Raw genomic sequence first — 130000 nt, forward strand, 5'->3', positions numbered from 1 at the left:
TTTGCTCTCTCAGGCTCCCGGCCACAGATGCTCTGGCATCATCAGAAACCAAAATTACAATCTCCTGATGATGACTGTTAAACTGTTCAGATTATTTCCAATTTAACTCTCACCTATATATACATAGGAGTCAGTTTTCTTTTGTAAAATAATTAATGCTTTGATTAAAACAATTTATACTCCTTTAGGAGTTATAAAATTAAAATTAATTTTATGTAGTGTTATTTTATGTATTGTTTTTACTTAATGTAGCAGGAAAAAACAAAGCAAGTATATAAATACTTTAAATTACATGTCTGTTTTCATTAGTGAGTGTTTGTGGAGCTCAGGTCAATATCACTGAATTCAGATATCAGTAAAGTGCATATAATTTTCTTACCGCTCCCTTAGAGGTTTCACAAGTGACTTTGTCCCCATCACGACTGATTACTGAAGCCTTGACATACTCCTCCTCTGGGTCAGGGACAAAGCATTCTTTCTTCATGTCAAAGGGGCGGGTCTGTGCTTCCAGACGCTCCTTGTCTGACTTTCTTAGATAGGGGGCAGCTGCCCCAAACTCCGCCATTTGAGCATCACCCATGTTTTCCCTTGTTTAAGAACAATTATTATTGGATATAAATGTTAGATTTTCATTCTGTGTAAGTAATGGTAAGTCTTACAAATCAATAGTATTATTAACATTTGAGCTTTCTCACCTCTGCTGTTGCACCTCTCCAGAAATTGGTGGTGTATTGATCTATAAGCAGACAAACAAAAAAATATGAATAATTTGGTTTTATGCGTCTGTCACAGCCCTCACATCATTGTTAGTTTTAGTCTAAAGCATAAAAGATAATTAAATCTCTCATTTACTCTACCTGTAAAGTACTCCTACTTTGGTAAATCTAATGCAGCAGTTCCCCACCCCCTAACCCACAATGTCAGTCCTCTTGAGACTTAACGAGACTGAGACTGACAACTCACCGTGAGGTAACAATTGAAAACCAGTCTTGGGTTACTCGTTCCTCTCTCCCTTTTATAATGTAAGGGGTTCTCTAAATATGGTTGCTGACGGCATATGATGCATTGTAGCGTCTCAGTTTGGTGACAGTACTGATGACATTGTTGGGAGTCGGTTTCCTTTGTTCATGTAGTTTATATCAGCAAGGGTCCAGTGGGAGGTAATGGAGAACCGTAGCCATGCCAGCTGCATAATACATAGCAGGAATAAATGCAGGGATGAGGTAGGGCATGCACAAAGCGATTTACATGTGTTTTTGGCTATTGTTAATAGTTTCTTTTTATATTACATTTTGATAAACACGTTTCAATAGAGATACAGTTTTATTAGATAAAAACCAATGCAGTCTTTCATGATGCAGCAACTAATGAAAAAGTTTGACTCATGTAATTCTGCTCACCTTCAGCATCTGAGACAAAAACATTTCAGATCCAGATTTGATCAGATTTGTGCAGTGGTACATGTTTGTGAGACCTTGTGAGACCTTGTGAGACCTTGGATATGAGATCCAGTTATTTAGTACAGTCCCAAGTATACATCTTTAAGAAAACTAGGAGAAAAAGCAGCCATATGAATAATTTTCAGATTACAATTATGTGAAAATGTATGGTGTGGCCATAGTTCAAAACAAACGTGTTAGAGATAAACGTCATTTTGGGACTAGAAATGTTTTATAGAGCATATATATGTTTATAGTATATTATATATACCACACTTCTTTGAGAAACCTTATATATTGCTTATTTAGATTAAGTGACTAGTTGGTGTCTTTGTTTTCAGGCCATCACGGGTACTTTTTACCCCTATTAGAGAAGCATCAGCTGTCTGTCTCTGAGTGGTATCTCACAACCAAGGTCATTCCTCAGCTGGTGTGAATGTTATACTCTGACTCGTGGCGTTGAAATGGCATTGTTTCCTTCACGTTACACTTGAGGACAAAGATAACCCTGTGAAATTCTTGCCAAGTGCTTTTCTTGTGATTGAGAAGAACAGCTTGTATGATCTCTTTGACCACATCCATTTATGCATTGTCTTTCTGAGCATATGACCCTACTTTAGAGATGCTCATAAAAACAATATCTACTTGCATAACTGTTTTAAGTCAGTGACAATTTTTTAAGAGTTGGTTATAAATTACAGTTCTTATTTGGATGGCTATTTCTTTTGTCAAGTACTGACAATTATGTTTTCATTGTTGTTACGTTAATGACTTTATGACTGAGGATTAAAATTAATCAGAATGCTTCAACAATCATCAGTGTCAAGAACCATGTCTTTAGAATTGGTCTGCATCAAACTATCATGTAACCTCTCTTCTGATGGCACCTAATGCACCTAAAGGGCTGAGGTGCAGATTTTTTTGCCCTGTAAGATTCTTAAGTATGTCGTGTACATTAACACTTAAAGGTACTAAATGGGACATACTGAGTGTGGAAGTTGAAGGGTAGAGGTTAAAAAGCTTTGTACAAAGTGCATCTCAACTGCAATAAGTGTGAATTATGTTCTCATTCTTTTGGTCTTTTTTAATGAATATTAACTATTAAATCTATTAATCACTATTAACTCTGCAATGTTAAATGTTTTAAAAATCAGTCCCAGCAGAGTCAACTGATAATATATTGGACACCCTAGGAATTTTTTGCTACTATCCACATAATATTAACTTGCTTTAAACAGTTTAGCATGTAGTTTCTCATTCAAATGAAGTCAAAAGATAGGTATGTACAACATTATATTGTAAGGTGAGTTCCGGGATATATATGTATGCACTTGTTTATATGCATGGACTGACAAAAGACATACCATGGCCACTGTTTCCTTGCCATTGTCCTTGAGTACAAAGATAACACTGTGAAATTCCTCCTGAGTGCCTCTCCCTGATTGAGAAGAGCAGCTAGTGTGAGGCTCTATATGACTAGAGCCGATGCTTCACATCTAAAGGTCTCCAAGGACATAAAAAAAAGAACCTAGTTATAGGAGTTGGCACTTTTTTGGACTTTCTATTCTATGGACTAAGTTTACATTTTGATGGAAACAGCTGATGGAAAATAATACAGATTCAGATAGATTTATATTAATAGCATATTGTTTACCTAAACAGGAATTAAAAATGTGGTTAAAATTATTTGGCCCCATCAAGTCAGAAAAAACAAAGGTGTAGTTTAGCCCTCGTATTGCTCATGGTATGTCTCATAATTTACATTTGATTAGGCGGTATGGTGGGGGGGGTCAGGGCATCACTTAAAGATGACTCTGTATATAGAAACCTCTCTCTGCAAACCTCATGTGTCCCTCAGCCAGCAAGTGAACTCCTAATTTAGCCCAAGTGCACTGTGATCTGGTTTAAGATTGCACCAGTGTTGGATGCTCTGGAAACGTTTGAACCACCCTCACCACCCCCTCTAATTTGCAGCTGCTCAAAGTAGACTCCTCCTCTAATAACCACTGTCCTTCTGGCTTGCTCATCACCTTGAACTGCACCAAGACAACTCGGCACACAGTGCACTTTAGAGTCTCCAGCAGGTCCTTTTTTCCCTCATATCTATTTGTTTTTTGTACAGGTATGGGTGCTTAGCAGTTGAGAAAATGAGGAACACGCTTATTTTTCAAGGTGAGGCAATTGTCAACATGCAATAAACTTTGTATCATCATATACTGAAAACCTTTTGTTACAGGTAATTTAATTTTCATTTGTTCTATGTATTTTGCATGTTTAATACAGAATGGATATGAGTCAACATAACAGCAGAATTGTATATTTAGCCACAAATCAAAATTTGGAGAAATGTGTTTTAAGACTTTCTGTGGTAATTACAATCCAACAAAGGTGCATCTCACTCACCCAGAAAGCACAATGCACACAGAAGCACTCTTCTACTGGCAGAGGTAGGTGTTTCTTTTTTAAAAATAATTGATTAAAATGTGTAATACTGAACACTTAGAAAATCTGATGTCTTAAACGTATTAGTAAATTTATTCATTATATGTTCTGTTTTAATTACTATAGTATTACTATATGTTTTTTTCTTAAGAGGGTTAAATGATTGTGTCATAAAAACTCAGCTCTGGCCTAATTAAGAACCAATATACATTTCTGTAACTGTGGCTGTTTTTTTTTTCAAAATTATTAATTTTAATCAATGCTTTAATCAATGCTTTAATCAATCACTGTCATTGTACCATTTGAGTTGACTTCACTCATCAAGTTTTACAGTGCAGCATTATTTTGTAACTTTTATATAGAGTACGTTGTTCTTTACAACTGTGCTCTGTAACATCTCCAGATGAAAGTGTTTCATCCCTAGGACTAATAGCTACAAACAGGGCTAACATATTCAAATATTTAAATGTGCAATAATACATATAATCCAATGGCTTCCTTTACTGTTTAACAAACATACTAGCAAACATACTAGCAAACCTGGACTGGAAAATCATCAGTTAATGTTGCCTAATCCTTTGATAACCATTTTCTGAAACCAGATTAGCTAATTTGCTAGCCAGCTAATTTACTATATTTTAAATGTCTAATTTACAATTAGATTAACAACACCATAAACTGCAAACACACTGTTGCTATGCAAAGTAAGAAGCTTAATGTTAGGAAACTTATTTCCAACCTATTTAGATCCACTTTTATTCTAATGTATAACAAAGTAAAAAATGATCAATGTCATGAACATGACTGCATCAGTTAAAGTTAAAACCATTTCATGTAAGCAAAAGGCACCATGGGGAAATACTTCAGCAATTCAACTCAGAACACAAATGTAGAACACAGACTGCGTAAAACCAAACTTCATATTCTCAAAGTAATCTACAAAGATACACTGCAACCTTACATCACCCCTACCTTACAAGGTGAGAATAATTTTTCATCAACAGTAACATTTACAGAAACCAATTGTGTTTGCCATTGTTGACAGGATCCATGTGCCGATAAAAAGAGTCATCACAATATTTACCTTGCCTTTTATCATGGTTGACGATATCACAATGTGGCTAAAAAAACTGTATTAGAGGAATAACAAATTTTATTGCTTCTTTTTGAACAGTAGTTGTCATTAGTTTTCTGAAATTCAGGCTTTTCAGCTACTTGAATGGGCATGTCTGACAAAGTATGCTGTTGCAATATAACATGACATGTGACATGACAGCTAAGGTACTTGACTTGTAACTGGGATGTTGCTGGTTCAAGCCCCACCGCTGCCAAGTTACCACTGTTGGGCCCCTGAGCAAGGCTATTGTACTCAGTCATAAATATAAGTCAGGATAAAGTGTCAGCTAAATGTAACTCATAGTTTGCAGGACATTATATTTAACTTCTCATTATTTCACAGGACTTCAATCAAACTGTTTATATATTTATTTCTGAGCAACACTGTGTGTTTCCCTTTTTCTGGCCAGGCATGAAATCTCGGATATTGAGTATGAAAAATGCAAATTGACATCTATGTGATCATACACAAACAGTATTGTTTATGAGTATAGTTTTGTGGAAATTTTAATTATTTGAAATCTCGGATATTGAGTATGAAAAATGCAAATTGACATCTATGTGATCATACACAAACAGTATTGTTTATGAGTATAGTTTTGTGGAAATTTTAATTATTTGTACTAGTAATTACAATACAGTTAACTATGTTTTTAAATGGGCTACAAGACAATGAACAGTAATGTTAGCTACAGTTCACATACATCTTAACACAAAGTGGTTTATGAGCAAATTCTTCTTCGTCTTTCAGTTGTTCCCGTTAGGGGATGCCACAGCAGATTTGCCACAGCACATTTGTCTTTATCTGCCCTGTCTTAAGCATTATCCTGTCACCACAACTACCTTCATGTCCTCCCTAACTGCATCCATATTCCTCATTTTTTGGGTATTTTTTTTATATTCCTCACCATCCTCAACACTCTTCTTCCGAAATAACTCTCATCCCTCCTCTGCAAATGCCCAAACTATCTCAATTTCGTCTCCCTAACTTTGTCTCCAAAACATCCTGCCTGCGCTGTCTCTCTAATAAGATAGTTCCTAATCTTGTCCATCCTCATCACTCCCAATGAAAATTGCAGCATCTTCATCTCTGACACCTCAAGCTCCCTCTCCTGTCTTTTAAGTCAGTGCCACTGCCTTCAAGCCATACAACATAACAGGCCTCTCCACCACCTTATTGATTTTCCCTTTAATTCTGACAGGTAGCCTTCTATCACAAAACACTACACCATCCACTCCACCCTACCTGCACTTTCATCTTCACCTCTTTATGACATTCTACATTACTCTGTACACTCGACCCCAAATATTTAAACTCATCCACATTCATCACCTCCTTGTAAATTTACCTTTTGCCCCATCCCTCCACCATCCCTCTTATTCACTGACCTGTACTTCATTTAACTCCTGCTTTTATTCCCCTTCCCTCCAATGCATTCCTTCATCTCTCCAAGCTCTGCTCAGCCTGCTCCCTACTCTTATTACTAATCACAATGTCATCTGCAAACATCATAGTCTGTGAAGGCTCCTGCCTAACCTCATCTGTCAGCCAGTCCATGACCATTGCAAACAAGAAAAGAAGCAGAGCTAACACTTAATGCAGTCCCACTTCATTCTTACTGCATGTTACCACTATCTCACTAATCGTATATATACCTTGCACCACTCTCACATACTTTTCCGCTCATGATTTCCTCATACAATACCACAGCTCCTCTCTCTATAACGGTTCATAAGCCTTCTCTATACCTACAAACACACAGTGCAACTCCTTCTGGCCTTCCCTATACTGCTCCATCATCATTCCCAAAGAAAACATATCTGTGGTGCAATCTGTTGACATGAAACCATATTGCTGCTCACAAATCCTCACCTCTTTTCTCAACCTAGCTTCTACTACTCTTTCCCAGATGTTCATGCTGTGGCTGATCAATTTTATGCCTGTTTAGTAAATGCAGCTCTGCACATCACTCTTATTCTTAAAAAATCAGAACCATTATGCTTCTTCTCCATTCTTCAGGCATCCTCTCACATTCCAAGATTTTGTTAATCATTCCAGCTAAAAACTCTACTGCTGTCTCTCCTAAACATTTTTATGCCTCCACTTTTATGATATCTGCTCCAAACTGCCTATCCACTCTTCATTCTCATCTAGCCTCACTTCCTTCTTTCTAATCTGAGGCAGTCCCTGGTTCACTATCTCTAGGTCATCCAACCTTCTCTCTCATGTTCTTAATTTATCAGCTCCTCAAAATACTCTTTCCACCTTCTCAGAACACTCTCCTCATTTGTCAGCACCTTCCCATATGTATCCTTTATTATTCTACCCTGCTGTATATCCTTCCCATCTCTATTTCTCTGTTTGCCTAATTGGTACAAGTCTTTTCACCTTTCTTAGTGTGTGATTTCTCATAAAACTTGCCATACACCTTTTTCTTAGCCTTCATCACATCTCTCTGGCTGTGTCTCCTGCAAATTATATAGTCCACCTATGTCACCCTTCGTTCCTCCCTTTTCTTAAGATACATGTTCACCACAGCCATTTCCATCCTTTTTGAAAAAACTGACCACCATATGCAATTCCTTATTCCTGTCCTTAATACTATATCTACCCAACACCTCCTCACTTATATTACTTGTAAATATGCAAGTCTGTCTTTATATTAGCATATGATAATAGAAATGTGCTAAAATGATAATAAAAAGCATAGTGTATGATAATAAAATGGTGTCTTACCGGTTAGTAGTAAGCTCTGAATCTTCACAAACTAAACTCATGATTTGGAGGAAGATAACAGAATCCACAGCTGATTTCAGCGCAGTTCCTCCCCCAACAGCTGTTAGCTGTTGCGCTAACATTTTCTTGCCATGCTACTGTTACTTACAGAAATACTTATGTAGCTATCTAGTTAACTAGCATACTACGGAGGAACTTAGCAAGCACGGAGCAAAGATCCACTGTGATCTTTCCATCTACATTCACTCGTTCGTCATTCACTATTCACCATTCACCAATGTTTACTCTATAGTGAACTGACTGGAGATTAGCATGACATGATGTTAGGCTACACATTGCTCTTTTGCTGAAATGCAGGGGGATTTTTCACACACGTAGATAGCTATAGACTATAACGTTAACCTAATGATAGAGAGAGCGCAGGTGAGACAAAAAAAAAACACGCACGTCGGAATATTCCTTAGAATAAACGCGCATCTACTAGCTACATATTTCAACCATTAAACCAGTTTTGGTCGGCATGTAGACCTCTCATTAGCCAGAATTGTATTTTACACATAACGTTAGAAACTTTTAACTGATAAACCATCGTCACGCCGTTCAAATGTTAAGTTTACCTTAAGTGCGCTAGGTTAAATTGCTTCGAGTGATTATCACGGAGTTGTGCCATCATATTGTTTGTGCTAACTTTGCTGCTTCCCACATTTCATGTATCTGTAGCTGAAATATTTCCATACTTCTGATTTAAACTTTTTTGATGTAGAAAAGGTTCTGGGGTCACGCCACTTACCACTATGCTCTGGCGTCTCTCGCATTGTTTACAACTCTCTTACAACAGCACGTGATCAGTGCTTCACAACAGTGCGTGAGAGGTTGTTAAACCAGGGCTGCTTTATGTCTCTGGCAAAATAAACAGCTTTTTTAAGCAGTGACGGTATTTTGAAAGATCAGCAATAACATTACTGATTACTGGACGTCTTTAATATCATGATACACTATATTACTGTATATCAGCACATGCCTAGTTGACAGGTTAACCAACCCTGCCTCCCCACCAACAAAATGCTACTGAACTGTAGCAGCCGAAAGATGTAATCAGTTTGCATCTTTTTTCAACACTAAAATCAGACAGGATTTAGTATTTCTGTGTCCAGTAATGCAGCTGTCTCCTGAATATCACTACGTAAAAATATTATGGTCAAAACTTTCCAGTTAAGTGGTATTCATTAAGAAACTTTAATGGAAATAGTGAGGCATTTACCTGCAGTCTTCACACCCTGTCAACCAATTTCTTTAAAATGTTTTAACTCTATAGCAACAGAGATTGTACTTATAGTAAATGTTTTGCTCATATCAGGCTACTTTCCAAGTGAAATAAAAACTGCAGTTGTCAAATGCATCCTGAAAAAGAAAATGTGGATCCAAATGTAGATTAAAATAGATAAATAATTATGGACTCATTTAAAGTCTAGCTTTTGTTAGAAAAATAATTGAGAAAGAGGACTTCAAAAAACATATTTTATCTTTAAATAGTTAATTTGACAACTTTCAGTGAGTGTTCCGGCCCATCCACAGCACACAGATTAATCTTCTAAAGGTTATTATTGACATCTGTTTAAATACAAGTTCAAAAAACATCTGTTCTTGTATTATTTGATGTCTTACACCATTACTCATTAAATAATCTTAGATAGAAGGAGAATGAGGTTGGATTCCCAGGAACAGACTTAAACTGGTTTGAAAAATCTTACAAGACCATGAAATATCTTACCATAGCTATTCACAGATCATACTCAGATCTCACTGACTCACTAAGCCAATGCCTTAAATACATTACAAACTTGATGTTCCAAATGTCCTGCAGCTGAATAAAGATAAAACTGAGATTATTTTATTTGGAAATAAAGATGAAAGATAAAGACTTGCCACCTATTTTGACTCTAGACCCCTCAAATCAAAAGATTTTGTGACCTATGTGTTCTAAAGGAACCTGATCACAGTTATGTCTTTTTTTCCAGCAAGATTGATTGTTATAATGGTTATAAAGAGCTTTCTAAAAAGACAAAGTCAAATTCTGTTTATTCAAAAGGCAACTGCCAGAGTTCTTACTATAGCCAAAAGAATCGAACCACTATTATTAAATCCTAATATTGGGTCCCAGTTTGTTGTAGATTTGACTTTAAGGTACTATTACTCATTTTAAGACACCATTTAAGATTTTTAAATCACTGAATGGTTGAGGGCAAATATATCTATCTTCCTAGCTCAAATAATGCAATCCTAGAAGGCCACTGAGATCAATTAATTATGCCTAAGGTAAACGCTAAGCAGAGAAAAGAAGGATTTAGCTTCTATGTAACATTTGGGCATCACAGAATCTCAAAAGTACCATGAGACCAGACATCTTCGAGGCGAAACTAAGCAAGTTTATATTCGATCTAGCATTTATTTAAGACCAAAACACTGGTTTTAGATCTCAGGCACAGTGTTGCACTGCTATTCTATAGCTCTGATTGTATACACTTTATAATTTTATTAATAATATTTATTTTAAGTAGTCTAGTATTTCTTTATTAAATATTATTTATTTAAATTAAGTTTATTTCTATTTTAAATATTCCTGTGTTTTAATGTATCGTTCCTCATTTAATTCATGATTTAATTTGTTCTCCATTTGACTCAACTGTATTTAATTTTATTCAAATAAATTCTTATATGTAATTTTCTCCTTTTCTCTTTTTGTCAAAAACCTTCTTGTTGTGACAAATCTCAGGATGTAATAAGCTTTATGATGTAAATTGTTCGATGTCTGTGCAAAGCACTTTGAATTGCCAATGTATGAAAAGTGCTACACACTATTGGTGTATGTTATAATTTACATATCTACAATACAATACAAACTTTTCATACAGTCACATTTTAAACTCCATGTTTATGATATCTAAAGCATATACAGTAGCACTTCATTATGAAAAAAAGAAATAGTTTAGCAACAAATTTCATTTACACATTATTTTTATTTTGTTTAGCTACAGTTGATGGAGTCAAAGAGAAGGACTGAACCCCAGAGAGAGCCAAGTGTTTACTTCACTCTCCATCATGCCCTTTCTGTGAGAGAAAATGACAAAGAAAATGGAATGGAATAGGAAACCCTAAATAAATATATGAGAACACATTATTACAGTTATCATACAGTAAAAAAAACAGTGCAGAGAAAAGTTATGCTTACACAATTTTTACCTTGTAAAAATGCCAATGAAATTTGACAAAACTACATCACACCATATTAAAGCTAGAAGTCTTAAAGTCTCTTTGTGATAAAGTGGGCTAAAAGATATTTGAGTTTACGTATTTAGTTTACGCAAATGTGAGTTCAACATGCACTTTGCATGATGCTTATTCATAGATATAAGCCTCATTTACTTATTACCTTTTCACATCTTAGCTTCAGTGCAAAAACAAAACAAAAAACCCAACCAAATATGTCTTGACTGACCAGCTACATTTGGGTTGATCAGAATAAGTGTGCAAAATATATAACTGAAAAACATAAACTGTTTGTGACTTAAGGAACTCACCTTGGAGCTAATGTCGCGACTCTTGGCCCTCAGTTTGTTGACCTGAGACTCAGCAATATCAGCCCTCTCCTCTGCCTCATCCAGCTCATGCTGCAGCTTGCGGAACTTGCCCAGATTGGCATTGGCCTGCTCCTCCTGAGAACAAAAATAATAAGTACGGACACACAAAATATAGAAATATGATACCACTTAGAAAATATGACAAGAACCCTAAAATATTAGTATTCTACTGTTCTAGTGATGCACATACAGCTTCCTCTGCAGATCTCTTGTAAGATTTGACTTTCAGCTGCAGTTTGTCTACCAGGTCTTGTAGGCGAGCCAGATTCTTACGGTCTTCTTCTGTCTGTGAATAAAATTTGGAATCAACTTTTCAATAATTTTTGCACACATTTTTAAAGATGAAAAATAGTATATTAAAAACCAAAAGAACCTGGTAGGTGAGCTCCTTGATGCGTCTCTCATATTTCCGAATTCCTTTTATAGATTCGCTAGACTTTTTCTGTTCTATCTCCACCTCATTTTCCAACTCTCTCACCTAAAAAGGATTTCATAACGTTTTTCATAGGTATAAATTGGTAGTATTTTTGAAATGTTTAGAAAGTAAATTAACTCACCCTGGCCTCTAGTTTCTGGACCTGTTTCTTGCCACCCTTCATGGCGATTTGCTCAGCTTCATCCAGACGGTGCTGCAGGTCCTTTATAGTCTGCTCCATGTTCTTTTTCATGCGTTCCAGGTGAGCACTAGTGTCCTGCTCCTTCTTCAGCTCCTCTGCCATCATGGCAGCATCAGTAATGGCTTTTTTGGCCTTTTCTTCAGCATTCCTACACTCTTGAACAGCCTCCTCGACCTCAGTCTGAAGCTGGGAAGTGTCTCCCTCTAGCTTCTTCTTCTGGTTTAGCAGGCTGGTGTTCTATAAATAGTGAAGAGATTTTATATATTATGCCATGTCTGTAATTAAGTCTGCATTGATGTTCACAACAGGAAAAAATTATGTACTACCTGAGAGTGCAATAGCTGAACCCTCTCAGTCACATCCAGCAGTTCTTGCTCAGCCAGTTTCCGGCCTCTCTCAGTCTGCTCTACCAGGGACCTCAGCTCATCCAGTTCAGCCTGCAGCAAATTGTTGCGTCTCTCCACAATGGCAATGTTCTCTTTGAGGTCATCATTAGCTCGGAGAGCATCATCTAGATGTAGTTGAGTGTCCTTCAAAGTAAAAGGACAATAAAACAAAAATTAATAGTTGAGAAGAAACAAACAATCCAGGATTCTGATTTTCTAGCATATCACTTTTTTCATGGATTTATACCTTCATATGTCCATGGAGACTCTTGAGTTGCTTCTGGGCCTCTGCAGCCTGCCTGTTAGCCTGGCTGAGTTGGATCTCCATCTCATTAAGGTCTCCTTCCATCTTCTTCTTCAGTCTGAGGGCTTCATTTCTGCTGCGAGTCTCAGATTCTAGAGAGCTTTGCAGGGTGTCCACCACTCTTTGTTGGTTTCTCTTGGCCTGCTCCATTTCCTCATCCTTCTCAGCCAGCTTGCGCTCTATATCAGCCTTCACTTGACTGAACTCGAGCTGAGCTCTCAAGATCTTTCCTTCCTCATGCTCAAGAGAAGCCTATCAAGTGAGTCATTTAATAATAATTTACTTATCTTACATTTATGTGATGATTTTATCTTACATTTATGTGATGATTTTATCAATAGCTACTTACAATTATAAATGAATACATCTTGAGCAATTGAAGGTTAAGGACCTTTGCTCAAGGGCCCACCAGTGGATGGTGGGGCTTGAACCAGCACCCTTCTGATTACTTGTCAAGTACTTTAACCACTGAGTTATCACTGCCCTATCCTGTCTGTCACTATACCCCCACTGAAACTGTACACCCTTCTTAAAATTCATATCTATACTTTGAGCATCACTGTGTTTACATGTTTACAAAACACAGAAAAAAAGAACCTCAGCTTCATAAACTTTAGTATCTAAAGGATTCTGCATTTGCAGTAGCAGTATGCTTATATCTGAAAATAGTACAGACCTCAGCCTCTTCAAGTGCAGACTGAATTTCAGCCTTTTCCTGTTCTAGCTGTTTTCGGATCTTCTCAAGTTCATGTATGCTTTTCCCACTCTCACCAATTTGCTCGGTGAGATCAGAAATCTCCTCTGTTTAACAAAGTACTGTTGTTTAGTATGTGATATTTGTAGACCAAGTAATATTTTTTGATGTGCCAGAAAACTGTACCAAACATGGCTACCTTGGAGGTTCTTGTTCTCCCTTTTCATGGTCTCCAGGTGGTCCAAAGACTCCTCATAAGAGTTCTTTAGTTTGAACAGTTCAGTACTTAGAGATCGGGCCTCCTTTTGTGAACTTTCTAGCTCACTCTGAGACTCTTCATATTTTTGCTTCCACTCGGCAAGGATCTATTTTATACCAAAATATATTAAATTAGTAATGGTAGGAATAAGCATCGCGATGACTAGTAGTTACATATGCTTGATAAAAATTCCATATACCTTCATTTGATTTAATTTTAAAAATGTTAAAAATTATTATTCTTTATGATATTGTCACGCTATCTACAATAAACTATTGTAAACTAGTTTTCATGACTAAAAACAATCTGCTATAACATAAATATGGCATTCAAATCAAATTGTGCATCAAAAGAGAAGATCAAGAAAGAGAAGAGTGTAGTAAGTCTTCTGGTCCCTTTAAGTCCTCAAGTCTCTTTATCCAAAAGTAAAAGCAAAAAAGAGAGACATGTGTATGAAGTGTTGACTTATTGTGATAAATGATTACAAAGTTAGATAAAATATCATTTATTACTAATTAGGTAGAACTAGTAAGGTGTTACTAGCACATTGTTACCTTGTCAAAGTTTCTTTGTTTCTTGTCCAGAGCAGCAGCAGCAGCATTGGATCTTTCCACATCAACCATGAGATCTTCAATCTCATTCTGGAGTCTGTGCTTGGTTTTTTCGAGGGAAGAGCATTTGGCATTGACAGCTTCTACAGCTTCCTCTGCATCTTGCAGTCGCTGAGCAAGTTTCTTCCTAGATTCAGAAAATTGGAACTTGCACTTTTTCTTGCACAATGAAATTCCAAATTCTTCAAATTTTCATTTAATGCTACTAAAAATTGGAAAATTCAGTGGTTTTATTTCTTACTTTGCATCTTCCAACTCTTCTGTCCTCTGGATGGCATCTGTTTCATACTTGGTCCTCCACTGAGCCACCTCAGAATTCGCCTTGGACAGACTGCGCTGAAGCTCAGCCTTGGCCTCCTGCTCCTCCTCAAACTGCTCTCTTAGCAGGTCAGCATCATGGCGAGCAGACTGCACTGCATGGGCCAAAGCATTTTTAGCCTGGAAGAAAATGATTGATTAAAAATCAATACTGCCTAATCAGAATTTTTTTTTTAATTGAAAGCACAAATTGTAGAAATACCTTCACTTCTTCTTCAAGTTGTCTTTTGAGATCCTCAATCTGTTGGGTATAAGACTGCTTGCCTCTGGTCAGCTGAGATACCAAGGAATCCTTCTCTTCCAACTGTCTTGCAAGTTCACCTTCATTAAAAATATATTGATTAACATGATAGTACAGTTTTCAATATGCTACCTGGCACACACCACATGTCTTATCTAAGATCTTACCATTTTCAGTTTGCAATTTAGCTTTTTGCATGCTGAAGTCATTGATGCTGCGTTGTGCCTCTTCAAATTTAGTCCTATACTCACTCATCTGGTCCTCCAGAGTTCTGCACATTTTTTCCAGGTTTGCCTGGCACAGAGAACAGACTTCAGCAATGCAATAGTAAACACATAAATAAATATTGGAATGAATGAAAAATAAAAGCGAATAAGCCAAGAAAATAAGATTTACAAAAACACCATTTTTGTGGACTAGGTATTAGCATTGTCCCTTTGTTATTATTAGGATTGATAGGGGAACTGGCTCTCTGTAGTTAGCTAGTTATGCAAGGAGGTGAAGTTTGTGTGGGGGAATATATAATATAAATAGTAAAGTAAAGAAAAACTAAACAAACAGTAAAGTGTGTACTTTGGCTTTGACAATGTGCTCCATGTTGGAGACAACATCATCAAGTTCCAGTCTCAGTTCACTCTTCTCTTTCTCAAGCTTCTGCTTCACTCTTTGTAGGTTGTCTATCTGCTCTCCAAGGTCAGCCACACTGTCAGCATGTTTCTTCCTCAGAGTTGCAGCAGTGGACTCATGCTGTAAAGTGGCCTCTTCAAGATCTCTGCGCAGTTTTTGGAACTCAGCTTCTCTCTTCTTGTTCATTTCTATCTGTGCAGAAGTGGCACCACCAGCCTCCTCCAGTCTCTCACTGATCTCTTCCAGTTCTCTGGCCAAATCTGCCCTCTGTTTTTCAACTTTGGCACGAGCAGCTCTCTCAGCCTCCAGTTCTTCCTCAAGCTCCTCAATTCGGGCCTAAAGTTTAAGGTACTAAATTAAGTGTGGCAAGCCAAATAAATACTTCAAATATCATATGAGACAACAAATTACCTGCAACTCTTTTAGTTTCTTTTGAAGCTGGGCTGCCATTGCTTGCTCATCCTCAATCTTGCTGTTGAGTTGGCTCATCTCAAAATCCTTCCTGTTTGTTTGATAAGCAGACATTAGTTAGTGTTTTAAAACCTCAGGGAATCTAAATCTGTTTTCCTTCTAACTAGGGCAATCTTACTGTTTTGGACACACATTGTGTATATACAGAGTTTTTCCTATGAATACCATTCCAATGTTCAGTAAATGACTGATTTATTTCACCAGAATTTCCTTCCTTCTTATGTAAAATGGGTGGTCCTATTGTTGAGTGTGATATGTGGTATTTATTCAAAGTTGTAGCAGCATTAAGTGTTATGGTAAGATGTTTTGCAGTGAAGTACATGCAATTTATACCATCCATGGAGATAATGTATTTAAAATGTTCATCCTGATAGAAAAACTTGCAATTTATGAAAACTCCTCATTGGGAGGTTCATATATGTATGTTTGTATGATTCAGATTCTCTTCTAACTTTGTTATATTCAACTCTGCTTTAGTGGCACAGCATGCTCCGAGTGGGCTGTGGGCTGTCAATTAAACATGCTCATTGGAATATTAGGATAACTCACACACCAGTCTCAGTTATGACTGATGAGCCAGCTTGGTTGGACTTCAGCATTGGTTTATCATATTCTTGTTCTAATTTTTAGTTGAAATATTGCTGAATATTTAACAAAACACTCTAGTACCACACTACTCTAGTATCATAATTGTAATATTTTTACTGCATGTTCCCTAGGATCTCTTGCTGCTGTTTCACTATTGACACCCAATTTTATTTTATGAAAAGTCTACTTTTTCAGTCTCTCCTCCAGCTGTTGCTTGTCATTTTCCAAGTCCATGATATTCTCTTGGGTTAATTTTAAATCCCCTTCAAGCTTCCTTTTCACCCTCTCAAGGTCCATGCGGAGCTTTTTTTCCTGCTCCAGAGATCCCTCAAGCTGCCAAGAAAATTGTTTAATTATTACAAGGCAGTTGGTTAGAGGAGGAAGTTTTTTTTAAACAGTTTACATGCATTTATTTCAGAGATGATTAACCAATCACTGACATCATCAACTTGCTGCTCCAGCTTAGCTTTGGCCTTGGTCAGAGTGTTGACTTTGTCCTCTTCACTCTGGAGGTCATCAAGTGTTTGCTGGTGAGCCTCCTGCAGAGCTTTTTTCTCTTTTGTCAGTTTAGCAATGATTTCATCCAGGGCTGCCATCTCCTCTGTTAAGTTTTTAACCTATCAAAAGGAAATTTACTTCTTATATATTATCACAATAAATCTGTAAGTATTTTTGCCTGCAAACAGAAATTAATTTGCTAAATGTTAACAATTAATTACACTAGTTTATTTTTAGTCAGAACAAACTTAAACCTTATTCTCAGTGGCATGCTTCTCTTTCTCCACTTTGGCCAGAGTAAGTTCCAGATCATCAATGTCTTTCTTTAGCTCAGAGCATTCATCCTCTAGCTTTCTCTTTTTAGCAGTCAGTTCAGCATTCATCTCTTCTTCATCCTCCAGTCTTTCAGTCAGCTCTTTGCATTTTGCTTCAAGTTGGATCTTGTTCTTGATCAGACCTTCACATCGTTCCTCAGCATCACAGAGATTATCTTGCTCCTATTTTCAAATAAAAAAAATAAAATAAGCATCTTGTGGTATAATTCTTTATTATAACTTTATTTCTCAAAATCATGAAACTCTTACAGTCTGCACTTGGAGCTGCAGGTCATTCTTCTCTTGGAGAAGAGTAACCATTTTCTCTTCTAGTTCCTTCTTGCGTGCTTCACATTTAGCATAAGCCTCTTTCAGCTTCAGGAATTCCTCCTTCATGTTGGCCATCTCTTTCTCAGCCTCAGCAGACCGTAGCAGTGGTTTAATCTTAAAGTACAACTTCATCCAGGGCCAGTTCTTGACACCCATGAAGGCTCGGACATTCCACTGAATTACAAGTAAGGCATCCCTGTAATGTGATGTAGCAATTGACTATGCATATTTTTAAGTCATCAAAATGTTTGTGATGTAATAAACAAGATTAAAGAAATGTGGAATCTTACCTGCGCTCAACAATCTTCTGGAACTCAATCCTTGAGAGAAGACCTCGAGACCAAGCCTGAATACGAGTGATGATTAGAGCAAGGCGATCATCTCTCATCTCTTCAAGCAAACCCAGTAGTCCAGCCTTGAAAAACACCTTAAGGATATAACATAATTGTGTTTGTGGCAATTCTTTTGCAGAAGAAATACCTTTAGTTGTTGTTGTATGCAAGAAAATCTATATGAATTGTCTCACCACACCTTAGTATGTCCAAACTTATATTGGTTATGGTCAATGTCTAAGGAGCCCAACAATTTCTCAGCTCCTTTCCTACTGTCGATGAATTGTCCTTCAGGAATAGCAGCAGGATTCAAAATACGATATCTGTAAATGCACAGTTCAAGTTAGACTAAAATAAAAACATTGTACTTGCACTGAGGCATTTTAGCATATTATATTGGCTCTGGTTAAATACAAAGTACTTTATAATAAAATAGTAATACTTTAAATATTTTCTAGATTAATGGTATTCTTAGACTCTGACCTAATGTACTTGGTTAAGGATTTCTTCCATGGAGCCATTAAAGCATTATTAAGTCTCTATTGACACGAGTGTTTGCTAAATGGTGTAAATGTAACTATTACCTATCTACTATAAAATGAATGATTGTTCATATAGTAATTAGCAGTTACATTCACATCTCAAGACAAAAATCTCTTTTGATATTTGCAGTGTGTAAAACAGGAAATGTTGTTTTTGTTCAGATATCTGATATGAAATTCCAGTTGTCCATTTGATGTGTCATTTCTTCAGCATTTAGTCAATGACTAATATGTTTATATGAAAAAAAAACATTACCTCTGTTTGAAGTCTCCATAGAGGATCCTGTTGGGGAAGCCCTTTCTGCAGATTCTGATGCCCTCCAGTACACCATTACAGCGCAGCTGATGCATGACCAGAGGATTTTCCATGGCCCCAGGAGTCTTGGTCTCATTGGGGATAATGCAGCGCACAAAGTGGGGATGAGTTGATCTCAGGTTGGTCATCAGCTTATTCAAATTCTCCTAAGAATGGTGCATACAGGGCATATTGCTCATGAGATTTAGTTGTATTAAAAAACCTTCACAACTTTAAAAAGAGAAACCACATAACCCTTTCTGTAAAACTACAACCAGTTTAGTTGCATAAATGCAACTTTAGTTTATATGATCACTGTATTTGTATTTACTGTTTATATGTATATATGGACAATGTTAATTTTTAGTCAACATAGATTTTATAGTTCTTTAGGTATAAATATGTGAGTATAAAGATCATACCCTGTGAAGAGCAGATACAGTCTGAAAAGAAGAACCTTTTTTCTTTTTTTCCTTGACTTTTCCACCTGTATCTGTGGCAATACAGAGAATATACCTGAGTTATGCAATATCAAAAACTTATTATTATTAGAACTTATAATAAGCAGTATAGTAGAGTATTTCTATGATGCATTAACCATTCCTCATGCAGCAGAATCCACATACCTGAGTCAGCCCCAGCATAATTTACAAAAAGATTAGATAATAGTTTCATGGTGGACTTCTGGTACAGCCCTACAACAGTTTCATTGAGGGGATCCTTGTTCTTCACAAGCCAGTTGTTGATATTGTAATCAACAATACCAGCATAGTGAATCAGGGAGAAGTGAGCCTCTGGTTTACCCTTTACAATCCTGGGCTTTTGGAAATTAGCAGATTTTCCCAAGTGATTGTCATAAAGCTTAGCTTTGAATGTAGAATCAGTGGCCTTCGGGAACATGCATTCTTCCTCAAGGATAGACATAATACCCATGGGCTATAAAAAGGAATAAAGGAGCCTTAGTTTATCTAATGAAACAGTATTTGACAAAAAGATGTAATGTCAACTACTGTGTCTCTTAATTCACATGTGAACTTGCCTTTTCAATTAGATCAATACAAGCCTGTAAGTCCATGCCAAAGTCAATGAATACCCACTCAATACCCTCCTTCTTGTACTCTTCTTGCTCCAAAACAAACATGTGGTGGTTGAAGAACTGCTGCAACTTCTCATTAGTGAAGTTGATGCACAGCTGCTCAAATGTGTTAAACTGGAACAGAAATTCAGTGTCATTAATACAGCAGAAGTACAAGAAGTACCCTAAGTGAAACTCTCAGAACACTGGAAGTTGTGTACTGGACAATAGCAAAAAAAAACTTACATCAAAGATCTCGAAGCCAGCGATATCCAACACACCAATGAAGTACTGCCGAGGCTGCTTGGTGTCCAAAGATTGGTTGATTCTTACAACCATCCAAAGAAACATCTTCTCATAGACTGCCTTTGATAGAGCACCAATAGCATAGTACACCTGATAATAATAAAAACATATAATTTATATTAAGCCACTGAGTACTTTTTCTGTACCTTTTCCTGTATTTGATTTAGATATTATCATTCTTTTTTCCCCACCTGCTGGACATTTTGTCCTTTTGTGACCCACTCATTTCCTACTTTGACTCTGGGGTGACACAGAGCCTTGATGAGGTCAGCAGAGTTCAGACCCATCAGATAAGCTGATTTGTCAGCATCTGTAGTTAATATATTGATATGATGACTATATCGTCTAAATGCCATAAATGTAAATGTAAATGGGATGTGTGTTGTTACTTCCTATTCATGCTAAAATGATTTGCACAAACATATGTTCTGCTCAGAGTCAAAGAACCTCCACTTATAAGGACTGCATATTACTATGGTTACTGTCTCTGATCACTGAGACATTAAATGTGAGACATACAAAGTGATTCAGTCTTTTTGCATTTGCTATTAAATATAATGATTGATGATTGAGTTTAAATTGACCTTCTGTGCCATCAGCCTCAGCCTGCTCCTCTCTCTGCTTCTGCTTGAACTTCATGTTTCCATAGTGCATGATGGCACCAATCAGCTTATAGATGCTGTTCTTCTCTTCTTGGGTGAAACCCAGCACATCAAAGGCTTCCTAGAGAAAAAAATTCACTTTTTTCTTAAATCCAAAGTCTGTTAGGTCTCTGCACTTCCAAAATTCTGCTGGATACAGAGTACTTTTAAAAACAATATGCTTGGTCTTAGGCTCTCACACTATTTTTTTTTTTTTTACTTCAAAGTAATATGTAGTTATTATAGTTTAAATTCCAAACTCTTTGTACAGATAAAAAGGTTAGAAAATGGGCAGCTCACTCACATCGGTAGCCATTAACTCATCTGCATCATTAATAGATGCCACTTGTGTCTCTCCTTGGGAGATGAAGGCGTAATCATAAGGGTTAGCAGTAATAAGCAGCATTTCTGTAAGAATGAGAAGTGAGTATTAGAATAATTTCCTAGTTATGTATACCTCTTGAAATTCATTATGGAAATTATTATATATTTTTTTCTTTCTGACCTAGTAGCTCAGGCTTCTTTTGAGACAGTATCTGATAGAAGATATGGTAGTCTCGCTCAGCCTTGAGCTGGAAAGTTACACGGGACTTCTCCAGAAGATCTGTATTATCAAGAGTAATGAAGAAACCAAAGTATTTACATCTTTCAGGATTGGGAGATCCTCTCAATTTTGTTGACTAAAGAAATGTACTCACAAGTCTCAATATCTGCAGAGGCAAGCTTGCCAGTGGCACCAAAATGGATTCGGATAAACTTGCCCTGTTAGAAACAAGTGAGAAATATTTATTTTTTCATCATTTAAAAGATGCTCTTATCCAGATGTATATTTATCAGTGAGTGTGGCAAGTGTGTGTGTGTGTATGTGTGTTTGTTTTTGTGTGTGTGTGTGTGTGTGTGTGTGTGTGTGTGTGTGTGTGTGTGTGTAGAGAGAGAGAGAGGGAGAGAGAGAGAGACAACAAGGTGCAGAGATCATATACAAGAAGAAAGCATATGAGCTGGACACCCCCATATCCCAGTGAGAGAAACGAAAGTGTATTGGAGAACAAAGATTCAGACAGTAAAGCAAGTAATGGTGACAGACAATGTGATAGTAGAATTTGATATGATAAATAGAAAAATATGATATAGGAGTATGATAAATAAAAAATAGAAAATATAAAAACACAAGCATGCAGCAGCAAGTTTACAATATTTACATATACCGCTTACTGGCCTTTTCAGATAAGGATGAATATTTTCACTTGCATTGAATTTGTCACTGCTTCATGTTATACCAATATCTGGTAACATATTAATATATATGTAAGTATATTGGCAAATTTAACTTCATATGTAACACTCACAAAACGAGAGGAATTGTCATTTCTGATGGTCTTGGCATTACCAAAAGCCTCCAAAGCAGGGTTACATTGAATGATCTGATCCTCTAGAGTTCCCTGGGAACAAAGCATGTATGTTATAATATTGTGAAATGTTTTTATCCATGGTTTGGTAATTAAAGCTTTGTAGCAACTATGTTGTCTGTGAAACAGCAATGATCTTGCCAACCTTCTTTTCAGATGTATCCCTCTTAAAACCACCTGCAGCAATGCTGGCAAAGTACTGAATGACTCTCTTGGTGTTCACAGTCTTCCCTGCACCAGATTCTCCACTATTTATAGAGATGCATATTAGTAAAAGTTGATTTAACATCAGGAGCCATTTAAAAGACATTGATTACTATAACTATCTTTTTAAAAAACTGCAAACTTACGTGATGAGAATAGATTGGTTTTCCCTGTCTGAAAACAAATAATGTCTTGAAATGAACATCATCTCAATGAATGTGCAATATGGGAATAAAACAGTTTTTAAAAAGTTTCCACCACACCCCACCCTGGATCCAAATTGCATTTAGTTATGTCTTGAATAGTTTAATGAATACCTGCAAGCATGTACTGATAGGCGTTATCAGAAATGGAGAAGATGTGAGGAGGAGCTTCACTCCTCTTCTTGCCCCTGTAGGCAAGTACAACTTCTTGGTTGTATACTGGCAGCCACTTGTAGGGGTTGACAGTTACACAGAAGAGGCCAGAGTAGGTCTGTATAGAGAGAAACCTAGAGTTACTATTTTCACATCCATAGAAAATAAGTATATAGGTGGAGAACTACACATCTAACTCACGTAGATCATCCAGGCTGCATAACGCTCTTTGAGGTTAAACAGCACAGCAGGCTCATGAAGGAAGGTGAACATCGCCATGTCCTCAATTTTATCAAACTTTGGCGGGTTCTGAGGGTGAATATCAGCTTCCTTGACAGTCACAGTCTGTATTGCATCATATCCAACATGAACAAATATGCAATTAAAATAGAATGTTTAATACTATAAACAGAATTATATTAAAGCAGCATCTGGACCACACATATAGAACTAATCTAATATAATAATTATACAACTGTTCAGCTTATTTCTGAATGTGTTTTTCATCTACATATACATAGAGGTAGATTTTTTTATATTGCATGTAATTAATTCAGTTCAAACAATTTACGATATCCTTTAACATCTTCTGAATGCCAAACCTCCAATGGGACGTATTCAAAATAACAGTGATATTTAGTATAATATTTAGTACTATGTGTAGTACAATATCAAGTGTCAGTAATAATTTATAGAAGCCTTTCATACGCTTACCTTTCCTGTAGAGGTTTCACAAGTGACTTTGTCCCCATCACGACTGATTATCGAAGCCTTGACATACTCCTCCTCTGGGTCAGGAACAAAGCATTCCTTCTTCATGTCAAAGGGGCGGGTTTGTGCCTCCAGACGCTCTCTGTCAGACTTCCTCAGATAGGGGGCAGCTGCCCCAAACTCCGCCATCTGAGCATCACCCATCTTTCACCTTGTGAAAAAAACATTATTATTATATAAATAAAGCTACACTATTCACACCTATTTATAAAATAGAAGTCATTTTTGTTCTGTTTTACTACAAATGTAAAAGCTATAAAAGTCATTCCCAATTTTAACTTTTAATGGCCTCACCTCTGCTGTTTCACCTGTCCAGAAATTGATGATGTACTGCTATTGAACCACACAAACAGAAAATAAGACTAATTTGATTTTAAAACAGATGTAGTTTTAAAATAATTGTCAACTTGAGTGTACTGAAAACATGATTCCAACATATCAGGTGTCTTATAGATTTATTTATATAAAAAATAAGCATTATTAATCCCACATAACTGTAAAAAAAAAACACCCAAGCCCAAGACTCTAAGACTTCCCTAACAACTCACCTTTAGCCGACACAATTGAAAACCCGTCTTGGGTTCCTTGTTCCTCTCTCCCTTTTATAATGTAAGGGGCTCTCTAAATATGATTGCTGGCAACATATGATGCATTGTAGTATCTCAGTTTGGTGACAGTACTGGCGCATTGTTGGGGGTCAGTTTCCTTTGTTCATGTAGTTTATATCAGAGTGCAGTGGGAGGTAATTGGAGAACCTACTAAATGAATAGCAGGAAAGAAATCAGAGGTGTGCCAGTGGCACAACATCATAAGTTGTAGTGAGTTGCCTTTGTTTGACATACAGATAGACGTTTATCGGGTATGCAGGGTTTCATGTATTAGCCATTTGATGAAAAGACTTTCAGATGTTTTCAAGCACATTTGGGAGAAATTACATCCAATGAATCAGTACAATGCCAGGTATGTCACTTAAAAATAGCTGCAAAAAAAAACAAAAAAGAAAAAACCAAAGCAATATTTATAATTTTCAAATAATATGTAAATTTAGTGACTAGCCTTAGTTCAAAGCAAATTATTTTTTAAAATTATTTTCTTTCTATGTTCCCTTCAAATGCCTCAAATACTGAAATTGTATTTTCAATATTTTTTTGTATTTTCAATACTTTTTATATTCACTTTACACCCTTATAAAACTCTTATAAAGAGCTTTATAAGAGTGTTATAGTATATATCGTTTATTTCTTTGCGCTATCTTCTACATTGTTTATTTAGATTGAGAGATTAGTCAAGTGTCTCTGTATTTAATCTATCATGGATAGTTTTTACCCCTTTTAGAGGAGCATCAGCTGTCTGTCTCTGAGTGGTATCGCACAACCAAGGTCATTCCTCAGATGGTGTGAATGTCTCACTTTACCTCATGGTTTTGAAATGGCATTGTTTCCTTGACTTTACACTTGAGTACAAAGATAACCCTGTGAAATTCTTACCAAGTGCTTTTCTGATGATTGAGAAGAACAGCTTGTACAGTTTGTGTGAGCACATCCATTTATGTTTTGTGTTTTTCACCATATGATCTAGAGTTATTACTCATAAGGGTAGAACATCTGCTTACATAGCTATTATTTGATCAAATAATAGCTAAGTTGCATTAAGTTGTCATATATTCTGTCCTTAGACAGCAACTCAAACCTTTAAAGGGCTGAGTTTCTTTTTTTTTACCCTTCATCGTGTCAAATACATTAGCATTGCAGGTAAATACATGTAAAATTGGTTGCTGAGTATGGAAGTTGAAGGGTAAAAGTTAAGAAGCTCAGTACAAAGTGCAAGTCAACTGCATTAAGTGAGAGTTATGTTCTCTTCCCTCTGTCTTCCTTTTGTTACCCCAACCAACTCCTTCTAAGACTAATCTACTTAAAAGTATTTAAAGTAAGTCATTCAGCAGACTCAGCTTACAATAAATAAATTTGCTTTAGTTGTTTTTTTCCTTCAAAAATGTGGTTATTATTATTTTTGTTTGTTTCTAAAACATTCTATTGTAGTTATTCAACACAAAAAGCAAGTGAAATCAAGTAAATGATGTGTACAACCTAATAATATATGGTGAATTTATAAGGAGCATTGTTATATTTCCATTATAGTTAATAATTTTGTTACTTATAATGTAAAAGGTATTGCAAAGAACAATTTTTTTAAATCCTTGAGAATACTTGAAGAATCTTTATTACAACTAAGTTTAACATTCAGATTCTGAGTTTTATATGAGCTATGCAATTTTATGACCATCAGTTAGCCCTATTCATGTATACATATATATGAATATTGTGAAACAAAGGTTGCAACATTTGCACTGTCCTTGAGTACAAAGATAACACTGTGAAATTCCTCCTGAGTGCCTCTCTCTGATTGAGAAGAGCAGCTAGTGTGGGGCCCTATAGGACTAGAGTGGATGCTTCACTTCTAAAGGTCTCCAAGGGGATAAATAAAAAGACCATGTCATAAATATTGGCACCCTCCTGGGCTTTATACACTATAGACTATTTCTTTTCCATGGCCAACTGTGGGAAAAGGGTACAGATCAAATTTGGTTCATATTATTATCATTCTTTTTATATCTAATTCTTATTCCTAAAAAGGTTGAAAGATATATACTGTTAAGAAAAATACATTGCACAGTTAACTGGTTTATCCCTTAAGACAGGAAAAGCTATAATACTAATTATATGTTTATTGTGCATTTCATGAGATAACTCACATGTAGCTACTTGTCTTCTGATCAGAGAAGATAACTATCAGTTGCCTGTTTCTTTACCAATCAATTGAAGACAAATTTTTATGTGACTTTTGTGCCAACCTTAGGAGCTCCTTAGTCATCAATTGAACTCCAAATATAGCCCAAGTGTACTGCAACCTGGTTTAAAGTTGCAGCATTGTTGGATTCTCTGGGAACTTTTGAACCACCCCACCAACCCCTCTAATTCTCAGCTGCTCAGTGTAGACTCCTCCTCTAATAACCACTGTCCTTCTGGCTTGCTCCTCACCTTGAACTGCACGAAGACAACTCAGCACACAGTAGGCTTCAGTGTCTCCAGCTGGTCCTTGTTTTTTTGCTCATATGAATTAATATTTTCTACACATCTTTTGCAGTTGAAAGAAGGATCCTGTCATTTTTTCTAAGATGTTAAAATGTATATTTTGTCATATATTTAAGAGCATTTGTGATTGCGAATTTAAAGTCAGTTGTACTATGTTTATTGCATATATGTTTATTACTGAATTTATTTAAGAGGGTGAAATACTTGTATGTTTTGTCCACAGAATTAGATGTGGAGGTATCTATAGGGATCTACTTGTTTCCGTTCATCAACAGGACCATGCCTTTTATGGCACCCATCCATCCAGTCATCAACAAAGCAAATATATATGTGCGTGAGCTCTTTATTTGAGAAGGTAGGTGCTCCTCTCCATTTCTCAACGTGGTACTTTTAGAAAATCTTATGTCTTCATGTATTGATGCATCATAATACTTTATATGTTTTAACATTTTAGGTTGCCCCTAATTAAGAGCCCCTAATTAAGAGTTTGTAACTTGTGTTATTTAAGAAATTTCATCTAAAAATGCTTTGCAATGCATGTTTTATTTAAAACAATACTTTTCCCACAATTTAATTACATTGTTAACTATTATAATGAACAGACCTTGATAAAAGTGTATTTCTATGAAACTATGTTCATTAATTTTGTGTAGTTTTTAGAATTTTAATTTCATTTAGTCTTTCTAAAAGAATATTGCTGATATTCCCTTGTAGTTAATCTGGTCAGAAAAAAAACTTAAAGGCTCCTTAGCATTATATCTTGACTATGTGCATCTCTGAGTATGTGATTTTCCAGTGCTCTGTACATAGCATTCACAATGAAAAGGTTCACCTCGGTGATCAGATGTTTTTGTTTTTTAATCCCATCCTCAGTACTAAATTTTATTTGAGCTCCTAACGCAATATATCAAACTCTGAATTCTTGGTATAGGTTTACCTGGAGCTGGGTTCGTGAATATAAAAAAGCAAAAAGCCAGATTATATAAATCAGTCGGTCAAGTAAAATTCAGTATACTAATTCAATATAGAAATTGCAGAAAGATTCAGATGTTTGATTATGTTCAATGAATTACTTATCTAATTTACAATGAATTAGATAACTAGTATAAGTACTGATAACTAGAGATAGATAGATAGATAGATAGATAGATAGATAGATAGATAGATAGATAGATAGATAGATAGATAGCAGAATGCTTGCTAGTTTAAATTGAATAATTTTATCATATCTGAAAATTGTATGTAAATACACTTTATTTATGAAATGACTCACATTTTCAAAATTATATAATTTTATAAAATATTACTGATATTAGTAATAAAATTTGCAGTACAATAAGTAATTTTGGAAAAATCATCTTTGCCTGAACAACCAGTGCCATTACTATGGATTTAGCCATGGCACTTTTAACACCCACTGACAATTGACTAGCAAGGCTGCAATATGGTGTTTTATGATTTCTTTATTTTTATGATATTTATGATTTCTTTATTTTTATTAGGTTCTAAAACTTTGCCAGGTGTAATCACGATTATTAAAAATATGCTAAAAAAGTATACACTTCAGGTTTCTGACAAGATTATTGTAAATTAGAGGTTTTCTGTCCTTGCATGCCCCCCTTGTTAATAATGTTCCCCATTTCACTTTATCATCATTTACTTTTGTTTTGCCATTAAATGTCTTGCAACTCAAATGTGTTTTTTGAGACTTGCTCCTGCATCCTGCCCTTGTTTTTTCCTGCATGCCATGTCACAGCTCTGATTTTACATAAACATGTTGATGATAAAATCCATGTGTAATATTTAAGATACATACTGTAGTATCAATTTATATACTGGTGTACATTCTTATCTAGAGTTAATTACAATTTCAATCATGTTCCCGAGGTATGTGAATATACTGTTAGGAGCCTTCTTCAAAGACTCTTATAGGTATAGTGTTGTGCACTTCACCAGATAAGCGATCGAACCCCAGTTTCCCCACAGGAAAAATAGCATTGTTAGGCTTAAAGTATTCCTCTGTATTTAAGGTATTTAAGTCTACTATTCATGTGTGATATGAATATGTTTCTATAATTTACTGATTTACATACAATTCCTTAATCTTGGTTGCTCATAACAAAATTAAATGTTGTAGTGCGTCATCATTAAAACAGAAGAAACAGCACATCAAATGGTTCATTTTCACAGTATTTTATTCTATTCAACTACAATGAGTCAGAGAAGATTTGAAGGAGAGTCAAGTAATTGCCTCACTCGTCATGTCCTTTCTGTGAGAAGAAAAGACATAGAAAAGAGCACTCTATAGCAGGGTGTATGAAGAATGATCTTTTATAGTTTTCCTCTTTCTCCCAAATATAATTGATCAGCCAGGGCATGTTTAGCCTCCAAATTTTGCTTCAGTAGTTTTGCTCTGGAGTGTACTAGGATGTAGGAAGGGTAAATCAAAGATATTATGAGAACATCATATTTCATTTGTCACACATTAAAGGGGTGGTTCAAAAAAAAAAAAGTGAGATTTCTACAATCAGCCCCTTATGCCAAATGTAGTAGAATAGTCCAAATATTTGCAATCTATTTTTTCATTATTTTGTCCAATTTTATCGATAGACAGTATATCATGGCATCAGAAACCACATAAGTAAATATATAAATAATTAATATGTAATTAATGTAATAGTTAATTGCCCTGTCACTTAAAACTCACAAATGAAAATTTCTAAAAACAGATTGAATTAAATGTAAAATGTACTACCTATGAGGTCCCAAAAAAGTTCATATTTTGTTGCCCAGTGTAATTGACAGCTGTTCACAAAAGAAAAAAAAATAGACTATAAATTTTAGTGATCTGTACAACTCAAAGTAGTTTGAATATAAAATTAAACTTAATTAAACTGCATACTCTTCTTGCAGTTATCCTGTTTGACACTAGTATAACTTTTTTACTCTGCTATTCTCCATGGCAATTTAAATCAACAATAGTTATTTATTTTATCGACTAAGGCCTCATGCCATGATGTTGTCCATTACTTTATATAATATGTCCAATTAACCTTCAAGTAAAATTCATTTGTCATTTGACAATGTGTGATTTTAATCTTTTTTATTGGCCAGACATCCCCTCATGGCCTGTACAATTGATGATGTAATACAGATATGGTATCATTTACTGATCTCTGAAAGCAGAAAAATGTCACTTTTTTGTTTGATTTTTTACCTGTAGAGATTTTTATGAATTACACTTTCAGAGGCCACATGATTAGCCTAGTAAGTCATATTTGGAACACTTCAATATTCAAATTTACAATTCTCATGAAAGCATACTTGTATAAACAGGGCTTTTTATTAGGGCCATCTATGACAATTTGATATTTTTTGAAAATACCGTGACTGAAGAGTAGACCATAGACAGTAACATCAATGGCACCACTTCTTGTGACTGTGAATCCAAATATTTTGACTTGACTAGAGTCTAAAATTATCACTAACAATTTGACTTGGGTAAATGCAAGGATATATATTTTGTCATGCTGACTTTATGATAGTTGGCATTTAGTTTCCTGTACTTGATATCTATTATCTCATATCTTAAATATGAAACTAAAAAATTGGAGCCCCAAACAATGATTTTGGCATAGAGTAAAAAATGTGATTTTTTTCCACCAAATTATTACTTTAACATGAAAAGCTGAATAATAAATTTACCTTGGAGCTAATGTCACGACTCTTGACCCTCAGTTTGTTGACCTGAGACTCAGCAATATCAGCCCTCTCCTCTGCCTCATCCAGCTCATGCTGCAGCTTGCGGAACTTGCCCAGATTGGCATTGGACTGCTCCTCCTGATGAACATGAACACGTTCAAAATTCAGAAATATAAAACAACTTATAAAATTAATTTCATACTCATATAGAAAAAGGTTTCTAAAATCAAACGTGATCATGAGTTTATATTTGCTTATAAAAATACATCTGTTTTAATTGATTGTTATATTTGAAGTACATTAACATAATTTCAAATATTCCTCCTTTTACACTTACAAAATAGATGTATTCATATATTATATAAAGATGTTTTTAATATGAAATATACTTACAAGCTCATGGTAACAAATTTTGTTTACACACACACACACACATACACACACACACACACACACACATATATATATATATGTATATATATATATGTATGTATGTATGTGTGTGTGTGTGTGTGTGTGTGTGTGTGTGTGTGTGTGTGTGTGTGTGCTAAAGAGATGCATGGCTCAAATTATTTTGCAGAAGCACTTACAGCCTCCTCTGCAGCTCTCTTGTAAGACTTGACTTTCATTTGTAGTTTATCTACCAGGTCTTGGAGACGAGTCAAAGTCTTACGGTCTTCTTCAGTCTGTTAATATTAATTAATATTCATTTTAAAAACTATTCTCATTTCTGTTCATTTTCCATATGATAGTGTGTTGGAAACAGAAGAAGTTTATTAAGTGGGCTTTGTAAATAGGTTTATATGACCAGCCTATTCTCATTTTTGTCTGAATTGTTTATAAATTGTGAAGAAGACACTGTATACAGAAGTAACCTGGTAGGTGAGCTCCTTGATGCGTCTCTCATATTTCCGGATTCCCTTTACAGCTTCAGTGGACTTTTTCTGTTCTATCTCCACCTCATTTTCCAACTCCCTCACCTAAAAAGGAACACATAACAAGCTTTAAAAAAAAATTAAGACAACTAAAAGTTTTACAACTTTTGTAAGGTAAATTCATAAACTCACCCTGGCCTCTAGTTTCTGGACCTGTTTCTTGCCACCCTTCATGGCAATTTGCTCAGCTTCATCCAAACGGTGCTGCAGGTCCTTTATAGTCTGCTCCATGTTTTTTTTCATGCGTTCCAGGTGAGCACTAGTGTCCTGCTCCTTCTTCAGCTCCTCTGCCATCATGGCAGCATCAGTAATGGCTTTTTTGGCCTTTTCTTCAGCATTCCTGCACTCTTGTACAGCTTCTTCTACCTCAGTTTGAAGCTGGGAAGTGTCTCCCTCTAGCTTTTTCTTCTGGTTTAGTAGGCTAGTGTTCTATAAGTAATTAAGATATTTGTAATATTATTCTCTGTCACAAATTCTGCATCCTTTCCGTGACCTTGTCTTTGGCCAACAAGAAAAATCTGTAAACTACCTGTGAGTGTAGTAGTTGCACTCTCTCAGTCACATCCAGGAGTTCTTGCTCAGCCAGTTTCCGGCCTCTCTCGGTCTGCTCCACGAGGGACCTCAGCTCATCCAGTTCAGCCTGTAACAAATTGTTGCGCCTCTCCACAATGGCAATGTTCTCTTTGAAATCATCATTAGCACGGAGAGCATCATCTAGATGTAGTTGAGTGTCCTTCAAAGTAAAAGTCCACAATAAAGCAGAAATTCAGTTGTTTAAAAAAAATATCAGTTCATCAATGCTTTCCACCATATCAGAGGTATATAGGGGCATACTTTCATATGTCCATGGAGGCTCTTGAGTTGCTTCTGGGCCTCTGCAGCCTGCCTGTTAGCCTGGCTGAGTTGAATTTCCATCTCATTTAGGTCTCCTTCCATCTTCTTCTTCAGTCTGAGAGCTTCATTTCTGCTGCGAGTCTCGGACTCTAGAGAGCTTTGCAGGGTATCCACCACTCTTTGTTGGTTTCTCTTGGCCTGCTCCATTTCCTCATCCTTCTCAGCCAGCTTACGCTCTATATCAGCCTTCACTTGGTTAAACTCCAGCTGAGCCCTTAAGATCTTTCCTTCTTCATGCTCAAGGGAGGCCTATTAGTTCAATAATAATTTACCTAATTTCTTAATTACTAAAGTATTTAGTAAGTATTATTAGTATTATTACATTTATATCTGAAAATAGTAAAGACAAGGTACCTCAGCTTCTTCAAGTGCAGATTGAATTTCTGCCTTTTCCTGTTCTAGCTGTTTACGGATCTTCTCAAGTTCATGAATGCTCTTGCCACTCTCACCAATTTGCTCAGTAAGATCAGAAATCTCCTCTGTTTGACAGATAATGTAATGCTAATCAATATGTGATGTTTATTTGTATGTACATTGAATTTATTTTCCATGCCACACAGATGTATCAAGTATAGATACCTTGAAGGTTCTTGTTCTCCCTTTTCATGGTCTCCAGGTGATCTAACGATTCCTCATAGGAGTTCTTCAGTTTGAACAGCTCAGTGCTTAGAGATCTGGCTTCCTTTTGGGAGCTCTCTAACTCACTCTGACTCTCTTCATATTTTTGTTTCCACTCAGCAAGAATCTGTTTTATACCAGAAATGAACATTTAGTCATAGTCCTTTGAGTTAAAAAGCATGATAGAAATCTTCTATAGCTTCATTAGTTTTCATCTCCAGATTTACATTACGTGATCAGGCTTTTTATTTTCATGTCATCTACAATGAATTGTAGTTTTGGAACCTACACAAACTATGTTAAGGTTATACATATGTTTCATTTGTAAAAATTATGACATCACTTTGCACCAAAAAAAAATTATCTAGGTGATATTCTAGGTGTACGTAACTGCAGCCAAATGGAGCATTAAAAAAATGGTATGGTTAGCATTTAACTGTTTCGTGAAAATGAACAAAGTATCCTCTTTACAAATAGAGATTAATTATTTAGCAAGAGAAAACTAGCAAGGTGTTACTAGCACATTAATACCTTGTCAAAGTTTCTTTGTTTCTTATCCAGAGCAGCAGCAGCAGCATTGGATCTTTCCACATCAACCATGAGATCTTCAATCTCATTCTGGAGTCTGTGCTTGGTCTTTTCCAGGGAAGAGCATTTGGCATTGACAGCTTCCACGGCTTCCTCTGCATCTTGTAATCGCTGAGCAAGTTTCTTCCTGGATTCAGGAAATTTGAACTTGCACTTTGTCTTGCACAATGAAATTCCAAATACTTAATGCCATCTCCTAAAGGCTACGTACTATTAATTTGAAAATTCTGTGATTTTATTTCTTACTTTGCATCTTCCAACTCTTCTGTCCTCTGGATGGCATCTGTTTCATACTTGGTCCTCCATTGAGCCACCTCAGAATTCGCCTTGGAGAGACTGCGCTGAAGCTCAGCCTTGGCCTCCTGCTCCTCCTCAAACTGCTCTCTTAGCAGGTCCGCATCATGGCGAGCAGACTGCACTGCATGGGCCAAGGCATTTTTAGCCTGAAAGAAAATGATTGATTAAAAATAAATACTGCCTAATCAGAATTTAAAAAGATTAATTAATTGAAAGCACAAACTGTGGAAATACCTTCACTTCTTCTTCAAGTTGTCTCTTGAGATCCTCAATTTGTTGTGTATAGGACTGCTTGCCTCTGGTCAGTTGGGAAACCAAGGAATCTTTCTCTTCCAACTGCCTTGTAAGTTCACCTTACAGATTGAGTGATTACAGTGATATTACAGTTGTCAGTATTTTACACCTTGCACATATCGAACACTTTAACCATGTCTTTACCATTTTCAGTTTGCAGTTTAGCTTTTTGCATGCTGAAGTCATTGATGCTGCGTTGTCCTTCCTCAAATTTAGTCCTATATTCACTCATTTGGTCCTCCAGAGTCCTGCACATTTTTTCCAGGTTTGCCTGGAACAGAGAATAGACATCAGCAATGCAATAGTAAAGACATGTAAAATGGGATTGAATGAATAATAAAAGCAAATAAGCAAAGCAAATAAGATTCCCCAAAAACACCAATTTTGTGGACTATGTATATTATTATATACATTTTATATTATTAAGATTGATAGGTGAACTGGCTCTCTGTAGTTATGCTAGTTATGCAAGAAGGTGAAGTTTGTGTGGGGGAATATATAATATAAATAAAGAAAAGAAAAACCAAACAAACAGTAAAGTGTGTACTTTGGCTTTGACAATGTGCTCCATGTTGGAGACAACATCATCAAGTTCCAGTCTCAGTTCACTCTTCTCTTTCTCAAGCTTCTGCTTCACTCTTTGTAGGTTGTCTATCTGCTCTCCAAGGTCAGCCACACTGTCAGCATGTTTCTTCCTCAGAGTTGCAGCAGTGGCCTCATGCTGTAAAGTGGCCTCTTCAAGATCTCTGCGCAGTTTTTGGAACTCAGCTTCTCTCTTCTTGTTCATTTCAATCTGTGCAGAAGTGGCACCACCAGCCTCCTCCAGTCTCTCACTGATCTCTTCCAGTTCTCTGGCCAAATCTGCCCTCTGTTTTTCAACCTTGGCACGTGCAGCTCTCTCAGCCTCTAGTTCTTCCTCAAGCTCCTCAATACGGGCCTAAAGTTTAAGGTACTAAATTATGTGTGGAAGACCCAAATAAATAATACAAATGTGTATAAATCAAACAAGACAGTGGATTACCTGCAGTTCCTTTAGTTTCTTTTGAAGCTGGGCTGCCATTGCTTGCTCATCCTCAATTTTGCTACTGAGCTGGTTGATTTCAAAATCTTTCCTGTGTTTTTAATAAGCACGTATTAGCAGATATTTAATTGCATAATTATTGTCGCTTTATTTCTAACTATTAGAATCCTACTTTTTCAGTCTCTCCTCCAGCTGTTGCTTGTCATTTTCCAAGTCCATGATATTCTCTTGGGTTAATTTTAAATCCCCTTCAAGTTTCCTTTTAACCCTCTCAAGGTCCATGCGGAGCTTTTTTTCTTGCTCCAGGGATCCCTCAAGCTGCCAAGGAAATTGTTTAATACTTACAAGGCAGTTGGTTAGAGGAGGAAGGTTTTTTTAAACAGTTTACATGCATTTATTTCAGAGATGATTAACCAATCACTGACATCATCAACTTGCTGCTCCAGCTTAGCTTTGGCCTTGGTCAGAGTGTTGACTTTGTCCTCTTCACTCTGGAGGTCATCAAGTGTTTGCTGGTGAGCCTCCTGCAGAGCTTTTTTCTCTTTTGTCAGTTTGGCAATGATTTCATCCAGGGCTGCCATCTCCTCTGTTAAGTTTTTAACCTATCAAGAGGAAATTTACTTCTTATATATTGTCACAATAAATCTGTAAGTATTTTTGCCTGCAAACAGAAATTAATTTGCTAAATTTTAACAATTAATTACACTAGTTTATTTTTAGTCAGAACAAACTTAAACCTTATTCTCAGTGGCATGCTTCTCTTTCTCCACTTTGGCCAGAGTAAGTTCCAGATCATCAATGTCTTTCTTTAGCTCAGAGCATTCATCCTCTAGCTTTCTCTTTTTAGCAGTCAGTTCAGCATTCATCTCTTCTTCATCCTCCAGTCTTTCAGTCAGCTCTTTGCATTTTGCTTCAAGTTGAATCTTGTTCTTGATCAGACCTTCACATCGTTCCTCAGCATCACAGAGATTATCTTGCTCCTGTTTTAAAACACAAAACACAAAATCTGTTGTCTTTTGGAAAAAACAGCTCTTGAGTGAGACAGATTTGATTTCTCAAACCATAAACTCACAGTCTGGACTTGGAGTTGGAGATCATTTTTTTCTTGGAGGAGTGTGACCATTTTCTCTTCTAGTTCCTTCTTGCGGGCTTCACATTTTGCGTATGCTTCTTTTAGCTTTAAGAATTCTTCTTTCAAGTTGGCCATTTCCTTCTCGGCTTCAGCAGATCTTAGCAGTGGCTTGATTTTGAAGTATAACTTCATCCAGGGCCAATTCTTAACACCCATAAAGGCACGGATGTTCCACTGAATCACAAGCAAGGCATCCCTAAAATGTGTTTCAACAAATTAATCAAAGTAACCAAATTATCTTCATCATCAACAACAAAACAATATTATTGAAGTATGAATATTTTTAAATAATTAAAATATCTTCAGCAATGATTTAAAAAAAAACATTAAAGAATTGTGGCTTATCTGTAATTCTTACCTGCGCTCAACAATTTTCTGGAACTCAATTCTTGAGAGAAGACCTCGAGACCAAGCCTGAATACGAGTAATGATGAGAGCTAGGCGATCATCTCTCATCTCTTCAAGCAGACCCAGCAGACCAGCCTTGAAGAATACCTTGATAAATAGCATATATGTTAATAAGTGTTCACATTTTTATCAAATAATTACTTTTAGGTGCTTATTAGCATAAAAATTGTATCAGTGCACCTTAGTATGTCCAAACTTGTATTGGTTATGGTCAATGTCTAAGGAGCCCAACAATTTCTCAGCTCCTTTTCTACTGTCGATGAACTGTCCTTCAGGAATAGCAGCAGGATTCAGAATACGATATCTGTAAATGCAAATGTTTTTGTATTAAGTTGACTGACTATTAACAGTTGACTATTTATACTAAACACATCTCTGTTCAGTTAACAAATCTGAAAAATCCTTCCTTCATGTTTACATATCCCAAGACATAAATCACTTGGGAGTTGGTTTTTGATATCTACAAAGCCATCCTAGTGTGCAAAATGCCAAATGTGTTTTCCTTTTGTATTTATGTTCTATGTATTTAATCTTTGTTCAAATATATATTGTGCAATTTGAGCAATCAACACATTCAATTTGATAGAAATTCTGTCAGCAGTGAGTCTAACTATGAACATAAAACCTGTTTCAAGGCATGGACACCTCTGTTTGAAGTCTCCATAGAGGATCCTGTTGGGGAAGCCCTTTCTGCAGATTCTGATGCCCTCCAGCACACCATTGCAGCGGAGTTGGTGCATTACAAGTGGATTTTCCATGGCCCCAGGAGTCTTGGTCTCATTGGGGATAATGCATCGCACAAAGTGGGGATGAGTTGATCTCAGGTTGGTCATCAGCTTATTCAAGTTCTCCTAAAGGTGGGATATGCAGAATCTATTACACTTCATATTTGAACACATCTGTTACAGGTAACAAAAAAGCTTTTCATTTTAGCTTTCACACTATATAAAATAATATGCAAAGTCAATATGTACTACATCTATTAGTTATCTACCTGTCTGAAATGTCCTGTTTTTTGGAAACCTTGCATACTGCACAAATATTTTTACTACTTAGACATATTTTATATATTCATGGTGGATTTCTTGTACAGCCCCATCACTCATTAAGCCAATCCTAGTTCTCCGGCAGCCAGTTATTGACATGGTAGTCAACAGTATGAAAATATAGTGAAATACTGCTGATGAAGAAAATCTTTCTGAACCATCCTGTTTTCTTGAATCCTTGTGTAGGTCACTACAATTCTTACTTTAGTACACTGCTAATACTCCTTGGAATCTTCTTCAGAAATCTATATCATGGAATGAATGGTGTAATTTGAACATCATCTTTTTCTAATATAAACTGGTTCCTTCTCCTACATAGGCATTTTGCTTGCACAGCTGATGAAGGATCTCTGTCCCAAATATCCTGTTCCCTGGAAATGTTGTGTACTTCATTACAATTTTCAGTATCTCTATATCTCTTACTAGAGAACACTGCAGTCACTCACCTGGAATTTTCATCAGATTTGTATAGTTTATATTAATGAAGTCACACTTTGCCATGTTCACTAGTAGACTATATAGTGTACAGTTTTAACATTTTTACAAACTCTTAATCCTACCCTGTGGAGGGCAGACACAGTCTGGAAAGAAGAACCTTTTTTCTTCTTTTCCTTAGTTTTTCCACCCGAACCTGTCTCTGCCATTGCCATTAAAAAAAAAATGTGATAATTAAATCTCTGAGATTTTAGAGAGTAAAACCATAAACTCAGCTAATTGTCTCTAAGATGATGTATGTCATTCCTCATTCAGTTTAGTTCACATACCTGAGTCAGCACCAGAATAATTTGCAAACAGGTAAGATAACAGTTTCATGGTAGACTTCTGGTACAGCCCCACTACAGTCTCATTGAGGGGATCCTTGTTCTTCACAAGCCAGTTGTTGATGTTGTAGTCAACAGTACCAGCATAGTGAATCAGGGAGAAGTGAGCCTCTGGTTTACCCTTTACAATCCTGGGTTTTTGGAAATTAGGAGATTTTCCAATGTGGTTATCATAAAGCTTAGCTTTGAATGTCAAATCGCTGGCTTTGGGAAACATACATTCTTCTTCAAGAATGGACATGATACCCATAGGCTACAGAGAAAATACAAACAATCATGTATTTCTGTTTCCAGATTTCTGGCATTCATTTTTAGGAAATAGGTTACCAACCTTTTCAATAAGATCAATACAAGCCTGTAAGTCCATGCCAAAGTCAATGAATGTCCATTCAATACCCTCTTTTTTGTACTCCTCTTGCTCCAAAACAAACATGTGGTGGTTAAAGAACTGCTGCAACTTCTCATTAGTGAAGTTGATGCACATCTGCTCAAATGTGTTAAACTTTTGGGGGAAATACAATAATTAATTATACTAGACAAATTCTCAGTACAAATAGTATTTAGAATTATAAGAACATAGGAAAACATACATCAAAAATCTCAAAGCCAGCAATGTCGAGTACACCAATGAAGTACTGGCGAGGCTGCTTGGTGTCCAGAGATTGATTTATTCTCACAACCATCCAAAGGAACATCTTCTCATACACTGACTTAGACAGTGCACCAACAGCGTAATACACCTGGGGTAGTGATTATACATTCATTTATCATAGAAAAGTGTTTTCATTTTCGCTCTCTAAAAGGAATATTTAATATCATGCACTACTGACCTGCTGGACATTCTGGCCTTTGGTGACCCACTCATTTCCTACTTTGACTCTGGGGTGACACAGAGACTTGATGAGATCAGCAGAGTTCAGGCCCATCAAATATGCTGATTTGTCAGCATCTGAAATAAATATTTCCTGTTATTCAAGTATCACATAAAGTTCCAGTATCATCCGATGTTCCCAAACTCATTGTAGCACTGTCAGGCCATAGCATATGATGGAAATTAGTTAGTGGTTTGAGACACTGTCACCTGTACTGTCTAAATATTCACTAAGATGAGAAAGCTAGGCTACTCCTAAATAACAAGTGCTAAGGTGATATTTAGTGTGTCCAAATGGATCCATGTTTCCACACAATGCTTAAAATTATTAAAGTGAAAAGAGTAAATGGTAAAACACACATTCCTGGGAAACTTTAATGAGAATTTATTCATTCTGATTTTCAATTATGGCTGCATCTTGAGTTTGAACTGACCTTCAGTGCCATCAGCCTCAGCCTGCTCCTCTCTCTGCTTCTGCTTGAACTTCATGTTGCCATAGTGCATGATGGCACCAGTCAGCTTATAGATGCTGTTCTTCTCCTCTTGGGTGAAGCCCAGCACATCAAAGGCTTCCTAGAATAAAAACTTCAATGTCTTCTAAATCCAAGTCATGTCAGATCTTTGCATCTCAAGAATGCTAGACAAAGGATAGACAGTACATTTTATATACAATGTACTTGACCTTAGTAGCTTTCAATTAAATTCCTCACACAAAGTAACTTACAATTACAAAAACACCAGGCATGTTGGATCTCTTTACCTCAAGAATGATCCAGGATAAACAATTATTTTTATAGGTTGCATTAAGAACTCACAATTAAGATCATGCTAAAAGGTCATGTACAGTAGTTATGATTAAAATGATAAACCCTTTGTACAGATAAAAATGAGAAGATGGACAGCTGTTTTCTCACGCACATCAGTAGCCATTAGCTCTTCTGCATCATTAATAGATGCCACTTGTGTCTCTCCTTGGGAAATGAAGGCGTAGTCGTAGGGGTTAGCAGTAATAAGCAGCATTTCTGTGAGAAGGAAAATAGATATTTTTCTAATAGTTATGAATCCTTTTTTATTTCTGAAAGTACATTTTTAAGTTATTTATATATTTCTGAATCTTTATTTACTGTTTTCAGCAATCATTGTGTAGATAGAGTGAAACCAATGGTGATGCAAAATCAAGACTTTTACTTGTTGAACCTCTGAACCTTTACATATCTGTCAGAGTGTACAACATAAAATAGAATTTGTAGTGCATTTTTTTTTGTGTGTATTTCTTTGTGAAACAAGATATTCAGGTGTTGTCAGGACTTTATCTATCAGGATTTTATTGCATTTTGAAAACCACATAGTATTCATGGTTATTTTTGCTTTCCCACTTGACCTTTCTGACAATAAATAAAATTGAAAGACATTTTAGAGGAGAGCAAAAATCATTGCATTTTGATGGAAGATGACAAAGAAAACTACAATTTTGTCTAGGAACATTAACAAGGTGTAAATGATCAGTTCTGATTTATGTTGATCTTTCAGGTCACACTTGAGACAAGATCTGGATAACACAGTAGGCAAAAATGTGTACAGTACATTCTTCATCACTCAATGTGAAACACAGTGTTATCCTTTTAGAAGTTGTGCATAGACTTCATCAATCAAGAGTGAAACAAATAGATGTAAGCTCTCTTTGTTTTAAATTGCAGCTATATTGCTTTTCTCCTCAACATTTTTGCAAGTCATTATGGGGTTAATCCTTTGATAGACTTTTGTTTTTCCCCAGCCCCTTCAGTCAGTATCTTTTGTATGCTTTCTGGTGTCCATCCTCCATCTCTTCTTAATCGTTTCAGTTATTATTTTTTGTTGGTGATGTTTGTTTTAAAAAAAAAAAGAAAATGAAAACTTAAATGAAGAAATTATATAATAAATGTTTAAATCTTACCTAGTAGCTCAGGTTTCCTCTGGGACAAGATTTGATAGAAGATATGATAGTCTCTCTCAGCCTTGAGCTGGAAGGTAACACGGGACTTCTCCAGAAGATCTGTATTACCAAAAACAACAAGTCAGCTACAAGTTGATCACATCTTCTAGAACAAAAAAGGACTGAAAGATTTGTGCTTACAAGTCTCAATATCAGCAGAGGCAAGTTTGCCAGTGGCACCAAAATGGATTCGGATGAACTTTCCCTATTTGACAAGATAATTACTGTTACATCACTTAATCTGAAATCAGATAGAACAATCAGTGCTTACAGGCAATTTTGAGACTTACAAATCTAGATGAGTTGTCATTTCTGATGGTTTTGGCATTACCAAAAGCCTCCAGAGCAGGATTACACTGGATGATTTGATCCTCTAGAGAACCCTAAACAGAGATAACAGTTAATGTATGAATATATATAACAACTCATATAAAAATGAAACATAGTGCCTCTTATATTGTTTGAAATGTGACTGCTTTTTGTGTACCCTTTTGTCATTGGCTTCTCTCTTGAAACCACCTGCAGCAATACTAGCAAAATACTGAATGACTCTCTTGGTGTTCACAGTCTTCCCTGCACCAGATTCTCCACTAATGCAAAGAGATTCATTATACAGATATCAATATACATTTTGTCAATCAAAATGCAATAATGACAGTCTCTAATAGTCAAGTGTAAACAGTAGAGAAATTAATAATTTAGCAAAATGCTATTTAGTCTTCATAAGAAACCGATATCAGAATATTAGCATAAACCCTCAGAAGTAAAATCCTTAATATTAAAATGTTTATAAGTTTAAAACATATTTCATTTTACATTAGCTTTTACTAAAACACAATCTAAGAGGCACTTACGTGATAAGAATAGACTGGTTTTCCCTGTCTAAAAAAAAGGAAGTTTTAAAATTGACATTAAAAAATTATATTAGGTTGTGAATAAAATAATTAGCTAATTAGTCATTTAGGCAAGACATTTGTCAAGAAATTGACAAATTTGCTGTAGTTTTTGAATGTTTTGCTGTCCTGCCTTTCTGTGAATACCTGCAAGCATGTACTGATAGGCGTTATCAGAGATGGAAAAGATGTGAGGAGGAGCTTCACTCCTCTTCTTGCCCCTGTAGGCAAGTACAACTTCTTGGTTGTACACTGGCAGCCACTTGTAGGGGTTGACAGTTACACAGAAGAGGCCAGAGTAGGTCTGCATAGAGAGAATCTTAGAGTTACTATTTTCACATCCATAGAAAATACGTGTATATGTGAAGAACTGTACATGTTTAACTAACTCACATAAATCATCCAGGCAGCGTAACGCTCTTTGAGGTTAAACAGCACAGCAGGCTCATGAAGGAAGGTGAACATCGCCATGTCCTCAATTTTATCAAACTTTGGAGGGTTTTGAGGGTGAATATCAGCTTCTTTGACAGTCACAGTCTGCATGAAAAAGTATGTTGCTTTACTGTAAATACTGTACATACCATACTTTGTAAGAAACATATCAATTAAGTAGTTTAAGAAATAAAAAACATTCTGTAATACAGTTGGAACGTTTATATATATATATATATATATATATATATATATATATATATATATATATATATATATATATATATATATATATATATATATAAAATTATTTATATAAAATTACTATATATATAGTAATTTTATATATATATATATATATATATATATATATATATATATATATATATATATATATATATATATATATATATATATAATTACTATTATAATTATTATTTAGGTGGGGGGGGGTGTTCCGGGGGTAACTATTTTCAGGTTTTTAGGTATCTGTAAAATTACATTTTTTCCCCATATTCATACATTTCCAGTAGAAGTAGCAGGATAAAACAAAACAAGTATATAAAAACTTTAAATTACATATCTGTATTTACATTAGTGGGGGGTTGGGGAGGTCAGATCAGTATCACGGACTTTAGGTATCAGTAAAATGCATTTGATTTTCTTACCGTTCCCTTAGAAGTTTCACAAGTGACTTTGTCTCCATCACGACTGATAACTGATCCTTTCACATACTCCTCCTCTGGGTCAGGAACAAAGCATTCCCTCTTCATGTCAAACGGGCGGGTTTGTGCCTCCAGACGCTCTCTATCAGACTTTCTTAGATAGGAGGCAGCTGCCCCAAACTCCTCCATTTGAGCATCTCCCATCTTTCACCCTGTGTTTTGTGAACCATTATTATTAGCTTTAAATGTTATTTATCTACAGTATGTAGACCTATTAATAAAACATTCTTAGCTCTAGGAAATAATCTTTGCGTTGTTTTGCTATGCAGATTTAAAATTCTTAGCTATAAATATAATTGAAAAATGTAACTTTAATGAACTCACCTCTGCTATTTCACCTCTCCAGATATTGATGATGTATTGCTCTTGAACACAGATAGATGATATGAATCAATTGTTTTAACACTTCTAACTTTCACATTGTTATTTTGAGTTTAAAGCATAATGGATTCCTAAAACTGTAATTTCTTATATCTTGTAAAGAAAGAAACATTGCTAACACCCACTCCTCCCCACCCCAAAGGAATTTCTTAAGTTCCCTTGAAGCTCAGAGATTCAGACTTCGCTAACAACTCACCTTTAGATGAAAACCTGTCTTGGGTTACTCATTCCTCTCTCCCTTTTATAATGTAAGGGGTCCTCTATAAATAGTTGCTGGCAGCATATGATGCATTGTAGTGTCTCAGTTTGGTGACAGTACTGACGACATTGTTGGGGGTCAGTTTCCTTTGTTCATGTAGTTTATATCAACAAGAATTCAGTGGGAGGTAATAGAGCACTTTTGACGGTCTTATTGCATAGCAGGGGAAAAAATGGAAAGACATTGTATTATCTCATTATCAGAAAACAGATTTGGTCATTTGCATATACATATATCAGTATTTAAATGGGCAGTATTTCATGTTGTAATGATTAATTAATGCTAAAGAAAAGGTTTGAATTTCAGATGTCCTTAAACACCCCTTGTTTTTTTCATCCTCTGAATCATTACAGTACAAGCAAGGTGACTTTATGGAAACTCAGAAAATGAAAGCAGCAGTAGCATTATTGTAAGAATAATGAAAAAAAAGTGTGCACTCTAGCCTTAGTTCAAAGAAAATAATTTTCTTATTTCAATCTTGTATCAAAGTATCATGTCTCAGACATGTTTGGGATGAATAAAAGTGTAATAGCACATATAGCCTTTTTAATTGTGTATTTAGATTGCAGTATTAGCTAAGTGTCTGTGTATTTACTCAATCACTGGTGCTTTTTATCCCTATTTAAGGGGCATCAGCTGTCTGTCTCTGAGTGGTATTGCACAATCAAGGTCATTCCTCAGATGGTGTGAATGTCTCACTTTGTCTCATGGTTTTGAAATTGCATTGTTTCCTTCACTTTACACTTGAGGACAAAGATAACCCTGTGAAATTCTTATCAAGTGCTTTTCTGATGATTGAGAAGAACAGCTTGTATAGTTTGTGTGAGCACATCCATTTATGTATTGTCTTTTTGGGTATATGATGTGACTCTAGAGATGTCATTTATAAAGGCCGAAATTCTAGCATAAACATTGCATAAATGTTTTAGATTGATCAAAAAGTCACTTTTTATTGACTTTGCTTGTTTGAATAATCATTGAGTTTATTGGCATTGATATGATAACGTTTTCTTTTTTAAATAGATTTTTACAAGGTTTTATCACTTTCAAATGTAAAATGTATTTCACATGAAATAAAGCTCTCATGTATGTTTTATATTGTTATGAGTATTGGCATATATATATATTATACTATTTCATTTATAGTGCAAAGCATGTCTGGTCATAAATGGGTGCAAGTTTAACAATAAGGCATGCTGCGTGTGAAAGTTAAAGGTTAGGAAACTTAGTACACGGTGCAAGTCAGCTGCAATATGTATCAATTATGTCCTCATTCCTGCTATCTTCTATTTGTCTTTCACAAATAGAAAGATGTTAAATGTCTTAACTGCAAACTAAATAGTCTTCAAAATAAGAGTCACTCCATGGACCTTTTACTCCATGGTCACTCCATGGTCCTTTCATTAGATATTTGACTGGGGTGTTATCACCAGACAAATTATATCTTGCTTTAAACACACAATTTAGTTATTCTGAGTGGAAGTTTCTCACTTAAATGAAAAATTAAAATAAATGATTGGTATGAACATCTTAATAATCCTAAGTGAATGTACAGGGAGCGATGTTTTTATACCATTTTATGTGTGATTATTTGTACCACACACACACACACACACACACACACACACACACACACACACACACACACACACACACACACACACAGCCTGTTTATGTCACATTGTTTCCTTGTCATTGTCCTTCAGTGCAAATATAACACTGTGAAATTCCTCCTGAGTGCCTCTCCATTGAGAAGAGCCCTGGACGACTAGAACAGATGCTTCACTTCTAACGGTGTCCAAAGACATAAATAACAGGACCTTGTCATAGATGTTGGCACCCTTCTGCTCTTTATAACATATAGGCTATTTATTTTTCATGGCTGTTTGAGGAAAAACAATACACATCCAATTCAGTTTGTATTATTACCAAACGTCTTTAGTTAAATAGGTTCAAAGAGGAAAAGATAAAGTTTTTAAAAATAGGTCCCACTATTTTGTCTGTGTTTTTGTCTTTTCAAGAGAGTAAAGACAGTTAATATTCTAGATTCTCCATAATGATCATAATATGTCTCTCATCCTACATTTGATGAGAAAACATACATGCTGGAAGCCCTTTGTTTTTCAATTTGAGGTTAAAATGTAACATAAATACTAGTTATATATTTTTCTTTCCCAATCATTTACGTATAATTCTTTATTCTTAGACTTTTTGTGCAAACTGTTCGGGCCCTAAATTGTTTTCCAATTTGAGCTTAAAATTTAACATAAGTACTAGTTATATATTTTTCTTTCCCAATCACTTGCATACAATTATTTATCCGTAGACTTTTTGTGCAAACTGTTAGGGCCCCTCAGCCTTCAATTGAGCTCCTAATATAGCTTAAGTGCACTGTGATCTGGTTTAAGGTTGCAGCATTGCTGAATGCTTTGGAAACCATTGAACCAACCCCATGCCCTCTAATTCTCAGCTGCTCAATATAGACTCCTCCTCTAATCGCCACTACCCTTTTTGACTTATCATCACCTTGAACAGTACTAAGACAACTTATCTTACAGCAGGCTTCAGAATCTCCAGCAGGTACTTGTTTTCCCTAATAGAGATTTTCCTTCTTTTTATTTTAGGTGCCCTTTGCAGTTGAGAGAAGGAGGAACCATTTTACTCAGGTGAGACAACTGTCAAAAACACATTAATAAGTACAATATTTGTCGGATATTGAGAAGCATTTATTTCTGAATTAATTTTAAGTTGATCTCTTTTTTTTAACATATATATCATTATTTCAGTATGTATAGAAATCTAACAAGGAATGTTATTTTAACTAAGATTAAGCTGTTGGGACAATCATGTACAGGGACCTTGTTGGGCATTGACATCCATCAAAAGGGACCATGCCTTTTATGGCACCCACCCACCCAGCCAACAGCAGAGCACACACAAAACATCTTCAGCTCTTTATTTGGGAAGGTAGGTGCTCTTTTCCATTTCTCAATAAGGCACATTGGGGTGAATTTTGGTAATGTGAGTCACTTTTATTAAATTTAACTTCTTAAACTTATTGATACATTAATGTATTATTTTAGCCTATTTTATACTTTAACATCTTATGTCTGCCAAAAAGTGCTGATACACTTTCCTGTAGCAGGCCATGACTGTTGTTTGTTATTATTCACTGTTGCTTTAGGACATATATGCTTTAGAACAAAATTTGCTTAGATAATTCATAGGTACATGAGTTTGCAGTATTTTAAGAATTTCCATCCTAAATAGTTTATTAAACATTAGTGTTGTACAAAGCAGCAAAGAGTAGCAGATATTTTTAGTCCTTTGCCAAGATAAAACATAACTAACAAAGCAGCACAGAGCTGTACCAAATAAGATTTTCAGAGCCTTCTATGTATTTGGCGCTCATTCAGAGGAAATTGTAATTTAAATGTTACAGAGGTAGGCAAACCTCTTGATGGAGGACTTTTCCTAAAAGTCTGCTGATTAGATCTTATGTTTCTTTTATCTCCTTTGAGAACTGATTTATCATGTTGCCTGAAAATGCATGGACAACCACCTGTCATTCTCAGCTCAAGCACTGGTCAAACTCCACATGATTTCTCATGCCCTTTGTGCCTCAAATAAAGCTCAACTTAAATAACTACTGATCAAAAGTCAAGGAAGATATTCCTCAAGACTACTCTTTGTGCTGGCAGTCATGTGCAGAATGAACCTTGACTGCTTGTCCATATAGGTGAGTCCCTTGCTGTCTTCAAATGCAGATTGAAGGCCCATATATATGTGTGTGTGTGTGTGTGTGTGCCCTGTCTGACTTGATTCTAATTATCAATATAGTCAGATTTCATTTTCAAATTAAAACAGGCAGTTTGTTATGAATTTGAAAGAACCAAATTATTTGGTGGCTTTGGAATAACAAAATGTCATTCTTCCATTAAAGGGAGGGGGAGCATACATAATATCAATGTTAGTTTCTTGAATCTCTTAATTTTGTGTCACATGGTTCTCTCATTTTCTGTATCAATAATTATAGATAACATTTTGATAATATCTATATGTAATATTTAAATTAGCTACTGAAGTAAATGTACCATTCCACATATTTTGTTTACTTAAGTATTTCAGTATTTAAGGTGCTAAGTCTAATATGAATGTTTGCTATTCATCTGTAATTAATTGATAAATGTACAGTCATATCTGAATCACATTTTATTGCTGTTAAATGAAACAAATGCGGCAGCACTGCATTATTAAACAGAAAGAACAGCACAGACAAAAGAAGCATTTTTATGCTATGTAAATACAGTTATTGGGGCCAAACCACAAACAGAGACTTTTTCATTCTTCATCATGTCCCTTCTGTGAGAGAAAAAGATAAAGAAAAGGACAATTCGTTGCAAGGTGTATGAAGTATGACCAATTCCAATTTTCCTCTTTATCCCAAATATAATTGATTAGCCAAGGCATGTTAATTCTCCAAATTTTGCTCCTATAGCTTTGCCATGGAGCTAAGGGACTAATAATGAAGTAATGCTTTTACAATATTCTTAGCCATTAGCATTTTACCAACTGCATGGAAAAATCCTCAAACATTTGCCTCAAACTGTGTCAAGCAATTATCAAATAAACTTAGTTATGTTATTTCTAACATAGTTTAACATACTGTCTTTAAAAATGTACAAAAGTACAATGCCATGTTGATTCATTCTCACATGTACATAAATATGCTGTTTCTGACACTGCATTTTTTTCTGGCACTGAATTTTTGTTTCTAAAAATAACCAAAAAATCAGCATGTAGCTAAAAACCATAGAATCGTGAAGCTGAAAGTTGTGTCCATACTTTTGGGCATGGGAAGCATGGGGGAAATCATGGAATTTAGTATTTTGCTGAAATATTCTTTAGCATGGAAAGTTGTGCTAATGAAAGAACTCACCTTGGAGCCAGTGTCACGACTCTTGGCCCTCAGTTTGTTGACCTGAGACTCAGCAATATCAGCCCTCTCCTCTGCCTCATCCAGCTCATGCTGCAGCTTGCGGAACTTGCCCAGATGCACATTTGCTTGCTCCTCCTGATAAACGTGAACATACAAAATATAAAAATATAACTATGGAACTTGACATGGACCCTAAAATGCATTCAAGAGTTGTGTTAGTGATGCACTTACAGCCTCCTCTGCAGCTCTCTTGTAAGACTTGACTTTCAGCTGTAGTTTGTCAACCAAGTCTTGGAGACGGGCCAGATTCTTACGGTCTTCCTCAGTCTGTAAATATTATAGGATAACCCTGTTCTCATTTCTGACAATGCACACATTTTCCATATGATAATGGGGTGTTGAAAACAGAAGAAACCTGGTAGGTGAGCTCCTTGATGCGTCTCTCATATTTGCGAATTCCCTTCAGTGATTCACTGGACTTTTTCTGTTCTATCTCTACTTCGTTTTCCAACTCCCTCACCTACAAAGTAATATATGAATTACTGTTGTAAAAATTAAGGCAATGAATAGTTCTACATTATTTATAAAGAAAATTCATAAACTCACCCTGGCCTCTAGTTTTTGGAGTTGTTTCTTGCCACCCTTCATGGCAATTTGCTCAGCTTCATCCAAACGGTGCTGCAGGTCCTTTATAGTCTGCTCCATGTTCTTCTTCATGCGTTCCAGGTGAGCACTAGTGTCCTGCTCCTTCTTCAGCTCCTCTGCCATCATGGCAGCATCAGTGATGGCTTTTTTAGCCTTTTCTTCAGCATTCCTGCACTCTTGTACAGCCTCCTCTACCTCAGTCTGAAGCTGGGCAGTGTCTCCCTCTAGCTTCTTCTTCTGGTTTAGTAGGCTGGTGTTCTACATACAGTTAAGAGGTTGTTATTCTATATGAAAAATTCTACATCCTTTCAATTTGATAACAGAAGAAATGTATATACTACCTGAGAGTGCAATAGCTGAACCCTCTCAGTCACATCCAGCAGTTCTTGTTCAGCCAGTTTCCGGCCTCTCTCAGTCTGCTCCACCAGGGACCTCAGCTCATCCAGTTCAGCCTGCACCAAATTGTTGCGTCTCTCCACAATGGCAATGTTCTCTTTGAGATCATCATTAGCTCGGAGAGCATCATCTAGATGTAGTTGAGTGTCCTTCAAAGTAAAAGTCCACAATAAATCAGAAAATCATGTGTTTTTTTAATAACAATTCATCACTACTTCCAATATATCACATTTTATGGGCATACTTTCATATGTCCATGAAGGCTCTTGAGTTGTTTCTGGGCCTCTGCAGCCTGCCTGTTAGCCTGGCTGAGTTGGATTTCCATCTCATTTAGGTCTCCCTCCATCTTTTTCTTCAGTCTGAGGGCTTCATTTCTGCTGCGAGTCTCAGACTCTAGAGAGCTTTGCAGGGTATCCACCACTCTTTGTTGGGTCCTCTTAGCCTGTTCCATCTCCTCATCTTTCTCAGTCATCTTACGTTCTATATCAGCTTTCACTTGATTGAATTCCAGCTGAGCCCTTAAGATCTTTCCTTCTTCATGCTCAAGGGAAGCCTGAAGTCACAGTTTAGTCATTCAAATCAAGAGTTTTTCTTTCAAAGTATTATAATTGTAATCTTATTCTCTAAATGTGTTTATTTCTGTACTTGAAGTATCAATATGCTTATGATAGAGAATTACTATAATTTGAGTACCTCAGCTTCTTCCAAAGCAGACTGAATTTCAGCCTTTTCCTGTTCTAGCTGTTTACGCATTTTCTCCAGTTCATGAATGCTCTTTCCACTCTCACTAATATGCTCAGTGAGGTCAGAGATTTCCTCTGTTTGACAAACAAGGTTTTCAGAATGCAAATCAGAATGTGTTGTTTGTACAAGAATTAATGTTCTCATACATTCCATGTACCAAACATGGCTACCTTGCAGGTTCTTGTTCTCCCTTTTCATGGTCTCCAGGTGATCCAAAGATTCCTCGTAGGAGTTCTTCAGTTTGAACAGCTCAGTGCTTAGAGATCTGGCCTCCTTTTGGGAGCTCTCTAACTCACTCTGAGACTCTTCATATTTTTGTTTCCACTCAGCAAGCACCTGTTTATACCAAAAATGTGAACATATTTATGTTCTTTCTGTTGGTGAAAACTTGTAGTAAATTATATTAAAGTAGTCTATAGTCTCTGATATATTTCCATGCCAAGAACTATCTTTGACATCAAGTATTTTATGATATTTTTTAATCATTTCCAATGAATGGTAGTTTTGGAATTTGCATAAACTGTTCAGGTTATTTGTAGGTTTCATATGTGAAAATATAAAACAAAAGAAATATAAAATTTGTAGTCAATTTTTCATCAGCAGAGAAAGTCCTCTTTGTGCAATTCTAGATAAAAGTAACTGAGTAAATAAGTACCTAATTGTTTAAAATTACCTAATTGTCATTTAAAAATTTTAGTTAAAATGCAGATGGATCATGGGGTTTGATAAACTACTATTCATTGTGTATATTCTGTAAAACATTCTATGGTATTTAATACACTGAGATGTTATCAGGGAAATTAATTAAGCAACAAAGTAAAACTAGTAAGAATCTGTTTATACTAGAAATTAAAGCTTTGTCATAGTCCTTTGAGTTAAAAAGGCAGGTGGAAACCTCTAGTCAGTCATGCTGGATAAAAGCTTCATACAACTTCATTTTTACCTGACTTACCTTAAACCACCAGGTAGAGGCTACATTTTTGCTTGTTATTCAAAAAGAGAAAACTAGCAAGGCGTTACTAACACATTGTTACCTTGTCAAAGTTTCTTTGTTTCTTGTCCAGAGCAGCAGCTGCAGCATTGGATCTTTCCACATCAACCATGAGATCTTCAATCTCATTCTGGAGTCTGTGCTTGGTTTTTTCGAGGGAAGAGCATTTGGCATTGACAGCTTCCACAGCTTCCTCTGCATCTTGTAGTCGTTGAGCAAGTTTCTTCCTGCATGTAGAATATTTCAATTTGGACTTTCCTTTTTTATTAGCATTTTGAGATATTTATTTTCCCTTACGTAGGCCAAGTAATACATGTAAATGAAAAAATCCAATGCCTTTCTGATTTCTTACTTTGCATCCTCCAGCTCTTCTGTCCTCTGGATGGCATCTGTTTCATACTTGGTCCTCCACTGAGCCACCTCAGAATTTGCTTTGGACAGACTGCGCTGCAGCTCAGCCTTGGCCTCCTGCTCCTCCTCAAACTGCTCTCTTAGCAGGTCAGCATCATGGCGAGCAGACTGCACTGCATGGGCTAAGGCATTTTTAGCCTGGAACAAGAAAATGGTTGATTATAAAATTTGCAGGGCTTGACCAAATATAGTTTAGAAAACACCAGTAGAGTAAATACTTTTACTTCCTCTTCAAGTTGTCTCTTGAGATCCTCAATTTGTTGCGTATAGGACTGCTTTCCTCTGGTCAGCTGAGATACTAAGGAATCCTTTTCTTCCAACTGTCTTGCAAGTTCACCTATTACAAGATATTACAATAGGAAATATTTTTACACACAGCATATATCACACCCCTTAACCAAGTACCTACCATTTTCTGTTTGCAGTTTAGCTTTTTGCAAGCTGAAGTCATTGATGCTACGTTGTCCTTCCTCAAATTTAGTCCTATATTCAGTCATCTGGTCCTCCAGAGTTCTGCACATTTTTTCCAGGTTTGTCTGGATCATGGAATAGACATCAGCAATTTTATACTTAAGATACACATATTACCAGCCAATAGGTTTGAAAGCACCTAACTGAATATATGGTTTTAATAGTCTTCAAGGAATTTTAATCTCATGATTTATGCTTAATTTTTTAAAGATACATAAATGTAGCTGCCTCATGAGGTTGGTTAAGAAAGCACCAAGAGCATGCAAAGCTGTTACCAAAGTAACAAAGCTAATCATTGAGGTCCGAGAGGCAAAATCCTTACCTTGGATTTGACAATCTGTTCCATATTGGAGACCACATCATCAAGCTCCAGTCTCAGTTCACTCTTCTCTTTCTCAAGCTTCTGCTTCACTCTCTGTAGGTTGTCTATCTGCTCTCCAAGGTCAGCCACACTGTCAGCATGTTTCTTCCTCAGAGTTGCAGCAGTGGCCTCATGCTGTAGAGTGGCCTCTTCAAGATCCCGGCGCAGTTTCTGGAATTCAGCATCTCTTTTCTTATTCATTTCAATCTGTGCAGCAGTGGCACCACCAGCCTCCTCCAATCTTTCACTGATCTCTTCCAGTTCTCTGGCCAAATCTGCCCTCTGTTTCTCAACCTTGGAACGTGCAGCCCTCTCAGCCTCCAGTTCTTCCTCAAGCTCCTCAATACGGGCCTATAATATTAGATACTACAATGAGTATTAAAGTCAAATTAAATAAGTCAGCAGTGTCTGTGAACCAAATAAGATGTTAGACTACCTGCAGTTCCTTTAGTTTCTTCTGCAGCTGGGTTGCTATTGCTTGCTCATCCTCAATCTTGCTGTTGAGGTGGCTCATCTCAAAATCCTTCCTGGTTTTATGATAAACATGCATTAGTTGGTGTTGAATTGCAAATTGTTGCATTATTGCGCCCCATTTTTATTTTATTAGAATCCTACTTTTTCAGTCTCTCCTCCAGCTGTTGCTTGTCATTTTCCAAGTCCATGATATTCTCTTGGCTTAATTTTAAATCCCCTTCAAGCTTCCTTTTAGCCCTCTCAAGGTCCATGCGGAGCTTTTTTTCCTGTTCCAGGGATCCCTCAAGCTGCTCAGAAAAATTTTAATTGTTTACAAGATAGTCAGTAAAAGAAATCTTTTAAAGTTTAAATGCAGACATAATTAAACAATCACTGACATCATCAACTTGCTGCTCCAGCTTAGCTTTGGCCTTGGTCAGAGTGTTGACTTTGTCCTCTTCACTCTGGAGGTCATCAAGTGTTTGCTGGTGAGCCTCCTGCAGAGCTTTTTTCTCTTTGGTCAGCTTAGCAATGATTTCATCCAGGGCTGCCATCTCCTCTGTTAAGTTTTTAACCTATCAGGAGGAACTTAACTTGTTATATTTTATCACAATACATTTGTAAGGTATTTTGCCTGCAAAGTAATTTGTTAAATGTTGCCACTTTTCATTTCAGTATTTTATTTCTAGCTAAGGCATAACAGATTTAACCTTATTCTCAGTTGCATGCTTCTCTTTCTCCACTTTGGCCAAAGTGAGTTCCAGATCATCAATGTCTTTCTTTAGCTCAGAGCATTCATCCTCCAGCTTTCTCTTTTTAGCACTCAATTCAGCATTCATCTCTTCTTCATCCTCCAGTCTTTCAGTCAGCTCTTTGCATTTTGCTTCAAGTTGGATCTTGTTCTTGATCAGACCTTCACATCGTTCTTCAGCATCACAGAGATTATCTTGCTCCTGTTTTAAAATAGAAAATAAATTTAAGTTTCTATGGTCTCTTTGAAAAGGTCCATGGTAATTAGATTTTTAATCCATTATCTCACAGTCTGGACTTGCAGCTGTAGGTCATTTTTCTCTTGGAGGAGTGTGACCATTTTCTCTTCTAGTTCCTTCTTGCGGGCTTCACATTTAGCATAAGCCTCTTTAAGCTTCAAGAATTCTTCCTTCAAATTGGCCATCTCCTTTTCAGCTTCAGCAGACCTTAGCAATGGCTTGATTTTGAAGTACAGCTTCATCCAGGGCCAGTTCTTGACACCCATGAAGGCACGGATGTTCCACTGAATCACAAGCAAGGCATCCCTAAAATGTGATTAAACAAATTAACCAAAGTAACCAAATTATCATCATCAACAACAAAAAAGATTAATGAAGTTTGCCCAATCTTTAATTCCTACCTGCGTGCAACAATTTTCTGGAATTCAATTCTTGAGAGAAAACCCCGAGACCAAGCCTGAAAACGAGTGATGATTAGAGCAAGACGGTCATCTCTCATCTCTTCAAGCAGACCCAGTAGACCAGCCTTAAAAAATACCTTGAAGGGGGAAAAAAAAATTATTTTTTCTCTCAGTAGACTGATGCAGTAAAATCAATGAGAACTGCAGCACTGCACCTTGGTATGGCCAAACTTGTACTGGTTATGGTCAATGTCCAAGGAAGCCAATAACTTCTCAGCTCCTTTCCTACTGTCGATGAACTGTCCTTCAGGAATAGCAGCAGGATTCAGAATACGATATCTGTAAATGCACAGTTCAAAATACAGAGTGTGGTTATGTGCATTCAATAATCATTATTGAATTTCTGCAGTTACCTGATTATTCAAGTATTCGTATTATACGAGCATACTCTGCATACTCTGATTTCTTAGATCAAATTAAGGTTATCGCAGCATTTTTAAAAATCTGTTACTTCTCAGTATTTGGACTTAGTGCATTTATCCACATACTTTCTTTCAGATGTTGTAAGGGTTGGCACCAGCCAAGGCCCCCTCCGGCCACCATGGGGAGGCTTCGAGTCAGGCACACTACCAATCAGGCTTGATGCCCAACAGCTGGGCTAGGTCTATATAAGCCCAGTGACCCAGTAACTCAGTGCTGGGTTTTTGCTAAAGTTTTGAGCCAAGCTCCTAGCCGGTAACTCTGGGTATTGAGGTCTGTGAGCCCTTGTATTGCACCTCTCTTCTGCTCTGTGAAGGTGTCTGTGTTTTTACATGTCCCCTCCCTTCTCCAGTTTTCCCTCTCAAGTCTGCCTCTCCCTTAGCCAATGAAGTTCCTCCCGGTTTTCTGGTTTTGTTTGGGAAGTTTTAGGGTTTGGTTTTCCCCAGTGCATCGGGGCTGCCATTCTTCCCATGGCATCCTTTGTTTTCCCTTGGTGGTGTTTAGTTTTCCCTCCCGTTTTGTCATCATCCTTTCCTTTAAAGTGCGATATATGTGCAGGTCATTTTATGGCCACCACAGTCTAGCGGGAGCTCATTCGGCTCCCCACCGTTGTTGTTTTTTTTTTTTACATCTCTTGTTTTACCTGTTCTAAGCTCTAACTGTTTTGCACACGGGCATACCATCATTAAAGCGTGGTAGCTCACCCAGTGTCGGTGTCATCACCTATCTGTCCTGGGTTTGAGCACCATTATAGATTTCTTAGATTGTACATGTGCAAAACATACCTGGACAGACAAAGCTGTACCAGAAACTACACGTGTAATTTTGAATAGTAGCCAAATCAAAAATAATCTGTTTTTTTTTATCATGTGCTACTTCTTCTGTGAGTTATTGGTGGACAGAAATCAGATTACTGCCAGTCTCACATACTGTAAACTCAGAGTTTGCGGATTACTTACAGGGACTGATTTGGCATTTCTGGGGCGCCAAGCAAAGTTATGTCTGGGGGCCCTAATCAAAGACATTTTTATTTTCATAGCAAATTATAATATTTACCCACCCTGTATAATCTTTACCTATCTTCTTACTGCAGTCAGAACTGAATCATCCTGGTTTCTTTTCCTTAAATTTTTTCTTTGAGTATTTCTGCGATATGAGTGTTTCATGGTTGTGTTCAAGAGATTTGATTAGCTAGCTAGCATGTTGTGGCATCTCTTTGGTATCAAACAATGAAAGTAAGAAGGCTTTTAGTTTAGTTTTTTAATTTTTTTCAGCCAACCGCTTGTGGCCAGAAGTGGGACCCTGATTGCTGGAGCCCCACACATTTGTTGATTTTTGAAGTGCATATAAATGTTTTAATTTGATTAATGCTAATTGGTTAATTGGACAGTGTTAATTGGATTCTTACTATTTTTGGATTACTGAGTGAATGTAAACACACTCATTGTTAGAATAATTCTTTTTGTACTAAAACATTTGGCCACAGTTATATGTAATGTTTTATAATAATTGACCATAATAATTGACGTTTTATAATAAATGAATTGCTGTTAATATAAAAATTGGCAAGTTCAATGATGGTACTTCTTTACATGACCAAGACACACACTATGTACTACTATGCAAAAGTCTTGGACCACCAGCACCTTTCAGGATTTGTAGAAATAGCTACATTTTAAAAATGTAATTAAAAAAAAAAAACATTTTCATAAATGGGCTATAACACATTTAAAGGGCAATTTCTTGATAAAATGCTTACTTTCTGGTCCATCATCATGTTAGTGATTGTAGCAACTAGGTGAGACATAAACAAACTTTTTTGTCGCCGTTCAGTACGGTGTGAAAATATCAAGGTACCAACTTGAGATATGATTCCATCAAGCATTTTATGCATATCACGCTCAATATCTGCTAAGTTATAAAACTTTTTTTTTTTTTTTATGAAATGACATTATGTAAAGCAGTTTTATTGTAAAAAGTCAGTTTGTTAAAAACTTCCAGGAAAATGTCCAATAAAGATTTTCTTAATGAATTTTCATTTCATCACTTGCAAAATGCATAGAAAGTCAATGGATGTATGGCTAATTCCTTCAATATTGAAATTCATTCATCATTGAGTGAAACATCTATGAAACCGATGTTTCATGTATTGCAACCACATTACCTCTGTTTGAAGTCTCCATAGAGGATCCTGTTGGGGAAGCCCTTTCTGCAGATTCTGATGCCCTCCAACACACCATTACAGCGGAGCTGATGCATGACCAGAGGATTTTCCATGGCCCCAGGAGTCTTGGTCTCATTGGGGATAATGCAGCGCACAAAGTGGGGATGAGTTGATCTCAGGTTGGTCATCAGCTTATTCAAGTTTTCCTAAAGGTGGGACATGTAGAGCATACTTTACATCGCCTATAGCTATATCTATTTTACCAAACCTCCATTCATATGTAATCCTCAAAAAAAGTTCCATGTACCTGAAATGCCATGAAGAATATCTTGGCAAAATTGTATACAGTGATTTAAGAACTGCTCAGGATATATTTATATTCTAAGGATATGAATAGGATATGTAGGATAGGATAAAAAGCACTGGCGTTAGCAGTGCAATCATAGCCTTTATCTACATGGTCACTGTATGTCAAACTACATACATATAGTTTTAAATGTGTGAATCCTTAATCCTACCCTGTGAAGGGCAGACACAGTCTGGAAAGAAGAACCCTTTTTCTTCTTTTCCTTAATTTTTCCACCTGAACTTGTCTCTGCCACTGCCATTAAGAAAAAAATGTGATTATTAAATCTATGAGATTTGAGAGAGTAAAAGCATAAACTTAGCTAATTGTTTCTAAGATGCTATATGACATTTCTAATTCAGTTAGGCTTATGTACCTGAGTCAGCACCAGCATAATTTGCAAACAGGTAAGATAATAGTTTCATGGTAGACTTCTGGTACAGCCCCACTACAGTCTCATTGAGGGGATCCTTGTTCTTCATCAGCCAGTTATTGGTGTTGTAGTCAACAGTACCAGCATAGTGAATCAGGGCAAAGTGAGCCTCTGCTTTACCCTTTACAATCCTGGGTTTTTGAAAATTAGCAGATTTTCCCAAATGATTATCATAAAGCTTAGCTTTGAATGTAATATCAGTGGCCTTCGGGAACATGCATTCCTCCTCAAGAATAGACATTATACCCATGGGCTGTAGAGAAAAATATGTAGAGTCATGTAATTGGAGAAATCGACATGAATCTAACAATACAGTTTAAGAAAAAGGCTACCAACCTTCTCAATGAGATCAATACAAGCCTGTAAATCCATGCCAAAGTCAATGAATGTCCACTCAATACCCTCCTTCTTGTATTCCTCTTGCTCCAAAACAAACATGTGGTGGTTGAAGAACTGCTGCAACTTCTCATTAGTGAAGTTGATGCACATCTGCTCAAATGTGTTAAACTTTTCGGAGAAATACAATAATTAATTATACTACACAAAATCTCACTCCAAATAGTATTTAGAATTATAAGAACAAGTTATTATCATAGGGAAAACGTACATCAAAAATCTCAAAGCCAGCAATGTCGAGTACACCAATGAAGTACTGGCGAGGCTGCTTGGTGTCCAGAGATTGATTTATTCTCATAACCATCCAAAGGAACATCTTCTCATACACTGACTTAGACAGTGCACCAACAGCGTAATATACCTGGGGTTGTGATTATACATTAATTTATCATAGAAAAGTGTTTTCATTTTTGTTCTCTAAAATGATTATTTAATATCATGCACTACTGACCTGTTGGACATTCTGGCCTCTGGTGACCCACTCATTTCCTACTTTGACTCTGGGGTGACACAGAGACTTGATGAGATCAGCAGAGTTCAGGCCCATCAAATATGCTGATTTGTCAGCATCTGAAATAAATATTTCCTGTTATTCAAGCATCACATAAAGTTCCAGTATCATCCAATGTTCCCAAATTCATTGTAGCACAGTCAGGCCATAGCAAATGGTGGAAATTTAGTTTGAGACACTGTCACCTGTGCTGTCTAAATATTGGTACACTTCAAACGCACTCACTAGGATGAAAGCTAGGCTCCTCCTAAGTAACAAGTGCTAAGGTGATATTTAGTGTGTCCAAATGGGTCCACATGTTTCCACACAATGCTTAAAATTATTAAAGTGAAAAGAGTAAATGGTAAAACACACATTCCTGGGAAACTTCAATGAGGATTTATACATTCTGATTTTCAATTATGGTTGCATTTTGAGTTTGAACTGACCTTCAGTGCCATCAGCCTCAGCCTGCTCCTCTCTCTGCTTCAGCTTGAACTTCATGTTGCCATAGTGCATGATGGCACCAGTCAGCTTATAGATGCTGTTCTTCTCCTCCTGGGTGAAGCCCAGCACATCAAAGGCTTCCTAGAACCAAAATGTCTCTTAAATCCATGTAAGCTCTTTGCACGTCAAGAATGCTAGACGATGTACAATGTACTTGACCTTAGTAACTTGCAGTTAAATACCTCACAAAAAGTAACTTACAATTATAGGTTGCATTTTAAACCTTTTTGTATACATGAAAATGTGAGAGCTCTTTTTTTTACACACATCAGTAGCCATCAGCTCTTCTGCATCATTAATAGATGGCACTTGTGTCTCTCCTTGGGAGATGTAGGCGTAGTCATAAGGGTTAGCAGTAATAAGCAGCATTTCTGTGAAACAGAAAAGAGATGTATGGTATACCTATACTTCCTTTTAAAAAGGAAAAAAAATTAAATGGTTAATGAAATTAATATCAACCTTCTGAATTCTTATGACAAATTGATTGTATCCTTTACTTAAATTGAGATGAATTGGATCAAAAACATTTTAAAAAGTCCAAAATATTTGGTCAGCCTTGCATTGGTGACTATTCAAATCTATTTGGCTTCTAATATTACAGAAATATTTTATTGAACACACATTCATCTGCCTTATTCGCCAAACTGAGTCCAAATGTTTTCATTAAATCAGCTTTCCTTAATTATGTTTATTTCACTCTGCAAAAAGTTTATATCCGGGTATTTTAGATATTCAATCAAATCTGGTTTTATGTCCTGTTAACCAGAATTTTTTTATACTCCTCCTCCTTTTGCAAACACAAAAATAAATAGTGAGCCTTTGGGCATTTCAGGTACATGGTTGCCATCATCCAATCAGATTTCATTTTTGCATTTTCGAAGCTTTGCATTATGACAAAGGAAGATGAATGGTGTCAAAATACACAACTTTAGGATAGGCATGTTTGCTAATAGAAAACAATTCCTAATAAATAGGCATTTTGATTCATAACTATTGTGATCACATCAGGAAAAACTCAGCAAAGCTACAAACCAAACATAATACACTTGATCATGGCATCTTGTTGAAGCAGTTATGAATTATAGGTGGCATAATAAGTCACTGGAATTTAGACCATATAACTGTATATGCCATTTGCCTGGACATGACTGAAGGTGACTATATATTTGTTGTTGTAATTTTGTAAAAATAAATAATTAAGTAAATGAATAATCACAGGCAATGAAGACATTATTAGATATTTCTTGCTGACCTAGTAGCTCGGGTTTTTTCTGAGACAGTATCTGATAGAAGATGTGGTAGTCTCTCTCGGCCTTGAGCTGGAAAATAACACGGGACTTCTCCAGAAGATCTGTATTACCAGGAATAACATACATCTAGTAATTAATAGTGCTTTAGTCACATCATTCAGAATGAAAAGTATTCAGAATTTTTTTACTAAAAGATTTGTTCTTACAAGTCTCAATATCAGCAGAGGCAAGTTTGCCCGTAGAACCAAAGTGGATTCGAATGAACTTGCCCTATTTAACAAAATAAATACTGTCACATTCCTTTGACTGAAGCAAATGTCCTAATCACAAGATTCCCATAGGTCCTGGAATTTCTGGAATATCATGGAATTTTAAAAAGTCTAATCCAGATCAGAGGATTTCATTATTGTTGGGTCAAGTTATGGAACATCCAGTAATTTTTGTTTGTAGCATCTTTAAATTCTAGTTGCTGTTTATCAAAATGTATTATTTTCATACATTTATTGTATTGTGTGAATGGTTGTTATAGTTACTTGATTTTTCAGCATCCATTTAACAAAGGCAAAATGTTTTTCCATTCATTATAGGTCATGGAAATTCAGCTTCTTCATCAGTAAAAGTTATGGCATTGAGTGTGGCATTGAGTGTGAACCTCGTAGTCAGTCCTTACTGGAAATTCTGAGACTTACAAATCGTGATGAGTTGTCATTTCTGATGGTTTTGGCATTACCAAAAGCTTCCAGGGCAGGGTTACATTGGATGATTTGATCCTCCAGAGTTCCCTAAACAGAGATAAACATTTGTGTCAAAAATGCTGGAAGACTAAATTATACTCACAATCAAGAGACCGTTACAAGGGTGACTGATGAACAAAGTTCTGATAATGACATATATATATATTTAATGTGTGCATTTTATTGGTTCATATATCACATTCAGTTTGTTTATTTTACCCTTTTATCATTTGGATCCCTCTTAAAACCACCAGCAGCAATGCTGGCAAAATACTGAATGACTCGCTTGGTGTTCACGGTTTTTCCAGCACCAGATTCTCCACTGTGTAGAAATACAAATTTTTATTACATCCAACTTCTCATTCAAAAATATATGAGAATTAAAAATAGAGGCTAATTATTATAATAACAGGTTTATAAGAAACTGATATAAAACTGTTAAAATATCCAGTAAAATATCAGAAATAAAATTCCTAAAGGTTTCATGATCAGAAAATTGGAATTTATATTTGATAATTATATCACAAACCTTCAGTTATAAGAGGCAGACTTACGTGATAAGAATAGACTGGTTTTCCCTGTCTAAAGGAAAGTAAGTTTTGAAACTGCCGTCAGAACAACTGATAGATTTTTGGTTGTGAACAATACTAGTACAAGGACAAATTATTTAGGAAAATAGAGTTATTAAATTGTGACACATCACAAAATTTGCTGTTCTCTTTGAACGCTGTACTGTCCTGTCATGAGTCGTTTGTGGATACCTGCAAGCATGTACTGATAGGCGTTATCAGAGATGGAGAAGATGTGAGGAGGAGCTTCACTCCTCTTCCTGCCCCTGTAGGCAAGTACAACTTCTTGGTTGTACACTGGCAGCCACTTGTATGGGTTGATGGTTACACAAAAGAGACCAGAGTAGGTCTGTATAGAGAGAATCTTAGAGTTACTATTTTCACCTCCATAAAAAATAAGTATATAAGTGGAGAAATACACATGTCTAACTCACGTATATCATCCAGGCAGCGTAACGCTCTTTGAGGTTAAACAGCACAGCAGGCTCATGAAGGAAGGTGAACATCGCCATGTCCTCAATTTTATCAAACTTTGGAGGGTTTTGAGGGTGAACATCAGCCTCCTTGACTGTCACGGTCTGCAGGTAATATTCCATTTTTTTTTTCAAATAGAGTATTTTACAGTTTTTATCAGTAGCTATCATGATAAATTATACACAATGGTATAATGTTGTTGTTGTTGTTGTTGTTGTTGTTGTTGTTGTTGTTGTTGTTATTTCTACTGCTACAGTTATTTCTACTGCTACTACAACAGTATCATTTCTAGACATCATTTCTAGACAAGACTTTTAAGCTACATTCTATAAACTTCCAAACATTATTTTATAAATTGAATTCACATTATAAGTTGATTTTTTTCCTATAGATATAGAATATAGATATCCTATAGATGTAGAAATAAGCATAAATTAACTTACAAATGTATTTTTTGTAGTAGTAGTACTATTTCTTAAGCATACTTACTTATTGTTTATTTAGCATTCTTTATTTAAAGTATTTACTTACTTTCCCATTGGCGGTCTCACACGTGACTTTGTCTCCATCACGACTGATAATCGATCCTTTCACATACTCCTCCACTGGGTCTGGAACAAAGCATTCCCTCTTCATGTCGAAAGGGCGGGTTTGTGCCTCCAGACGCTCTCTGTCTGACTTCCTCAGATAGGGGGCAGCTGCCCCAAACTCCTCCATCTGAGCATCTCCCATCTTTCAGTCTACAGATGATGTGTGAAGCTTTAGTTTATATGTATATGTAAAGTGCAAAAAAGCAATGATAGTGGTGGATTTCCCCTTAAATATTTCACTTTACAGCAAAAGCAAGTGTTTTCACTTTACTATAGCAAAAGCAAGTAGTTACAAAACTCAGTGGGTAATGATGGTATTGTTGGCATTCAGAACATGTTCTAAATAAAAAAAGAAATGCGAACAGCTGTGACTACTGTGACTTGCTAGGTTTTGAAAAGAGGATATAACCCTGTTTGTGAAAGAATAAATGAACATCACATTACTATGTGCACTGAGAAGCTGCAAAGGTGTGATACAGTTCCTCGGTACTAAAGCTACCATATTCTACCTCAATCATTCTACCTCAAGCATGTTCTCTCTGGATTGTTTTTTTGCCAAAGTGCATTCTATTCATATGCAAATATAACTGGCTTTGTAGCTAGGACAGGAAGACTCTTTGACAGTACTGAAACAGTTTGTACTTACCTCAGTTGTTCACCTTCTAGGCAAGATCTGAGAGTATTCTTGACCTTGAACCACAACATTCAAGGATAAAAAAACAGAAGACAACTTGTTAGGTTTGTCATTATCAAGTTCGTTGCTCTTTAAAAACTGTTTAGTACAACCTTTCACTTCAAAGAAATAAACTTATTGAATTTAACCATCAAATTTAGACATTTTGTCATTTGTAAGACAATGGACAAAGGCATTTTACCGCTGGATGACAGAAGTTCAGAGTCCTGTTAGTGGTCAGGCCATCCTTCCCTCTTTTATAAAGTAATCTTCCTCCAAATAAGGCATCTGGCATTGTTAGGCAGGACAGCTATTTTGTTTGATTGAAGTGCAGAAGGGTGAGGTATAGAGACTTTTCCACATGATAATGGTTCTGATGCATGTAGCCAGGAAGGGTAGTAAAAACATTTGCCAATAACCAACCCACAATGGAAAACAATTATAAGGGGTGACTCAGTACATTAAAAATAGGCACCTCACAAATACAAAGAGCAGTGTGGCATTTTACATGTGTGTATGATAACTATTGACTTGAAAATTAACCTTCCCACAATTATTTATTCCTTATTTTGCAGATAATGCCCCACTGATATTGTGCTTCAGTAAAGGCTATGACAGTCAAAAATGGCTATGGATAATGATGTTAACAAAATCTCTTCAAATTCAATTTATAATTTGTATTTTATTCATTCAAATTATAAATGACAATGTAGAAAACTTTAAATTTGTAACTAAAGAGGTATTTTGCCTATGAAGACATTAACTAAGCAATGTGTCAAATGAATTTCTAATTCAAATGTATTTGCATAGTGTTTTCTTTATGAAATTATTGAAGGCTTTCTTGTGAAGTGATGTTCATGTGCTACAGAGAAACCCTCTTCCTAATTTGGTAGGGTCTTTATTAATGTTTTGTTAGTTTTACTTAGCAGGCTAGATTATAGATTCCAAATAAGATGGCAAATAAGGCCTTTAAATTACATAAAATAAAGGGTAAATTCATGGAGTTCAATAACAGTATGAAAAACAAAATACAATTTATGCAAAATGTATTTTTATTGTTGATATGTTTTAAACAAAGGGGAAAGCAAAAATTGCAGCCAAATATGACAGATAATGCCATCTGTGCCTCTCACATGTGGCTTTAGGTGTGTCATAGTTTGATGCAGCTAGCAAACATAGATTCAAGTTCAGTGAGCAGCTGTTGATTTTTTTTTTCCTCACTGGCACTTAGTTGTGTCCTCTCCTTTGTCCTTGAGTATAAAGATAACTCTGTGAAATTCCTATTCAGTGACAGCATGTGACTGAGAAGCACAGGTTGTTCTGTGAACAGGAGAGTGGCCATGGTAAGTAACTGTGGACAGATCCAAGCACAGCCGATGTACAAGAAGGAGAAGTTACGGACTCCTCTGTGTTTTAGAAGTGTAATAAATCTAGTGCTCAGGATATCTGCAATTAATTACTGGCTATGTTTCTGTGGCATTTTACTGTAACAGTTACTTCATATGGAGACACACTACATGTGTGTTTTCCATCAGAAGTACTGATAAAGTATGTGGTATTTCCTGGTAGCGTTCTATCCCTCTTACCAAGAGGGGTATTTTATTACTATAGTAATAGTTACATATTTGGATGACAGTCTTTGTAACATATATTGAACATATTTTTAACATACATGTAATATATATTATCCACAAAATGAAGTCAAAATAAGTAAAAAAGAATAAAACTTGTCACCAATTTTTATGAGTATTTAATGACACTAGAGGACAAGAATCACAGGTTCTTGGCTGGAAAACTATTCTGTTTAATAAAAACAATAACATTAACAACCATCATATCTTCTTTACTGGATAAATCTGATCATTTTTTTCATTTCAGTTCATTCCACCTAGAGACAGTTCATGACTTTCAGAATAAGAAACTGTTGATCAACATATTGCCATATCCCTGAAGTCTAGGAAACACCTAGCGAAGGTCACTACTAGTCAATAACATTTGACCTAAGTGATAAAGAAAAGCACAATTCTGTGTCTGGGGTATGAAATTTGCAAGGGTGATCATTCTGTGAGTTTTATGTCCCATTTAATAGACATCTTCCCACTCCATATCCAGTCTAGATCTCACATGCAGTACCTCTCTGTGAGATCACACATTTTGTAAGTTAAAGTGTCCTAATACAGTAGATTAAACTTGCTTGTCAGATTTACGTAATGATTAATTACTTAATGGTCAAACTTACAGTATCAGAAAGATTTGAATTGGCTACATGGTACTCAACAGGCAACAAACAGCCACCATATGGCAAACTAAGTGCCAAATCTAGACCACATGCAGGGATTGCTGCCTGGAACTGTAAAACATTTATAGTGTATTGTTGCTTATAAGGCAAGAAACGAAACATATTTATAGCAAACTATTTATAGACATAAAGAACTTCATATGCAACACATATGCAACACAGTGTTCAGCAAGACTGGAAGAGAAATCATAGTGAGAACTGAATCTTCTATAGGTTAAAGAAATAATAAATGCCCTATTACTGAATATTCTCTGCTGTGCTGGGTCAATGTTATATGATTTCATCCAATCTTATCCAAACTGTGTTTTAATACCACATAGCATATTAAAGAACACTAGCTAAGTCAGCTGTTTGGAAACCAGTATCACGCTAAAGCAGATGATTGTCCCAGTGCCTTTAACACAGCCCTGTAGCTTTGACTCTCTTGCTTTCCTGCCTGAAGTATTTCAGATTCCAGTCCCACTTCACAGAAATCATTGAGTACAGGTCAGAACTGTAGCATTTTTGATATAAAATATTTGATATCAGTATATCCAAACAAATAATGACCACTCACCTACAGCTTGTTTCATGTTTATTACTCTGTAAAATGTACCGCTCTCAACACCATTTGTAAAATGACAAATAGCTTTAGTTTAGAAGAACAGTCTTTAGATTACATAAATCTACCAAAAATACAAAAGTAATGTATATTTTATTATTATGCTTTTCCCCAGAACCAGTTTTAGTACAGCTACTTCTTTTTGACAAGTTCATATAAAAACAGAACAAATGTTAATTTTCAGCATTTTTATTGTCAATTAAATTTGGTTAAAGAGTTAATAACTTAATTACAGTACTGCTATTACTTTGTAAATAATCTCAAGCAATTGGTCATTAAGATTTATTACTATTGTCAAGTGATTTTTATCAGATATAAAAATCATTAATATTATTACTACCAATAATGAATTATTAGGTGCAATATCTTAAAGAAACTAACACAAATTGACAGAGAGATGGTTACAAGAGAAGGCTACATAACTCTTTTCAGTTTCTTTGACCCCTTTCCACACTTGTGCTCAGAGCATGACTCTGGAGAACCAACTAAAAGGCCAAATGCCAAGTTTAAGAATAGAGTTCAAAACATCCTGATAAAGGCAGCATCATTAGCAAGCACTCCCCATTTCCAAACCTGCAGACCTATTGGAGTTGGCTGAAACTTTAGGTGGTTTGGTGGATTGAGGGTTATCTAAAGTTCCAAGATTCCAGCCTGCTCCTTCCAACTCAGTAGTGAGTCTAAAAGAGTAAAAGAGCACACTAGAAAAATCTGTGTAACATAAATACTCTATGTTCTGTTGGCATGCCACAGTCCTGCATACATAAATCAGAATAATCTGAACCATAATGCTGTTACAAACTACCCATTGATAAATAACAGAAGTACTTGAAATAAGAGACAATTGTTCCCTGTATCCTTTTCCATTGTGCCTTCAGGCCAGCAGCATATTTTTTTACAGTCCAGAAGTGGGAGAAGGCTTCTTATTTTCTTCCTACTTTCTCTTATCTCCTTCTAAGAAAATTTTAATCTCTTTCAGAGTACAGTAAGGATATTTACAAAATGACTGTGTTATAGAGAGCCCTTGCATCTGTGATGTGGCCTCTGTAATCTGCCTGATGCTAATATTGGGTATGTCACTGGATGGTACATGGATCCCACAGATTTGACTGTAGTCTATGATGGTGGCTATATGAAGTGTTGCTCCCAATTTTATGCAATATGAAAGTGACTGTGACAGCTGTATCACTGAGCATAAATCTCTCTGTTTGCTATTTAGCTTCTCCCCATTCATACTTCAGCAGGAGCCTGAATGGACTTGTCATGCCATGACTCTGTCTACACCTGTTAGGAATGATTACGCAATGGAAAGTTAAGAGGGCTTGACAGTGCAGTCCCATGTGTCCTCTTGTCTCCCTCTACCACATGGGCATGGGGATTAGGGGGAATGTCTGAGGTGAGCAAGTTCATTTGCATCTACATAGTCAGTTAGGTGTCTGGGTTAGGTGTGGCAAGTAATGGAACATTGTCCCTCCTCCTCCGACCCAGCGGGGGGCGCCGGTACTGCTCGCCATCAGCCAGTGTCTGCGGCAGGGGCTTTCGCTTGCTTTCAGGGAGCAGAAGAATGGAGAGGACAGCCAGTAGGGCCAGAGAAGAATAGACCACATGATGCAGGAAGTAGCCATAATGATTGCGCAGGTCCATCAGAGGAGAGCTAAGGCGACCCACACAGCCCAGAGCCAAAACAGCACCCACCCCACTCCCCCTGTAAGGACAAGATTACAGGGTATCGTGTGTAAAAAAATAAAAATTTGAAAAATAAATGTTAATGAAGATTTTATGTTTTCAACAAGTTCCCAGCAATAAATGGGTCTTTATCTGTAACATTACATGCATCCAAATTAAAAATAGCAACCAATTTTTATTGTCAGCACTATCATTTTTATAATAGATTAATTCATATTGCATCACTGCATTTCCTTTTACCAAATCCTTGATTATTTTACTGATATTAGAATTTTAAAAGATACAGAATGTAATTTATTTTCTAGATCCTTTGTAAATGACTTGCATGTTGGCATGTGAATGAGTGATTTGAAAAAGTAGCCCTCATCCACACTCCTAAGAGCACTTGCCTAGCACCCGATAGCTGCAAACTGTTTTACTAATTCTTTTTCCATTGCTTGTTGATAGTTTTGAAAAAGAAAATTTAACTAGATGTCTAAATTACAGTGTGCTTCCTGGTTTATCAGCGTAGTATAATATGTAAAATGTGAATAATTTGTTATTGTACAATTAGGCATGAATGAGATTTCAGACTCATGGAAAAGGGGCTTAAATCTGGAGTGTTACCTGATGATGGTGGGCATGATTTCAGCAGTGAAGAGCACACAGAGAGAGGCTGCAGCTTGCGAGGAGAATAAGCCCATCACTGAGAACACCGTAATTGCCGCCTCACTCAGATCTACAGAGAGATACACACACAACACAGTTTCCAAAAGGGCCAGTGGCTAGTGATTGATAAATGGAAATATCTGTACTAATATGCAGTGCTTAAGCCTCAGGAAAACACATATAATGTCAGAATTAAAGCTAAGAAGTTCAGCAGTCATTCGTTTGTGAAAAATCAAACATTCTTAGTTTGAATTTGCCAGCTCAACACACACAACCAGGCCGCGACTGCATGAGTGTTTCATGATGCGTTTAGAACAGTCCTCCACCAAAATCATATACTTACAAATATCTTACAAATAAAATGCACCAATAAGATAGGTGTAGCTAATAAAGTGGACAAAGCGTGTACCACAATTACCAGGTACAAAGTTGGTGTTTTCATATAATATTTTAATTTTATATAAATGTATTTTTAAAATGTATGTATTCATTGCTAGTTCCATCAAAGGTTATACCTCCACAAAAACCATATATTGTTACAGTATATAACTCCACCAAAAATGTTATATTCCTTTATTACCCTAAATTGGCACCCATAATCAGTTGCTTCAGATGCTCCATTACCTTTCTGCAGTGTGGTCTTGCTATCAATAGATCAAATTAGCACTAACTACAACAATACTAGTAGGCCCCCTTTTTTCTAATTGTGCTCAACAAGAAACATTTTGAGACAAACAGCATTCTAGTTTTTTTTTAAAGTGAGACCATAGCTCTATTGTGCCACATGGTGGAGACATTGTGTCCTTACCACAAGAGTATCAACAAAGGCTTCTCAGATCTCATAAAGTGACATATATTAAGTATTTATTTACAAAACACCCATCACTGATTTCAAAATAGATATCTTGACTTACACTCCATTAACCCGAGTAAGATGAGAGATGCAAGTCCTGTCATGGTCATGGTCAGCAGGAGTATTCCACGGCGGCCACACCTATCAACTGTTGCCCAGAGCAACAGCCAGGCACCTCCTCCTGCACAAACAGATAGCAGGTAGGTCCAGTAGAAGCTGGGAGTAGTGCCTCTGACATCACCCCTGAAAGAACTGTAGCAGTGACTAATGCCATGAGAGATGAACCTGAGAAAGTGAGGAAGAGGAGGAAGGAGAGTGTGACCCTTGGATTCAGTTTGTATTAATTCAATTTCAATTATCTTATATCAAGAAAAACATATAGGGTCTGCACTGTTAATAGCTTCCAAAATATTTAAATTTAATCTTAACAAAGTAGTGATGTTTTGATGTACATACATTATCAGACTTTTCATTGCAGTGTGTAGCTCAAAACATCACTGTAGTGGTGGGATTAAATTTATGTACTGTAATAGCAGTGTGCTTATTTGCACTTCTTAGTATGACTAAAATGTGTATTTACCTTTGCAAATTTCAGTTATCATATACTAACATTTTAATGACTAAACACTTCAACCAATTCTTGCTTAAAGTGATCTTAAAAATTCCTCCCTCAAAAGGGGGCAATGTAAAATAATTTATTATTATATTAATGTAAAATAAATAACTATTCAACTGTTTTCATGTATCTTTAATCTTTTTGGGGTAATTCAGTAAAAAGTGTGATATTAGTGTACGTTTAGCTTTAGCTTGTTACCATGCAACGTGAAATTAAACTTCAATATTTAAATAGTATTTCTGAAAGGAATGGGAGACATGATATGCTGGTCAGTGTATGACCAAGATTAAATCATTGATGAGATTTCTCATTCAGGCTTAGTGTACAGAGCCAGTGGATCACTTCCTTGTGTGGGTTTGTGAATACTTTATACCTTAGTTTTTAAAAGAAATAAATTTGTCCTGTTTACAATATCAGACAAACTGTTTTTAAAATGTTAATTGAAAAGGCCAACTTACGAGGTGAACCCCAGAACACATATGTTTTTCCAGATGTTTCTGCTGTGCAGTAGTTCTGGGAAGGACAGGTGGGGATGCCCAGAGGATGGTGCCTCTGTCTCCAGCTCTGCAGGGACAGTATTAGTACTGGTACATCACTTTGTCAGACAGTGTCCTGTTTAGTCTTCATGTGAGCTACTAAATCACATTCACCCTTGCTATCTTCATTAATTGCATACCAAATGAATAAAAAGTCACATGAAAATCTTTTCTGAGATGCTAATGTGCTAAAACAAACATGGTAAGAATTAATCTGCAAACATTTTAGAACTTTCAAGTGGCCTCAGTGTTTTAAAGTTGTAAACCACAAGTTCACATCTGGTGGCTAGAGGAAAACCATTTGTGAACGAACCTGTGAAACTATCATCATCTCTTTGTCGGTCACTACGTTCACTGAAGGAATTCATGTCACTCGTCCTGTCTGAGAGCAAGAGCCAGCGGGGAGACTCTGGAAAGACCCCTGGAATACTGAGGACAAACACATAGACATACCAAGGACAAAGATTTTGGAAAGACTCCTGGAATACCAAGTACAAAGAAAGATGATTCTTTTTGTGAGTGCAACAACATAACTGACTCAACAAGTGCCATATGTACACAAACCTGCTGGCAGAGATATCTGAAGGCTGTATAAGTCAAGGTAAGGTACAATTACAGACAGGTGCTAATGGGCACTGGCTCAAGTTAATATGCTTCTCTGGGAATTTTGGATCAATTGGTTTTAATGACTCTGAAGATACAGTCAAATTGTATTTAACTGCTGCAACAACTGTTGCATTAATTACATGCCCATCTAACTGCTGTGACAATGCCCTAAACAGCCAGTATTCTGCAATCATATTTGAAGTACTAAAATCCCAACCACTGCAAACAGTTCAGACATCACTGTAAAAGTGTAGAGGTGTGACTCACCCATAGCAGAGGAACAGAGAAAGTGGGGCAGCACCAGTTCCTAACAGGCCTCTCCATGACTGGCAGCCAAGAGCTACACCTAGCAACAAAAGCTCCCCAGCAACTGTTGTCAGTCCTGCAATCATGGTGACCACAAGACGAAGTGAAGGGTCACACAGCTCCAAACCTTTCAATAACAAAAGAGACAACACATGGTACATGGATGGTATATCCTTCCAAAAAGTAACATGATTACTTATATTGATAGGATGTCTTGAAACAGATATTGATAGGATAATGTCTTTTAAACAGAATCATATATTTTCATAGTTATTGCATCCTTCTTCCATCATAAATGTCCATCATCACTAGGACAGCTTGACCCTGTATTTTTGCAGTACCCTAATAAGTCGGACAACATCCTGTGCTCAGTGATTTAATTTTTTTTTTTTTTCCCAAATACATTCTACTTACGTGCGATATACAAGGTGAGGTAGACACCAGCACTGGCTGCAGCCAGACAGAATCGCATGGCAATGAAGATGGGGGGTGAGGGAGAGACACATACTAGAGTGCCAAAAACCACAGACAGTGTGAGAGAGGTAAGCAGAGTCTTCAGCCTACCCAGTCTGCAGAATGGACAAAACATTAACAATATGGGACACTAGGACATTTACCCCAAATTTTGGAAATATAATGTTACTTTATAATTTAGAGAAACACATTATTATAAGTTAGTATACCACATATTAAAATTACTGCCTAGAGGCCTATATATATATATATATATATATATATATATATAGAGAGAGAGAGAGAGAGAGAGAGAGAGAGAGAGATAGAGAGAGAGAGAGAGAGAGAGAGAGAGAGAGAGAGAGACAATAATTAAATATTTCTATTTTTTTACAGTGTGTTTAAAGCAAATATCTGAATCACCACATGTCTCCCTGCTAAATCTACTTCTCACCGGTCAGCAGCATATCCAATACCCAGACAGCCTGTGAGGATGCCCAGAATGAAGCACACTTCCTCCACTGGGACCAGCCAGTACTGAGTGCACACCAGATCCCACTGCCAAGACAGAAGTCAATTATACAGGAAGTGAGGTAATGGGCAGTATTAGAGAGCACAGTAATTCAGTGCTTTTTTAAGCCTCTATTGTATTGTATTGTATTGTATAAATTAGTTTAGTTTAATTTAAAAACTCTAAACAGAAAGAATGTAGCTTCATTCAGTAGAACAGCCACATTACTAATCTTTAGAATAATTTCAGTGATTCATTACAGAGTCAAGCCACTGTAGGGGGTAGTATTACAATGATACACAAGACACTGTAAAGAGCAGAATTACAGTGATACACAAACTCTCTAAGTCAGGAAGCTGCTGCTAACATGCAGTATTTATGATATTTCACAGAGTTATCATATATCATTCCATTTATGCATTCCAGGGCCCCAAGCAATGTAATCCATTACAGCCCATTCAACCAAGAGAATTACACAGATATTTGGGGTAAATGGTGAAAATGCAAGGCATGTGGAAAGGTTGGGGTAGAAACTCATCAAACAGGTTTTTCCCAGTCCACTCCCTGAAATAACTAAACAATGACACCCATTCCATGAAAATAAACCTTAAGCCTGGCAATATAATGGTATTTATTCAAAGGCCTAATGCTATAAACTGAGGGGGCAGGAGGGGGGATAATTAAATAATTAAAATAAAATGGACCAACGAGTTCAACATTCAGCACAGACTAAATCAGTGTAGTTCCACTTCAAAGCTTTACTTCAAGCCTCTTAAAAGTATTTAACTGCCTTAATACCAACAGTGGTTGCTAAGTGATGTGTAAAACAAATGATCCTCAGGTTTTAACCCATACCATCTAAGATAATCACTTTGTGCTGTAACTTGCTAAGTAGGCAGTGAGAGCAATGCAGTTGAAATTCGCGGATATTTACAGTGCAGTCTTTTAGCAACCCTCTAGCGCCTAGAGATCTACAGTTATTATTTGTGTTATTGTAATTAATATACAGTTCTCTGTGAATACTAATATATACTAAATGTATTACTGTAGTATTACAACATGCTTTTTCACATCACTGGCAACATATTAGGTCTGAATAATAGTCTACAATGCTGTTCAAAGGTCTACAATTCTGTTCAATGCAGAGGCTTTCAGTCAGACAATCTTTCTTTGGTGCATACAAATATACACACATACTGCAAATGACTTAGGTCAACTGCACACCTCACATGAGATGTTTGTGTACTCTGCTGTGATAGTTTCAGCTGGCCCAGTCATTTGCAGTTCATGCACAGTGCAGAGGCGTGCGCTGTGTATTTTACTAGGCTTGGCCTTTCGAACCAGCACTGACCAAAGTACTAGTGCTATAAGTGGGTCAGAGAATATAGCACAAAGAAAATCCTTCAAGATGAGGAATAAAGTTAGTTACTGACAGAGCAGAATTTCATTATACAGAAAGCCCTAATGGAGATGACATGGATAACATGCGCATGGCCCTTAATTTAGCTTATTTAGTTAGTAAGAAATAAAGAAAGGCTGCAAGGAGAACACTTCAGTGAATGTGAAACAATCTAGCCACACAGCATATTACTGCTGCAGAGGGAACACTTGCTGTGGAGCACAGAGGCACAGAGGATATTACCCAGTTTTTTTTCAAAAACTTGTTAAATTCATTGGAAGGTGTAAACAACCACCTGAAGGGTTATGACAGAAGCTGAAGTATATGTTTCATGTGATTTATTTTAGGCATTAAGGGTTTAGATTTTGCACAAACTGAGCTCCCTCAGAACAAATGCAAACTACCAAAAAAATAAAAGTATTCCAATTCTTCCAAGTAAAACACACAGCTTTGGACGCAAGAAAAATTAAATAACTTTGATTGAAATTGAGAGAATAATACTCTCATATAGTTACCCTCATTTTGTGGTTCTAAATTCATGTTTAATGCTCAGTGTATAGTACATATCTGATGAATATATATATATATATATATATATATATATATATATATATATATATATATATATATATATATATATATATATAAAATGTGCACAAAATTAAAACAAAACACCTTAAAGCAGCAAAACGCCTTGAAGGAACATGAACCAAATATGCATGTTGCCAAAAAAGACCTACCTCAGTGACAATGTTACTCCTCAGGCCTTCTGTGACGTTGTAGTCCCACCCATCTTGACAGTCCTCCACACCAGACTGGGTGCCATTGACAAGCATGTACTGAGTGCACTGAGAGAGTGCTCCATTCTCACCCTCCCTGCTGCCTTTCTCCCAGGGCAGCGTGGCGTTGAGCACCTCGGGCGTAGGGGTGAGCCCCGGAAGGGAGCAGTGGTGAGGTGATGCCAGGGTCAGCAGGGGGTCAGAGGACAGCAGGAACGCCAGAAAGAGGTTCGGCAAAATGGAGATGGCAATGAAAAGCCTCTGCTTCTTCCTTCCCAGGGCCAAGACCATCACCTCACCCGTAGGGGGCAAGGAGGGGGGCAATGGGAGTGAGGAGGGAGCAGGAGATGATGGGGTTGGGGATGAGGGAAGGGACGGTGCAGGCGGAGGGCAGGAGCAAGGGGAGGCAAGAGGTGAAGATGGTGTTGTCATGGTTCAGACAGGCCACAGAAACACTGTTTGCCTTGTGGTTTAGACTGCAGTGACTCTCAGCCTGTTTTGGATACCTTCTCTAGGCTAAATATTTGCTTAAGAGGGGGGAATGAAAGAGAGTGAGAGGGAGAGAAACAGATTTTTGATCTATCTCTCCCTCCCTCTCTTCCTCTGTCCAACCTTTAAGAGAAACAAAACGAAAATTTGTGAAAACAATGAATAAAAACTGCATGAAATTGCTATTACATTTGATAAACTATCATATTACTTTGTCAAACCATAAAATCAAAACTACATAATAGACATTGCTACAGCTTCTACTAGTATTAGTTCACGAATAGTCAACCTCCTCCCTACAGGTCATAAACCTATGTAATATTACCTCTGGCATGCAGGTAGTAGCATAGTCTTGCGTCTTTTAATTAAGAGCTATAATCTGCATGCAGTAGGCCTCTGCTTAACTACTAAATAAAGAGACCAAATTAATTTGAATTCTAAGCACTTCTGCTGTTGGAATTAATCTTAGGGAAAACAGTATCTTAATATTCCCATGTTTGATATATTCTATCAATGTGTAAGGTATTCAGGGGAAGAAGTTGTTTGGTTTACAGTAAATAGCTCTATGGTCAGAACAGACTAATGTGTATGTAAGAATTCCAGCCTTACGTAATATACGTTACAAAGGGAAAGTACTACATGCATGCAACGGAGTGAATGCACTCCAAAGGCAGGCAGCACATCCAAGCGAATATTCAAGATGTAGCTTTACAGTGGAAACTGCACTGCATGCACTGTCCACTGTTGAAATAGCTGACCCGAGATGACGTATCCCACACTGACACGAACACCCACCAGCCAAACATTGTAAACACTGCTGTTATTCCTAAATAGATGTTTTTAATATGGAGAAACGAAGATAAACACATAAAACGACTTACTCCGTTTTGAGGTGGTAATCAGACAATGACTGTGTCCTTCAAATATGACTTGTCTGTGAAAGTGTTAAGAAAGCAGTGCCATGAAGAATAACAGTCACTGATGAATTTAAGAGAGCTCGACTATACCCGAGACGATGTATTGCGCACTCCCTTTCCAGTCACTGCGTCTCCTACCACCTGGCTTCGACAACCCTGTTCTTCACGAAAACCTACTTTGACAGCATGTTCAGAAAATTATACTGACCCTTGAAAATTAAATGGTGTGGCCCGCAGTTTTTAACTATATCACAGAAGTAGTCCACCAGAAGAAATAGTCTCCATCTAAACAAAAGCTGACGGGCTACTTCTCCTGTTCCTGCTATTCAACGTTGTGATCTGATCAGAGATTATATCTGCTTACATAAAATATAGACATTAAAGAAATTATGATTCCCGATAGAGCTGTTTTAAAGGGGACGGTCACGGACTAACCGGTTTCTCTGGGACAAAAGGAGGGCGGAAAACTGCAACGAAACAACCTCCGGAAAAGGCAGCCAATGTCGTAAAACATCGGATACGTTCGTTATACAATATTCCTTAGGAGAACTGCAACTTGAATAAAGGACCACTAGATGGCGCTATACATCATGAATTAAAATGAATCAATACGTGTGGATTTCAAAAACGACTGGTTTGTTTTTTTACACTAGACAGTTAATTTTATAATTCTGTTCTCTCACCATTTAGACTGGGCTGGGACTGAAAAAGTTGAAGAACATTATTGATTGTTTGTGGGATTTAGTTTATCACGTGCCTTACAACTGCCACTGATATTTGGTACTGATCATCACAGTAAAGGCTAAAGGTGCTTGATCAGAAAACACCCATGCCGATTTTATGGAGAGCATATTGTCAGGCCAGGTTTGCAAATGTGTTTTTTTTTTTATGTTTTCACACCAGCTATAGCTTACATTACTGTCAAATATTTCGTATATGATTTCGTATATGATTTCGTTTTGATTTAATCATTTTCACACACCTTAGTGTTTTCCGGCTAACATATGCTGAATCTGGTGCATTATGGAAACCACTAAATTGTTAATCACTGTGACTTTCCAGGACTGGAACTGTGCATGCCAATATCTACTGCACAACTTTTGTTTTTATCCAGTTGTGTGATTTTTAAACATAAATATACAAATAAATATAATTGTAGCATTTTAACAGTCTTTATCAGAAAAGCATCAGTGAAAGTCACTTTGAGAGGGCCACGTCTAGTAAGACTTAGACTCTAATAAATTCAATGGTCAGGTTTAGCTTTATTATATTTAACAGATACAATGTATTGGGTTTTGATTAATGCATCTTATTAGCCATTGGGTGTTGAGTAAGATGGACCTGAGGTGAAACACTATCTTTCCTAATCCTGTGGCCATATTTCAGGCTGGGAACCACATATTGCTACATAGAGACTCACAGCATTGTTACAACACACAAACATTCAAGCACAATATCATTACAACATATATACTCAAGGATAATCATAGGCTTAATGTCAAAGGGTGGTTTTAGTCCCTCACTCTGTCTTAATCTTGCTTCAAAAAATGTATTCCACACTCTCCTCTGCTTGGTCACTGTTTTCTTTATCTATATTGCCACCCTGTTCACTGCATTAAGAAGAGACTGCCAATCAAGTGAAAAATGCATGCAGCAAAAAAACTAATGTGTCTACTTCCCACTCGCTCTCAATGTGCCTTCTGTCTCACCACAAGCAAAAGATGCGCAGCACACATAACACATCAAAAGTGGGAAGTGGACAGACTTGGGTTTATTGCATATTGTTAATGCAGGTTTATATGTGTGTGTGCCTGGGTGCACGTGCACATGTGCATGTGTGCACTTGTCACACCAAATTGATGCCAAGGTGTGAGAGCAGATGACTGAGGCTGATAACACGGGATAGGCGATGAAAGCCAAGCATGTCCACTTCCCGCCTGCTATCAGTGTGCCCTCTGCCTGCAGAACAGCAGCCACAGGAAGGCCCATAAAGCCGTGCATTCTGATGCTATCTCCAGCCCTCTGTCCCACACAGTGATGAAATCTTAGTCGTCCCGCCAAAGCTGGGCTTCTGTTCTTCCCCACTCAAAAACCTGTGTCATCGTCAGTTAGCAAGTGGCTTTTAAGTGAGCTGGGGTGAAGGGTGCAGAGAAGATAATAGAGTAACGACTTATACTATTAAATATATTGATTTTCAGTCTGAGTGTATGCTAAACCAGCTAAATGAATTGTTTTGAATATTTTTCTAATTTTCTTATTTGTATTTAAATACATTTAGGAATGCACCCTAATGATTGATTAAGAAGAAACTTGCAGTTATTCATTATTAATGAAAAATGTAGGCTTTATTGTGTTTAATTGTGTTAAATATAAATTTGACTACTATATATATAAAAAAAATCAATCTAACAGCAAATATTTATTTGAAAGCCATTTTCTTTTCACTTGTAAGCAAAACAAAGTGTAAAAGTTATTTTTTGCACTTAGGAAAACATATTAGGACAGTCATGGTTAAACAAATGTAAAAAAAATTTAAAGGTGTGACAAAATGCATTAACTGTCACATTTGCTGATGTGTAAATGTGTATGTGACAGCTCAGGACAAAAATAGAAAATCATGTGAGCATCATATATTTTAAATATTACTTTTTTTGTTTATTTTTTAGAATAAACATTATTGACGGTGTTGAAAACATCCACCCATTACTATTGTGACTTACTGTAACATCTCTCCCAAACCAGTATTGACTTCACAATAGATATTCTCATGAATTATCAACAGATATAATTTCCATGTTGTAATGATCCACCTTATTTTAAACAACTGACAAAGTCCCACTAAGGATGTTTCATGATCAGATTAGTACTGAGACTGTTCATACTGTCAAACATATGGCCTTTTTCAAATCTCTCATGACAGAGAGAGAGAGAGGGAGAGAGAGAGAGAGAGAGAGAGAGAGAGAGAGAGAGAGAGAGAGAGAGAGAGAAAGAGAAAGGAGAAACAGCACAGTGGCTGCCCTGGGCATGGTGAAAAATAGTTGTAACCCTCTGATGAGTTCATTTTCATTGCATTTTTTTTCCCCACAGACTAATTTATGGTTCTACAAACTGAATAGGTTTATATCATATAATTTAACTCTAAAGATTCCCTGACTGTGGTTTAAAGGGTATCTGTGAATTTATTCTATTTTATTTTTCAATCAAAATCAGGTACCTCAAGAATTCTCTCCAACTCCTATGCCATCTACTTTAGACTGTAGGTGCCGTTGAGAGAGATAGTGTCTGAGTGTGTCCAACTCATGGCTAAGTTGTTCAATGTGAAGCTGTAGCCTGTGATTTTCCTCCTGCAGCTGCAGCGCCCTCTGCTGGGTGAGCTGTATGCGCCGGCGGGCCTTATCACGACTCTTTCTCACAGCGATATTATTCCTCTCTCGTCGCAAGCGGTATTCCACGCTGTCCTTACTCAGGCCTCTCTTCGGGCCTGGCTGACGAAGTGTGGACGGAGGAGGAGGTAGAAGAAACTGGGAAAATTCCTTTTCACAAAAAGAACACAGGAATGTAAAGCAACATGACTGCATGCATACAAACCAGTTGTCACCTGATTTTCAATAAATATCATTAGACAATACAAGAAACAAGACTACAAAAACAAATGTGTGAAAAATGCTTTCATAACAACATTATTTGTACCTGTTGCACAATGTGGCTGTGTTGTGCTGGTCTCTCTGAGGTGGTTGAGGTCAAACAACTTGAATAGGGCAAGTATGCCAATCCCATTGCTGGCTCCCCATTCCTGTTGTCTGCTGTGTGGGGCAGCCCATTTCCCTGAGCTCCCATCGCCTGGCCATAGTGTCCTGCATTCATATGGGTCATGTGGCCGGCCAACGATGCCGTGGTCAAGTCAGGAGGTAAGTCCAAGGAGTTGTCCACAGAAGTGGGATTGTGAGAGGAGAAGACAAGAGATGATGAATTGCTGTGTGAGATGGACATCTGCAAGGAGCGAGAGACAGTAGATAAGCAACACCACTGCACAATTGTAATTAATGTTGGACGTTCAATGTTCATCACTATCCGGAATTATAGAATCCCCGACACTTCCATCTTTTGAAGATATCAGTGCTACAGTAATGGTAAGTATTGTCAGTTGGATTCTACATTCAATTTTAATTCTTAATGTTTTAAACTGAAATTACACTTTGTCTTCAACAGGTTCAACAGTAGAATAAATAGAGCAAAGAGAGAGGTATACAACACACCTACCTTTAACTCAACTTCTTTGGAGTATGTTTCTCCTGTGTCTAAGCTACATGGGTCTGGCCACAAAATCCGTTATGATACAGGTACCCAAGAGATCATGACACCATCACTTCCTCTGTCACAACGCCCTCTCGCTTTCTCGGGCTTGCTTTTATTCTCTCTCTCTTCCTTTGCATCACACATTGACTTATTTCTTACACCATCTTTCCTCTAATATACTCATCAAATGACTTTTTGCATCCATCTAGAAGTTAAAGAGGATACATATTTGTCATAGATTGTTTTATTTATTATTAATTATTTTTTTTTAGTTGTTATTTATTTAGTAATAGGGATACCAGGTAGAAAATGTATATGTTTCAGTTAAATAAAATAATAAATAAAATCAACAATTCAGTATATTTTCTTGCTAATTTTAAGACCAATATGTTTGCAGTATAAAAGCAATTTTGAAAATGTACATATTTTTAATTTCTAAATTAATTCTATGTTTTTAAAATAAAGATGCTCACTGAGTGAAATCCCTAAAGATGGTCAATGAGTGTTGCCGTTTTGCTTCGCAAGTTACATAACTGCTCAGTAGGCAGACACAAAGCACAGCGAACAGGCACATTTTCTGGCGTGGTACTCAAATTATTACATTTATGAAAGGTAGTTCACATATCTGAGTGTAACATTGCTGCTTTCTCCTGATGTGCATTATTAATATGAAAGTAATGTGTAGTCCAATATCAGTGATATTCTAAGAAAAGTTGCAGTAGCTGAACTGATCTCATAACATGCAGCAATTCATGCCCCGTATTAAGGTATATTTTCAAGATTTAAAGGTTTCAAGGTTATAAAAATTAAGGTTTGTTCTTGATTTTATATACTGATATTTCTTTCGACCACATATAGATGAAATTGTTAGCTAGACAACGTAGACTGTCGAGTTAGCCAGCCGGTCTGACTAATCGGTCACCTAATTGCAATGTGAATACAATGAAAAGTGAAACGTCTAGCAAGTGACCTCGGAATATTCCCACAAATAGTATTAATGTAACAAATTCAAACACGAGAAAGAGAGGACACAAATGCAAAAGATTTTATTTGGTAGAGCAGGCTTGAACTGAATGGAGAGGTTTTTGGATTCTGAACATAGCAAGACAGGTAGGAGAGAGTTCGGTATGCGGCCTAAGCCCGGCAATACTCCGCGATGAGAGTGTGAGGGAGGTTATCTTGAATAGGAGACCTAGGTAAGGGAGAGAATAGGCAACAGGTGTGTCTAGCTAGTTCAAACCACATCGGAAAGGACGGTGGGAAGACGAGGTGGGCTTGGTAGTGCTGGGATTGGGGTAATTCATAGGATCCAGGATCAGAAATCCGAAGAAGATTACAGGTGAGTAACTTCAGTGTACTGTAGTAAGAGATGCAAGAGATGCAATTTCAAAAATTGTAGTAAAATACACAGAGAAACAAATCGATTTGGACAGAGGTCCCTGATCAGCTGTGCAAGCAAAGTGCTTCTGAATCATAGTAGGAGGAGCCAGTTTATATATGAAAAAGTAGATGTTTAAATCATAACATTCATTTCTTGGGGTTCTAAAGTTCCAAGAGTGTAGATTAGCTCTTTTTCTTTGAGTTTTCTGATTTCATTGCTGCTATAGCAATAACTGGCAATGCAAACATATATGTCAGTAATGCAGTGTCCATTAGTATTAAAATGCCTTGCCACTGGACACAACAAATCCTTAATTCTGATGGTCCGAAGGTGATCAACAAGTTGATCAGCAAGCTTACTCTTGGTTTCTCAAATATAAAGACGATCTCTTACAAGTAATACACTATGCATCACTGTGGGAGTTGTCTACTGTATTACTTCTAGTGCTCTCAAACAATGTCTTGTAAAAAAAAAAAAAACAAACTAATAATAATTATATATATATATATATATATATATATATATATATATATATATATATATATATATATATATATATATATATATATATATAAAACACATATACACACATGTAGGTTATGCAATTAAAAGAACATACTTTCATGTGCTGACTCAGTGTTGTGGAATTTGGAATAACCCAGCATTTCTTCAGAGACAACACAGTAAACATACATATGGAAAGTTTCACATGGTTGATCTGTTTGCCAGTTTAGCCAGCAGCTAGATTTGTTTGTGGTGGTTGTGTTTTCATGCATGTGCAACATTTTTAGTGGTTTTATTGCTAATTTGTTTGGGTGTAGGCTAATCCATTTTTTTTAAAGTTAGGTTCTTCCCTAAAAATATACTCCTACACAACATTAAAAAAGCTACAGTGAGAAAACAAAAATAAACACATGCATGAGAAATACAAGCCCGGAAACATTGTAAACACATTGTTGCAAACAGATGAGCAGTCTAAAGGAGGCAAGCACTGCAGCTCAGGTAGTCACAAGGCATTTATACCAAACTAATCCAAGCTGCTTTCTGTGTCGTGGGTCATAAAAATTCCAAAACCTATTGCTGTCACCCCCATATGTGGCAATACCATGATTTTGTGCCTTATTTTTGCATTTACACTATAATCACCAAAACAGGGAACTGGGATTTAAATCTCAGAATTGGAACTGTTTTAGCCTACATTTTGAACAGGCTGGATTTAGCAGAAATACATTTTTTAGTGTTTTGTAAAAGACATACATTTGAACATTAGCAGTCTCATACTTGGAACAGAAAACAAGAAAAGATACAGAGTGCAGCCAGTCTGTGAAGGAGAACTGTTGGTTTGCTGTTAAGTGTTGCAAGTTGAAGCAGGGCCATAGCTAACCACACCAGTGACACAGTTCAGAAGTCCACTAGAAAAAATACAATTGTTTAGATGACCCACAAGAACAGGACATAATCATAATTCAGTTAGAATCAGATTTCCCTTTAGATAAGTGGAATGTTATGGCCTGGATAATCTCTGTACCTGGCATCCAGGTGTCTTGCAATCTCCAGGACGAGCAATGGTTTTCTTGGCCACACTTGCCTGCTACTCAGCAGAGAAGCACAGTTCTCCACCATAGGAACAGTGCCACCTGCAGAATATCTGGGATACTACCACCAATAAAAAGGCAAATAATTTAATTAAAAATAGGAACTACAAAGCAGGGCCCAATCACAAATAAATATAATGAATTTGACAGATGATACATTATAGATTATACTACACATACATTAGATTATATATACTAACTGTATTTGTGGAATAAAAAATGAAACACTTGAGATTGCACTGTCCAGCAAATGTGATTGTGTGATTGAAATGGGATCAGATAAAATGTGCAGTGCATCATGAACTGAATTTCTGGAAATGTACAATACAGATCAGCAGATACAGTTGAATTCATGAAGGTTATTGGATTGACTGGCCAGAAGTCACCATCCAGTAATGCAACAAGTGGTGGTGGGGCAGGTTCACCGTTGTTCTAGACTGCAGAGGCTAATCTCAGCAAAGCAATAATAATTTCTCACATCAGTGAAATAATACAGTAAACATACAACATGTAAAAATAATGATTTACTTTTATTGATGGTGTAAATAAAATTATTTTACAATTAAAGAAAGAAAAAAAACAAAACTTTAAAGTTGCACCCATTGGTAAGCACTCCAGTCTAGCCAGGAGGTATGGTAATCTTTACATTCATAATTGTAGAGGTCATACTCCCTCAAAACCGCAGTACTTCTTTTGCATATTGTCAATTATAATTTTTATATAAATCATTTATTAAACAATTTAACCACATTTACATAAAATAGCATTTCTTTAGTATACAAGAGATGTTTTTTTCCTCCAGACTTATTACAAGATTTGCATAATTTAATTAGATAATAGATAATTGCCATTGTCAAAACCATAAGAAATGTCACCACAAATTTTTTTTTGTTTAAAAAAGTCTCAAACTTTTCACTCACTACGTTTTAGGCAGACAAGAGAAAGGGCCTTGCTTAAAAATACAGTGTGCTACAATCATAATGTAAAGTGTGCTAACAAGGCTTCCTCCTTGTTAGTAAAGTTCACTGTATTTTAGTTCCCATACTGTCAGGCTAAGCCCTCTTTACAATAATAAATATACACACCATTTGCTTGTTGTAAAATGGTTAACTCCTGGATTCTGGACCCCAGACAGGTACATAAACACGACTGAGATGATGTACATATGAAAAGCATGGATGAGATCAATTCTCCATATAGAAATAATCATAAAGATGTGAATGCCCTGCCATTATAAGAAAAAAAAACACAAGGTGCATCATGTTGAACTGGAAAATTACTTTCCCTTAATAGTCTCCTCTCACTTGTACACACAAGAGCTGGCACTAGGCAAGCTGTTTACACCGGGGTTTCAAAATAAAGTAGGACAGAAGTATCATTCAAACTGGGACTCAATTGTCCTTCCTAAAGTTTTAATGGTTTATATCAGAAAAAAAAAATGCAGGCTCAAGGTTGTGAGATTTAATTTGTTTATTTTCCTTAAACCTTTTAATGATATGACATCAAAACTAAAAACTGTTAATAATCCAGTATCCGTGTCAAGACTTCAAAGGAAAGACCACAGACTCGGTCTCAGCAGTATTGTTTACTTAGACTTGTCAGGGATAAAGAGGACAATAGGTCCATCTCCAGCCAGCTGAGTACAACTCCTTGTATCCTAATAGCTGTACTCAGACATTTTTTATTACTACTGAATATCACAACAGTAAATTTAAACAGAATGAAACAGTCCTTCACATGTTAATAAAATCTTCACTTAGATAATGGGCAAAATACATACCACTGCTCTCCTTATTCAGTGTCCAACAAATGTTATTTTGAATTCCCTAAAACATCAGTTAGCCACAGTCAGTGGTTATGCTTCCTGACAAATCTCACACAAAGAAAAGTTCATAAAAAGAGGAGTTAAACAAAAGAGTGGACAGAAATATCTCAACCTTAATTACTGGAATATCTATTACATGTACAAGGAACTGAAAAAAAAAAAGTTTATGGGTAACTAGTGGCATGTGAAGTATTAAAGTCTTTATGCTTAAGGTCTCAGAGAGAATTGGGCCCGGTTCAGAATTTCAGCTTGGATCTGAGGGTAATCAGGATGTTCCTGCAAAACCTGAAAAAACAAACACAAAAGGGTTTTTTGTTTATTTGTGTGTTTTTACCTCACAAAACAAAAACATTTAACACAATCTGCAATGAAACTTCACAAATGCACTGTGAAGCTACACAAGGAAACAACCACCTGTTTTAAGTGGTTATAGAGGCAGTGGACTACAATGCCAAAGTATGTTTTGTTTTTTTGTTTTTTGCCCCCTTTCCATGTTAGGATATGGTCAGTTTCTACTGCTGTACATCTCCACCATATCAGGATAATTGCCTGGTTTCATCTCTTTAACTAGAACCACGGTTAGCAGTGTAAAAAACTTTTTATAAGCATACAAACCTGATGACAGATATCAATAGCCTGTGTGTAATTCTTGCATTTCAGGTAATTAAATGCAAGTCGGTATCCTGTGAATTAGAGCAAAATTAGGCATTATAGTTGTCATAGATGAAAACAAATCAATTTAAATCTGAACTGCAATACCTAAAATAGAGTATCTATGATTATTTAAAAATAATATGGACGTGATATAAAGGTGGATGTGAATAATCTACAATAGCACCAGTTTTGTGTTCAAGTAAGAAAGTGAGACAGTCTGTACCAATAGCAGGGTCTATGCAGTAGCTGTATTTCCAGGCTAGTTCATATTGTTTAGCAGCATCCTTGTACCTCTGGTCACACTCCATAATATAGCCCATATACTCATACGCTCTGCTGCATGACTGAACAAGCACAATAAAAAGCACAGATGCAGATACAGCATCTGATTACATGATGTCACTGATAAAATGATATAAAAAGTCCAACCTGGGAAACTGCCTCTATACCTTTACTACCAGAAGCTTAAAGCAGGCACTAAAACCATTGTACAAGCACTTACTATTGCCAGTGGGAAAAGTCAGCAAAATGTGTAATTTCAGGAAACGCATGTAGTTTGACTTTTGGTTCCTCAATAATTTTGCATCTAACATAGAACCAAGCAATATGCTTGAAGCAAATATAAGCTTTTCTGAATGCAAATTGGCTGGTAATCTTTATACATGTCCTGAAGAAAAAAACTTGTAGCAGGTCCTTACCTTGTTGTGTCTGATACAGTCATCCAGAAGCTTCTCTGCATTTGTGTATTTTCCCATTTTGATGTACATGTCAGCGAGGAGCAGGCAGCTTTTTTCAAAGTCCTCAGCAATGGCAGGGGTCCAGTGTGCTTTGCTGATCCTCTTCAGGAAATGCCGGGCTCTGGGAAACTGTTTGAGCTGCAGGAGAGCCTGGGCTGCCACCAACAATGATGCCTCTAGCATCACCTACTTGCACAGGGGAAAGCCCAACAGAAGCTTCTCTTTCTGAAAGTACTGCAGCACTCAACATTTGATGTAAAGGCAACATACAGACAACACATTTCTAACAAGATGAAAAATATTAGTAAGAAAAATGTTAACCTCTCAGATATACAAGTTTTCAAACTAACATTAGTGTGTTTTTGAAAAAGAGAAAGTTTCTCTTAAGGAAAGAAGCTTACATTCCTTGCCATCATGTCGGACAGGACAAGCACAGCTTTTTCCACCTGTTTCAGATCCTTGCTGTGGACCACACAGAGGTTATAAAGGAGGGTGGCTTTATCTTGGCCAGTTCTGGAGTGGAGGGGGAACTCCTTCAGCAGGTTCTGCGCTATGTTCATGCCCATTAACCTATCAAAGATCAGGGGCAAGCTGGTAGTGGCAAATAAGAGGTGGTATATTTATGAACAATTGAGGCAAAATAATTTGAATTACTATTTTTAACCATAACTGCACAATCTGCTTTTGTATTTCAATTTTTTTTTAAAGACAAAGAATGGGCAACATTTTTATTAATATGCAAAGTAAACTAAGATGCTAAATACTTTATACTTTAATTAAAGTGTAATTAAAAACTGACTTACCTGGGGCCCTCCTCTGAGCCCCCAAACACCTCTCCACCAAACGTTTTTTTGTCTGGGTTAAGACAAATGTGCATCATCAGTTCCAGAGCCTCTTCCGCCCACTCCGAGTCCCTTCTGGCCTTGCTAAGGTATAGCAGTGCCTCCCTCACATAATATGTGTGCCTGACACAGAAAAAGACAAAGCCTCTGATAAACCACCATATTCAACATGCGATGACTGAATTTTGATGAGGCTGAGTTGCAGCCTTTCCAGCATATGGTGATCTTTTAGATTCTGTGAGGGACAAAGACAGGAATGAAACATGCATCAGTAAACATTACCTTTTATATGAAAAGGTCTCCTCTTCCTCCTGCTCTAATAAATTCTATCCACAGGGCAAGTAACCTTTTACAAAATTATGATTTGTTGGCCACTTTCTGGATGCTATTCCAGGTCCCCTGCCAGGGCACATATTTGCCCTACAACACCCCAAACTTTAAAATCAAGGTCTGAAGGATGCATTTTATAATTTTTAGGTCTTTTGGGTATGGCTGGGGTTCTCTGGGGTCTAGTTTGAGAATATCTGGTCTACATTTACTTTTTAAAAGAGATCCTGCAATGAGCATTAGTTAACACTTACCAGTAGTAGAGGCCTTTGCAGTAGTTGTAACCTGGTTCTGTTACTGTAGTTGGAGAGTAGGATTCACATGTTTTAAAGAAGAGGAGCACATCATCCAGTCTCCCTACCCTACGCAGCATATGCAGCAGGCTGGCTAGTGCACGGAAGTTGTCTGTTTCAAAACAGACAAAGCTGAGTCAAAGCCAACAGACCCAGTAAAATGCAGGAAACTTATTCCTTATGTTCCTGTTAGTAAGCAATTATCACACATTTTCAAAAACAATACCTGGGTGTTGGTGTATGATATCTGTGTATAGCTTGATAGCTGCTTCTTTTTGGTTTTTCCGAAATCGCACATCAGCCAACAGCTAAAGGCATACCAAATGCACAAACAGATAGAGATCACAGTTTTCAGTATACCAAATCTATTAGCTATTGAAATAAATGGAAAAGCAACAAGTGCTTACTTTTCAAGGTTACAAATACTCCTAGGGATATAGAGAAGGATTTTCTATGCATCTGCACTGACCATTTATTTCACACTAGGAAAAACATCATAAGAAAACATTCTCTAAACTGCATATACACAAAGTACCATAGTGGTGGCAGTATGATTTTTGTCGTGCTTCAGGATCTTAAGACAGTGATCTTCACAAAAATCCAGTTTGTGGTGCTCATAGTACAGCTTAGCAATTTTGAAGTGAATCTGCAGATGGGAGCAAAAAACGAATCATTATTATCCAGATGTCTCTCTCTAAACAGTTATTTGACCTTCCAGACCATGACTTCTAAAAGCACAATTGTCTGTTAGCTGATTTCTATGACACTGGCCTCTGTGTCTTCTGGGCAGTAGGTCAGAGCCTCAGAGTAGCACTGCTGGGCCCTCTCAAGATCCCCACTTCTGCAGTACTCTTGAGCCTGATCACAGCAAACAGCTGCTGTTACTCTCCTCTGTTCATCTCTGCTTTTTGGCTGCTCAAAAGGCAGTTGTCTCAGAATTTTCTGCTGGAGATCATAGATCTGAAGAGGAGGGTTGTCACAGTGCAAAACTAATAAAAAGGTGAATTAAAGATACCACCTGGCAATTTTCTATGCTGAAAATGAACATTAGCTGTACTAAACATAGAATAAGAGATGACTGGAAGTGAAGACTGAGAGCTGTAAAATTACTTTTTACAATGAAGAGACTACAGAGGTAAGCTCAGGGCCTAGATCTGATTTCATGTAAGATACTTGAATAAGATTCCTGGAAGCAACTCTTTTCCCATAAAACCAATTTAGTAACTTTTCTTCTCTCTCTTCCCTTTTCAATGAATGTGAAACCTATCTTTTTCACTATCCAATGTTCTGAGGTGTGATCATCATAACATATTTGATAGCGATATTTGTTCTACAAGATAACATTTAGAACTGATACTATTTTGCAAGCAAAACCCTGCATAGTTCAATTTTGTACTTATTCACTACACCATGATATAACGAAAATTAATTAAAACTCTGGGAAAGGTAAACACACCAGCACTGAGTCAGTAATAGGGGACATAAAACCAGAATGGGAATATACTGGACATTTGACTAAAATGTTGTATGTGAAACATCACAGGAAGTGTTCACTGACCTGTTGTAACTTGTCTAAACAGAGTTCATTTCTGGCACTGAACACTTTTACTAGCACTCTTAAAAGCTTCACATCATTCATCATCGTGGTCTGTTCCATGCCTGTAGAAAGGGCGGAAAACATTCTGGAACTCATCTGGAGCCTTACATTCTCTGAGCAGCCCAAAGCAAGCCCAAGATTACCAGTGTGTTTTTGGACACTAATAATGGAGGTTCAAGCCATGTGTATTTGAGCCTTTTTAATATGCATGGCCGATTTACAAGAAAGACACAAGTACCCAAATGAACGAGTTTGATGAAATCTAAAAATTAGTTACAGTCTTTATGGTCCAATGCCCTTTCCAGGATCTGCTGAGCTCTTTCAAAGTGTTTGAGTTTAAGCAGAAGCGCAGTCAGCTCTAGACACACACAGTATTGCGGGCTAGTGCTGAGGACAGTCTCGTAGTAGTTAACAGCCTGAGGAATAACCAGGTGACAGATGAGCTGAGATTTGGCCCTTTTAATATGCAAATGTTCTCTGACAAAATACAGCTGCTAAAGATTTCCATTGAAAAAAATGTCACTTGCCTTGTCATACTGGTGTGTCTTCACCAAGGCTTGGCCTATTTTCTTTGCAAACATAGCATCTTTAGGTGCCATTTGTACTGCTTCCTGATACACCTCAATAGCTTTCTCTGGCTATGGGAAAATAAATGCCTTTTGATACCATCCAGAGAGATTTGTCCTCATTGTGGCACTGAGGTTTGAAATAAATTGCTGGTATGCACAGGTACCTCTTGGATCTTCATGAAAGCATCAGCTAGCAGCACATAAGAGTGAGGTCCTGGTAGCTGTTCACATATTTCCCTGAAACATTTGTAGACTCATTTTCAGATTTTAAGTGCTCGGTAATGATCTTTGTTTTGGTATTCATACAAGCAATTTTTCTTGTACATTTATGATGAATATTTCTCTATTGTCCTCATGTGTATACATAACACAGAATTAACACCATCCTGTCCCATCCATATAACACAATAACAATTTCCCACAAATCATGAGTGACAGTCTTCTAAATGTTCTACTACATTTTACAGATTTTTACACTTTTTACACTACAAGTGAACTATTTTAAAATAATTTGCATCATGTGTGTCTACCTGTAACATGCTATGTAGAGTTTCTTGTTTCTCAGTTTTTCCAGGTAAATGTGAGCTATTTGCTCTTTGGCCTTAGTATAGCTGTGCTTGCCGGGTTTGATATTTTTCAATATGTTAAAAGCTGTGTCAACATCATCTTTAGATAAGGCCAAATCCACATTAGCCACCAAAACACGTATTTCTTCAGATGTTTCCTTGAACTGCCAAATCGCATCCTGCATTACTTTAGTAGCCTCACTCTAACCAGACAGAAGGATGCAAATAAACACATAAATACAGTACTATAATGCAGTGAAAACAACTTTTGTAAGTCACTCTGAACAAGAACATCTGCCAAATGCAATAAATGTAAGTGTCCCAGAGGGCAAACTTCTATTTTAGCTGTTTGCTATAGCACTACATAAATGTCACAAACCCAAAGCATAAAAAGTTCTACCTGCTCTCCATTCAGCCTCAGGGTGTCTGCTAGCTCCAGGAACACAGAAACACGCTCACTTTGAGTAACTGGGGGGTCCTGGCCCTCAGTGAGCATCCTAACTCCTGACATGCTCATTACCATGCGCAAGCATTGAATGGCTTCCACCAGCTTCCCGGACCCCTTTAAAGCTCTGGCCTTGATCAGGTTATACTGAGGCATCTGTCTTAACTAAAAATGCAGACTCAAGCACACACACGCGCACACACACATATACCCAAACAGATCAGGCATTTTTACATCATAGGGGAAAAGAATCACTAAATAATACCCACAGTTTAAATTAATGTAATTAGTCTACTGTAATATATATTTTAGGTATTATGTACTACATTGCAGAGCATTTGTTTATTATATTGTAAGCAATAGTACCAAAGAAAGGAAGCACTGACAGAGAACTAAAGAGCAGTCCTGTGACTGACCTCAAAGTTATGGCTGACTCCAGACTCTAAGCTACTGAGACATTTGCTGTGATCTCCAGCATGGAGGTAAAGTTTGGCCTGCAGGAGGTGCATCTCAGGCATAGTGAGTTCCTTTTCCATACAGAGGTTCAGAAAGTGTTGAGTAGCTGCCCAATCACCTGCAAATGCATGTTGTTGTCCCATTTTAGTTATAATCTTAAACAAAAAAAAACACTATTACCAAGCACCTTTATATGACTTGTTAATTGTAGCTGATGACACATACCTGTGAGGAATTTGACATGTGCCATGTAGTAGCAGCTGGCTAAAAGACCAGGAGCAGCTTTAATAACAGCTTTTAGAATCATATTGGAATGTTTTAGCCCAAAAGGAAGGGGCTGACCAGCACCATATGGCATTTCCTGTACAGTGCACAAAGTTTCAGACATAAGACCAAAGTCCATAGGTCAATTTCAAAGGGCGATGTAATGCTAAAATATATCACATATCTTACTGGAAAGTCAAAAAGCAACAGTGAAAGTACCTGACTACTGGCAAGGTGCATGTTGACAACTTGGAGGAGGAAGATGATGTCGAGTCTCTGCAAGTAGTCCACACCATGGGGCAGCCCCTGGAGTGTCTGTAGATGGAAATCCACTGCCTTCTTAAGCAGGCCTGCCACCTTATCATGGTCAACTCCCTTCTTCTGAGCCACCATGGCCTGCAGAAGAGTCATTTGCTGCCAAATGAAGATGGTTGTGGTTAACATCTAGACCTGGATTCCTATAAAGCTGCTTTGAAACAGTGTCAGTTGTTAAAAGTGATGCATCAATTTAAATTGAATTAATAGCTTTATAGATCATTGGGTACTAGAGGGCCTGCAAAGCTGGAACAATATACCGCTGAATATCCAATCACTTCATGAAAAAACTCCAGCTGTTGCTCTGCCTCCTCCAGCTGTCCATTCACCAGCTGACACCTGATTATGCCTACATTGAGGTAACAATACAAATACACACCAAATAACTGGCATCAAGCTGATATAAGCATGGAAATCAGTTTTGTAAAACATCAACAACTGTCATTGACCACAGTTGTGAATGACATCATTGTCTGACATTCTTCCTAGTGTTTAAACAGTAAGCCTTGTAGTCTGGTATGCAGTCATGTACCTACTAAGGCAGGCCTGCTGCCTGGGTCCATGTTTAGAGCCTTTGTGTACCATCTGAGAGCCTCTTTGTATCTGTACTGGAGAGTGAAGAAGTAACCAAGCTCAGAGACCAAGGCCGCATCACCTGGCGCTCTGGACACAGCGCGCTGCACAAACAATGTCAGCATCTGGACAATGTGTTTGTTGTGTCCACACTGTTGGCAAAAAATATGCTCAATTATTTCAACAAATAAAATTAAATACACCTTTTGAGCATACTCAGTGTTTAGATCATATATTACATTTGATCTCCTGTATTGCGTATTCTTCATTTTTAGTCTTAAATGATAGTTTATGTTAAAACAAGACAAAGAAGAAAGAAAACATATGTTTATCCATACACCATGCTGACCTTTACTATAGAGTGACACTAGCTGTTTATTGCAGCTTTTACTCCAAAATATAAAATGAAGCAGTCACTAGAATGTTAAAGTGCAGAAAATCAGTTCTAAATTTAAAAAAAAAAATTTGAAAAACAAATAAAAATATAAAAATGTATCAACTGTTTTTTGAGTAGCTGTGTACTATTTCATCAGTGGAATATGCACAAGAGATTTAACAAAGATTCTAGAGCTGATTCTATCTACAGCCCTTGCATCTGTAGTCTGGTGCTGTTGTCTCTTAGCAGGAGGATCAAAGAAGTAAGAATGCCAGTAAAGCAGGCAATAGTGTACTGGAGCATTAAAGCTGCCTAACACCGGATGTTACTCATTTTGTAGGAAGCACGCACATTTATTGCCATTTGTCAATTTGGTGGAGAGAAATTAATGAGCCTGTAACAAGATGGGTGGAGTGTCACAACAGGCGGTGTGATATTTAAGAAACGCTGGTCGGACACCGGTTTGAACACATTTTAACTTAAAACCGCGCTCGCTGCTCTTATCGGAAGCAACACAAGCACATAAAGACATGTTCAATTTCTCACAAAAGGGTTATATCACAATTATGTAAATATTAATTTCATTCTCATCACAGTGAACAATGATTATGATAATACATATTATTACTATCATAACTGTAGGTATTTTTGGTTAATAATTATCACTGCATTGTTATTAATAAAAAGTTTTTTTTTATTATGATTATCATAGTATGCCTGTTTCATCTGTGATTTTTAAAATATGTGTTTATGTATTCGATCTAACCCAATGTCTTTGTGTTCGCTTCGTTCTGTGCCGGAATAGTGGCTTTGCGCAGGTCATGAATACAGCAAACATCATTTCTGGCACCCACACGTGTCTGTGGTGCAATCGTATGCCTCATTTCCCTGATTGCACTGTGTCCTCAAAAACAGAGCCCACAACCACAATATTAGGTGTTGAAATCAACTGTCTGGTATATTATTGTGACGCCAGAGACACTAGTAGGTTTATCAATATATTTAAAACAAACTGACAGATGACAGAAGATCACAGTAATGAATGTCTGAAGTACTGTTCTTGCAATCATGAGAAAAACTGATGAATAGATCCAGAATGTAGGCAAAGATGTCAAAGACTGCCACAAAGACTGGAGACTAGTAGCCTCTATGGCTGCCAGGGAGAATGCTCACTTGCCCAGTACCTGCATTTCAGTGCAGAAGCATCTTAAACCTTTGGAATCTAAAGGTATTTTTGTCATTGTAATTACTATCTAGCTAATTCTCTGTAAATAGTATTATATATTGCATTTTAGTTCCATTTTAGTTTAATTGCTAGTCAAAACTCACACTTGAGAGAATCAACTGCTTACACTCAACCGAATACTTTAGAATTCAGAAGTATTAGAACTTTACAACTAGAAAAAACACACACATACCATTCCAGCAGCTATGGAGTTTTCAGGGCATATGAAACAAGTAGTAACTGAAAATTCCACACATAACATGCTTTGCAGAGCATCATCAGAAAAGATACCCAGTTTTTGGTAATGCCTTTGGGTCGGTCAGTGTATATTTTTGTCTAATAACATATGGTCCATTAAATGGCACTGTGATTCCAGATTCACCCAATATAGATGTTAAATTAAAGCTGACTTGAGAGTTACTGTTCCAGATTAAATGCACTGGAGCTCAGATACTAAACCATAACAACAAAAAGTCTCATTACTAATAGACCAATAGTGCTCTATGCCTGGTTTTATTTCTGAATTGTTGTGCTTCATCCACAACGAAGCCGATATCTCACCACTCTGCTGATGGGCATGGTGAGCTCCACATGAAGACTGGGAGTGCTGGGCTCTGTGACTTCAACTGCACTCAGAAGATGATGAAGATACTCCATCACCTGCAACACATGCGCACAGTAAACACCGATGCCAATGGTGGAGAATCTGAGCTATTATGAACAAAAACATTTTTACTGATGGTACTTTAACAGCTAGCCATTATTGCTAAACACACTTTTACCTGTCAGTAGAGTTAGCCTCCCACTCCAGTTAATTGGAAATACCACTTGCCGCCTTTCCAAACAAACATGAAAAGCTGCAGACTTTGCATGAACTGCTGCATATTACCTTCCTCATGTCACCGTCCTTTGCTGCAGAGATTATAGTCATCATCTGAAGAGCTTTCAAGCTATGTGCATCAACCTCTAGGATTCTGCATGGTTTACGCAAACACACTGTTTCAACTAAGCATATGATTAAAATCATAATGAACATCATTTGTTGCATGTAGTCAATACAATATCAGGCTTACCTCTTAGCCACCTCAGCTGTCTGCTCCCAGTTATAGAGAGACATGAATATGTTCATCTTGAGATGAAGAGCTGGAATGAAGTCAGGGTAGGAAGCGATGATCTGATTGACCATGTCCAAAGCACGGTACTCATTTTGTCTCAACTTGAAGTACTCAATCTATTAGCATTCAAATTTAAGGGAAGATTTAAAGTTATCCAAAGGTCAGGGTTCACAGGGTTTACTTTTCTTGCTTTGTCTTATAGTACTCGTTGATAGTACTATAAAAAAATACTCTGTTCCTTATAGGAGAAAATCTAAAATAATTTAAAGGGTGTAACAGCATGTACAATTAGGAATGCAATACCTTTCCCATCAATCCAAACACATCTTTAGAGTCACGTAAACCATCGTCAAAGTATCGGACAGCATGAGACCGTTCAACATCATTTTTTGAGGTCAGAGCAATCCACCCCTTAAGAATCAGCCCCTGTCAACACAGGCACACACTTTAGACCCAATGAGCATTGCATTCCCTTAATGCTTCTATTTATAGTAAATATCTTTATTTATAATACAGATAAATTACATTTTATAGCATCTACAGTAACAACAACAAAAAAATCCATCCATCTCTAATTCATTTAGGCAGTTCATACTGTTGTACAAACCTGTGAAGAGGTATTAGACAGCTTGAGCATCTTTTCTATGTATTCTCTAGCCTTCTCATTTTGACCCAGAATCCAATAAAGCAGGGCTCCATAGTACAGAGCTTTGTCTTCAGCTGTCCTCCTGGTCATCTTTAAACAGGAGTCTAGCTCAGATATAGCCTCTCGATCTCACAGAGGGCAGGGGAGAAAGTGCGTAATATATGCTATGGTTTATTCTAAAAAAAATACATTATATATATATATATATATATATATATATATATATATATATATATATATATATATATATATATATATATATATAATAGACGTCTCTTTAACTCCTGTGTATTTTGACTACGCAGTGAAATACCTACCATAAAGGATGACAGCAAGAAAACTTACCAGTGATCTTATTTTGCCTGTAAGCGCAGAGTAGCGCCATGACTGAGCAAAGGCAGATCTGAGGCTTGTATCTCAGTTGATGAAGCTCCCTTATGGCCTCTTGGATACGTCCTTTAGAAAACAAATGCATAAACCGGGGCCACAGCCAACATCATAGCAAGTAATTTACACTATTACCTGTGTCTTTAATTACCTTCATTCAGAGTTCCAAATGCTTTGAAAAACAAGAGTACGGGGTCATTGATGTACGTTTTCAGAAACCTTAGGGCAGTATTTATGGCTTGCCTATAGAATTGTTCCCGCAGTAAATATATAATAGAGGTCTGAAAGTTCAAATACAACCACAACGATCATGAATAAAACGAAACACGCCGTCTAACGCAAGCTTGCTAAATTACAAAATGTAACCTATATTACAGAACGTACAATTATGTAGTTATTGATTTAGCCAGTCCGCTAGCTACGAAGTTGTAAGACACTGATATGTAGTTAGCTAACGCTTGCTATAATTAGTTACAGAAAGGCTAACGTAATCATAGCGTCATAGGTAAAACAAATGTTTAAACTTACTAAACATGTCGGATGGGTTTCTGCCATGATTGAGTTCTATTTAGATTAGTGCAGAGACAGGATAGGATTCATGTAGATGGTCAAACTTTCAAAGATGCCACAAATTTTGACAAATCAGGTTCAATGCAATCTAAAACAGCTGATGTCGAGCGTTTTCGGTTGCTACACAACACATGCCAACGCCTTGAAAGCAGGCCAACTAATAGACCACAGATGTTTCAGTATAAAAAGCTTATAAAACTTAACCTCAGAAATTGCCAGAGGGTCTAAGTAGATTGTTATTACACAATACGCGCAAAAAAAAAAAAATCAATCATAGAGCATTAAGATATATATATATAAAAAAACTGGTAGCTATAATTTATGACGTCTAAAATTGTGACTCAAGGTCCATAATCATCCTTCACGTAGAATTCTGTAGATATGGAGACAATTAAGTGTTTGTTTAGAACACACACACACACACACACACACACACACAGGAACAAAGTGTAATGTATAATTGTTTATTTATTTAATTTCTTATCTTGGTCTAAAAACAAATATAGAATACATTTCTATAACACTGTGAAAACCTCAGTTGTTATTGAAACAGTTTGCAAAGCACAATTTGTTTTGCATAAATAATAAAAAAAATGAACTGAGTTTTGCCATCCAGTGATATCCATCAGGGTCTTGCAAACCCTCCAAAAAGAAAAAAGGGGAAAAAAATAGTACTGTTCTGCCCTCTGATGGGTGGATAAGCTGTTAGCAGCAACTTTCATAACTGAAACCATTATTTCTACTGAGCCTTCACAGTCACAAATTATTTCAAGTTTTGGACCAAATTTATCCATTCAGCCCACTTTTGTTTTATATATTATATATTATATATATATATATATATATATATATATATATATATATATATATATATATATATATATTTATTTTTTTCACATGAAAAAGCACCTTTTTGAAGATAATTGCTTAAAAAATAAAATAAAAACATCTTATCAAGGGAACAACTAAATTAAAACCACCAACAAAATAATTACAATTTATGTACAAAATGGTGGCATCAATGAATACAGCACAGCAGTAGTGAGAATACATCACTTTTTAGGAAAGTTAAGAAGCTTCACCAAAACCTCAGTGCATCTGTATGCTTCCAAACCAAAAGTGGAAGTTAGTAAAAGCAGCACTCCCTTACATACAGTGAAATACTTGAGCTTTAAACCAATTCCAGGTTGCTATTTATTAATTTTGATTTACCTCTTTGTCCATACATACAATAAGAAGGATTAAAAGGTCACTGCCAATAAACACCTTTGGAATGTACAAGGGTGGAGCAAAAATATATGAACTGTCACTTACATCACAAAAATGTTTTGTCCAACATGGTATATACCAAGAGAAACACTGAGCACAAAGTCACTAAAACTCAATTATACATGAAACAGGTGGCATGTTAAATAATAAGCATAAGATTAAAAGAAATGCACACCACTCTGTGTTGTTTTTAATTTAGCTCGCCATTCACTGTAGATGTCATTTTCTTCAGCTCTCCTCTCTATCTCCCTACCTCACACAAACAAAATAAACAAATAAACAAAAACTGTCATCTTAAACCTGGTTGATCCTGTGAGCTCTACAATGAAAATAATTATGGCCTGCAAAGGCCTGATGGGTTCACAGGAGCCTCTGGTACAATTGTTTTTGTGTAAAGCATAAAACATTACCCAGAAAATCATTCAGTGCATGAGTTTGAAGGTCCATAATCATGCTCACAATTAAAAATATGGACAGGTGTATGTAGGACTACAATTCCCCCCCCATCCCTCACGTAGACTTCTGTCTGTAGTGAAGCGTTAGGTCACCACCACTCTTCCAAATGAAATGCTTTACTGTTCGAAGATCCATGTTGGGATCCAGAACCTTTTAGGGAAAGTTTAAAATAACTGTTACAGAAATCCAGGTTTTGAGTAACAAATCTGATTAATTTTAAGAGGTCTTCACAGGTCTGACATTCTATATCTGACCCCAAATCTGACAAACTTTAACCAGCTAATTTTAATACTACCAAAGAAAGAGACAGAGAAAGAAATGCAATATTAAACCATAATTTGAAAAGAGAAAGTTAAGACCTGGCTCAGGTATGCAATGAGTAAAAAATAAAATACACAGCGCACACAGTTGTAAAACAAAAGCTAAACTGAATAAATAAAGAAAATAAATTTAGCAGTTTGTGACAGCAGACCACAGAAATTGTTGAAGGGGGAAAGAAATCTGAAAGCTAAAGAACTTTGCTTGGAAGCTAGCCCTTCCTTGATAAAGATCTAAGAGTGTATACCAGAAGGGAGGGAGCTGGCTGTGAAACAAACCATGTCATAGAGAATGACGGGGGAAACTAATGAGCTACTATGGAGGAATACTAGGAATGATTTTCCCCCAAACCTCTGTTAATTATTTTATAAATAATAAAGCAGTCATTTTATTATTTGTTCTAGAGGTCTAGCCATTGTAAACAACAAGGAGAAGAACTTAATTAATTAGGAAATCAATGCGTGTAGGCTAGAAGTTTTGAAGTCAATTTTTTATGCCATCCATATTCATCGTTTTATGACGTTGAGAGAACTGATGCCAGGTAAGGAACATATGCATGTAAAAAGGCATGTCAGAAAACCTCACAACTATCTTGCACATACACAGACTCTGGCTCATGGGTGATGGGACATTTTACCTGGTCTTGACAGAGCAGTTCAATCTTCTCCTCTGCCAGTACAGCCATGTCCTCCTCTTCTTTCTGCTCACTGGGTTTCTCTCCTGTTGAGCTGCCCGTCTGGGACTCGCTGTCCAGGTTAATTATTTTTTCATAAACATGTTCCATCACCTTCCTCACCTGGAGCATGTCACTGGCTGATAGACGATCTCTAAAAACACACAGAGAAGTGCACACAGGCACACGTATTAGAGCAACATGCTCTAATGAACAAGTGAACAACTCGCAAGGACACCAAAAAAGGTCTTTTACTAAGGTGTGGTTTGGTTAGGTCTTTGCTTGGCCACAAGCCAGAGCAGATCATTCTCCTTGGAAGGCACTGAAGCTCTCAGCAATACTAAGTGGTCAATAGTTTGAAAAAGTGCAAAAAGCTCTCCCCAAAGAAACAGAGTACACAATTGCTTTGGATGGGCTAAACTGGAGTGATAACTTATGTGTTATTATTAGAAATAAAAGTCAGGACTGCATGACTAAATCATCTTACATACTTATTGTGATTTTGTATAAGGAATGGCAAACTGTGATATGTGGAATCAACAGCCTAAATTTGGTTTGCTAAGTGACTTACTTCTTTAATGTCTTGGCACCAGACGAAGAGTGGGGCTGGAGATAGAATGGGATTTTGTTGAATTTGGGCATGTTTTTCTATACAAAAGAAAGAAGAAAAATGGTTCAGTATAGACATTTGTACTATACAGTATATAGTGTAGAATTGTGTATTTTACAAAAGCACTTTTGCAGCATTTTAGTGTTAAAAAGGTTACCAAAGTGACCTGAAAATTCAAGCAGAAAATGGAAGTATCTAACACTAAGCCTGAAAACCTTATAATCTGATCTAATCAAATAGTGTTAAGATTCAAAGCAGGATAGGTCTGGATGGCTTTTCACACTCACATCTACTGTGATGTCAATGACCCACTGTGGAACAGTCTCATTGAGCAGCATAGACTCAGTCTCACCTCCAGAGTCTCGACATAACAACCTACACAGACAGCACTGCTATTATAACCATGCTAATGCTTGTGGTATATGTACTAGTTTCTGTTTGCCAAGCATGAACACTCAAACTCATATAGTTGGCAAGAGACAAACCTGAAGAGGGTCCTTCCTCCTGCCTCGCCAAAGATGACAGGAGTGTGAGGCGGCACTTGGAAATAACCATTTCCTTTTTGTATCCTGCTGTCATGTTCCCCATTCACTAAAGCAAGAGGAACACACATTTCCACATTTCCATTACACAACACACTATGAGGAGTTATAATCCAAGGAGAATTCATGGCAGAAAGGCATAGGTGTTAGCAGAACTGATGTCATTTCTTACCATGGTTCAGCTCTGTTTCCTCATCCATGGGGCTGCTGTGAGTTCTGGGCCAATACTCCAACAGGGCTTGTAGCAGCAACCCACCAAGATTCACTACAAAAAGCAAAAGAACACTCTCAATCAGCTCTTCAGTCTTTTATATATCTGATGTGTTATTTAAATCCTGACAGACTTATAGCCACATTCAGCCTGAGTGGTCAGAGGTCAGGACCAGCCATACTCTGGCATATAGAAATCAAACACCTTGCCCAAGAACACAGATAAGCAGGTGGGTGGTGACTGATACATATGGTTACATTCCTGACTTCTGTATTTCTCAAAAGACAAATTGTCAGATGGTACTGTACTCACACTTTGGATCTGATCCATCGGGACTGGTGAATCCAGCATCTTTGGCTGAGACCCAAGCAGCAAAGCAGTCACTCTCATCAAGTGTAATAGTCAGCATCTGTCAACCAAGAAATACATTTATGTTATTAATAGAGGCAATGGATCATTTACATAAAATATATTACATACACCTCAATGAACAGATTCAGTAAAGAATTTCCTTGTAAATAATAACAGACATTATTAGATAACAAAAGGTTTGCCTCACCCCTGTTTTGAGATCCACCGAGAACCAGTTAGGCACATAAACCATCTTAAAGCGTTTCTTGATCTCCTCATCAAATTCCATCTTACCCAAATCATCTATTTTACATGCCTACAGAATGGGTACTGATGAGTAACCAAGTCACCTCAATTGCTGGATACAAATGTAACACAGAGGAAAAAGGCAGCTTGTACCTTGAGCACATCCCAGTATGCTATATTGTTGTTGGTGTCTTTGGTGAGAATGTGTCTCTTGTCATTCAGAATGTTGCACTGAACTATACTAGCTCCACCTAGACATCAAATAAGGACACTGAAAGATAACTTTCCAAAAACTCAAACAAAAGAGAAAATATGATTGCATGGGGGAATCCTAATGTTTTTAAGAATTTAAAATGTCATAGTAGCCTGACATTGGAATATTGGCATACTGAAGAATGTGGTTAGAATTCCATTTAAAACTTCAGTCATTTAACATGGTGTGAAATCTCTAAATAATTACATAGAAAGACATTAAAGATTTTAACATAAAAACCTAAAATAATACTTGTTTAAAGAAAAATGACATCAAAAAAATTCACAGGCTATGAATCTCTAGAATACATACATAGAATATATACATTTATCTTTGCATATATTTCACATATAGAGAATATCTATATTTCTCTACGCACCCCTGTTTTCTTTTCCTCAGTTTGGACAGAGCACTCTCCACCATTTCACTACGAGTTATACTGTGTATGACTATGTATGTGACGAATAAACCAAACTTGAACTTGAACTTGAATTTCACTTAAAATGTTACATAAATATCTCAGTGAGCTAAACAGCTTGGCCAAATGTATTACAAGATTCCAAGGGCATTCTAATGAGTAAAACCCACTGAAACACTCAAGTGACTTCCACATTTAAGCAACAACATACATCAGATTAGTGGACATAGTCCAATCTCAGAAGCATCAGTACATAACCATGCCTAAAGGGCATTAATGCATACAGCAGCATGGTGTAATATGCTTACCTTTAATGACCTGATCAGGTTGTGTGCACAGTGGTGTCATAGGAGTGCTGCAGTCATTGTCATAATCCCCAGATGCTCGGAAATTATGAATGCCCTTTAAAGACTGGGGGTTAATGAAGAATTAAATGAAATTGAGGCTAGAATTATATCAGATATCAAAAAACATAATTATGCTAAGATTTCATGCATTTTGCATATAACTCGGCTGATGATTGTGAACCACAGCACACAGTGTACCATTGCAGGCCTACAAGCCTGTCTTCCTGAGAGGGGCAACTCAAAGCTAATCTACAATATTTCTTTAATACTTAGTGCCAGATAATTATCTTAATTCATAACAGTCAGTCATAATACTTTAGACAAAAGGGCCACCATTCAGTAGGTCTTTAAGTAAAAAACAGAGCAAGATCATTAAATCTTAGCTGGATAAGTTTATACGATACATCAGGGAACAGCTGGCCCAGATGGACCCTCAGCTTGCATCATTGTGGACAGCCACTGTGCTCACCCATTTGTTCACAGTCGACTTTGTAGTGGAGACCCAAATGGCTGATGGTGGGTCCGCAGACCTGTCCAACTCCATCTGTGCAAGGTCAAACATGCATTCAGCAACTTTACTTTTTCCCCCTACTCAGGCACGCTTCTTCACACTACCCTCTAAATCAGTCTTCTCCCCAAAGCTGTTGTCTACTACCTGGCTAATTGGCTACGCCACTCATTGCAGACTGTATTTTAAGGTCAAGAAGCTCTCTTACAGTCTGTGCAATGGTACGTTCAACAAGTAGGTCCACGTTGATGGAGCTGTTATGTAAGCATATCTTCAATAAAAAATACCGATGTAGAATGGCTTTCTAAGCTTACAGACATATGTCAAGACAAACAATAATATGTGGGCCAAATAAAAGGTCATCTTGAGGGGGACGGTTCAGTATGGGGGAGAAACTCCATGTCTCAGATTTACAGAGTTTACCTTGAGGACGGGGGCCTTCTCTTCACAAATAAGCACACGTATATCAGGATTGCGCAGGTCTGTGCAGTAAATCTTCCGGTCCCGGCCTCCAGAGTAAACATGCGTGAAGGCTTCATTCACCTGCAGTGCCCATACTCCCTCATCGTGAACACGGTACGTGGCTATGCACCTCTGCTGGCCGAGTGACCACAGGCGGATAGTCCCATCTGAACTTCCCGAGAGACACTAAACAAACAGAGCACCCATAAGAAAGCACTGGAAGTATGAACTCCATTACTTATCTAACTCAGAATCCAATTTCACTGTACTTTGTAAAACAGATTTTCCCCCATACAATATAAAGGTGCAAAGAAAAGTTTTTGCAAAGTGCTTCTTTAACTTATGCAGCAATGCAATCCTATGTCTAGACTTTCTAATTAAAAGACGAGACATCATTTGTCACCTGGGTGCCATCTCTGTTGAGCAGCAATGATTTGACATTGTCTGTGTGTCCTTTCAGCTTCATTAGCTTAGCACAAGTGCGTGGGTCCCACACTCTTAAAACCTGCCAGAAAAAGAAGCCTCACACAATACAAAAGAGCACCTCCAACTCAACATAAAAAAAATACTTCTTAAAAAGAAAAAAAAATACAATTTTACTAGCAAGAAGGGGAAAAATAGTTGGGGCAAACCTTCTCAGTGGACCCAGACACTATTACAGTCCCCATCTGATTCATAGCCAGGCTGTAGATTGAATCTTTGTTGCCACTAAGAGAGGATGCTGCAGGGTGATGTAACATAGTTAAATCCCATATTTTACATATATATATATATATATATATATATATATATATATATATATATATATATATATATATATATATATAACTTCTGTGCAGCCACACATCTCAGCTATGCAAAACTGTACTCTACTGCACAGCAATAGGCGGCACTCACTAGTAACGGTATTATTGGAGGCAGTCAGTGCTGTCAGTGTGTTCACATCCCATAAGAAGATCTGTCTGTCCAGCCCTGCTGAAGCTACTAGCTCTTTGTCTTTAGCATATGCTAAGGCTTTAACATAGTCCTGTGAGGGGAGAAAACACCACCAATCAATCAAAGTTCCCAATGTTCTCTAAAAGGGCATTCCTCTTCCACACTATGCATTAATTTTGGATTTAAATTTCCATTAATAAAAATAGCTGAACTATATGACCTGAAGATTCTTTCATTAGGCATGTCCACATACCCTATGGGAAACAAGTTCACTGTAATTACCTTATGTGTTCTCAATGTCGACATACAAAATCCCTTATGTGCATTCCAGACTTTCACTGTAGTGTCTGATGAAGCAGATATCACTAGAAGCAGAATTGAGATTTAACAGTGATTATAGGTGTACCTAATACATTATTTCCATTTGTGAGGCTATTGCAGATATACATCACCTCTCATTTTTAGTGATATATTACATTAAGACATCCAAGATGTTAAAAATGTTGCTATCTATGCACCAATCAACTGTGGCTTTTAAAATCATACATGTTTTTCCATTGCAGCAGAGGACAATGTCGTTGACCCAGTCTGTGTGATGTTCCATTGATGCTATGTATGGGTCCTGCTGCAAACCAAACAAAATGGCATTACATTTACACCATTTAGCTGATGCTTTTATACAAAGCGACTTACAATTATGACTGAATACAATTTTTTGAGCAATTGAAGGTTAAGGGCCTTGTTCAGGGGCCCAACAACTTGGCAGCAGTGGGGCTGGAACTGGTAACCATCTGATTACTAGTCAAGTGCCTTAATTACTGAGCAACCACTTCCCATCAATATGAGTATTTGAATTAGCAGGTAATTATCTATTTTGAAAGGCTAAAAAACCATTCAGTAACATGGGTGCTTACATTTTAGTTAATTGCTAACCAATTCAGAATCTGGAATTGTAAACTGAGAAAGCAGACTTTTTGCTTGCCTTTATTTCCCCTCTCTCTTACATCATGGACTAATTTTGCCTTTAAACAACTGAGCCCTTGCAACGAAAAACCATACATATCCATATACTGTTCTTCTACATTCTGCAAATTACAACAATAATCTAAAGCATTTTTGCAAGTTTTAACTGCCTACATGAATGAAGGCAAGCCTAAATAAAGCATATTTAACATTTTAATGTAAAGGTTGTACAAAAATAATGCAAAAAAATGAAATGGCTGACATGTCATTTTTCATTGCAAGGGCTCAACTAACAGTTTTCCCAGATGATTGTCTAAGTGATTGAGTGTGGGACTGATAGAAACCTTGTGCTGACTGACAGTCCATATCCTGATGATGGAGTCTCGCCCAGCTGTGAAGAGTCGGTTAAGGGCTGGGTCCAGCTGTAGAGCATTAACTCCATTACGATTGTATTTCTCCACCTCATCTCTGATCACATATGAGACCTGTGGCACGTGAATTATGAGAGGTTTTTTTTCCAAGCAAATATTTTAATTAAAGGGGTTTATTTTCTTCAAATATAGGCCTCAATTATATAAAACATAATTCCTTTATAAAATTACTTTTAAGCTTCTATTGCCCTCAGCAAAGTGTTAGCACTGCAGAGTCTATGAAACCCAGCATCACTGCAGTTCGTGTTAGACTCAAAACAACATATCTAGATATGGCACTTACTTCCATATCCCATTTCAAAGGAACATGTATCTTTCTTGTCTATTCTTTTTCATATATATAAAATAACAGAATCCCTGAATGAAAAAGCCAATTAACAGTATGCATTAGATATAAAAGTGTTGATTAGCCCTTCAATGAGTGTTTGTAAAGCATAAACATTATTCCACAGGGCACAATAGTTGGTGGCCAAATTTTAACAATGACTTATTTGTGTGCCAAGAATAACAGGTGGACATTCATAACAACATATCTCAAACACAACACAATCTGCATTGGCAATAAGAAACAGTGGTTGCAAGTTGAAGCCTAGTGACAACAATATACATACCCTTAACAGGACAAATGCTAATCCCCACAAAATCTTGACTTGCAAACAAGTCTAAAAATGTCCCCTGTGAACTTCACAAAGCTGTAATGTATGTAAAATGCTGTAAAATGATTGTTTTTGCTTTGGATACAAATGGTTTCAAACAAAGATACACAAGCAGCAACCTGGATATTTAGCCAAAGGAAACAAAACCTCATGAGTCCTTTGTAATGCATGTCCTCATGTTTATGCATGGACATGTACATGTTGCCAACTGTTAAACATAGGAGTGAATGGCCTATGCACCCATCTTGTGAATGTTAATTAGATGATTGCTCCCATTAAACGAAATCTAGAATGGTTTCATAAACACCACAAATCAAACACTTTTCATAGCCTTCCCAATATTTCAAGATTATACATCAATATGCTGGAACTGCCCCATTAACACAATGACATTAATACTTAAAAATAAGCAAATCTCTAACTTTCAGTAAAATAATGGTCAACATATGACTAAAATACTAATACTACTATTTTGCTAAATACTAAACTTCCAATGCACCAATACCTAGGCCTTAACATTATCTTTAACATTAGCAATATCGCCATTGCTTCTTTTTACAATGAATGCCTAATTTCTAAAGTTAAAATTTGCAAGACAATTAGTAAAACTGGTTTCAGGTAGCAGCCATAACATTGTGCTCAGTTCCTAGAGTCTACTGACAACCTATGAGAAGTCTCACTCTCTGACAGCCTCTGAATAGACAGAAATGCACATACATAAATGGTTTCCACTGACTCTGTCAGAATTCACACTGGAAACCAAATGGAAATGTATATCCACACTTAATGGACTAAAACAATGGTAACACTGTTGGTTGCATTCAAGTGTGAAAAAAATATACTTAAGAATAGTAGTGGAACCTAAAAACATTTTGAAGAAAGCACAACATAACATATTTCCTAGTAATGCCATTACTGTTTTAGAATCCAAGGACGATGTTAATGGGGTAGTGCTTGGTCATCAACACTGTAGTTTTTTGTTTTTTTTACTTTCACAGATTGAACATATATCAACAAAAACCATTTTTGCAAGATCTAATATGGTTTCATCACTATAGAATACAAACAGGGCCTGTTCCAGTAAAGTTGACTGCTCAGACCTGCTCTCCTGTGTTTACATTACCTGGTTAAATGTTTCACAATGGACAGAATGCAAACGGAAACCCTGAGCTGACCCCTAAACCTTATATGCAAGTCTGAATGGGACGTTTAGAAGAGTCCTGGAGACTACTTTTAAGAGTTTTTACAACATGTCGGATTAATTCCCCTCGCATAATTTTAAAGCAATTCTTTATCTGGCTAACTAGATGTTTAAAGTTCATTTGAAAAGAGAAGTCGTGGTTTCCCTGACTGTTTGTGGTGTTACTCTAAATACGGATTTAAGTTTCCAACAACTAGCCATGCTAACTAGCTAGCATAGCATAACTAAGATAGTTATGCAGCTGGCATTTTATATTTGCATTAACACACGCCTGCAGGAAAGGCAACAGAGCTTCACAAAACAAGAAAATTATCTATCTATCTATCTATCTATCTATCTATCTATATATAGATATATATCTATCTATCTATCTATCTATCTATCTATATCTATATATATATATCTATATATATATATATATATATATATATATATATATATATATATATATATATATAGCTAGCTAAATGGCAGTCATGAGCAATAACTGAACTATCCATGATTATTAAAGGGGGGGGGGGGGGGGTAGCCGACTAGCAAGCCAAGACAGGCAATCAAATACACATGATACCTTAGAAGACGAATGTATGGGCGGTGTTGTTTTACAGTGACAACAATTTGTGCAATTTTTTTATAAATCAACAAAACTGCATCTGGACAAATAGGCTTACCAACGGCATAAATCATGCCGGCTGGCACAATATCTGCTTGCAAGCCATCTAAGTTAGCTAGCTAGCTAGCTGAAAGACTTATTAACCAACCGACTTAGCCCTCTACGCCTCACCCAGGTTTTTACAAAAACGTTTATATACACGTGCAGGGCGCAAATAAACTGCCTATAGAACGTTTTAATAAACACTAGTAACCTCTCAACTATGTACATGTAAATGAATGACATGAAGGTGGAAATTTACCTGTACTTTTCTCCGCCCAGCAGCATTCTGCCTGTGATGAGTCGCCATCTTACATGTTGACGCTGCACGTCACTTCCGCCAAGAGGAAACGCGCGGACACTACCGAAGACACTCACAATTGTGAAGAGCTTAAGGATGCAATGGTTTTAGGACGATTTTTTTGACGTTGTATTCTTGTACAGCGAGGACTGGAAGCTATGTGTAAACTAGGATGCTAAGTAAATCGATCGGTCCATTAGTATTTTAGAAAGGCAAAAAAACACGATTAAAATAAAATCAAAGCACAAAATTATAACTAACCCTAACCCTAATTTTAAAAAAAAGCAGGACATGGCCAGGATTTAAACAAAAAGTTATCAGTATTAAAAGCTATTAGGTGTACCAGCACTTTGTGTTATGTTATTTGTCTACACAGTAATGTTTTATTTGTTTTTGTGCATGTGTCTGTTTTGCTACAGTGATTAACTATAAGGAGCTATTGTCAGATTCATATGCAGTATTGTAAAGACACTGTAATATTGGTAGAATAATTTGCTGTTTTTTTTCATGATCTCACTTTCTTACTACTTGTTTAGCACACACACACACACACACACACACACACACACACACACAAACTTTTTAGTAGTTTAATCTATACATCCTATGGCCTTTCACGTTATGCAGAATTTCAAATGAATTGAACAACTCAAAAAATGTTGGGGCAAATTGTGATTTCAGTTATTGTTAACACTGAAATTAACGTCAAATAAACATTATTTTTTATTAACGTCAGAGTTATATGTCCATCTATAGGCAACACCCAGGCACATTTTTTGGTGTTGGTACACTTCGAATTTCACCTGTCTCGACAATAAATAACCATAACACACAGAGTGATAAACTTTTATGTATTGTGGATCAACTGACAAGAAATATTAAAAACCATAAAGTTTGAGTAATATTCTGTATTACATATTTCTATCTGCTCAGTGAGAGAGAGAGAGACAGACAGAAACAGGTGGAATGAAGGAAAAGAAATAAAGGAGGATGTGTGTGAGTGGGATGAGTAAGAGGACATTATTTAAGTTTTATTGTGTGAAAAAGCCTTTGTGATGTGTTCAGTCAAGATGTTCAATATTATCAAAGTGTAAAGCCTAATTATGTTAAAACGGCATCATAAATCATCCTGGTCATTACCTCATTTATTGACACTCGAGCTTGCTTTAGATCCCATTTTTGTTAGCTATTGTATAGACCAGACAGACCCAAGCTTAAGCAATATTAATTATCAGCATGACACTGTCAGTGTGGCCTAACAAATAGGCTCAGAAGCTGTCTTTACTGCCAAAAGATCTAGCTTTCAGCTTTCGGTTTAATATTCTTGTTGTATTTTTGAAATAACTAAACTACTGTAAACTATTTCTACAAGTCTTCATTTTGGAGTTTTTTTAGCTTCATGCAGCCTATGTTTATTACCATCACATTGGTATGTCCATGGCCCAGCTTGTTTCAAAATTATTTAATTTTTTACAACTTGCATAATTTCCATGAAACTTAACATTGCAGCGATGCACCTCATGTAAATGCAGCAAGACTATTCAAAGTTCCAAAACATTGTTTAAAACCTCTGTTACAGCACTAATGGCTAGATTTGGCAATCCTATAGACATTTTATGTTTAATGTAAACCTTTTTCAACAACATTTTGTGTGTTCATGTGTGACTGCATGAATTTTGTCTTGCTAAACAAATGTCATCTGAGATTCCAGCCAGAGTTTGATGCCTATCCTATGGTTCTGCCTTAATTAAGAGATTGAGTATACTTCTAATATGCCCTTGAATTCAGGTGGGATTGAAATAAGACTGAATAACTCCCACACCTGTTAGATCTATACCTAAATACACTTTATTTCCCAAAATACCTGAGATGGGCTATCAGATGTCTATGAACCTCAATTAACTAGTTCAAGAGTGTTAAAATAAAGCGGCATACACACTGGGAGTTTATCTTGGAACCCAGAATCTCTGACAATATATTCTAAGATATGCAACCGAGAATCAAGGAACAAGCCTATGTGGAATGGACGTTACCTCAGCATACCCATGTCAACAGTCTCTGAAGCCCTTTACTATCATCTAGGAAATTCTAAGTGTTGTAATGCAATGCTGAAGGCATTCGTTGTTTTATAGGAGCAGAGTTGGACTGCCCTGGTTCAAAGGTTCAAAGGCAACCATTTTAATAATGCTTCAGTTCTCAGCACACCTAAACCAGACACGAAAGGGATGTACAACGCACAGGCGTGCTAAATACTGAAAGTGAACACAGTAGAACACAGAACACAAGGGACCCTCCTAGATGAATTGATAAACTCAACAACAGCACAATATCGTGAAAATTCTTTTGAGAAACTAATATTCATATTCTTCTTATTATTTTACTTGGTATTCATGTATGAATTTATCGAAAAGGTATAACTTTATGTTAGATTTTTATGTCATCTTAGACAGAAACAACCTCTTTGGTCGGTCGACAGAGGGGGTTGCAAGTTTATGTTTCAGAGTGCGTCTCTGGAAATCTTCAGTAGCTTCTACCTGGATCGCGGAAATAATGAGTTAAGCGCTCTTTAGCACACACTTGTAGATATAATATTCTGTTATAAAATATAAATAAGCGTATATTTATACAGAAAAATAGAACATTTCACTATTTCCTTGACATTTGATAAATTAGCCAGTACAATCACTCTTATAGTTTACGAGCATTTAAATGCAAATCTAAACTGATGGCAAGCTTTATTTTTTCACATGTTCACATATAAACAACCAAAAATGTGCAGTTTCTAGACAGATAACTAAGCATTCTGATAAATGTCGGAATTGCGTCGAGGTCATTAGCTTATATCTTTGAGATACATAAAATGATTGTCTTTCCATCAAATGTCTGCATTAACGCACAGTACCTATCAAGGAAATCAGCCTCTGACTGCTATAACGATTTAAAAAAAAAAACAGTTGTTCTTATGCCTTAAGATGAAATGCTTGAATTCTTAAAGCTGTGTCCTAGAGAGTAATATAAGGTACGTTTCCACTAGCATTAATTAACAGTGCGTTCATCTATGACATCTTCAGCCGTGATTTTTTAAGATCAACTTTTAAAAAGGCAAAACAGCGCGAGTGGTGCGCTAAGACCGGCGAAACACGGGAGTAGGCGTTACCACGGAACATCTGACTTCCTCACTTCGCGGCTCAAGGGCAATCAAATGGTTTGGATGCATTCTCGGAGAAGCTTAGCTGGGGACTGGCAAACGTTCAGTTCGTCATAAGCGCCTGCGACATATCGACGCTCTTATTAAGTCGCTCCTTGGACTAATTAACAGCTGTTAAAAAGATCGCGTAAAGTGGTTTTGGCGAAGACAACCCCAGTTTTAGATAAACATAACTTAATATGTCGGAGTCTTTATAATTTGGGATTTACAAACAGCATTAATGGCACTACTAAAACAAAGGTAGCCTCTACAGAGGTAGCAATATGCCATACAGGGGGGATTTTAGCCTTGTCTTGTTTTTTTGCCTGACCGCGCCTGGATGCGCTTCGAACTGAGTGAAGAACTTGGTACAGCAACTCAGCACCTTATCAGAGGCTCATTATTTTGAAGAAATGAATTTCAAAAGAGGGGTCGACATGCACTTAGACTTCTCTGGATTTTTCTACAGCTCTGTGGAAATGTCGGAAGTCGTTTAAATATAAGGCCCGCTTTGGATACAAAGCTGTAAAAAGAAGTTTCACATGTAAGTACATTATCATTGTCGATCTACTCCCTCCCTTTTGAACCTAAATCTGGAACCTTCCCTGGCGCGTTATTACAGCAATCATAGAGATAAGAGCTGTTTCATAAATTTAATGTTTACAAAGTTTACCTGTCACAACATTTTGGATGTATTTTCTTAACTAATTTATTTTTCTATGAACCTCATTTGAAGCGGAATTCGTATATAATGATAGTTTCCTCTTTCGTAACTTCAGCAATATGGACAAAGCAAATTTATAGAAGTTTGATGACATTAGGGAAATACATATATATCAGTATTGTAACGTTATATGTTTACCTTCACTTAAGTGAGGGCTAAAAATGTAAGCATCCCCAAATCATCTACAAGAAAGAATCTCGGCAATAGAAATGATTACGCCATATTTTCGGTAATCATGTTTAGTATGTTTAGTACCACTTCTCAGTTGATTGTATTGCTTGCAGAAGTATCTGTGGAGGGGTGACTGACTGTTTACACCTTACTGCGCTGTTAACCAACCTAACATTTGTTGTCTTTTATTTTACTTCTCATTTTAATTTTGCGTTTTCAGTGCAAGATGCATTTTCACCCATGCGTACGTAATTATTTAAGTCCTTCATTATTTTTTGTTTGTATCTGTAAAGACTAATAAGTTTGGATAGGTTTTTTTGTATAGTTAACAGGTGTCTCAATTGTACTGAATCAAGTTTCGACACTAGATATACGGGACGATGAGTTATTCATTAAATGCACGAGAGAGCCACTTTCCCTAGTAACTGACCTTTAAAATTGAAGAGGTCGCAGAAGCTACATTTCACGAGGCGTCGGAGAGCCTTGCACTCTTGTCCAAGGTCCTGAAAGACAAGAAACTACGAGGCTACAGTTGACTGCGAATTAGACTGGTGTGGGGGAAAAAATTCAGGCCAGTCAAAAATGTCGTGCGTTACACAGTTTAAAGTATTTCGTAGTATGAAGCATAAAGTCAGGCAATTACATAAAATTCATACAAGCATTCTCCCTGATATTGTCTTATTTAGTTTTGATTTCTTCTCGATAGCAATGTCATATTTATTTAAGCAACAACCACAATATTAATAATAAAAACAACCATATTATAGTGTGCTCTAGTATCCAATAGTATCCTATTTCACACGTATTTGAAAAGCCACAAGACAGGACTAGCTGCTTGAAAAAACTTTTCTATAAATAGAATATAGCCTGTCTGACCATGTATGTTCTATAGGCCTTTTGAGTTTTACCTGTATGGACTACAAATAATGATGACACACAGAGTGATATACTGTATTCTGTATTGTGGGTCAACTGGCAATGAATAATGAAAAGCCTAAGGAAGTTCAGATAATATAATGTATAACATATAACATACCTGTATCTATCTGCTCAGAGAGAGAGAGAGAGAGAGAGAGAGAGAGGTGGGAAGAAAAGAAAGAAGGGGAGGAGGATGTGTGTGAGTGGGGTTAGTAAGAGGACATTATTTAAGTTTTATTGTGTGAAAAAGCCTTTGTGATGTGTTCAATCAAGATGTTCTATATGATCAAAGTTTAAATTCTATAAAATATTGCTATCAGACTAAAGTAATATAGTAATCGTTTAATTAAAGTTAAAGAATAGTGTCATAAATCATACTGGTCAATACCTGATTTATTGACACTCGAGCTTGCTTTAGATCCCATTTTTGTTAGCTATTGTATAGGCCAGACAGACCCAAGCTTAAGCAATATTAATTATCAGCATGACACTGTCAGTGTGGCCTAACAAATAGGCTCAGAAGCTGTCTTTACTGCCAAAAGATCTAGCTTTCAGCTTTCGGTATAATTTTCTAGATGTATTTTTGAAATAACTAAACTAATGTGAAATGTTTCTGAATGCCTGCATGTTAATTATGATAAACATGCTATTTGTTTCTTATTTGGAGCAGGCTCCACTAATTGTGACTGTGTGACAACTCCGGGTAACCTTGGAATCATCATGTTTTGTCATTCATAATTTGCCCTTATGTGACTGCTGCAGTCGTTTTCTCCTTAGGCAATCTGAGACTTAACCAGTTTTCCAGTCTTTAAATATAATATTCTTAGTATAACATCAGAGAGGACAGGACAGTATATATATATTATATTTGTGTGTGTGTGTGTGTGTGTGTCCTTTTTTAACGATATATATGCTTTGAGTTGGTTGCTAGTCAGTGTTATAAACAAATGTTTTAGTGACAGCACTCGTCATGTCACCACTGCTGTTGTATTGATCATAGGCCCCAAGGGCAGTTCAAAATGATCTCACAAAAAAGCACTTGTTAGTCCTTCAAGAGGAGCCTTGTCTCTACCTAAGCAAGGAGCCATGACATTTGTCTGTGCATGAATTGACAAATAACAAATCATAGGTGACCTTCATGTCTCGCTCTTTAACTTAAGATGACCCACGGCATCTGCAACTTTGTTTCCCACTCCAGTTATTCTGACATTCTGATTGGTGTACATGAATTTTAGAGCCAGAATTAGTGAATGGCCACTAATCTGGACTTTTAAATGTAACCCCAAGGGAGGGTGGACACTAGTGTTAAGCCCTGTTTTATCTTGCCTTATTGATCAGGCTTTTTCAGTACATCCTTGGTGAGGCTCTTTATATGTTACTGATACATAGAACAGTTTAATCCCACCCCAGCTGTGAAATAGTTAAATTGAAAATAACAGCATGACATTACTTGACTTCATTACATGGTCTAGCCATGTGGTATTTAACTAACAAATAGCCTTTTGAAATGTTTTATTTATTGTTTCTTTTTCCTGCATTATTGTTGCAGTTACCTACCAAAAAACCTATGTTGTCTGTTTCACTGCTTCCTTATTAAGCATTTTTTAACTCTTGATAGTGACACACTAGGATACATGACACACGCTATGAATTTATACTCTCTCTTAAATCACTTAGAAGGTTTTATTTGATTGTTATCTAAATAGACCAGCAGATTAATCAGCTTGGAGAGGAAAGATGGATAGATTAATGTCATTACCATGCATTTTATCCCTGTCAGAGTAATGCTTATATATCTATGAACCTTTGCATGTGTAAAAAGTTTTCAGTTTTCAACCTCCATACCAGTGCACTGAATCCAGGGCAAGGTCAGATAAAGCACAGGTGCACCACGAAACTAAAAGCTGTGAGCTACTGGTAGGATTGTATGAACACTTGTTAGAGTTTGTGGTATTGGGTCACTCATTGATAACATTTGTTTCTCCAGACCTAAGAAGGAAGATAGAGCAGGTGGCTTTGATTTACATTGATGACATTTTGGTAGACACTCTTATCCAGGAGAACTTACATATTTATCAGGATGACAGTATCTGGGCTCCCTGGGAATTGGACCCATGACCTTGGTGTTATTGGCACCTGCATTTTCTGCTCTATCAGGTGAACTACAGGAGCTATCATGAGGCCCTGAGAGTGTTTTATGTGCTTAACATTCCTTTTTGGTGGTGTTTTAGGATTTAATGTACATCCCCATTTTCTACAAATCTACAAAATAACAGGATTGTCCCCAAATGCAGTGGGACAATCCTGTTACTATACTTTGCCAGATATACATGGCCTGGCCAAAAAAAGTTCACCACCTGGATTTAACTAAGCAAATAGGTAAGAGCCTCCCAATGGATAATTACTGCATGGGTGAATATGTTTCAGCTGGCAACAAGTTATTTAACCCTAACTAATGCAGTGAGTAGCTTCTCATTTGTTAAACAACCATGTCGAAAGGCACATCCTGTGGTCGTGGAAAAGATGTTAATCTGTTTCAGAAGGGTCAAATTCTTGGCATGCATCAAGCAGAGAAAACATCTAAGGAGATTGCTGAAACTACTAAAATCAGGTTGAGAACTGTCCAACACATTATTAAAAAGTGGAAGGACAGTGGGGAAAGATCATCTTCGAAGAAGGAATGTGGTCAGAAAAAAATCTTGAATGATCGTGATCGGCGATCACTTAAATGTGTGGTGAAATCAAAGCGTAGAAAAACAACAGTAGAACTCAGGGATATGTTTAATAGTGAAAGTAAGAGCATTTCCACATGCACAATGCGAAGGGATTGGGACCAAACAGCTGTGTAGCCTTAAGAAAACCATTTGTCAGTGAGGCTAACTGGCAAAAATGTCTTCAATTTGCTAGGGAGCATAAAGATTGGACTCTGGAGCAATGGAAGGTCATGTGGTCTGATGAGTCCAGATTTACCCTGTTACGGAGTGATGGGTGCATCAGGGTAAGAAGAGAGGTGGCTGAAGTGATGCACACATCATGCCTAGTACCTACCGTACAAGCCTGTGGGGGCAGGGCTATGATCTGAGGTTGCTGCAGTTCGTCAGGTCTAGGTTCAGCAATGTTATGTGCCCAAACAATGAGGTCAGCTGACAACCTGAATATACTGAATGATCAGGTTATTCCCTCAATGAATTTTTTCTTCCCTGATTGCGCAGGCATATTCCAAGATGACAATGCCAGGATTCATTGGGCTCCAATTGTGAAAGAGTGGTTCAGGGAGCATGAGACATCATTTTCACACATGGATTGGCCACCACAGTCCAGACCTGAACCCCATTGAGAATCTTTGGGATGTGCTGGAGAAGACTTTGCAGAGTAGTCCAAATCTCCCATCATCAATACAAGATCTTGGGGAAAAATTAATGCAACTCTGGACAGAAATAAATGTGACATTGCAGAAGCTTGTGGAAACGATGCCACGAATGTGTGCTGTAATCAAAGCTAAAGGCAGTCCAATGAAATATTAGAGTGTGTGACCTTTTTTTTTGGCCAGGCAGTGTATATTGACATATTGGTCATACAAGGGACATCTCAACATGCATACTCAAGTCTTTTAAAATGATCTTGTTTGCTTTGTCTAGGATATTTTGATAGTAAACTGTATAAAATATTTTCATTCTTGTACTGGGCATCAGTTACACATGAATTGTTTTTGTAATTGTTGCTACAGCACAACTTATCTCTGCTTATGAACATTCTGCAGAATGATTCATTCAATGGTGATAGTAGAAATCAGAACATCTGCTTGATTGCAAACTTTCTGTGGTGTTTAAAAATGAAACATCTTGCAGATGGATCAGTAGTAAGTCTACAATTTAAAACTAACATTTCCTTTAATTTCCATGAAATAGCAACAATTAGACAGGCGCTATAGTGGGAGATAGAAGACATAAGTTCAAGATTTTCCAACTACTCGGCAACAGCTGATATACGTTTAGCATTCCAAAGTTGCGGTCATCACTTGCATTGTATTGGAAGCGGTGCTATTATAAGAGGGCTGTTCAGATGCATTATAAATTACACACACAGAGATTGATTTTGGCATCCATTGCACTCTGTGCTGGCTAATGCTCAAAGGGAAACATGGCCATCACACTTGTAGCACAGTTGCAATCCAATAGCTTTTTATCATGCTGCTTTCCAAAATTGATAATTAGTGGCTGGGGCTGGCAGGCATTGCTAGAACCACTCTAAACATCAAAAGCTGAAAATAGCACAATACAGATCTAGTTAAATGTACTGTGGGTTTTTTTGGGGGGGGGGTTTTGAGTGTGTGTGTCCATGTGTTTGTCCGTGTGTGTGTGTGTGTGTGTGTGTGTGTGTGTGTGTGTGTGTGTGTGTGTGTGTGGACTTCAGAGAAGCTGCATGGCAAAGGGAGAAAGATGCTGTTTGGAAGATGCTGTTTGTGTAATATACATCTGACTGAGTCACTGGACATGAAGGTCTGTGTGTATTTTTGAGCTCCTCTGTTTTTCTGTCATTTGTAAAGGTTATTATGCAGTTATTAGCATGTAAAGCCTTTTTACATATTGTCAGACAAAAAGCAAACAGAGCAGGTATGATGGCACAGGCATGCAGAGCGGGTGGCACCAGAGGGTGGTGGATGATGGGTAGAAATAAGGTTTACCAAAGCAATGAGTGTAATTAAAGAGGCATGCTGTCCCTGCAAAACAGTAGTGAAGGGGAGGAGCTCAAACAAGATGAATCTAAGTGGGTCGCAGGAGCCCAATGCATTTCCTCCTGCAACAGTGGGAGCAGGAGTGGAGTGAATCAATGCAAGGTATATTACAATGATTAAGACCTTGCCATCCCAGAATAAAGCAGCAAAAAAGAGAAAAAATAATTAATTGCTATGTTCTGTAGTGTGCCTGCACTGCCAACCTCTCAGGTTTTCTCACTGCTGAAGTTTATTAGTAAGAGTGTTGTGAGTCCTGATGGTGTTTCTGTTATGGGCAAACATAGTGGGCTTGCATTTCATGGTATAACAAGAACCCAATTTGAGCAAGACTATGACAATTAAAAGAACAGTCAGGGATTTTCCAAACCTGAGGCCTGAAGATACCATCCAGGACATTACTATGACTGACTGGGCTCTCATTTAATGAAGACGTTAACAAATAGCCTCAAAAGTGAATTATATTTTTATCACATTACATAATAATAATGCCCTCAGGGTGTGCACTTATTCCCATTTTAACAATGGCATCATGATGTCAGTGACAAGTTACTTCTTTACACACACTTCCTGTTTTCTTGATCTGTAACATGTTTGCTTTGAATATATAGGGTATAATACTTGGGCTTCTCTGAGACTGTGATTGGAAACAAGAATACTGATAAAAGGCTTGTTTTAGCATTGATCACTCTGTCTAACTATGCAGTGGGTTCTGTCTGTAATATTCAATACTTGTGACTCACTAGTTGATAGGATGTTTTTTTCTTTCATATGACTGGCATTTTAATGTAATGACTCATAGGACTATGCCTCACAAATTTACTCTTCAGTGGTATCATTTTTGTGTGTGTTTATAGAGAAGAGCTGCATGTACTTATGTCACAAAAAGTTTATATATAATTGCAATTTATTGGTATTTCAGAGTTCATTCACTTCATTTTCAGCATTGCTTCTCACCTGTTTGTTCTTTGAGCTCAGTAATCTATTTGTTTTCCTGTGAAGCCACAGCCATGCTGTCATGCTAGTGATTGATTTAGAACCTCCTAACAGCAGGGGCACCTTTATTACTCTGCTGTCTTGTTGATGTCCAGGGCAGTAATTGTCAAAAAGGGAAGTCCTCATCTGGTGGGACTGGGACAGATTTGTAAGTGAAAAATAAGGAACAACTCTGGCATGGACTATTATAAGAGATCAACACAGCAACCCTAACTACTGTGACCTCTTTGAAGTGAAATTAAAATGTGTGCGAGTATGGTGAGAGAGCTAAATGAAGGAGATAAGAAAGATCACAAAGAGAGCTTAAAGGAGAGCACCCTCACAAATTACCAAACCCCAGGTCTCAATGAGGAGGTGGGAAAAGCAAAAATGGCTGTTTTCAAATACCTTCTCCCACTGCTAGTGCTGAAACCGTGCCTATCCCTTTAAATTTGTGTTACTAATACTGGTGGAGTACAGTGTAATAACATCATAATAGCTGTAATAACAGTTAACAGCTGTTACAGCCCCACATGTACCTTTCTTGCTACATTTATCAAAGCCCTTGGTGTCTGACTTTTTGTTTTGCACAAGCAATTTCATTGACATAGTTTGACATCGATATGTAATAATACTTTAACAACACTGTTATATTGCTATACTGAAAATGCTACAGTTGGCAGGTCACACCACTATCATACTTCAATCTCACATGATCACAGATGAGGTGAGGTAGAGAGGAAGGATGTCCCATGTCCTGGTATGCCATTATCAGCCTGGAACATCATTCAAATAGCTGAAATGATCATTCAGTTCCACAAACACCCTGAACATCCCAGAATGGTCAGTCAGAGATCAGATCAGTCAGAGACAGCTCTCAGGATGATTTCTGAGACCCATCATTGGTCAACTCGAACAAGAAAGTCACCTTGAACGCAAACAAAGCATAGTAAGCTGTACTTTCCACAACAGCTAAAAAAAACTCAGCTAGTGTAGCCCATACCTAGTACAAGTCTAAAGCATATAGCACATCACTGTTTGAACCGCCTCTGCAGCTCCATACCGACCCCTGACCTCCCACCCCCAACCCCCTGTTTAGTAAAGATCAGAGTAGGACTCAAAGTTGAAGTTGCCACTTGAAATATGACCTTTACCCTGTGTACAAGTACATAAACTGCCAGAGCTCTTATCTTTGTTTTAAGAAGTAATGTCACACAGCCACCCTAGTATAAATAAGCTAGATGTAGTGTACTGTACTTATATATATGTATGATGCAGCACTTCTGTGTGTGGTTTTTTTTTTGTTGTTGTTGTTCTTGTTGTGTGTGTGTGTGTGTGTGTGTGTGTGTGTGTGTGTGCGTGTGCGCGTGTGTGTGCGTGCGCATGTGCCTGTGCACATGTATGTTTGCCTGTAGCTACAGACTCAAGAGGCCTCTAATAATATTGGCCAGTTTGGGGGAAGGCTTGGGACAGCACTGCATGAGACAGGCTGAAAAAAATACCCACCCTGTCACGTACAAGCACACATTGACGTCTGACCCTGTTGGCAGATGGGTAAGCTTTGGACGACGTTATCCTATCCTGACAGTGACATCTGAGTGAGCTGATGCAGCCTAGAAAGAACTCGAGCCATGCAGTAGAGGTGAACAGGGGTGTCCTACGCTTTAGAGAGACAAAGTGAAAAGCTTGCCCCAGACCTGCCTTCCTAAAGGCATTCCCAAGATGGGATCATTTTCACAGCCAGAAAGTCATCAGAGTAATACTCACACCTCCACATGGTAAAACTGTGAGCATGGAGTCAACGTCAACATTCATAGCTGCTGATACACAATTACTGCAGTGCAAAATGGTGCTGGTAATGTAAACTGGCTCATCAGGGGGTTAGTCCATTCCAAGTAATCTAGTAAAATCTCATCTTAATCGAAATAACCTCACTCAATGCGTTCCACAAACGAAATCCAGGCACAACTTGTTCCTGCTAATTCAAGGCAGAATTTTGCAATTGAGTTTCACTGAACGTGCACAAGATACACAAGCAGCCCAGGTGATTGCTAGTACAGCAATATGTCAGTGAAAAAAGCAAGAAGAAAAGAGCAGGTTTTTTTCTCCCCTGCTGAGCAGGACTTGTGCCTTTAACTGTATAAAAAAAAGTAAAAGGAAAGGCAATACCCAAGCCATGAATAAAATCTTGATAGGCACTTTGATAGGCTGCTTAGCAAAAATAGGAGACCTAAATGCATAAGAAATCTGATATATACTTAATTTGTTTTTATATTGACATGTAAGCAATTATACATTAGTATAATGAACTAGTCTGTCTTGAGTAGAACTGGGGAAATCACTTTTAATTGTACAAATTTCTTAAGGCGGGATGCTTCAACAAGAATTTATAAGTTTCACTGAAATGATAGACTTAGAAAGAGTAAACTCCAGAAATACCATGTACAGTTTGAAAGGCTCTAAACTGTCTGTCACGTAGGTACATACATAAAACAGTGAAATCAAAAGTTACTGTATTTAGCACCTTGACAAGTCAAATACTTGGTGGGAAGGGGATTCTGTTACAGGCCCACTGAGTGCCACTGTAAAACTACTGCAATCAGTTTAATCACTGCTCAAAGTGACACTGAATAGCACCCTGAGGATTCAGAGTGTGGAGGCTCACTGTAAGACCCACCTGAAGTGGTTGCTGAAATACAGATGTCAAAGCTATCAGGGAGATGATGACATGTTCCGCCCACCTTCGGCTCCATGGCAACCGCTCTGCCATTCTGTAGCAGCCAGCGTTTAAATCCTAATCAGCATATTAATCACTAATTGCTTCCCCTCACATGCAGACTGCGGTTTCCCTGGAAGGTGAGGGAGTGTGGAGTTCTTGATTGACACTGGGTTCAGTGGGCTGTTGTAATCACACCGTAGGCCAGCCGAGCGCTCATAGTTTTCTCTTGGTTAGCATGCTAGAGACTCACTAATGACGAGGAAAACGTGCAGTTCTTTCGGCTGACTGAAATCAATATGCCCACTGAAATCAGACTCAAGTGACTTCTTATCTCTAAAAGTCACCTCCTTCAGCAGAAGTTCTAGTTATGTCTGTAAAATTCTGAATCAGAAGGTTAAAAACTGAAGGACTGTTGTTATGATTAGTCACTTTGAAATGTGATTGAGTAAGACCTCTCTCAGGTATCTTTCATGCTCCTCAGATGAACCAGGTGACTTTGGCATCTCACTTCTCTTTTTTACCTGATCAACTGAGACAAATTATTCTTTTATTAAACTTGTCAGTGATCATTTTGACTGAAATGTCACCAGAAAATTTGCATAAATGTTTTATGTCTGCAGTTTTACTGACTTAGAAAGGAAACGCCTACTAAGAAAACCAACAATTTAGGTAATACTGATCACTTCTTATCAATTTACGAGCTTTGCTGTTTTTTTCCACTAAAATTATTGTGTCATGTTTAAAAAATTACTGAACACTGAATGCATACATAAGGGGAATCCCCCACTGTTATTTATCTGAGCTTGCTGTTAATCAGTTAATTTTAGTTGATTCTTTGTAACAATACGTTAACTCTAAAATTCTGTAAACGGAGTACAGATATACATAACAAGAGTAACATTGGTTAGTAACATTAGCTAGTATTCACAGATTCACAGATGACCTAGAAAACAGAGAACCCTGTTAGATTACATCTCAAGCTAATCAACTGAGTCATAAATTCAAGCTGTGACGTCTTTAAGGGAAAGCCCTGGGCTTTCTTGCCATCACAGCTTTAGTGTCATGTTTCACTTTGCCTCAGTTTCCATGCATTTGTGTCACCTTGTCTCAGTGCACAGTCCAAGTGGCAATAGACAGTTTGTTCTTGGTTAGAGAATATTTCATTCTAACAGATCACATATCCGCACAGGTGTGTTCCTAAATCTGATGCATGAATATTAGAGTGTCGCACTGCCACTCACAGTGTTTTCCTGGCCATAGAGGTCACCGCAGCCAATCAGATTGCATCTCACTCTGTTGCAAAGTCAGAGCGCATTGGTTACAGACATCAATATGGATCTTGACATGACTGGAATCCAGAGTAGGCTTCACAGTTCAATTTGCTTTTCATCAGTTTGCTTTTGCAGTCCATTGTGGATTTAATTCAGGGTAAAGTGTTTTTGCTTTAAACTCAGCCATGTTCCTGCATCTACCTTAGTGATATCACATTGCAGCAGCTATGACTTATGGAGCCAGACATGATCTTGGAAAGCCAGTACTTGCTTGGAAATGCTAGAAATATTGGTGAACAGTGGAAAACTTCACTAGAAACAAGGGTGTGCAGACTTTCCGTCTAAAACCCATGCTTCAACTTCCTCTTTGTACTCTTTTGTTTGTGTTCTTCTGTATAGAGTGCTGTTACATCAAGGTGTCTTGGTGTTTAAACTGGAAATGTATTTTGACCTCAGAACTTTGCAGTGGTTATTCATACAGACCTGAAAATGTATGCATGTTTACACCCCTAGTAGTACAATACACCATTCTTGGAAAATTACAAACAGCTAAAGGTAACAGAAATTAATCCTGTGTAGGCAGTAGACCTGTGCTCTGGAAAGGGATTTGATGTTTAAGCTGCTCTAGAAGTTGACATCATTAAGTTGCAGTCATCACTCCAGACTGCTTGAAATTCGCAGATATATTTGACAACTTGCTTGAGAGAGGAAGTGCCTCCACAATGTTATGACCAAAGCCTACTCTATACATGCTTTAGATGACAGATAAATGACACAGGAGAATGAAACAGAAGATTGAGATACAGTATTAGAAACCTGTCAGCTCTCTCACCCACAATAACAATAACAGCAATCAACAGGGCCAATATTTCTGAGCTGCTGGCACATCCCCACTGACCAGTTACTGTGGTGGTATGGTCCAGTGTACATGTTGAAGTACAGTAAGTTATACACGAGCTAAAGGATACATATGCCACATGTCAGCGATGAAAGGTCTTCATCCAACAAATAACTAGGCAGACTGCCAGTAGAGAACCAATGACATTCAGCCAGATATATACCCAATGTCTTAATTATATCCACTGACCTTGCAAGAAAAGGCTACAGTAATATATGTAGATTGTTTTCTGCTGCGTTTTTAAAATGAGATTCAGTTCATGTTATCACCTAAAAGATGGTTTATAGTACTGAACCAACAAGTCTTTCAGTGGGATTTAGACATGCTCTTTCTCGCTTAGACATGCTTAGGGTAATGCTTGTGGCGCCTGGATGAAGCCAAGTAATTTCCCAGAGGGATGGCCTGGTCCACAGCAGGCAGGGGAAGCAGGACATGGTGGAGTTTTATAATAATAAACAGCAAAAATAAGAATTTATCTCTACTGATTCATTAAAAACTTTCAGTAACAGAAGTGTACAATGATAGACCATCACAGAAACTACAGACATTTTTATTATTTTGTTTAATATTTTTGTTATATTTCATATTTCATTGCCTCAATGGAAATAGAACCATAACCATATGATTTGTTTTTGTTAGTTTCTGTTTTAGTACTAAGTATCTCACACTTGTAATAGAACAAAGCTATTTATTATATTATTTTCTAATCCTTGATGAAATATGTGTTCATCTGTCAAAAAGAACCATTTAAATTTGATTATGAGAAACTGTACAATTTTGTGGTAAATGCGAAGGTGTGAAAGTTATTAACACAAGAACCATGCATGATTAAAGGAATATGAGTCTATCTTTAAATTTTGTCGTTCAGAGGCTGTGTTGTCTAATGCCTTGCATCACTTCTTTGTGGAGCTTTACTGAAGTTTCACTCACAGATGATATTCTGTGAGGTCCTTCATACACCCACTTTTTTCTTTTGTTATTTTTGCCATTTGATCTGGATGAGAGCCCTGTTTCTGATGTCATTTGTGATATGGGTCTGCCAGTAGGACTGTGCTGACATTTTGCTCAGGCTCTGTAACTTCTCAGTGTCAAGTGCAGAGATAAAGCTCACAAGCATCACTCTACTCTCCCTGGTCTCCCCGTAGGCTGCTGGCCCAGCTGCCAGCTGCAACTAATAGTATACACCTGAACTGTACTGGGTTGGGATATACTGGACATTAGCTTCAAACAAGCCAGTGTCCATTACCATTTTGATGCAGTGATGATATTAATTTAATTATGAAGTAATTTAATTTTAAATTGGCATGAATTTAATCAGAGATTGTAGATATTCACTATAATTACATTTGCACAAATGAAGGTTAAATGACTGCGTAATTAAATGTATATTTTTTTAGTAATTGGTTTATGTATACATTTCAAAATATTGCTTTGTTGTACATTTGCTTGTTATGTTGAATTTAACATGCCATTTCCTATGCAAATCACTTCCAACAGAGTAAAACTGAATCAAATCCAACCCTGTAGAAATAACTTTCACCATATAGAACACTGTATAGTGTTTAATGCACTGTGAGGCAAAGACAGAGCTTAGGTAAATACCATCCCCATCCCCCCACTCCCCCTCTACCTCCTCTCTACCTCACTCAACCTCCGCTCCGCCTCCCCTCTGCTTCCCTTCTACTTCCCCTTCACCTGTTTTCCACCTCCCCTCCACCTCCACCTTCACTGCACCTCCACTACATATCTCCTCCTCCTGTCCTCCACCTCATTCTTGCTTCAGAGCTGTTTTTTTTATCTTGCTGCATCAGCTGACTTGGCTGGAGTTGTGCTTTTGTTGTGCTGTGCTGTCAGTTATTAAATTACTATATTGTGTGCTTTGATGTTTCTGTGACAATGTGGCTCGTGTGGTATTTATCAGCAGGGCTAAAGTGACAGGAGAGAATTGACCATAAGCATTTTCATTGTGAGAGTCAAATGTATGGTATAGGGTTAAAAGGTCAGTGAATTTGTTCAGTCTGTGCTAGCTATAGATGGAATGTTCCTGCACAGTCACTTGGAATAATGCATATAGGTAACAGGACAGAGATTTGACAGCCCCACACAATGAGTGTGCCCTGTTATAAACGGTGCATTAGTCTAGTCAACTTCTGCAGGATTAGTGCCATGCAAATGTTGGCTAGACTATGTTATAAACTCTTTTTGTACTTAATGAGAAATTATTTTAACCACGTAGACAACATGCCTCTCTTCTATAACACATTTCTTTACATTTCTTTTCACGTAAAGAAACTCTATAATACTTATCTGTAGCACAGTTTTTGCCTGTTTATGCTATCCTCTATGCATATATTTTTAGCATAATGAAAAAAATGTGTATATATATATATATATATATATATATATATATATATATATATATATATATATATATATATATAGCTTTATTAACATAACATTTGTTTCTGACAGTACAGTTCTGACAAACTGTGTCTGATTTGGTCAGTAAGGCTTAAGCAGGGGTAATAGTGGTGTCAAGAGGGTGGGGTGGTGGGGGCAGTGCTTCTTCAAAAGAAATCCAGCAGTCAGAAATGCTATTGGAAGACTTAGACAACATTTGAGCCATGTTTTTGTTCAGTGCGGTGGGTAACAGCATGGGCTACACTGCTCTCACATTGTGAATGGTAGAAATGGAATGGAAATAAGGAGCTGGATTTTGCTATATGATCAGGATGAAGGACAGTTTTCTAGAGCATAACTCGTATTTATCAGACTCATTTAACCCCTGGAAGACAAATTATACCAACTAGCTTAAATACCCTTTGTTGTTTTATAAATTAAAAAATTGTGTATAGATATAGCATTTATATAATTTATTATAAGAGTGCATGTGTGTGCATTTTTCCATGAGTTAAATATGTCCTCCAAGATTACTGAGTTGTCAACCACATTTAGTATTTAAGTAGTGTTATACTTTATTTTACTTAGAAAGGTCTAATTTAGTCTCCTCAGGTTGTTACCACTAACAAGTTTGTCTGTCCACAAATGATCTAAGTGGTAACAATACTAATGCAGCCTGATGTTTGAGATGATCCTTTTGTGGCAGTCATGACCACATCACACTGCATGCTTGAAAAGATGAAAAATGATCACTTGTCCAATTATTCAACCAAAATACATAACAGATGGCTTGGTGTATATAAATATGTGTTTTTGTCTAGAAGCTTAACCACACAGTGAAGAAGTGCTACTCCATTCACAATTTTTAAACTACATTTGCATCTTGACATTATTTGAAATCATACCTCAGATTATTTGCATACGGTATTGCAAGTCTTACATTTAGTCATCATATCCCAGAGAGCTGGCCGTTGATCTAAATCTCTCTTTCTCTCCCTTGTCGTCTCTATTGTCCTCAGCTGTGAAGTAGCCATTAGGACAGGAGGCTCAGGATGAAAAGATGGCAACCATGCTGTTTCCACCGGGTCCCGAAAGCTTGCACCGGTTCACTCGTGAATCCTTGGCTGGCATCGAGCAGCGGATTGCTGAAGAGCAGGCCCGGAAGGCCAGGGACTACCAGGAGGACCTGGGTGACGTGGAGCCGCCCAAGCCCCGGGCAGACCTGGAAGCAGGGAAGCAGCTCGCGCGCATTTTTGGAGACATTCCATCTGGACTGGTGGGGGTGCCCCTGGAGGATATTGATCCATTCTACTTCCAGAATCAGAGAGTGGGTGCTATCATTCCATACATGCACACAGGCCAAATAATCTAACTGCTCATTTGAGTTCAGAGTAAATCAAAATCAATCTTTTTATATCCTTTGCGTAAGGTAAAGAGGGAAGTAGCTATGGTGATATTGTACTTACAGAAAACAGGAATTTTAGTTTTAATAGAAGAACAAAATGCTTTTTACCAATTGTCTCAACTATGTATTCACTAAAAGCAGTTAAAACAAATGCCTTCCAATGACCATATCAGTTGATTAAAGATAACTGTCAGCCCACACTTTAGAGTGGGCCAGCATTATGGGTGTAACTGATGCATTTGAGCTGCTTCACAGAAGACTGGAAAGTAGAAAGAAACTGTTGAAAAAGATGAGTCACTAAGCTGATCATGGCTACTAATGCAACCACTGCTGTGTTAGCATTTGTCTCATGTACACGTCCTCCTAGGACAGCCCCACAAATCCATATTTTTTGGGATTTTAGCCAAAATGTTTGACTACAAAGTTGTTTATGTGAGAACATTTGGCATGTTCAGAGTCCTACTGAGATGTGTAATGACAAAAGTTAAAAGGTGCTGGCTACTAAACACACAATGGTTTTTCTCCTTTCTGGGGTTGCGCTACAGTATCCCTCTAATTCACTCTGACTTTCAAACCTGTCATACTCACAACATCAGAAACTGTTTAATTACTTAAAAAGCTTTTTTTAAATCTTGTTTCAGACTCAGCAGTTACCTTTAAAAAGATACTGTTCCATTATTTAATATTGCAGTAAGGCTCAAGTATGCATCAGTTACTTAACCCATGATAGACCTCTTTACAGTGTTATAAGCAGGCTGCATTTAGCATGTGCCCCACATGTGAAGTCCATGTCCAGCACAAGTCAGTTTCATAAGTGTTCTTGTTGACACTGACAATGGCCAGTGTATGAAGGATTAAATCAGTTATCTGAGATTGTGAGCCTGGCAGAAAATTTAGCCATTGCAGATGAAACGTTGAAAGCTCTCTTGGTCATCCCAGTGTTTCCTACACTAGAGAGACTGTAATTGGATTGCAAAAGGTTGTGTCACATTAATATGAGGCCAGGTTTGGATTTGCTGTAGTCGAAGGTAAACTTTGGCCATGGAGAAGCTAATGCTGCATTTATATGAGAGAAACATACATGGGGCACAAATTGCCTAATGGAAAACAGTGAGAGTCCACTTCATCTTTTTGTCCTGCTTTCTTTATTATTCCCACAAACTGCTCTTCCACACAGACTCCGAGTTGCAGATCTTCTCC

At 37.0% G+C, this 130000-nt stretch overlaps 9 protein-coding genes and 1 long non-coding RNA gene across 25 annotated transcripts in view; 2 read left to right on the plus strand and 8 right to left on the minus strand.

Moving 5' to 3' along the window:
- The window catches only part of LOC113568153 (myosin-7-like), a 13576-nt gene extending 12428 nt beyond the window's left edge, over window positions 1-1148 (minus strand). Inside the window, exons 1-3 of one of the 2 annotated variants that reach the window (XM_035530602.2) lie at window positions 964-1147; window positions 696-736; window positions 380-587 (exon numbers count right to left, since the gene is read on the minus strand). In XM_035530602.2, the coding sequence (XP_035386495.1) occupies window positions 380-580 (201 nt within the window). In that variant the 5' untranslated portion in view covers window positions 581-587; window positions 696-736; window positions 964-1147. Of the gene's footprint in view, window positions 1-379; window positions 588-695; window positions 737-963 lie in introns of both variants that reach the window. The other variant, XM_081696153.1, reaches the window with a different exon arrangement.
- Window positions 1149-10731: 9583 nt separating this feature from the next.
- On the minus strand, window positions 10732-24167 carry LOC113568155 (myosin-7). Its single transcript, XM_026996330.3, has 39 exons — window positions 24107-24167; window positions 23853-23891; window positions 23502-23709; window positions 22989-23132; window positions 22749-22905; window positions 22578-22605; window positions 22373-22475; window positions 22168-22260; window positions 21520-21583; window positions 21327-21425; window positions 21126-21229; window positions 20765-20903; window positions 20372-20490; window positions 20121-20270; window positions 19839-20009; window positions 19426-19735; window positions 19222-19292; window positions 18761-18966; window positions 18162-18285; window positions 17921-18057; window positions 17571-17826; window positions 17241-17483; window positions 16929-17105; window positions 16676-16821; window positions 15841-15931; window positions 15376-15765; window positions 14970-15096; window positions 14764-14882; window positions 14485-14681; window positions 14187-14370; window positions 13573-13738; window positions 13356-13480; window positions 12623-12931; window positions 12316-12519; window positions 11930-12226; window positions 11746-11850; window positions 11563-11658; window positions 11313-11447; window positions 10732-10842 (listed from the first exon to the last, which is right to left on the minus strand). Exons 3-39 carry the CDS (start codon window positions 23700-23702, stop codon window positions 10822-10824), a joined length of 5808 nt encoding a protein of 1935 aa, XP_026852131.2. The 5' UTR covers window positions 23703-23709; window positions 23853-23891; window positions 24107-24167; the 3' UTR covers window positions 10732-10821.
- Window positions 24168-28827: 4660 nt separating this feature from the next.
- On the minus strand, window positions 28828-43898 carry LOC113572974 (myosin-7-like). The gene is made up of 39 exons (XM_035530601.2): window positions 43877-43898; window positions 43624-43664; window positions 43243-43451; window positions 42536-42679; window positions 42290-42446; window positions 42104-42131; window positions 41737-41839; window positions 41540-41632; window positions 41391-41454; window positions 41211-41309; window positions 40196-40299; window positions 39712-39850; window positions 39237-39355; window positions 38997-39146; window positions 38738-38908; window positions 38350-38659; window positions 38146-38222; window positions 37185-37390; window positions 36720-36843; window positions 36490-36626; window positions 36072-36327; window positions 35737-35979; window positions 35425-35601; window positions 35172-35317; window positions 35000-35090; window positions 34526-34915; window positions 34123-34249; window positions 33919-34037; window positions 33634-33830; window positions 33331-33514; window positions 32761-32926; window positions 32536-32660; window positions 32122-32430; window positions 31817-32020; window positions 31420-31716; window positions 31228-31332; window positions 30943-31038; window positions 30356-30490; window positions 28828-28920 (listed from the first exon to the last, which is right to left on the minus strand). Exons 3-39 carry the CDS (start codon window positions 43441-43443, stop codon window positions 28903-28905), a joined length of 5811 nt encoding a protein of 1936 aa, XP_035386494.1. The 5' UTR covers window positions 43444-43451; window positions 43624-43664; window positions 43877-43898; the 3' UTR covers window positions 28828-28902.
- A 2572-nt stretch (window positions 43899-46470) lies between these two features.
- Window positions 46471-57252, plus strand: LOC113572966 (uncharacterized). Its single transcript, XR_014116881.1, has 4 exons — window positions 46471-46605; window positions 46794-46906; window positions 47515-47678; window positions 55299-57252. It is a non-coding gene; the product is annotated as an uncharacterized LOC113572966 (long non-coding RNA).
- Window positions 48139-64160, minus strand: LOC113572963 (myosin-7-like). Its single transcript, XM_081696152.1, has 39 exons — window positions 64049-64160; window positions 63820-63863; window positions 63115-63323; window positions 62544-62687; window positions 62302-62458; window positions 62095-62122; window positions 61760-61862; window positions 61496-61588; window positions 61013-61076; window positions 60809-60907; window positions 59824-59927; window positions 59499-59637; window positions 59011-59129; window positions 58771-58920; window positions 58500-58670; window positions 58107-58416; window positions 57903-57985; window positions 57385-57590; window positions 54956-55079; window positions 54741-54877; window positions 54390-54645; window positions 54061-54303; window positions 53749-53925; window positions 53513-53658; window positions 53334-53424; window positions 52859-53248; window positions 52475-52601; window positions 52284-52402; window positions 52007-52203; window positions 51698-51881; window positions 50834-50999; window positions 50613-50737; window positions 50164-50472; window positions 49865-50068; window positions 49485-49781; window positions 49294-49398; window positions 49110-49205; window positions 48879-49013; window positions 48139-48301 (listed from the first exon to the last, which is right to left on the minus strand). The coding sequence occupies exons 3-39, from the start codon at window positions 63313-63315 to the stop codon at window positions 48281-48283; spliced, it is 5820 nt and encodes a 1939-aa protein (XP_081552278.1). The 5' UTR covers window positions 63316-63323; window positions 63820-63863; window positions 64049-64160; the 3' UTR covers window positions 48139-48280.
- A 2759-nt stretch (window positions 64161-66919) lies between these two features.
- On the minus strand, window positions 66920-77049 carry slc22a17 (solute carrier family 22 member 17). Of its 2 annotated transcripts, XM_027002944.3 has the most exons (11): window positions 76978-77033; window positions 76507-76559; window positions 75098-75748; window positions 72902-73005; window positions 72409-72563; window positions 71956-72121; window positions 71396-71511; window positions 71005-71110; window positions 69992-70215; window positions 69036-69147; window positions 68081-68448 (listed from the first exon to the last, which is right to left on the minus strand). In XM_027002944.3, exons 3-11 carry the CDS (start codon window positions 75566-75568, stop codon window positions 68172-68174), a joined length of 1731 nt encoding a protein of 576 aa, XP_026858745.1. In that variant the 5' UTR covers window positions 75569-75748; window positions 76507-76559; window positions 76978-77033; the 3' UTR covers window positions 68081-68171. The 2 variants fall into 2 exon arrangements, with proteins under 2 accessions (XP_026858746.1, XP_026858745.1); XM_027002945.3 differs by lacking the exon at window positions 68081-68448 and adding an exon at window positions 66920-67423 and having other exon boundaries at window positions 76507-77049.
- Window positions 77050-78900: 1851 nt separating this feature from the next.
- cebp1 (CCAAT/enhancer binding protein (C/EBP) 1) lies at window positions 78901-80902 on the minus strand. The gene is made up of 3 exons (XM_027002994.3): window positions 80803-80902; window positions 80233-80532; window positions 78901-80075 (listed from the first exon to the last, which is right to left on the minus strand). Exons 2-3 carry the CDS (start codon window positions 80530-80532, stop codon window positions 79758-79760), a joined length of 618 nt encoding a protein of 205 aa, XP_026858795.1. The 5' UTR covers window positions 80803-80902; the 3' UTR covers window positions 78901-79757.
- A 3453-nt stretch (window positions 80903-84355) lies between these two features.
- On the minus strand, window positions 84356-97706 carry ttc21a (tetratricopeptide repeat domain 21A). Of its 7 annotated transcripts, none has more exons than XM_081696901.1 (29): window positions 97555-97706; window positions 97178-97307; window positions 96985-97095; window positions 96601-96767; window positions 96297-96419; window positions 95952-96109; window positions 95768-95852; window positions 95440-95538; window positions 93237-93429; window positions 92965-93053; window positions 92609-92803; window positions 92351-92486; window positions 92086-92243; window positions 91625-91834; window positions 91189-91427; window positions 90823-90895; window positions 90617-90727; window positions 90367-90505; window positions 90051-90151; window positions 89264-89350; window positions 89028-89138; window positions 88719-88800; window positions 88454-88604; window positions 87834-87995; window positions 87432-87621; window positions 86992-87216; window positions 86517-86637; window positions 86255-86322; window positions 84356-85924 (listed from the first exon to the last, which is right to left on the minus strand). In XM_081696901.1, the coding sequence occupies exons 1-29, from the start codon at window positions 97579-97581 to the stop codon at window positions 85847-85849; spliced, it is 3819 nt and encodes a 1272-aa protein (XP_081553027.1). In that variant the 5' UTR covers window positions 97582-97706; the 3' UTR covers window positions 84356-85846. The 7 variants fall into 7 exon arrangements, with proteins under 7 accessions (XP_081553027.1, XP_081553026.1, XP_026858776.2 ...); XM_081696900.1 differs by having other exon boundaries at window positions 87432-87600; window positions 89264-89452; XM_027002975.3 differs by having other exon boundaries at window positions 89264-89452.
- Window positions 97707-98772: 1066 nt separating this feature from the next.
- On the minus strand, window positions 98773-109453 carry wdr48a (WD repeat domain 48a). Of its 4 annotated transcripts, none has more exons than XM_027003005.3 (19): window positions 109362-109453; window positions 106504-106644; window positions 105743-105818; window positions 105479-105561; window positions 105158-105287; window positions 104893-104981; window positions 104664-104765; window positions 104222-104446; window positions 103760-103834; window positions 103252-103354; window positions 102426-102523; window positions 102235-102342; window positions 101988-102084; window positions 101637-101729; window positions 101408-101513; window positions 101210-101297; window positions 100884-100960; window positions 100277-100466; window positions 98773-99471 (listed from the first exon to the last, which is right to left on the minus strand). In XM_027003005.3, exons 1-19 carry the CDS (start codon window positions 109407-109409, stop codon window positions 99376-99378), a joined length of 2025 nt encoding a protein of 674 aa, XP_026858806.1. In that variant the 5' UTR covers window positions 109410-109453; the 3' UTR covers window positions 98773-99375. The 4 variants fall into 4 exon arrangements, with proteins under 4 accessions (XP_026858806.1, XP_026858805.1, XP_026858807.1 ...); XM_027003004.3 differs by having other exon boundaries at window positions 105743-105821; XM_027003006.3 differs by lacking the exon at window positions 102235-102342 and having other exon boundaries at window positions 105743-105821.
- A 3130-nt stretch (window positions 109454-112583) lies between these two features.
- scn5lab (sodium channel, voltage gated, type V-like, alpha b) overlaps window positions 112584-130000 on the plus strand; it is a 96925-nt gene continuing 79508 nt past the window's right edge. For 2 of the 5 annotated variants that reach the window (XM_081697042.1, XM_081697041.1), the window contains exons 1-2: window positions 112584-113131; window positions 128415-128722. In XM_081697042.1, the coding sequence (XP_081553168.1) occupies window positions 128456-128722 (267 nt within the window). In that variant the 5' untranslated portion in view covers window positions 112584-113131; window positions 128415-128455. Of the gene's footprint in view, window positions 113132-113702; window positions 113727-128414; window positions 128723-130000 lie in introns of all 5 variants that reach the window. The other 3 variants (XM_081697038.1, XM_081697039.1, XM_081697040.1) reach the window with 3 other exon arrangements.

This window comes from Electrophorus electricus, chromosome 14, assembly GCF_041902795.1.
Source record: "Electrophorus electricus isolate QZ-2024a chromosome 14, ASM4190279v1, whole genome shotgun sequence".
Taxonomy (NCBI): domain Eukaryota; kingdom Metazoa; phylum Chordata; class Actinopteri; order Gymnotiformes; family Gymnotidae; genus Electrophorus; species Electrophorus electricus.

What these genes read in the sequence shown, in the direction of transcription:
- cebp1 (XM_027002994.3), bottom strand. Translation starts at nt 80,532, where the DNA reads ATGTCCATCTCACACAGCAATTCATCATCTCTTGTCTTCTCCTCTCAC. An exon ending in ACAGCCACATTGTGCAACAG is followed by an intron (nt 80,076 to 80,232) that starts GTACAAATAATG and finishes TTTTGTGAAAAG; the next exon opens with GAATTTTCCCAGTTTCTTCT.
- LOC113568155 (XM_026996330.3), bottom strand. Translation starts at nt 23,702, where the DNA reads ATGGGTGATGCTCAGATGGCGGAGTTTGGGGCAGCTGCCCCCTATCTG. An exon ending in ATGAGTTAATGGCTACCGAT is followed by an intron (nt 20,904 to 21,125) that starts GTGAGTGAGCTG and finishes TTTTTTCTCTAG; the next exon opens with GAAGCCTTTGATGTGCTGGG. An exon ending in AGCACATTGTCAAAGCCAAA is followed by an intron (nt 15,097 to 15,375) that starts GTACACACTTTA and finishes TCTCTGTGCCAG; the next exon opens with GCAAACCTGGAAAAAATGTG.
- ttc21a (XM_027002975.3), bottom strand. Translation starts at nt 97,581, where the DNA reads ATGGCAGAAACCCATCCGACATGTTTA. An exon ending in CTCTACATAGCATGTTACAG is followed by an intron (nt 90,896 to 91,188) that starts GTAGACACACAT and finishes CAAATGTTTCAG; the next exon opens with GGAAATATGTGAACAGCTAC. An exon ending in GGCATTGGACCATAAAGACT is followed by an intron (nt 90,152 to 90,366) that starts GTAACTAATTTT and finishes CCCTTTCTACAG; the next exon opens with GCATGGAACAGACCACGATG.
- LOC113572974 (XM_035530601.2), bottom strand. Translation starts at nt 43,443, where the DNA reads ATGGGAGATGCTCAAATGGAGGAGTTTGGGGCAGCTGCCTCCTATCTA. An exon ending in GAGGAAACCTGAGCTACTAG is followed by an intron (nt 40,300 to 41,210) that starts GTAAGATTTAAA and finishes TCCTTCTCACAG; the next exon opens with AAATGCTGCTTATTACTGCT. An exon ending in TGGAGCAGCAAGTTGATGAT is followed by an intron (nt 35,318 to 35,424) that starts GTCAGTGATTGG and finishes TTTCCTTGGCAG; the next exon opens with CTTGAGGGATCCCTGGAGCA.
- LOC113572963 (XM_081696152.1), bottom strand. Translation starts at nt 63,315, where the DNA reads ATGGGAGATGCTCAGATGGAGGAGTTTGGGGCAGCTGCCCCCTATCTG. An exon ending in AACCAGTCTATTCTTATCAC is followed by an intron (nt 61,863 to 62,094) that starts GTAAGTCTGCCT and finishes ATTTCTACACAG; the next exon opens with TGGAGAATCTGGTGCTGGAA. An exon ending in TAAACTGCAAACAGAAAATG is followed by an intron (nt 52,403 to 52,474) that starts GTAGGTACTTGG and finishes ATCTTGTAATAG; the next exon opens with GTGAACTTGCAAGACAGTTG.
- wdr48a (XM_027003004.3), bottom strand. Translation starts at nt 109,409, where the DNA reads ATGGCGACTCATCACAGGCAGAATGCTGCTGGGCGGAGAAAAGTACAG. An exon ending in CTGCTGCAATGGAAAAACAT is followed by an intron (nt 105,562 to 105,742) that starts GTATGATTTTAA and finishes TTCTGCTTCTAG; the next exon opens with TGATATCTGCTTCATCAGAC. An exon ending in GGAGGAAGGACCCTCTTCAG is followed by an intron (nt 101,298 to 101,407) that starts GTTTGTCTCTTG and finishes CTGTCTGTGTAG; the next exon opens with GTTGTTATGTCGAGACTCTG.
- slc22a17 (XM_027002944.3), bottom strand. Translation starts at nt 75,568, where the DNA reads ATGACAACACCATCTTCACCTCTTGCCTCCCCTTGCTCCTGCCCTCCG. An exon ending in CCTCACCTTGTATATCGCAC is followed by an intron (nt 72,122 to 72,408) that starts GTAAGTAGAATG and finishes TGTTATTGAAAG; the next exon opens with GTTTGGAGCTGTGTGACCCT. An exon ending in TGTGTTCTGGGGTTCACCTC is followed by an intron (nt 70,216 to 71,004) that starts GTAAGTTGGCCT and finishes TCACTTTCTCAG; the next exon opens with GTTCATCTCTCATGGCATTA.